This window comes from Cheilinus undulatus, linkage group 12 (assembly GCF_018320785.1).
Source record: "Cheilinus undulatus linkage group 12, ASM1832078v1, whole genome shotgun sequence".
NCBI classification, from domain to species: Eukaryota; Metazoa; Chordata; class Actinopteri; order Labriformes; family Labridae; genus Cheilinus; species Cheilinus undulatus.
In genome coordinates, this window is record NC_054876.1 from 91964 (window position 1) to 236142 (window position 144179).

Here is a 144179-nt window from a genome sequence, read left to right on the forward strand (position 1 = left end):
ACCAGGATGGTTGGATTTTCCAGCTTTAGCAGAGGTTACAGTTCTATCATCATGAGGACTGATATTAGCAGCTGACAGACTCATTTTTCACTTGAAATGTAGAGTTCTAACTCAGTGTCCAGTTAACAGAGCACTGGGAGTTATGTGTTTGGATGCTTCGTTGTTGTTAGTGGAGGATGGTATTTGGCTGTTGTAAGCTGCTAAGTTATGATGGCAGCTGATGTGCTAACAGGCTACCAGTGCTAATGTGAAGCTAACTGTTGTTGTTTATGAGTTTAATGTGGGTGTATATTGTGTGACTGACTGTGTGTGTAAGGAAAAGCGCACAGCCTTAATTTTGAAACCACTTACACAAAGAAAAATAAGAGAAAGTCTGAGTGCAGTCATTTCTAGGGTTTTAATCATGTGTGCCTGTCTACCAGTCTGTAATAACAGGGTAATAATTACTCAGGTTTACTGTTGGCTTGCTTTCTACTGTCTCGGTTTTTGGTCAGGTCTGGAAATAAAGTTCTGTTTAGCGCAGACTTGTATGTATCAATGTACCTCAGAATATCAGATTTACGTGTTTTGCTGCTGTTAATGCAGCAAAATAATGTTAAAGCAAATGTCTGATAGTTGCTCTACATGGCTGGAATTCTTGAGGACTGCCGGTCATTTTGACTGAGGACAAAAAAGTCTAGTGGAAACACTGGTTATACTCATACCTCAACTTTAATACATTTTTGTAATCATCTTGAGATTAAGTAGTTTGATATGCTACCTCCAAGGAGGGAAGTGCATTTTCAGTCTCAGATAATCACCTCTCTTTTTCCTTTTTTGCTACACTTTCATACAAAATTAAATCACCACATATGACAGCTTTGAAAGACTCCCATAGAGTGGTATGCCACACGTCACCATTGTCATTAATTTCTATGAATCGTTGAGCTTAGTGGTGATACCCTCCATGAATTTATCATCACAGAGTAAAGAGGGATTAAAACGCAAGGAATAACCTTGCTTCGGAAGAGAGAGATCCATGGCCATTGATAGAGGACTATGGTCTGATATCGATATGTTACAATATTTTGAACCCGAGGGACTAAATGAGAGTCGATCAAAAGATAATCTATTCTGGTGCAGGATTTATGAACAAGTGAGCAGAATGAATAGTCTTTATGAGTGGGAAGCTGAAACCTCCAAATATTTACTAAATTACTGGACTTAAGCAAATTGTGTTAGACCTGTACTGATGCAAGATTAGGAGGCGGTCTTGTTGATAATCTCTCTAGATAAGGATCTAAATAACAGTTTCCACCAATGATTATATTTGAGTTGCTGGAATCAGGCAACAGGCCAAAAACTTTAATAAAGAAATTTGGGTCATCTATGTTTGGACCGTAAATATTGAGAAGACTCACTGTGAGTGAGTTAAAAATGCCAGAGACCATAACATATCTGCCATAAGGTTTAGGAACAATGGAGGTAAGCTGAAATGATAAGTTTTTCCTGAAAAGTATTGCTACACCACAAGCATCAGACATAAATGATGATTGATGATGATGACATTCACTCCACATTCACACACTGATGGCAGAGGTCACTGTGGAGAACACACCTTTTCACTCCATTCACTCCACAGTCACACACTGATGGCAGAGGTCACTGTGGAGAACACACCTTTTCACTCCATTCACTCCACAGTCACACACTGATGGCAGAGTTCGCTGTGGAGAACACACCTTTTCACTCCATTCACTCCACAGTCATACACTGATGGCAGAGGTCACTGTGGAGAACACACCTTTTCACTTCATTCACTCCACAGTCACACACTGATGGCAGAGGTCACTGTGGAGATGGCAGTTGGTCATCAGCTAAACCTGTTCAAACACATCCATACCCATTTACACACCAACGATGACGTAGTGGGAGTAAAGTGGGGTTGAACCCATAACCTTAAGATTGTGGGATGGCTGACTGAGCCTCAGTTGCCCCAAAGTTGAGTTCATGAAATTTGACGATCATTGATCTTCTAATTTTTAATTTACATTTTACTCAGCACCCCAACATTTTTGGAACTGAGGTTCTATTTGATAAACAAGTGTTTAGTTACCCTGGTTCTGCCCTCCTGTGGTGCAGATCTGAGCCAGTCAAAGGGGGTCCTTCCCATCCAATCGTGGAGTCTCAGGTCTCCTCCAGCATCCAGCAGGCTTCTCACTACCAAGGGGTTACAGGACAGCACGCCTGCATGGACTGGGGTGCTGTGATCCTCACACCGACTAGAAGATAGACATCAGACACGGACTGAAGCCATCACTATTTAGGCTCATTTAGGCTCCCTTTACATACAAAGATAGATCTGTGCACTTTCAAGAAAATAACCCTCATCACTGCCCACTTGCTCACACCTCAGCTATGTGAACGTAAAAAATATGAAACCTGTAGAGGTTGCTGTCTAAAAAATGTGTTTAGGCTTATTTAGGCTAAGACACATAGCTATGGATGGATCTTTTGGTTGGTGCTCTGTGTTCATTTTCTCTGAATGCTCACGGATGCAGAGCAAATGTTGAAAGACGACTGCTTACCCTGAGGGCAATGTTGAGCTATTGAGTCAATATTCCAGCCAGAACAGCAGCATTTATCTTTGGTACTTTCACCAGTCATACAGGTGAACACATTCTTCAAAGGAAACAGCATTGTCTCAAGAAATGACTTACTGGTTTGGGTCAGCTCCGTACTCCAGCATTAAGACAGTCACTTTTGTCTGTCCCCACAGAGCAGCACAGAAGAGAGGAGTCTGACCCAGGTGGTTCACACAGTCCACATCCACACCTGGAACACATGATCCCAAGGAGAAACACCTGGGGCTGAACTCACAAAGAGACCGAGGGACAAAGCAATGCTCCAGCAGATGGAAATCTAAGAAAATTACACTTTGAAGGAATATCCCCATAAAGTAAAGACTGGATCCTTGTAAAGATAAAGTTAATTCACAAAGCATCTAAGAAAGTGCCAGGAGTTAGCAGAGGAAAAGTGCTTTAAAAGACGGAAAAATGAAACAAATTCTCAATAACATTAGATTCTGACTTAATCACAGTGCATTAGTAGCAGCATTAGTAGTAGTAGTAGGAGTAGTGGTGCTGGTAGTAGAGAGTAGATAGTTAGGGTAGTAGCAGCATTAGTAGTGGTAGGAGTAGAGGTGCTGGGAGTAGTTAGTTAGGGTAGTAGCAGCATTAGTAGTAGTAGGAGTAGTGGTGCTGGGAGTTAGTTAGGGTAGTAGCAGCATTAGTAGTAGTAGGAGTAGTGGTGCTGGTAGTAGTTAGTTAGGGTAGTAGCAGCATTAGTAGTAGTAGGAGTAGTGGTGCTGGTAGTACTTAATTATGGTAGTAGCAGCATTAGTAGTAGTAGGAGTAGTGGTGCTGGGAGTTAGTTAGGGTAGTAGTAGCATTAGTAGTAGTAGGAGTAGTGGTGCTGGTAGTAGTTAGTTAGGGTAGTAGCAGCATTAGTAGTAGTAGGAGTAGTGGTGCTGGGAGTAGTTAGTTAGGGTAGTAGCAGCATTAGTAGTAGTAGGAGTAGTGGTGCTGGGAGTAGTTAGTTAGAGTAGTAGTAGCATTAGTAGTAGAAGGAGTAGTGGTGCTGGGAGTAGTTAGTTAGGGTAGTAGCAGCATTAGTAGTAGTAGGAGTAGTGGTGCTGGTAGTAGTTAGTTAGGGTAGTAGCAGCATTAGTAGTAGTAGGAGTAGTGGTGCTGGTAGTAGATAATTAGGGTAGTAGCAGCATGAGTAGTAGTAGGAGTAGTGGTGCTGGTAGTAGAGAGTAGATAGTTAGGGGAGTAGCAGCATTAGTAGTAGTAGGAGTAGAGGTGCTGGGAGTAGTTAGTTAGGGTAGTAGCAGCATTAGTAGTAGTAGGAGTAGTGGTGCTGGGAGTTAGTTAGGGTAGTAGCAGCATTAGTAGTAGTAGGAGTAGTGGTGCTGGTAGTAGTTAGTTAGGGTAGTAGCAGCATTAGTAGTAGTAGGAGTAGTGGTGCTGGTAGTACTTAATTATGGTAGTAGCAGCATTAGTAGTAGTAGGAGTAGTGGTGCTGGGAGTTAGTTAGGGTAGTAGCAGCATTAGTAGTAGTAGGAGTAGTGGTGCTGGGAGTAGTTAGTTAGGGTAGTAGCAGCATTAGTAGTAGTAGGAGTAGTGGTGCTGGTAGTAGTTAGTTAGAGTAGTAGTAGCATTAGTAGTAGTAGGAGTAGTGGTGCTGGGAGTAGTTAGTTAGGGTAGTAGCAGCATTAGTAGTAGTAGGAGTAGTGGTGCTGGTAGTAGTTAGTTAGGGTAGTAGCAGCATTAGTAGTAGTAGGAGTAGTGGTGCTGGTAGTAGATAATTAGGGTAGTAGCAGCATGAGTAGTAGTAGGAGTAGTGGTACTGGTAGTAGAGAGTAGATAGTTAGGGGAGTAGCAGCATTAGTAGTAGTAGGAGTAGTGGTGCTGGGAGTAGATACTTAGGGTAGTAGCAGCATTAGTAGTAGTAGGAGTAGTGGTGCTGGGAGTAGATAGGGCAGTAGCAGCATTAGTAGTACTAGGAGAAGTGGTGCTGGGAGTAGATAGGGTAGTAGCAGCATGAGAAGTAGTAGGAGTAGTGGTGCTGGGAGTAGTTAATTATGGTAGTAGCAGCATTAGTATTAGTAGGAGTAGTGGTGCTGGGAGTAGTTAGTTAGGGTAGTAGCAGCATTAGTAGTAGTAGGAGTAGTGGTGCTGGTAGTAGTTAGTTAGGATAGTAGCAGCATTCGTAGGAGTAGGAGTAGTGGTGCTGGGAGTAGATAGTTAGGGTAGTAGCAGCATGAGTAGTAATAGGAGTAGTGGTGCTAGTAGTACTTAATTATTGTAGTAGCAGCATTAGTAGTAGTAGGAGTAGTGGTCCTGGGAGTAGTTAATTAGGGGAGTAGCAGCATTAGTAGTAGTAGGAGTAGTGGTGCTGGTAGTAGTTAGTTAGAGTAGTAGTAGCATTAGTAGTAGAAGGAGTAGTGGTGCTGGGAGTAGTTAGTTAGGGTAGTAGCAGCATTAGTAGTAGTAGGAGTAGTGGTGCTGGTAGTAGTTAGTTAGGGTAGTAGCAGCATTAGTAGTAGTAGGAGTAGTGGTGCTGGTAGTAGATAATTAGGGTAGTAGCAGCATGAGTAGTAGTAGGAGTAGTGGTGCTGGTAGTAGAGAGTAGATAGTTAGGGGAGTAGCAGCATTAGTAGTAGTAGGAGTAGTGGTGCTGGGAGTAGATACTTAGGGTAGTAGCAGCATTAGTAGTAGTAGGAGTAGTGGTGCTGGGAGTAGATAGGGTAGTAGCAGCATTAGTAGTACTAGGAGAAGTGGTGCTGGGAGTAGATAGGGTAGTAGCAGCATTAGTAGTAGTAGGAGTAGTGGTGCTGGGAGTAGTTAGTTAGAGTAGTAGTAGCATTAGTAGTAGAAGGAGTAGTGGTGCTGGGAGTAGTTAGTTAGGGTAGTAGCAGCATTAGTAGTAGTAGGAGTAGTGGTGCTGGGAGTAGATACTTAGGGTAGTAGCAGCATTAGTAGTAGTAGGAGTAGTGGTGCTGGGAGTAGATAGGGCAGTAGCAGCATTAGTAGTACTAGGAGAGGTGGTGCTGGGAGAAGATAGGGTAGTAGCAGCATTAGTAGTAGTAGGAGTAGTGGTGCTGGTAGTAGAGAGTAGATAGTTAGGGTAGTAGCAGCATGAGTAGTAGTAGGAGTAGTGGTGCTGGTAGTAGAGAGTAGATAGTTAGGGTAGTAGCAGCATGAGTAGTAGTAGGAGTAGTGGTGCTAGTAGTACTTAATTATGGTAGTAGCAGCATTAGTAGTAGTAGGAGTAGTGGTGCTGGGAGTAGTTAGTTAGGGTAGTAGCAGAATTAGTAGTAGTAGGAGTAGTGGTGCTGGTAGTAGAGGAGTGATGGATTGGGGTAGTAGCAGCATTAGTGGTAGTAGGGTGGTGGTGCTGGTGGTGTAATTATGGTAGTAGCAGCATTGGTAGTGGTAGGGTAGTGGTGCTTGGAGTAGAAGTTATGGTAGTAGCAGCATTAGTAGTAGTAGGAGTAGTGGTGCTGGGAGTAGATAGTTAGGGTAGTAGCTATATTACTAGTATTTGGTGTTGTGGTGGTGGTGGTAGTTAGTTAGGGTAGTAGCAGCATTAGTAGTAGTAGGAGTAGTGGTGCTGGGGGTAGTTAGTTAGGATAGTAGCAGCATTAGTAGTAGTAGGAGTAGTGTTGCTGGTAGTAGATAGTTAGGGTAGTAGCAGCATTAGTAGTAGTAGGAGTAGTGGTGCTGGGAGTAGATACTTAGGGTGGTAGCAGCATTAGTAGTAGTAGGAGTAGTGGTGCTGGGAGTAGATACTTAGGGTAGTAGCAGCATTAGTAGTAGTAGGAGTAGTGGTGCTGGGAGTAGTTAGTTAGGGTAGTAGCAGCATTAGTAGTAGTAGGAATAGTGGTGCTGGGAGTAGTTAGTTAGGATAGTAGCAGGATTTAATAGTAGTAGGAGTAGTGGTGCTAGTAGTACTTAATTATGGTAGTAGCAGCATTAGTAGTAGTAGGAGTAGTGGTGCTGGGGGTAGTTAGTTAGGGTAGTAGCAGCATGAGTAGTAGTAGGAGTAGTGGTGCTTGGAGTAGATAGTTATGGTAGTAGCAGCATTAGTAGTAGTAGGAGTAGTGGTGCTGGTATTAGTTATTTAGGGTAATAGCAGCATTAGTAGTAGTAGGAGTAGTGGTGCTGGGAGTAGTTAGTTAGGATAGTAGCAGCATTAGTAGTAGTAGGAGTAGTGGTGCTGGTAGTAGATAGTTAGGGTAGTAGCAGCATTAGTAGTAGTAGGAGTAGTGGTGCTTGGAGTAGATAGTTAGGGTAGTAGCAGCATTAGTAGTAGTAGGAGTAGTGGTGCTGGGAGTAGTTAGTTAGGGTAGTAGCAGCAATAGTAGTAGTAGGAGTAGTGGTGCTGGTAGTAGTTAGTTAGGGTAGTAGCAGCATTAGTAGTAGTAGGAGTAGTGGTGCTGGTAGTAGATAGTTAGGGTAGTAGCAGCATGAGTAGTAATAGGAGTAGTGGTGCTAGTAGTACTTAATTATGGTAGTAGCAGCATTAGTAGTAGTAGGAGTAGTGGTGCTTGGAGTAGATAGTTATGGTAGTAGCAGCATTAGTAGTAGTAGGAGTAGTTGTGCTGGGAGTAGTTAGTTAGGGTAGTAGCAGCATTAGTAGTAGTAGGAGTAGTGGTGCTGGTAGTAGTTAGTTAGGGTAGTAGCAGCATTAGTAGTAGTAGGAGTAGTGGTGCTGGGAGTAGTTAATTATGGTAGTAGCAGCATTAGTAGTAGTACGAGAAATGGTGCTGGTAGTAGTTAGTTAGGGTAGTAGCAGCATGAGTAGTAGTAGGAGTAGTGGTGCTGGTAGTAGATAGTTAGGGTAGTAGCAGCATTAGTAGTAGTAGAAGTAGTGGTGCTGGGAGTAGTTAGTTAGGGTAGTAGCAGCATTAGTAGTAGTAGGAGTAGTGGTTCTGGTAGTAGATGGTTATGTTAGTAGCAGCATTACTAGTAGTAGGAGTAGTGGTGCTGGGAGTAGTTAGTTAGGGTAGCAGCAGCATTAGTAGTAGTAGGAGAAGTGGTGCTGGGAGTAGATAGTTAGGGTAGTAGCAGCATTAGTAGTAGTAGGAGTAGTGGTGCTGGGGGTAGTTAGTTAGGGTAGTAGCAGCATTAGTAGTAGTAGGAGTAGTGGTGCTGGTAGTACTTAATTATGGTAGTAGCAGCATTAGTAGTAGTAGGAGTAGTGGTGCTTGGAGTAGATAGTTATGGTAGTAGCAGCATTAGTAGTAGTAGGAGTAGTGGTGCTGGTATTAGTTATTTAGGGTAATAGCAGCATTAGTAGTAGTAGGAGTAGTGGTGCTGGGAGTAGTTAGTTAGGATAGTAGCAGCATTAGTAGTAGTAGGAGTAGTGGTGCTGGTAGTAGATAGTTAGGGTAGTAGCAGCATTAGTAGTAGTAGGAGTAGTGGTGCTTGGAGTAGATAGTTAGGGTAGTAGCAGCATTAGTAGTAGTAGGAGTAGTGGTGCTGGGAGTAGATACTTAGGGTGGTAGCAGCATTAGTAGTAGTAGGAGTAGTGGTGCTGGGAGTAGATCCTTAGGGTAGTAGCAGCATTAGTAGTAGTAGGAGTAGTGGTGCTGGGAGTAGTTAGTTAGGGTAGTAGCAGCATTAGTAGTAGTAGGAATAGTGGTGCTGGGAGTAGTTAGTTAGGATAGTAGCAGCATTAGTAGTAGTAGGAGTAGTGGTGCTAGTAGTACTTAATTATGGTAGTAGCAGCATTAGTAGTAGTAGGAGTAGTGGTGCTGGGGGTAGTTAGTTAGGGTAGTAGCAGCATGAGTAGTAGTAGGAGTAGTGGTGCTTGGAGTAGATAGTTATGGTAGTAGCAGCATTAGTAGTAGTAGGAGTAGTGGTGCTGGTATTAGTTATTTAGGGTAATAGCAGCATTAGTAGTAGTAGGAGTAGTGGTGCTGGGAGTAGTTAGTTAGGATAGTAGCAGCATTAGTAGTAGTAGGAGTAGTGGTGCTGGTAGTAGATAGTTAGGGTAGTAGCAGCATTAGTAGTAGTAGGAGTAGTGGTGCTTGGGTGAATGGATTAGGGTGTAGTAGCAGCATTAGTAGTAGTAGGAGTAGTTGTGCTGGGAGTAGTTAGTTAGGGTAGTAGCAGCATTAGTAGTAGTAGGAGTAGTGGTGCTGGTAGTAGTTAGTTAGGGTAGTAGCAGCATTAGTAGTAGTAGGAGTAGTGGTGCTGGTAGTAGATAGTTAGGGTAGTAGCAGCATGAGTAGTAATAGGAGTAGTGGTGCTAGTAGTACTTAATTATGGTAGTAGCAGCATTAGTAGTAGTAGGAGTAGTGGTGCTTGGAGTAGATAGTTATGGTAGTAGCAGCATTAGTAGTAGTAGGAGTAGTTGTGCTGGGAGTAGTTAGTTAGGGTAGTAGCAGCATTAGTAGTAGTAGGAGTAGTGGTGCTGGTAGTAGTTAGTTAGGGTAGTAGCAGCATTAGTAGTAGTAGGAGTAGTGGTGCTGGGAGTAGTTAGTAAGGGTAGTAGCAGCATTAGTAGTAGTACGAGAAATGGTGCTGGTAGTAGTTAGTTAGGGTAGTAGCAGCATGAGTAGTAGTAGGAGTAGTGGTGCTGGTAGTAGATAGTTAGGGTAGTAGCAGCATTAGTAGTAGTAGGAGTAGTGGTGCTGGGAGTAGTTAGTTAGGGTAGTAGCAGCATTAGTAGTAGTAGGAGTAGTGGTTCTGGTAGTAGATGTTTATGTTAGTAGCAGCATTACTAGTAGTAGGAGTAGTGGTGCTGGGAGTAGTTAGTTAGGGTAGCAGCAGCATTAGTAGTAGTAGGAGTAGTGGTGCTGGGAGTAGTAAGTTAGGGAAGTAGCAGCATTAGTAGTAGTAGGAGTAGTGGTGCTTGGAGTAGATAGTTAGGGTAGTAGCAGCATTAGTAGTAGTAGGAGTAGTGGTGCTGGGAGTAGTTAGTTAGGGTAGTAGCAGCATTAGTAGTAGTAGGAGTAGTGGTGCTGGTAGTAGATAGTTAGGGTAGTAGCAGCATGAGTAGTAGTAGGAGTAGTGGTGCTAGTAGTGTAATTATGGTAGTAGCAGCATTAGTAGTAGTAGGGTAGTGGTGCTTGGTAGTGAAAGTTATGGTAGTAGCAGCATTAGTAGTAGTAGGAGTAGTTGTGCTGGGAGTAGTTAGTTAGGGTAGTAGCAGCATTAGTAGTAGTAGGAGTAGTGGTGCTGGTAGTAGTTAGTTAGGGTAGTAGCAGCATTAGTAGTAGTAGGAGTAGTGGTGCTTGGAGTAGTTAATTATGGTAGTAGCAGCATTAGTAGTAGTACGAGAAATGGTGCTGGTAGTAGTTAGTTAGGGTAGTAGCAGCATGAGTAGTAGTAGGAGTAGTGGTGCTGGTAGTAGATAGTTAGGGTAGTAGCAGCATTAGTAGTAGTAGAAGTAGTGGTGCTGGTAGTAGTTAGTTAGGGTAGTAGCAGCATTAGTAGTAGTAGGAGTAGTGGTTCTGGTAGTAGATGGTTATGTTAGTAGCAGCATTACTAGTAGTAGGAGTAGTGGTGCTGGGAGTAGTTAGTTAGGGTAGCAGCAGCATTAGTAGTAGTAGGAGTAATGGTGCTGGGAGTAGTAAGTTAGGGAAGTAGCAGCATTAGTAGTAGTAGGAGTAGTGGTGCTGGTAGTAGTAAGTTAGGGTAGTAGCAGCATTAGTAGTAGTAGGAGTAGTGGTTCTGGTAGTAGATGGTTATGTTAGTAGCAGCATTACTAGTAGTAGGAGTAGTGGTGCTGGGAGTAGTTAGTTAGGGTAGTAGCAGCATTAGTAGTAGTAGGAGTAGTGGTGCTGGTAGTAGTAAGTTAGGGAAGTAGCAGCATTAGTAGTAGTAGGAGTAGTGGTGCTGGTAGTAGTAAGTTAGGGTAGTAGCAGCATTAGTAGTAGTAGGAGTAGTGGTGCTGGGAGTAGTTAGTTAGGGTAGTAGCAGCATTAGGAGTAGTAGGAGAAGTGGTGCTGGGAGTAGATACTTAGGGTAGTAGCAGCATTAGTAGTAGTAGGAGTAGTGGTGCTGGTAGTAGTTAGTTAGGGTAGTAGCAGCATTAGTAGTAGTAGGAGTAGTGGTGCTGGTAGTAGATAGTTATGTTAGTAACAGCATTAGTAGTAGTAGGAGTAGTGGTGCTGGTAGTAGTTAGTTAGGGTAGTCACAGCATTAGTAGTAGTAGGAGTAGTAGTGCTGGTAGTAGTTAGTTATGGTAGTAGCAGCATTAGTAGTAGTAGGAGTAGTGGTGCTGGGAGTAGATAGTTAGGGTAGTAGCACCATTAGTAGTAGTAGTAGGAGTAGTGGTGCTGGTAGTAGATAGTTAGGGTAGTAAGGGTAGTAGCAGCATTAGTAGTAGTAGGAGTAGTGGTGCTAGAAGTACTTAATTATGGTAGTAGCAGCATTAGTAGCAGTAGGAGTAGTGGTGCTTGGAGTAGATAGTTATGGTAGTAGCAGCATTAGTAGTAGTAGGAGTAGTGGTGCTGTGAGTAGTTAGTTATGGTAGTAGCAGCATTAGTAGTAGTAGGAGTAGTGGTGCTGGTAGTAGATAGTTAGGGTAGTAGCAGCATTAGTAGTAGTAGGAGTAGTGGTGCTGGGAGTAGATAGTTAGGGTAGTAGCAGCATTAGTAGTAGCAGGAGTAGTCGTGCTGGGGGTAGTTAGTTAGGGTAGTAGCAGCATTAGTAGTAGTAGGAGAATGGTGCTGGTAGTAGTTAGTTAGGGTAGTAGCAGCATGAGTAGTAGTAGGAGTAGTGGTGCTGGTAGTCGATAGTTAGGGTAGTAGCAGCATTAGTAGTAGTAGGAGTAGTGGTGCTGGTAGTAGTTAGTTAGGGTAGTATCAGCATAAGTAGTAGCAGGAGTAGTGATGCTTGGAGTAGATAGTTGGGGTAGTGGCAGCATTAGTAGTAGTGGGAGAAATGGTGCTGGTAGTAGTTAGTTAGGGTAGTAGCAGCATGAGTAGTAGTAGGAGTAGTGGTGCTGGTAGTAGATAGTTAGGGTAGTAGCAGCATTAGTAGTAGTAGGAGTAGTGGTGCTGGGAGTAGTTAGTTAGGGTAGTAGCAGCATTAGTAGTAGTAGGGTGAGTGGTGCTGGTGGTAGTGGTTAGGGTAGTAGCAGCATTAGTAGTAGTAGGAGTAGTGGTGCTGGTAGTAGTTAGTTAGGGTAGTAGCAGCATTAGTAGTAGTAGGAGTAGTGGTGCTGGTAGTTATGGTAGTAGCAGCATTAGTAGTAGTAGGAGTAGTGGTGCTGGTAGTAGTTAGTTAGGGTAGTAGCAGCATTAGTAGTAGTAGGAGTAGTGGTGCTGGTAGTAGTTAGTTAGGGTAGTAGCAGCATTAGTAGTAGTAGGAGTAGTGGTGCTGGGAGTAGTTAGTTAGGATAGTAGAAGCATTAGTAGTAGTAGGAGTAGTGGTGCTGGTAGTAGTTAGTTAGGGTAGTAGCAGCATTAGTAGTAGTAGGAGTAGTGGTGCTGGTAGTAGTTAGTTAGGGTAGTAGCAGCATTAGTAGTAGTAGGAGTAGTGGTGCTGGTAGTAGATAGTTAGGATAGTAGCAGCATGAGTAGTAATAGGAGTAGTGGTGCTAGTAGTACTTAATTGTGGTAGTAGCAGCATTAGTAGTAGTAGGAGTAGTGGTGCTTGGAGTAGATAGTTATGGTAGTAGCAGCATTAGTAGTAGTAGGAGTAGTGGTGCTGGTAGTAGTTAGTTAGGGTACTAGCAGCATTAGTAGTAGTAGGAGAAATGGTGCTGTAGTAGTTAGTTATGGTAGTAGCAGCATTAGTAGTAGTAGGAGTAGTGGTGCTGGGAGTAGTTAGTTAGGGTAGTAGCAGCATTAGTAGTAGTAGGAGTAGTGGTGCTGGGAGTTATGGTAGTAGCAGCATGAGTAGTAGTAGGAGTCGTGGTGCTGGTAGTAGATAGTTAGGGTAGTAGCAGCATTAGTAGTAGTAGGAACAGTGGTGCTGGTAGTAGTTAGTTAGGGTAGTAGCATTATTAGTAGAAGTAGGAGAAATGGTGCTGGTAGTAGTTAGTCAGGGTAGTAGCAGCATGAGTAGTAGTAGGAGTAGTGGTGCTGGTAGTAGATAGTTAGGGTAGTAGCAGCATTAGTAGTAGTAGGAGTAGTGGTGCTGGTAGTAGTAAGTTATGGTAGTAGCAGCATTAGTAGTAGAAGGAGAAATGGTGCTGGTAGTAGTTAGGGTAGTAGCAGCATTAGTAGTAGAGTAGTGGTGCTGTTATTCATGGTAGTAGTAGCATGAGTAGTAGTAGGAGTATTGGTGCTGGTAGTAGTTATTTATGGTAGTAGCAGCATTAGTAGTAGTAGGAGTAGTGGTGCTGGGAGTAGTTAGTTAGGGTAGTAGCAGCATTAGTAGTAGTAGGAGTAGTGGTGCTGGGAGTTATGGTAGTAGCAGCATTAGTAGTAGTAGGAGTAGTGGTGCTGGTAGTAGATAGTTAGGGTAGTAGCAGCATTAGTAGTAGTAGGAATAGTGGTGCTGGTAGTAGATGGTTATGGTGGTAGCAGCATTAGTAGTAGTAGGAGAGTGCTGGTAGTAGTTAGTTAGGGTACTAGCAGCATTAGTAGTAGTAGGAGTAGTGGTGCTGGGAGTAGTTAGTTAGGATAGTAGCAGCATTAGTAGTAGTAGGAGTAGTGGTGCTGGGAGTAGTTAGTTAGGGTAGTAGCAGCATTAGTAGTAGTAGGAGTAGTGGTGCTGGGAGTTATGGTAGTAGCAGCATTAGTAGTAGTAGGAGTAGTGGTGCTGGTAGTAGATAGTTAGGGTAGTAGCAGCATTAGTAGTAGTAGGAATAGTGGTGCTGGTAGTAGTTATTTAGGGTAGTAGCAGCATTAGTAGAAGTAGGAGAAATGGTGCTGGTAGTAGTTAGTCAGGGTAGTAGCAGCATGAGTAGTAGTAGGAGTAGTGGTGCTGGTAGTAGATAGTTAGGGTAGTAGCAGCATTAGTAGTAGTAGGAGTAGTGGTGCTGGTAGTAGTAAGTTATGGTAGTAGCAGCATTAGTAGTAGAAGGGGAAATGGTGCTGGTAGTAGTTAGGGTAGTAGCAGCATTAGTAGTAGTAGGAGTAGTGGTGCTGGTAGTTATGGTAGTAGTAGCATTAGTAGAAGTAGGAGAAATGGTGCTGGTAGTACTTAATTATGGTAGTAGCAGCATTAGTAGTAGTAGGAGTAGTGGTGCTGGGAGTAGTTAGTTAGGGTAGTAGCAGCATTAGTAGTAGGAGGAGTAGTGGTGCTGGGAGTAGATACTTAGGGTAGTAGCAGCATTAGTAGTAGTAGGAGTAGTGGTGCTGGTAGTAGTAAGGTAGGGTAGTAGCAGCATTAGTAGTAGTAGGAGTAGTAGTGCTGGTAGTAGATAGTCAGGGTAGTAGCAGCATTAGTAGTAGTAGGAGCAGTGGCGCTGGTAGTAGTTAGGGTAGTAGCAGCATTAGTAGTAGTAGTGCTGGTAGTAGATAGTCAGGGTAGTAGCAGCATTAGTAGTAGTAGGAGTAGTGGTGCTGGTAGTTATGGTAGTAGCAGCAGGAGTAGTGGTGCTGGTAGTAGATGGATTAGAGTAGTAGCAGCATTAGTAGAGTAGGGTAGTGGTGCTTGGAGTAGTTAGGGTAGTAGCAGCATTAGTAGTAGTAGGAGTAGTGGTGCTGGTGGTAGATGGTTAGGGGTAGTACCAGCATTAGTAGTAGTAGGGAGTAGTGGTGCTGGTAGAGATGGTCAGGGTAGTAGCAGCATGGTAGTAGTAGGAGTGGTGGTGCTGGTGGTAGTAGCAGCATGAGTAGTAATAGGAGTAGTGGTGCTGGTAGTAGTAAGTTATGGTAGTAGCAGCATTAGTAGTGGTGCTGGTAGTAGTTAGGGTTAGTAGTAGTAGGAGTAGTGGTGCTGGTAGTTATGGAGTAGTAGCATTAGTAGTAGTAGGAGAAATGGTGCTGTAGTAGTTAGTTATGGTAGTAGCAGCATTACTAGTAGTAGGAGTAGTGGTGCTGGGAGTAGTTAGTTAGGGTAGTAGCAGCATCAGTTGTAGTAGGAGTAGTGGTGCTGGTAGTAGATAGTCAGGGTAGTAGCAGCATTAGTAGTAGTAGGAGTAGTGGTGCTGGTAGTAGTAAGGTAGGGTAGTAGCAGCATTAGTAGTAGTAGGAGTAGTTGTGCTGGTAGTAGATCGGTAGGGTCGTAGCAGCATTAGTAGTAGGGAGCAGTGGCAGGCTGGTAGTAGTTAGGGTAGTAGCAGCATTAGTAGTAGTAGTGCTGGTAGTAGATAGTCAGGGTAGTAGCAGCATTAGTAGTAGTAGGAGTAGTGGTGCTGGTAGTTATGGTAGTAGCACCAGGAGTAGTGGAGCTGGTAGTAGATAGTTAGGGTAGTAGCAGCATTAGTAGCAAGTAGGGTAGTGGTGCTTGGGTGGATTGGGGTAGTAGCAGCAGCATTAGTAGTAGTAGGGTAGTGGTGCTGGTGGTAGATGGTTAGGGGTAGTAGCAGCATTAGTTGTAGTAGGAGTAGTGGTGCTGGTAGTAGATAGTCAGGGTAGTAGCAGCATTAGTAGTAGTAGGAGTAGTGGTGCTGGTAGTAGATAGTTAGGGTAGTAGCAGCATGAGTAGTAGAAGGAATAGTGGTGCTGGTAGTACTTAGTTATGGTAGTAGCAGCATTCGTAGTAGTAGGAGTAGTGGTGCTGGGAGTAGTTAGTTAGGGTAGTAGCAGCATTAGTAGTAGTAGGAGTAGTGGTGCTGGGAGTAGATAGTTAGGGTAGTAGCAGCATTAGTAGTAGTAGGAGTAGTGGTGCTGGTAGTAGTAAGGTAGGGTAGTAGCAGCATTAGTAGTAGTAGGAGTAGTAGTGCTGGTAGTAGATAGTTAGGGTAGTAGCAGCATTAGTAGTAGTAGGAGTAGTGGTGCTGGTAGTTATGGTAGTAGCAGCATTAGTAGTAGTAGGAGTAGTAGGAGTAGTGGTGCTTGGAGTAGTTAGGGTAGTAGCAGCATTAGTAGTAGTAGGAGTAGTGGTGCTTGGAGTAGATAGTTATGGTAGTAGCAGCATTAGTAGTAGTAGGAGTAGTGGTGCTTGGAGTAGATTGTTAGGGTAGTAGCTGCATTAGTAGTAGCAGGAGTAGTCCTGCTGGGGGTAGTTAGTTAGGGTAGTAGCAGCATTAGTAGTAGTAGGAGAAATGGTGCTGGTAGTAGTTAGTTAGGGTAGTAGCAGCATGAGTAGTAGTAGGAGTAGTGGTGCTGGTAGTCGATAGTTAGGGTAGTAGCAGCATTAGTAGTAGTAGGAGTAGTGGTGCTGGTAGTAGTTAGTTAGGGTAGTATCAGCATTAGTAGTAGCAGGAGTAGTGTTGCTTGGAGTAGATAGTTAGGGTAGTGGCAGCATTAGTAGTAGTGGGAGAAATGGTGCTGGTAGTAGTTAGTTAGGGTAGTAGCAGCATGAGTAGTAGTAGGAGTAGTGGTGCTGGTAGTAGATAGTTAGGGTAGTAGCAGCATTAGTAGTAGTAGGAGTAGTGGTGCTGGTAGTAGTAAGTTATGGTAGTAGCAGCATTAGTAGTAGAAGGAGAAATGGTGCTGGTAGTAGTTAGGGTAGTAGCAGCATTAGTAGTAGTAGGAGTAGTGGTGCTGGTAGTTATGGTAGTAGTAGCATTAGTAGAAGTAGGAGAAATGGTGCTGGTAGTACTTAATTATGGTAGTAGCAGCATTAGTAGTAGTAGGAGTAGTGGTGCTGGGAGTAGTTAGTTAGGGTAGTAGCAGCATTAGTAGTAGTAGGAGTAGTGGTGCTGGGAGTAGATAGTTATGGTAGTAGCAGCATGAGTAGTAATAGGAGTAGTGGTGCTGGGAGTAGTTAGTTAGGGTAGTAGCAGCATTAGTAGTAGTAGGAGTAGTGGTGCTTGGAGTAGATAGTTATGGTAGTAGCAGCATTAGTAGTAGTAGGAGTAGTGGTGCTGGTAGTAGTTAGTTAGGGTACTAGCAGCATTAGTAGTAGTAGGAGTAGTGGTGCTGGGAGTAGTTAGTTAGGATAGTAGCATCATTAGTAGTAGTAGGAGTAGTGGTGCTGGGAGTAGTTAGTTAGGGTAGTAGCAGCATTAGTAGTAGTAGGAGTAGTGGTGCTGGGAGTTATGGTAGTAGCAGCATTAGTAGTAGTAGGAGTAGTGGTGCTGGTAGTAGATAGTTAGGGTAGTAGCAGCATTAGTAGTAGTAGGAATAGTGGTGCTGGTAGTAGTTATTTAGGGTAGTAGCAGCATTAGTAGAAGTAGGAGAAATGGTGCTGGTAGTAGTTAGTCAGGGTAGTAGCAGCATGAGTAGTAGTAGGAGTAGTGGTGCTGGTAGTAGATAGTTAGGGTAGTAGCAGCATTAGTAGTAGTAGGAGTAGTGGTGCTGGTAGTTATGGTAGTAGCAGCAGGAGTAGTGGTGCTGGTAGTAGATAGTTAGGGTAGTAGCAGCATTAGTAGAAGTAGGAGTAGTGGTGCTTGGAGTAGTTAGGGTAGTAGCAGCATTAGTAGTAGTAGGAGTAGTGGTGCTGGTAGTAGATAGTTAGGGTAGTACCAGCATTAGTAGTAGTAGGAGTAGTAGTGCTGGTAGTAGATAGTCAGGGTAGTAGCAGCATGAGTAGTAGTAGGAGTAGTGGTGCTGGTAGTAGATAGTTAGGGTAGTAGCAGCATTAGTAGTAGTAGGAGTAGTGGTGCTGGTAGTAGTAAGTTATGGTAGTAGCAGCATTAGTAGTAGAAGGGGAAATGGTGCTGGTAGTAGTTAGGGTAGTAGCAGCATTAGTAGTAGTAGGAGTAGTGGTGCTGGTAGTTATGGTAGTAGTAGCATTAGTAGAAGTAGGAGAAATGGTGCTGGTAGTACTTAATTATGGTAGTAGCAGCATTAGTAGTAGTAGGAGTAGTGGTGCTGGGAGTAGTTAGTTAGGGTAGTAGCAGCATTAGTAGTAGGAGGAGTAGTGGTGCTGGGAGTAGATACTTAGGGTTGTAGCAGCATTAGTAGTAGTAGGAGTAGTGGTGCTGGTAGTAGTAAGGTAGGGTAGTAGCAGCATTAGTAGTAGTAGGAGTAGTAGTGCTGGTAGTAGATAGTCAGGGTAGTAGCAGCATTAGTAGTAGTAGGAGCAGTGGCGCTGGTAGTAGTTAGGGTAGTAGCAGCATTAGTAGTAGTAGTGCTGGTAGTAGATAGTCAGGGTAGTAGCAGCATTAGTAGTAGTAGGAGTAGTGGTGCTGGTAGTTATGGTAGTAGCAGCAGGAGTAGTGGTGCTGGTAGTAGATAGTTAGGGTAGTAGCAGCATTAGTAGAAGTAGGAGTAGTGGTGCTTGGAGTAGTTAGGGTAGTAGCAGCATTAGTAGTAGTAGGAGTAGTGGTGCTGGTAGTAGATAGTTAGGGTAGTACCAGCATTAGTAGTAGTAGGAGTAGTAGTGCTGGTAGTAGATAGTCAGGGTAGTAGCAGCATTAGTAGTAGTAGGAGTAGTGGTGCTGGTAGTAGTAAGTTATGGTAGTAGCAGCATTAGTAGTAGTAGGAGAAATGGTGCTGGTAGTAGTTAGTTAGGGTAGTAGCAGCATTAGTAGTAGTAGGAGTAGTGGTGCTGGTAGTAGATAGTTAGGGTAGTAGCAGCATGAGTAGTAGAAGGAATAGATGTGCTGGTAGTACTTAGTTATGGTAGTAGCAGCATTCGTAGTAGTAGGAGTAGTGGTGCTGGGAGTAGTTAGTTAGGGTAGTAGCAGCATTAGTAGTAGTAGGAGTAGTGGTGCTGGGAGTAGATACTTAGGGTAGTAGCAGCATTAGTAGTAGTAGGAGTAGTGGTGCTGGTAGTAGTAAGGTAGGGTAGTAGCAGCATTAGTAGTAGTAGGAGTAGTAGTGCTGGTAGTAGATAGTTAGGGTAGTAGCAGCATTAGTAGTAGTAGGAGTAGTGGTGCTGGTAGTTATGGTAGTAGCAGCATTAGTAGTAGTAGGAGTAGTGGTGCTGGTAGTAGTTAGTTAGGGTAGTAGCAGCATTAGTAGTAGTAGGAGTAGTGGTGCTTGGAGTAGTTAGGGTAGTAGCAGCATTAGTAGTAGTAGGAGTAGTGGTGCTTGGAGTAGATAGTTATGGTAGTAGCAGCATTAGTAGTAGTAGGAGTAGTGGTGCTTGGAGTAGATTGTTAGGGTAGTAGCTGCATTAGTAGTAGCAGGAGTAGTCCTGCTGGGGGTAGTTAGTTAGGGTAGTAGCAGCATTAGTAGTAGTAGGAGAAATGGTGCTGGTAGTAGTTAGTTAGGGTAGTAGCAGCATGAGTAGTAGTAGGAGTAGTGGTGCTGGTAGTCGATAGTTAGGGTAGTAGCAGCATTAGTAGTAGTAGGAGTAGTGGTGCTGGTAGTAGTTAGTTAGGGTAGTATCAGCATTAGTAGTAGCAGGAGTAGTGTTGCTTGGAGTAGATAGTTAGGGTAGTGGCAGCATTAGTAGTAGTGGGAGAAATGGTGCTGGTAGTAGTTAGTTAGGGTAGTAGCAGCATGAGTAGTAGGAGTAGTGGTGCTGGTTGTAGATAGTTAGGGTAGCAGCATTAGTAGTAGTAGGAGTAGTGGTGCTGGTAGTAGTAAGTTATGGTAGTAGCAGCAATAGTAGTAGAAGGAGAAATGGTGCTGGTAGTAGTAGTTAGTAGCAGCAGTAGTAGTAGGAGTAGTGGTGCTGGTAGTTATGGTAGTAGTAGCATTAGTAGAAGTAGGAGAAATGGTGCTGGTAGTACTTAATTATGGTAGTAGCAGCATTAGTAGTAGTAGGAGTAGTGGTGCTGGGAGTAGTTAGTTAGGGTAGTAGCAGCATTAGTAGTAGTAGGAGTAGTGGTGCTGGGAGTAGATAGTTATGGTAGTAGCAGCATGAGTAGTAATAGGAGTAGTGGTGCTGGGAGTAGTTAGTTAGGGTAGTAGCAGCATTAGTAGTAGTAGGAGTAGTGGTGCTTGGAGTAGATAGTTATGGTAGTAGCAGCATTAGTAGTAGTAGGAGTAGTGGTGCTGGTAGTAGTTAGTTAGGGTACTAGCAGCATTAGTAGTAGTAGGAGTAGTGGTGCTGGGAGTAGTTAGTTAGGATAGTAGCATCATTAGTAGTAGTAGGAGTAGTGGTGCTGGGAGTAGTTAGTTAGGGTAGTAGCAGCATTAGTAGTAGTAGGAGTAGTGGTGCTGGGAGTTATGGTAGTAGCAGCATTAGTAGTAGTAGGAGTAGTGGTGCTGGTAGTAGATAGTTAGGGTAGTAGCAGCATTAGTAGTAGTAGGAATAGTGGTGCTGGTAGTAGTTATTTAGGGTAGTAGCAGCATTAGTAGAAGTAGGAGAAATGGTGCTGGTAGTAGTTAGTCAGGGTAGTAGCAGCATGAGTAGTAGTAGGAGTAGTGGTGCTGGTAGTAGATAGTTAGGGTAGTAGCAGCATTAGTAGTAGTAGGAGTAGTGGTGCTGGTAGTAGTAAGTTATGGTAGTAGCAGCATTAGTAGTAGAAGGGGAAATGGTGCTGGTAGTAGTTAGGGTAGTAGCAGCATTAGTAGTAGTAGGAGTAGTGGTGCTGGTAGTTATGGTAGTAGTAGCATTAGTAGAAGTAGGAGAAATGGTGCTGGTAGTACTTAATTATGGTAGTAGCAGCATTAGTAGTAGTAGGAGTAGTGGTGCTGGGAGTAGTTAGTTAGGGTAGTAGCAGCATTAGTAGTGGGAGGAGTAGTGGTGCTGGGGTAGATGCTTAGGTAGTAGCAGCATTAGTAGTAGTGGGAGCAGTGGTGCTGGTGTAGTAGTAGGTGGGGTGGTAGCAGCATTAGTAGTAGTAGGGTAGTAGTGCTGGTAGTAGATGGTCAGGGTAGTAGCAGCATTGGTAGTGAGGACAGTGGCGCTGGTAGTAGTTAGGGTAGTAGCAGCATTAGTAGTAGTAGTGCTGGTAGTAGATAGTCAGGGTAGTAGCAGCATTAGTAGTAGTAGGAGTAGTGGTGCTGGTAGTTATGGTAGTAGCAGCAGGAGTAGTGGTGCTGGTAGTAGATAGTTAGGGTAGTAGCAGCATTAGTAGAAGTAGGAGTAGTGGTGCTTGGAGTAGTTAGGGTAGTAGCAGCATTAGTAGTAGTAGGAGTAGTGGTGCTGGTAGTAGATAGTTAGGGTAGTACCAGCATTAGTAGTAGTAGGAGTAGTAGTGCTGGTAGTAGATAGTCAGGGTAGTAGCAGCATTAGTAGTAGTAGGAGTAGTGGTGCTGGTAGTTATGGTAGTAGTATCATTAGAAGAAGTAGGAGAAAGTGGTGCTGGTAGTAGTTAGTTAGGGTAGTAGCAGCATTAGTAGTAGTAGGAGTAGTGGTGCTGGTAGTAGTAAGTTATGGTAGTAGCAGCATTAGTAGTAGTAGGAGAAATGGTGCTGGTAGTAGTTAGTTAGGGTAGTAGCAGCATTAGTAGTAGTAGGAGTAGTGGTGCTGGTAGTAGATAGTTAGGGTAGTAGCAGCATGAGTAGTAGAAGGAATAGTTGTGCTGGTAGTACTTAGTTATGGTAGTAGCAGCATTCGTAGTAGTAGGAGTAGTGGTGCTGGGAGTAGTTAGTTATGGTAGTAGCAGCATTAGTAGTAGTAGGAGTAGTGGTGCTGGGGAGCAGATCTTAGGGCAGCAGCAGCTAGCAGCAGCAGGAGCAGTGGTGCTGGTGGTAGTGGGTGGCAGTGGTAGCAGCATTAGTAGCAGTAGGAGTAGCAGTGCTGGTGCAGCAGATAGGGTGGTAGCAGCGTGTAGTAGTAGCAGCAGGAGTAGTGGTGCTGGTAGTTAGGGCAGCGTAGCAGCATTAGTAGTAGTAGGAGCAGTGGTGCTGGTAGTAGTTAGTTAGGTAGGCAGCAGCAGCATTAGTAGTAGTAGGAGCAGTGGTGCTTGGAGTAGTTAGGCCAGTAGCAGCATTAGTAGTAGTAGGAGTAGTGGTGCTTGGAGTAGATTGTTAGGGTAGTAGCAGCATTAGTAGTAGCAGGAGTAGTCCTGCTGGGGGTAGTTAGTTAGGGTAGTAGCAGCATTAGTAGTAGTAGGAGAAATGGTGCTGGTAGTAGTTAGTTAGGGTAGTAGCAGCATGAGTAGTAGTAGGAGTAGTGGTGCTGGTAGTAGATAGTTAGGGTAGTAGCAGCATTAGTAGTAGTAGGAGTAGTGGTGCTGGTAGTAGTTAGTTAGGGTAGTATCAGCATTAGTAGTAGCAGGAGTAGTGTTGCTTGGAGTAGATAGTTAGGGTAGTGGCAGCATTAGTAGTAGTGGGAGAAATGGTGCTGGTAGTAGTTAGTTAGGGTAGTAGCAGCATGAGTAGTAGTAGGAGTAGTGGTGCTGGTAGTAGATAGTTAGGGTAGTAGCAGCATTAGTAGTAGTAGGAGTAGTGGTGCTGGGAGTAGTTAGTTAGGGTAGTAGCAGCATTAGTAGTAGTAGGAGTAGTGGTGCTGGGAGTAGTTAGTTATGGTAGTAGCAGCATTAGTAGTAGTAGGAGTAGTGGTGCTGGTAGTAGTTAGTTAGGGTAGTAGCAGCATTAGTAGTAGTAGGAGTAGTGGTGCTGGTAGTAGTTAGTTAGGGTAGTAGCAGCATTAGAAGTAGTAGGAGTAGGGGTGCTGGTAGTAGATAGTTATGGTAGTAGCAGCATTAGTAGTAGTAGGAGTAGTGGTGCTGGGGGTAGTTAGTTAGGGTAGTAGCAGCATTAGTAGTAGTAGGAGTAGTGGTGCTGGTAGTACTTAATTATGGTAGTAGCAGCATTAGTAGTAGTAGGAGTAGTGGTGCTGGTAGTTATGGTAGTAGTAGCATTAGTAGAAGTAGGAGAAATGGTGCTGGTAGTACTTAATTATGGTAGTAGCAGCATTAGTAGTAGTAGGAGTAGTGGTGCTGGGAGTAGTTAGTTAGGGTAGTAGCAGCATTAGTAGTAGTAGGAGTAGTGGTGCTGGTAGTAGTTAGTTAGGGTAGTAGCAGCATTAGAAGTAGTAGGAGTAGGGGTGCTGGTAGTAGATAGTTATGGTAGTAGCAGCATTAGTAGTAGTAGGAGTAGTGGTGCTGGGGGTAGTTAGTTAGGGTAGTAGCAGCATTAGTAGTAGTAGGAGTAGTGGTGCTGGTAGTACTTAATTATGGTAGTAGCAGCATTAGTAGTAGTAGGAGTAGTGGTACTGGTAGTAGTTAGTTAGGGTAGTAGCAGCATTAGTAGTAGTAGGAGTAGTGGTGCTGGTAGTAGTTAGTTAGGGTAGTAGCAGCATTAGAAGTAGTAGGAGTAGTGGTGCTGGGAGTAGTTAGTTAGGGTAGTAGCAGCATTAGTAGTAGTAGGAGTAGTGGTGCTGGTAGTAGATAGTCAGGGTAGTAGCAGCATTAGTAGTAGTAGGAGTAGTGGTGCTGGTAGTAGTTAGGGTAGTAGCAGCATTAGTAGTAGTAGGAGTAGTGGTGCTGGTAGTTATGGTAGTAGCAGCATTAGTAGTAGTAGGAGTAGTGGTGCTGGGGCATTAGTAGTAGTAGTAGTAGTAGGAGAAATGGTGCTGGTAGTAGATAGTCAGGGTAGTAGCAGCATTAGTAGTAGTAGGAGTAGTGGTGCTGGTAGTAGATAGTTAGGGTAGTAGCAGCATTAGTAGTAGTAGGAGTAGTGGTGCTGGTAGTTATGGTAGTAGCAGCATTAGTAGTAGTAGGAGTAGTGGTGCTGGTAGTAGTTAGTTAGGGTAGTAGCAGCATTAGTAGTAGTAGGAATAGTGGTGCTGGTAGTAGTTAGGCAGCAGGCAGTAGTTGCATTGGCGAGAGAGAAATGGGGCAGTAGTAGTTAGGCAGTGTTGCAGCATTAGTAGTAGCAGGAGCAGTGGTGCTGGTAGCAGATAGTTAGGCAGCATTACTAGCAGTAGTAGGAGCAGTGGTGCTGGTAGTTATGGCAGCAGCAGCAGCATTAGAGTAGGAGAAAGTGGTGCTGGTAGTAGTTAGTTAGGCAGCAGCAGCATTAGTAGTAGCAGGAGCAGTGGTGCTGGGAGCAGTTAGTTAGGGCAGCAGCATTAGTAGTAGTAGGAGTAGTGGTGCTGGTAGTAGTAAGTTATGGTAGTAGCAGCATTAGTAGTAGTAGGAGAAATGGTGCTGTAGTAGTTAGTTATGGTAGTAGCAGCATTACTAGTAGTAGGAGTAGTGGTGCTGGGAGTAGTTAGTTAGGCAGCAGCAGCACTAGCTGTAGCAGGAGCAGTGGTGCTGGTAGTAGATAGTCAGGCAGCAGCAGCATTAGTAGTAGTAGGAGCAGTGGTGCTGGTAGCAGATAGTAGGCAGTAGCACATGAGCAGTAGAAGGAACAGTGGTGCTGGTGGTAGCACTTAGTTATGGTAGCAGCAGCATCCGTGAGTAGCAGGAGCAGTGGTGCTGGGAGCAGTTAGTCAGGCAGTAGCAGCATTAGTAGCAGCAGGAGCAGTGGTGCTGGTAGCAGTAAGGCAGGGCAGCAGCAGCACTAGTAGCAGCAGGAGCAGTAGCGCTGGTAGCAGATAGCCAGGCAGCAGTGCACTAGCAGCAGCAGGAGCAGTGGCGCTGGCAGTCATGGCAGCAGCAGCATTAGTAGCAGTAGGAGCAGTGGTGCTGGTAGCAGATAGCCAGGCAGCAGCAGCATTAGTAGCAGCAGGAGCAGTGGTGCTGGAGCAGTTAGGCAGCAGCAGCATTAGTAGTAGCAGGAGCAGTGGTGCTGGTAGCAGATAGCCAGAGCAGCAGCTGTAGCAGCAGCAGGAGCAGCAGTGCTGGCAGCAGATAGTCAGGCAGCAGTTGAGCAGTAGCAGGAGCAGTGGCGCTGGTGCAGCAGATAGCCAGGCAGCAGCGTTGGCGGCAGCAGGAGCAGTGGTGCTGGTAGTATGGTGGCAGCAGCACTAGCAGCAGCAGGAGCAGTGGTGCTGGCAGCAGATAGCCAGGCAGCAGCTTAGCAGCAGCAGGAGAAACGGTGCGGGCAGCAGTGGCAGCAGCAGCACTAGCAGCAGCAGGAGCAGTGGTGCTGGCAGTATGGCAGCAGCAGCACTAGCAGTTAGGAGTGCGCTGCAGCGCAGCAGTGGCAGCAGGAGCAGTGGTGCTGGTAGCAGTAGTAGTAGCATTAGTAGTAGTAGGAGTAGTGGTGCTGGTAGTAGTTAGTTATGGTAGTAGCAGCATTAGTAGTAGTCGGAGTAGTGGTGCTGGTAGTAGTAAGTTATGGTAGTAGCAGCATTAGTAGTAGTAGGAGTAGTGGTGCTGGTAGTAGATAGTTAGGGTAGTAGCAGCATTAGTAGTAGTACGAGTAGTGATGCTGGTAGTAGTTAGTTAGGGTAGTAGCAGCATTAGTAGTAGTAGCCCAGACAGCAAGACGACATTGAATAAATGTTGATATTTCATCTGAACCTTCAGAATGGTTGATATCGATTCCTCGATGATAAATAAACATCAAATCATCATTGAATTGTTGATGGTACCTGATGTTGATGACTATAACACTGGAACAACATTGATTTATGATCTGCTATTGTGGTTGATTAAGCACCTATTTCTGGTTGACCGGGCGATGACACCAATGTTGATAAATAGTTGAAAAATGATTGACAGCGAAACTGCATGTTATTGAAAAGCCATCGATTTATAGTTGACCGGGAAACTGCAAGTTGCCCGGGAAATACGATCGAAAATTAGATGATGTATGGTTGACCGGGAGATCATCTTGTGGCAGACTCATCCATTTGTCTCTCATCCTCAAGCGAAGCACCCAGGTAAGCACACAATCTGTTATCTATTGTTCAAAAATCTGGTATTCTTGCTTGATGATATGCAAAGGCCAAGGTGGTAACACATCCATGAATCCTTTATTCTTTGGACGTTCCGTTTCAAAATAAAATCTGAAACCAACCAAAAAATCTGTGTAGTTTGTAGAGGGTCCGTGCCGGTTAGCTAACCCTGCTCTAGTAGCCTATTGCAAATGAGCAGCGCTAACTCTCGCATTCACACAAATCAAATAATGATGAACAGATAAAAACAGTTATAACAAGCAGGCGGCGCTGCCTTGAGAAAAAGAAAAATCTCCGTTACTCACCACTCATCTGTTTTTGGAAAGTAAAAATCTCCTTTTGCCCAGCATTGTACGGTCTTGTCTAGACGTTCCAGCTAACCACTCTACGTTCTGCCTTTTTGAGTGCAGTAGCAAAAACCGCTGGCACAGCGAGCACAATGACAAGTGTTTCTACAGTTAACGTCCACCGGCCCGTACTCGGGCCGTTGACGACATAATTTGCATAACACCATCTTTACAGAGAAGCAGTGGCAGCAGTAGCATATCACAAGTGTGATCCTCTGTTTGAAAGCTAAGAATCTCATGTTTTCAGCCATATAAACCAATCTCAGATACAACCACAACAGCAAACACAGTCCGTCAGACCTGCAGCAAAAAAGACGGAGTAAAATAAACGGAATTACTCACCTTTGAAGCCCTGTCCTGTTCCACTGCATCAGAATATTCCCACAAAAATAGTCTCAAAATCTTCCTAAGATATCCATAAATCCAATGACACCCAGCATCTTGTCCAAAACTCATAAGAAAAGGCCATAAATCATGACTAAGTATAGTTGCATTTACAAAAAGACGTCCACCCTGTAAATTTCCTCCTCCTTTTTCGTTACATCTGCATATTCCTCCCCCCGATTGTTTACATCTCTCCTCAACATGGCCACTGGGGTCTGACCGTTTGATTGACACCTCATTTGAGCCGATCGGAATTTGTATATCCAAACCACACGCTCTAATGTCCAACCAGCGACCGCAGTTCAGAAAAGACCAGCCCGGACTCCTGCCCTCCAAACTTTCAGCCAATGTGAACCAGCTTCTTTTTGACTGACTAGTCGTTTAGCCAATAGACTGACCTTTCCTACGATGTATCACATGTAGGGGTTTGGATTAGATTACATGACGTAAATGCGCCATGTACATCCCACTGTGTTTTGTGGCCTAAAAGGACTGTTACAATGACTGGCACAATACACACGGACTGTAGATTGCATGCAGATGTAAAATCAGTTGTAAATAGTGTAATGTAATTAGTTTGTTGTGTTTTGTATATATATATATATATATATGTGTATATATAATTATTTTTACAACCAAAGCACTTGTACTGACCTCTTATTTTCTACAATTTTAGCAGCAAAAAGAGAAAAATGCACAAAATGTCCCTTTTTTTTTCTGCAACAAGTCACATTTTCACTCTAGGTTTCCTGCTCCTGCCCCCTCCTTTTTTTAAAAAAATTTGATTCACGGAAGTATAAACTAAGCGTAACTTTGCACTTTGTTTATATTTTCTATTTAGATGCTCTTGTGCTGCAGGGAGGGCCCGCGATGGTGACCCAATTCATGTTTTCCCAGGCAGTTCAGAAGTGGCTCCGCTATGCACCGGACAGGGCAGGGGGAGCTGGACGCCTGCACCAGTAAATGTGTTATTAAATGTAAATGTAAATGTGTCAGTAAATGTAAATGTAAATGTGTTACCAAATGCTGTTATATTCTAATAAAAATTTGTTTATATGTACTTTAAAGTCATCAGGTGTAGTCATTTTTTTTTGCCAACCCTAGAAGGTTTTCATCACTTTTTCACACCCTGGCTTTAGATAAAGCAGGGTTTTTAGGCCTGGATATTCAGCTTATTACAGTTGAAACTGAATTGAAAACACCTTGATTTATAGTTGAGTAGAAATGTCCACGTTGTTTCAATATTCCTGAAAATTGAAATACCATTGAAATTCTGTTGTTCTATGTTCAGAATTTCAATGTTGTTTCAATATTAAAAAATGGGGCAACATGATATAGAATCAACATCATATTTCAATGTTGATTCAATGACTTAATGTTGAAAAAATAACATCGGTTCAATAGAGTTTCAATAACTGCTTGCTGTCTGGGAGGAGTAGTGGTGCTGGTAGTAGATAGTTAGAGTAGTAGCAGCATTAGTAGTAGTAGGAATAGTGGTGCTGGTAGTTAGGGTAGAAGCAGCATTAGTAGTAGTAGGAGTAGTGGTGCTGGTAGTAGATAGTTAGAGTAGTAGCAGCATTAGTAGTAGTAGGAGTAGTGGTGCTGGTAGTTAGGGTAGAAGCAGCATTAGTAGTAGTAGGAGTAGTGGTGCTGGGAGTAGTTAGTTATGGTAGTAGCAGCATTAGTAGTAGTAGGAGTAGTGGTGCTGGTAGTTAGGGTAGAAGCAGCATTAGTAGTAGTAGGAGTAGTGATGCTGGTAGTAGTTAGTTAGGGTAGTAGCAGCATTAGTAGTAGTAGGAGTAGTGGTGCTGGTAGTAGATAGTTAGAGTAGTAGCAGCATTAGTAGTAGTAGGAGTAGTGGTGCTGGGAGTAGTTAGTTATGGTAGTAGCAGCATTAGTAGTAGTAGGAGAAATGGTGCTGGTAGTTAGGGTAGAAGCAGCATTAGTAGTAGTAGGAGTAGTGATGCTGGTAGTAGTTAGTTAGGGTAGTAGCAGCATTAGTAGTAGTAGGAGTAGTGATGCTGGTAGTAGTTAGTTAGGGTAGTAGCAGCATTAGTAGTAGTAGGAGTAGTGGTGCTGGGAGTAGTTAGTTAGGGTAGTAGCAGCATTAGTAGTAGTAGGAGTCGTGGTGCTGGTAGTAGTTAGTAAGGGTAGTAGCAGCATGAGTAGTAGTAGGAGTAGTGGTGCTGGTAGTAGTTAGTTAGGGTAGTAGCAGCATTAGTAGTAGGTAGTAGCTTAACCATCGATAGTAGCTGACCTCTCTTAAGCAGTCTCTCTATCTTGCTCAGGTTTTCCTCCATTGTGTATTTGTGCAGCTGGGCATGTTCTCCTCCAGTGGTGACCACCCCAACATGAACAGGAGCAGGGAACGGCAGCATGGTCTTCACCTTTTCTAGCAGACAATAGCAGAGGGTGCTGTCAGTGAACAGTTAAACATGTTTTGTTAACATGTGATGAATGTAAAAAATGACCTGTCAACCTGGAGAGTAGCTTTAACCTGCAGCTAGAGGCCCCTAATCTAAGAGTTAAATCATGCTGGGACTGAGTCTGAGATTCTGGGTAAACAAACATGAAACACATGTAATCCAATAAACATGGAGCTCTATTTAAAGAACCTGTACCACAGAGAGAACTACAATCCTATGTGTTGTGTGACATAATCTTTTTTATAGTAATCATACCCTATCATATCATATGAGACTGTATTATAAATGAATTCATATTATAAATGAATTTCAACTATAGATTTAACTTTTACACATGTTTTTAATTTATTTTATATAATACCGCATCTCATGTTTACTTAGTAGTTTTATAGTGTGCCTCTTGTCTTGTTGGTAATGTTGAAGGTCATAAACTGAACTTTGAAAGTAATGCAGTGTGTTGTTGAATGCCAGAAGCCTCACCTGGGAATCAAGAAAGTAATCTATCCTATTCTATTCTTGAAAAGCCTGTAGTACCAAAGAGTGCGACAGTAATAAAACCTATAACAGTGCATACAAGTACTACAATATACAAAATGCTTTGGTATTCAATTTCTAAAATGTCTACTTCCATCATCTAGTTATAAGCTGATATAATACTGACATAGCTTACTTTAGTAACAAGAGAGCGGTGTAAATATTTACACTATGAGAAATACACAATATAGACACAAAATATCTATACAAGATTATCAGGTATAGCTTTCTTACCTTCACCTGACCAGGTAACATGTAAGGTGTTAAGAGGTCAATGATGATAACAGATCTGACATGCCAAATAACAGACGATGGCTAGCATTAAAAACTCATAACATTACTACACCACAGTGTGTTTATTCCACAGTCTAATATCCACGAATCACAAACTTCTATCGTCTCATAAACAGCTAACGGTCTGCTAGCTTTATTCTATCGTCTCATGAGGAGCTAACGGTCTGCTAGCTTTATTCTATCGTCTCATGAGGAGCTAACGGTCTGCTAGCTTTATTCTATCGTCTCATGAGGAGCTAACGGTCTGCTAGCTTTATTCTATCGTCTCATGTGGAGCTAACGGTCTGCTAGCTTTATTCTATCGTCTCATAAACAGCTAACGGTCTGCTAGCTTTATTCTATCGTCTCATAAACAGCTAACGGTCTGCTAGCTTTATTCTATCGTCTCATAAACAGCTAACAGTCTGCTAGCTTTATTCTATCGTCTCATGAGGAGCTAACGGTCTGCTGCCTTTATTCTATCGTCTCATGAGGAGCTAACGGTCTGCTAGCTTTATTCTATCGTCTCATAAACAGCTAACGGTCTGCTAGCTTTATTCTATCGTCTCATAAACAGCTAACGGTCTGCTAGCTTTATTCTATCGTCTCATAAACAGCTAACGGTCTGCTAGCTTTATTCTATCGTCTCATGAGGAGCTAACGGTCTGCTAGCTTTATTCTATCGTCTCATGAGGAGCTAACGGTCTGCTAGCTTTATTCTATCGTCTCATGAGGAGCTAACGGTCTGCTAGCTTTATTCTGTCGTCTCATAAACAGCTAACGGTCTGCTAGCTTTATTCTATCGTCTCATAAACAGCTAACGGTCTGCTAGCTTTATTCTATCGTCTCATGAGGAGCTAACGGTCTGCTAGCTTTATTCTATCGTCTCATAAACAGCTAACGGTCTGCTAGCTTTATTCTATCGTCTCATGAGGAGCTAACGGTCTGCTAGCTTTATTCTATCGTCTCATAAACAGCTAACGGTCTGCTAGCTTTATTCTATCGTCTCATGAGGAGCTAACGGTCTGCTAGCTTTATTCTATCGTCTCATAAACAGCTAACGGTCTGCTAGCTTTATTCTATCGTCTCATGAGGAGCTAACGGTCTGCTAGCTTTATTCTATCGTCTCATAAACAGCTAACGGTCTGCTAGCTTTATTCTATCGTCTCATAAACAGCTAACAGTCTGCTAGCTTTATTCTATCGTCTCATGAGGAGCTAACGGTCTGCTAGCTTTATTCTATCGTCTCATGAGGAGCTAACGGTCTGCTAGCTTTATTCTATCGTCTCATGAGGAGCTAACGGTCTGCTAGCTTTATTCTGTCGTCTCATAAACAGCTAACGGTCTGCTAGCTTTATTCTATCGTCTCATAAACAGCTAACGGTCTGCTAGCTTTATTCTATCGTCTCATGAGGAGCTAACGGTCTGCTAGCTTTATTCTATCGTCTCATGAGGAGCTAACGGTCTGCTAGCTTTATTCTACCGTCTCATGAGGAGCTAACGGTCTGCTAGCTTTATTCTATCGTCTCATGAGGAGCTAACGGTCTGCTAGCTTTATTCTATCGTCTCATAAACAGCTAACGGTCTGCTAGCTTTATTCTATCGTCTCATAAACAGCTAACGGTCTGCTAGCTTTATTCTATCGTCTCATAAACAGCTAACGGTCTGCTAGCTTTATTCTATCGTCTCATAAGGAGCTAACAGTCTGCTAGCTTTATTCTATCGTCTCATAAACAGCTAACGGTCTGCTAGCTTTATTCTATCGTCTCATGAGGAGCTAACGGTCTGCTAGCTTTATTCTATCGTCTCATGAGGAGCTAACAGTCTGCTAGCTTTATTCTATCGTCTCATAAACAGCTAACGGTCTGCTAGCTTTATTCTATCGTCTCATGAGGAGCTAACGGTCTGCTAGCTTTATTCTATCATCTCATGAGGAGCTAACGGTCTGCTAGCTTTATTCTATCGTCTCATGAGGAGCTAACGGTCTGCTAGCTTTATTCTATCGTCTCATGAGGAGCTAACGGTCTGCTAGCTTTATTCTATCGTCTCATAAACAGCTAACGGTCTGCTAGCTTTATTCTATTGTCTCATAAACAGCTAACGGTCTGCTAGCTTTATTCTATCGTCTCATAAACAGCTAACGGTCTGCTAGCTTTATTCTATTGTCTCATAAACAGCTAACGGTCTGCTAGCTTTATTCTATCGTCTCATAAACAGCTAACGGTCTGCTAGCTTTATTCTATCGTCTCATAAACAGCTAACGGTCTGCTAGCTTTATTCTATCGTCTCATAAACAGCTAACGGTCTGCTAGCTTTATTCTATAGTCTCATAAACAGCTAACGGTCTGCTAGCTTTATTCTATCGTCTCATAAACAGCTAACGGTCTGCTAGCTTTATTCTATCGTCTCATAAACAGCTAACGGTCTGCTAGCTTTATTCTATCGTCTCATAAACAGCTAACGGTCTGCTAGCTTTATTCTATCGTCTCATAAACAGCTAACGGTCTGCTAGCTTTATTCTATCGTCTCATAAACAGCTAACGGTCTGCTAGCTTTATTCTATCGTCTCATGAGGAGCTAACGGTCTGCTAGCTTTATTCTATCGTCTCATAAACAGCTAACGGTCTGCTAGCTTTATTCTATCGTCTCATGAGGAGCTAACGGTCTGCTAGCTTTATTCTATCGTCTCATGAGGAGCTAACGGTCTGCTAGCTTTATTCTATCGTCTCATGAGGAGCTAACGGTCTGCTAGCTTTATTCTATCGTCTCATGAGGAGCTAACGGTCTGCTAGCTTTATTCTATCGTCTCATAAACAGCTAACGGTCTGCTAGCTTTATTCTATCGTCTCATAAACAGCTAACGGTCTGCTAGCTTTATTCTATCGTCTCATGAGGAGCTAACGGTCTGCTAGCTTTATTCTATCGTCTCATAAACAGCTAACGGTCTGCTAGCTTTATTCTATTGTCTCATAAACAGCTAACGGTCTGCTAGCTTTATTCTATCGTCTCATAAACAGCTAACGGTCTGCTAGCTTTATTCTATCGTCTCATAAACAGCTAACGGTCTGCTAGCTTTATTCTATCGTCTCATGAGGAGCTAACAGTCTGCTAGCTTTATTCTATCGTCTCATGAGGAGCTAACGGTCTGCTAGCTTTATTCTATCGTCTCATAAACAGCTAACGGTCTGCTAGCTTTATTCTATCGTCTCATAAACAGCTAACGGTCTGCTAGCTTTATTCTATCGTCTCATAAACAGCTAACGGTCTGCTAGCTTTATTCTATCGTCTCATAAACAGCTAACGGTCTGCTAGCTTTATTCTATCGTCTCATAAACAGCTAACAGTCTGCTAGCTTTATTCTATCGTCTCATAAACAGCTAACAGTCTGCTAGCTTTATTCTATCGTCTCATAAACAGCTAACAGTCTGCTAGCTTTATTCTATCGTCTCATAAACAGCTAACGGTCTGCTAGCTTTATTCTATCGTCTCATAAACAGCTAACGGTCTGCTAGCTTTATTCTATCGTCTCATAAACAGCTAACAGTCTGCTAGCTTTATTCTATCGTCTCATAAACAGCTAACGGTCTGCTAGCTTTATTCTATCGTCTCATAAACAGCTAACGGTCTGCTAGCTTTATTCTATCGTCTCATGAGGAGCTAACGGTCTGCTAGCTTTATTCTATCGTCTCATAAACAGCTAACGGTCTGCTAGCTTTATTCTATTGTCTCATAAACAGCTAACGGTCTGCTAGCTTTATTCTATCGTCTCATAAACAGCTAACGGTCTGCTAGCTTTATTCTATAGTGTCATAAATGACTAATTGACTGTTGAAAAGACTATTAAAAACGTTAGCTTTTAAATTAAATCTGTTCAGCAGTGAAAAAGTATCAGAATATTTCTCTAGTAATCATAAACTATTCATTCACAATGAACCAAACTTAGTCTAACACTTCTCTTTGTCCTTTGCTGGACCACAGTTCCTGTCTATGACTGTGGAGCACCTTGGTTAATATCAATCATTTTATATTATATTATATTATATTTTATATTGATCATTTTACATTAAATTATATTATTTTATATTTATCATTTTATCTTATTATATATTATAATATTTCAGATTTTATTATATCATATTTGCAGCTGTCAAAACATTAACATTTTTAAGTGTAAGTAATCTAAGAATTTCTTCAGTTAACTGGATTAATTGCACCGTTTTTATCACATTGTTAAATTCCACATTGCATTTAAAACTTTTGTGTCATTTTGTATTAATGCTGTTTTTATCTGAGGGTAACTGACTTCTTATTTGGATACAGACCTGCCTTATTAAGTTGAGATTGCAACACAAATATAGCTGTGGGAAAGGGGACTTGTTGTGGGTCTTATAGGATATACGTGAACAGTTCAAGGGTAAATATTTGATAACACAAGGTGCAGATGATTGTGACTGGTCCACTGAGCTGTCTTTGTGTTTTTAGAGTGAAATGAGACATTAAAGATCAGTGGAAGATTTATCTGACATCATTGTGGCTGCAGGAGACGCTGAAGTGGATTAACTACAGTGTGCAGAAAGGAACAATAAAGCAATTGATTAATGGTGATTTTAAAAGATTGTGCAGTAATTATGGATCTTCATTCATAGTGATGAATTAATCATTGCAGCCCTAATTATCAAATCACTACATTTCCTGAGTGCTGATATAGAGAACTTTAGACAAGGTTAAGTACTACACCAATCCTCCTGCACAAAAACATAGGTAAAATAGTATGCCAGCACAACACCCAGTTTTATTTCATGCTTCTCAGAAACAACTGATTACCTCGGTTTTTCTCAAAACAGATTTATTTACTGCTAGCCTTCTTAACAGACATGAATGTAGGGCTACCACAGCATGAACAAGGCGTGTGACATTTGTTTGTGACAGTTTTTGGTCACAAGGTGGTGCTGGTTGTCTGTTTAATAGAGGTTAAAGTGAACTCTTGGTAAACAGTCTTGAGCTTGTGAAGCACTCTTCTATCTTCTGACATTCAAAGTTTGTTAAGTCAGTTTGGTAAATCTTACAATTTGTTAAAAATTAATGATAAATTAATATTAAAAGAATTACTTCCCCGATGCATTTAGACAGAGAACAGCAAGTTTAAAACACCGTTATTAAAGACATAAATTTAACTTTATTAGCAACATGAATGGAGCAAAAGGTACTGAGCTTTGCAAAATACAGAAAAATTAATAATTTTCAGCTTATAATAACTTTAGCAAGATGATTGATTGATCATAAATGGAGCGGTCTTTATTGCAGTGAATATTTCTTTCTTTCAGAACATCTGCTGTTGATGCTGAATCCCTGAACAAGTCCTTGGAAGAATCTCCTTTTGATATTATTGTTACTGTACCCACATAGCTACAGTAGACCCCCAGCATTAAAGTGGATAACATCCCAGCTATCACCACAGCGGAGGCAGCCACCATAAACGGCTCCAAGTAGAACTAAACTCCGCCCATAACTACCGCCTCTTTCTCCTCAGATGATGCTGATTGGCCCCAACGGTGTTCAGTTAGGCACAAACGCTGTGGACTGGAGCTTTTGGAGATGGATTTGCCCTTTGACATAGATGGAGTCTGGCAAATCCTTCTGCTTTACAGGTTCAGAGAAATCAGCAGGGATGGAGAGACCCTGACTACATCTGCTCAGATTACTGAGGGCCTTTGTTGTGTAATTCTGAAATGACTACTTCACTTTTGCCTCAGTGTAATGGGGGGGGGGGGGGGGGCTGGTTTTAGTTCAGCCCCGCTAACGTACCGGCCTGGTTTTAGTTCAGCCCCGCTACCGTACCGGCCTGGTTTTAGTTCAGCCCCGCTAACGTACCGGCCTGGTTTTAGTTCAGCCCCCGCTACCGTACCGGCCTGGTTTTAGTTCAGCCCCGCTACCGTACCGGCCTGGTTTTAGTTCAGCCCCACTAACGTACCGGCCTGGTTTTAGTTCAGCCCCGCTACCGTACCGGCCTGGTTTTAGTCCGGCCCCCCTACAGTACCAGCCTGGTTTTAGTCCGGCCCCCCTTCAGTACCATCTGTTAGTCTAAATGAAGGGAGGTTCTTGATTTCCTGTGCTGCCTCCGTAGAATTCAGACATTTCAGACTTTCAGGAACCCTTATCTTTGAGTAGATTTTTATACTTAAGAACATCTTAAAGGCCTGAACTTAAGTTTGTACTTCTTCAGACCCTGATCCTAAAACATCATCATGTGTCTGCTGGTCCTGCTCCTGAGTCTGTCCTGATCTAATCTAGTCTAGTCTGGGTGTCTACTGACTCTGAACCACATGGTCTTAACTCTCTTTGATGTCCTGGGGATTGGCACGTGTTTCATATATCGAAATTCCGATAGCACTTGAAGGCATCATTTCCAGACTTCGGATTGACAAAAGCCTCTTTGTCGTCTTCTCCCTCTCTTTCTTTCTTTCTCTGTCTCTCTGGTTTAATGAGGTGGACTTCAGTCCCGGGACCAGAATCCAGTAAACTTAGTTCAAACCTTTGTGAATCATTTCATCCTCAGATAAAAACTCTGGGTCAGGGTCTCCCACAGACCACCAAAGTTTATTCTCTGATGAAACCATCGCCGTATTGCAGCTAAGATGAGTTAGTCCTGTCGGTCAGAAAAACCGTCATTTGGTGAAAAGGTGAGCAGAGGAGAAGAGGAAAATGGAGAAGGATGGGTTTCCCTAAAAAAAGAACTACTTTTCCTCCCATTTTCCATGAGCAGGGGGAGGGGGAGGGGGACATTCCTCTCATTCTGCAGGCCAGGCGGGGGGGAGAACTTCCTGTCTCAGCTCTGGACCGCTTCTTTCTTACGGTAAAACATGAAACTAACGGGGAAATAAGAAGATCTGTGGCCGAACATGAGCTCCTTTTCCCGGGGGAAGGATTAAAAGTTGAAGGGAGGATATGGAGCGGACGGTGGCGGAAAGTTTTCAGAGTTTGAGGAGTTTTTCTTCTGCAGAGAGCCTTCAGACCCGCAGCAGACCAAAGAAAACCCAGGAAAGAGGACAGCAGACCGTCCCCGAGGTGAGTCTGGCTCTAAAACACAGCAGAAACTCAGAGATTAGCGCCGTTAGAGTCCAGTCTGTCTTTATTTATGCGGAGAAGGAGGACAAAGCGGTTAGCTGACAGTCAGGGGAGGTCCCGGAGTCAGGGAGTCATGTGTTTACCTTCATGTGTTCATCAGGAACAGACCAATGACAGGCTGCTGGCTGTCACACACATGTTTAGACCCAGCAGGCAGACCGAGGGCCTGTGGACCAGTCCGGGTGTCTGGTGTTAGACCAGGGCCGGTTCTAGCTTTGTGGGGGCCCTAGTTTGCCAAACTACGTTGGAGAGATTCCTAATCCATGATCCACAAACATGCTGGTGATGCATGCATGATAACCTCTACTATTAAAGCGAAACACATGAAGTCTAATAACAAGGAAGACAAAATCCTCTAAATGTCAGTAAATTAAACACATTTGAGTGTTTTTACTTTAAAATCCAGAACAGGACTGATGTCGCTCTAACTAGCATTCATCCAGGCTAGCTGAGGACAAATAACCTGTTACTGTGACCAGTTAACAGGAAATGGATCTGCCAGAAAATACCCAGTCATTCCCCAGTACCTGCTGGTGAACGTCACTGCGTGACAGTGGAGTTTAACCATTCTGACTGAATGTAGCCTCAAAAACGCTTCAACAGCTCATCACTGCAGCTTATTACCCTACTTTTATTTTCAAGCATCAGCAGTCAGGGTTAAAGGTCATCTTCATTCTCCTCAGATGAGGCTGAACATTCAGCTTTAGGCCCCCTAGTGGTTCGTGGGGCCCCGTGCATTTGCATAGTCCACATAAAGCAATATGGCCCTGTATTAGGCCAACTTTGTTCCTGTCTGCAGGGACGTTAGACCCAGACCAAGGTCTGCAGGGACGTTAGACCTAGAAAGAGGTCTGCAGGGATGTTAGACCCAGACCCAGGTCTGTCTGTAGGGACGTTAGACCCAGACCAAGGTCTGACTATGGGGACTTGAGACCCAGACCTAGGTCTGCAGGGACGTTGAACCCAGACCCAGGTCTGTCTGAAGGGACATTAGACCCAGACCCAGGTCTGTCTGCATGGAATAAGACCCAGACCCAGGTCTGCAGGGACGTTAGACCCAGACCGAGGTCTGCAGGGACGTTAGACCAAGACCCAGGTTTGCAGGGACGTTAGACCAAGACCGAAGTCTGCAGGGACGTTAGACCCAGCCCCAGGTCTGTCTGCAGGGATGTTAGACCCAGACCCAGGTTTGCAGGGACATTAGAGCCAGACTCAGGTCTGTCTGCAGGGACGTTAGACCCAGACCCAGGTTTGCAGGGACATTAGAGCCAGACTCAGGTCTGTCTGCAGGGACGTTAGACCCAGACCCAGGTTTGCAGGGACGTTAGACCAAGACCGAAGTCTGCAGGGACGTTAGACCCAGCCCCAGGTCTGTCTGCAGGGATGTTAGACCCAGACCCAGGTTTGCAGGGACATTAGAGCCAGACCCAGGTCGGTCTGAAGGGACATTAGACGCAGACCCAGCTCTGCAGGGACGTTAGACCCAGACCAAGGTCTGCAGGGACGTTAGACCTAGAAAGAGGTCTGCAGGGACGTTAGACCTAGAAAGAGGTCTGCAGGGATGTTAGACCCAGACCCAGGTCTGTCTGTAGGGACGTTAGACCCAGACCAAGGTCTGACTATGGGGACTTGAGACCCAGACCTAGGTCTGCAGGGACGTTGAACCCAGACCCAGGTATGTCTGAAGGGACATTAGACCCAGACCCAGGTCTGTCTGCATGGAATAAGACCCAGACCCAGGTCTGCAGGGACGTTAGACCCAGACCGAGGTCTGCAGGGACATTAGAGCCAGACTCAGGTCTGTCTGCAGGGACGTTAGACCCAGACCCAGGTTTGCAGGGACGTTAGACCAAGACCGAAGTCTGCAGGGACGTTAGACCCAGCCCCAGGTCTGTCTGCAGGGATGTTAGACCCAGACCCAGGTCTGTCTGTAGGGACGTTAGACCCAGACCAAGGTCTGTCTGCTAGGCATAAGACCCAGACCCAGGTCTGCAGGGACGTTAGTCCCGGACCCAGGTCTGTCTGCAGGGATGTTTGACCACGGCCCAGGTCTGCAGGGACTTTAGACCCAGACCCAGGTCTGCAGGGACGTTAGACCCAGAACCAGGTCTGTCTGCAGGGCATAAGACCCAGACCCAGGTCTGCAGGGACGTTAGACCAAGACCCAGGTCTTTCTGCAGGGATGTTTGACCACGGCCCAGGTCTGCAGGGACTTTAGACCCAGACCCAGGTCTGCAGGGACGTTAGACCCAGACCCAGGTCTGCAGGGACGTTAGACCCAGACCCAGGTCTGTCTGCAGGGCATAAGACCCAGACCCAGGTCTGCAGGGACGTTAGACCAAGACCCAGGTCTCTCTGCAGTGACGTTAGTCCTGGACCCAGGTCTGCAGGGAAGTTAGACCCAGACCCAGGTCTGCAGGGACGTAAGAACCAAACCCAGGTCTGTCTGCAGGGATGTTAGACCCAGACCCAGGTCTGTCTGCAGGGACGTTAGACCCAGACCCAGGTTTGTAGGGACGTTAGACCTAGACCCAGGTCTGTCTGCAGGGACGTTAGACCCAGACCCACATCTGTCTGCAGGGCATAAGACCCAGACCCAGGTCTGCAGGGACGTTTGACCCAGATCGAGGTCTGCAGGGACGTCAGAGCCAGACCCAGGTCTGTCTGCAGGGACGTTAGACCCAGACCCAGGTTTGCAGGGACGTTAGAGCCAGACCCAGGTCTGTCTGAAGGGACATTAGACCCAGACCCAGGTCTGCAGGGATGTTAGACCCAGACCAAGGTCTGTCTGCAGGGCATAAGTCCCAGACCCAGGTCTGCAGGGACGTTAGACACAGACCCAGGTCTCTCTGCAGGGACGTTAGTCCTGGACCCAAGTCTGCAGGGACGTTAGACCCAGACCCAGGTCTGCAGGGACGTTAGACCCAAACCCAGGTCTTTCTGCAGGGATGTTAGACCCAGACCCAGGTCTGTCTGCAGGGATGTTAGACCAAGGCCGAGGTCTGCAGGGACTTTAGACCCAGACTCAGGTCTGTCTGCAGTGCATTAGACCCAGACCCAGGTCTGCAGGGATGTTAGACCCAGACCCAGGTCTGTCTGCAGGGCATAAGACCCAGACCCAGGTCTGCAGGGATGTTGGACCCAGACCCAGGTCTACAGGGACGTTAGACCGAGACCCAGGTCTGTCTGCAGGGAAATTAGACCCAGACTGAGGTCTGCAGGGACGTTAGACCCCAGCCGAGGTCTGTCCACCGGGACGTTCAACCCAGGCCGAGGTACGTCCACAGGGACGTTAGACCCAGGCCGAGGTCCGTCCACCGGGACGTTAGACCCAGACCAAGGTATGAAGGAGCTTTAGACCCAGACCCAGGTGTGCAGGGACATTAGACCCAGGCCGAGGTCCCTCAGCTGGGACGTAGGACCCAGACTGAAGTCCGTCCGCAGGGAAGTTAAACCCAGACTGAGGTCTGCAGGGACATTAAACCCAGACCGAGGTCCGTCTGCTGGGACGTTAGACCCAGACTGAGGTCTGCAGGGATGTTGGACCCAGACCGAGGTCTGCAGGGACATTAAACCCAGACCGAGGTCCGTCTGCTGGGACGTTAGACCCAGACTGAGGTCTGCAGGGATGTTGGACCCAGACCGAGGTCTGCAGGGATGTTAGACCCAGACCCAGGTCTGTCTGTATGGACTTTAGACCCAGACCAAGGTCTGACTATGGGGACTTGAGACCCAGACCTAGGTCTGCAGGGACGTTAAACCCAGACCCAGGGCTGTCTGAAGGGACATTAGACCCAGACCCAGGTCTGTCTGCATGGAATAAGACCCAGACCCAGGTCTGCAGGGACGTTAGACCCAGACCGAGGTCTGCAGGGACATTAGAGCCAGACTCAGGTCTGTCTGCAGGGATGTTAGACCCAGACCCAGGTTTGCAGGGACGTTAGACCCAGACCGAAGTCTGCAGGGACGTTATACCCAGCCCCAGGTCTGTCTGCAGGGCATAAGACCCAGACCCAGGTTTGCAGGGACATTAGAGCCAGACCCAGGTCGGTCTGAAGGGACATTAGACGCAGACCCAGCTCTGCAGGGACGTTAGACCCAGACCAAGGTCTGCAGGGACGTTAGACCTAGAAAGAGGTCTGCAGGGACGTTAGACCTAGAAAGAGGTCTGCAGGGATGTTAGACCCAGACCCAGGTCTGTCTGTAGGGACGTTAGACCCAGACCAAGGTCTGACTATGGGGACTTGAGACCCAGACCTAGGTCTGCAGGGACGTTGAACCCAGACCCAGGTATGTCTGAAGGGACATTAGACCCAGACCCAGGTCTGTCTGCATGGAATAAGACCCAGACCCAGGTCTGCAGGGACGTTAGACCCAGACCGAGGTCTGCAGGGACATTAGAGCCAGACTCAGGTCTGTCTGCAGGGACGTTAGACCCAGACCCAGGTTTGCAGGGACGTTAGACCAAGACCGAAGTCTGCAGGGACGTTAGACCCAGCCCCAGGTCTGTCTGCAGGGATGTTAGACCCAGACCCAGGTCTGTCTGTAGGGACGTTAGACCCAGACCAAGGTCTGTCTGCTAGGCAGAAGACCCAGACCCAGGTCTGCAGGGACGTTAGTCCCGGACCCAGGTCTGTCTGCAGGGATGTTTGACCACGGCCCAGGTCTGCAGGGACTTTAGACCCAGACCCAGGTCTGCAGGGACGTTAGACCCAGAACCAGGTCTGTCTGCAGGGCATAAGACCCAGACCCAGGTCTGCAGGGACGTTAGACCAAGACCCAGGTCTTTCTGCAGGGATGTTTGACCACGGCCCAGGTCTGCAGGGACTTTAGACCCAGACCCAGGTCTGCAGGGACGTTAGACCCAGACCCAGGTCTGCAGGGACGTTAGACCCAGACCCAGGTCTGTCTGCAGGGCATAAGACCCAGACCCAGGTCTGCAGGGACGTTAGACCAAGACCCAGGTCTCTGCAGTGACGTTAGTCCTGGACCCAGGTCTGCAGGGAAGTTAGACCCAGACCCAGGTCTGCAGGGACGTAAGAACCAAACCCAGGTCTGTCTGCAGGGATGTTAGACCCAGACCCAGGTCTGTCTGCAGGGACGTTAGACCCAGACCCAGGTTTGTAGGGACGTTAGACCTAGACCCAGGTCTGTCTGCAGGGACGTTAGACCCAGACCCACATCTGTCTGCAGGGCATAAGACCCAGACCCAGGTCTGCAGGGACGTTTGACCCAGATCGAGGTCTGCAGGGACGTCAGAGCCAGACCCAGGTCTGTCTGCAGGGACGTTAGACCCAGACCCAGGTTTGCAGGGACGTTAGAGCCAGACCCAGGTCTGTCTGAAGGGACATTAGACCCAGACCCAGGTCTGCAGGGATGTTAGACCCAGACCAAGGTCTGTCTGCAGGGCATAAGTCCCAGACCCAGGTCTGCAGGGACGTTAGACACAGACCCAGGTCTCTCTGCAGGGACGTTAGTCCTGGACCCAAGTCTGCAGGGACGTTAGACCCAGACCCAGGTCTGCAGGGACGTTAGACCCAAACCCAGGTCTTTCTGCAGGGATGTTAGACCCAGACCCAGGTCTGTCTGCAGGGATGTTAGACCAAGGCCGAGGTCTGCAGGGACTTTAGACCCAGACTCAGGTCTGTCTGCAGTGCATTAGACCCAGACCCAGGTCTGCAGGGATGTTAGACCCAGACCCAGGTCTGTCTGCAGGGCATAAGACCCAGACCCAGGTCTGCAGGGATGTTGGACCCAGACCCAGGTCTACAGGGACGTTAGACCGAGACCCAGGTCTGTCTGCAGGGAAATTAGACCCAGACTGAGGTCTGCAGGGACGTTAGACCCCAGCCGAGGTCTGTCCACCGGGACGTTCAACCCAGGCCGAGGTACGTCCACAGGGACGTTAGACCCAGGCCGAGGTCCGTCCACCGGGACGTTAGACCCAGACCAAGGTATGAAGGAGCTTTAGACCCAGACCCAGGTGTGCAGGGACATTAGACCCAGGCCGAGGTCCCTCAGCTGGGACGTAGGACCCAGACTGAAGTCCGTCCGCAGGGAAGTTAAACCCAGACTGAGGTCTGCAGGGACATTAAACCCAGACCGAGGTCCGTCTGCTGGGACGTTAGACCCAGACTGAGGTCTGCAGGGATGTTGGACCCAGACCGAGGTCTGCAGGGACATTAAACCCAGACCGAGGTCCGTCTGCTGGGACGTTAGACCCAGACTGAGGTCTGCAGGGATGTTAGACCCAGACCCAGGTCTGTCTGTATGGACTTTAGACCCAGACCAAGGTCTGACTATGGGGACTTGAGACCCAGACCTAGGTCTGCAGGGACGTTAAACCCAGACCCAGGGCTGTCTGAAGGGACATTAGACCCAGACCCAGGTCTGTCTGCATGGAATAAGACCCAGACCCAGGTCTGCAGGGACGTTAGACCCAGACCGAGGTCTGCAGGGACATTAGAGCCAGACTCAGGTCTGTCTGCAGGGATGTTAGACCCAGACCCAGGTTTGCAGGGACGTTAGACCCAGACCGAAGTCTGCAGGGACGTTATACCCAGCCCCAGGTCTGTCTGCAGGGCATAAGACCCAGACCCAGGTCTGCAGGGACGTTAGTCCCAGACCCAGGTCTGCAGGGACATAAGAACCAAACCAAGGCCTGTCTGCAGGGATGTTAGACCCAGACCCAGGTCTGTCTGCAGGGATGTTTGACCATGGCCCAGGTCTGCAGGGACTTTAGACCCAGACCCAGGTCTGCAGGGATGTTAGACCCAGACCCAGGTCTGTCTGCAGGGCATAAGACCCAGACCCAGGTCTGCAGGGACGTTAGACCAAGACCCAGGTCTCTCTGCAGTGACGTTAGTCCTGGACCCAGGTCTGCAGGGAAGTTAGACCCAGACCCAGGTCTGCAGGGACGTAAGAACCAAACCCAGGTCTGTCTGCAGGGATGTTAGACCCAGGTTCTTGCTGCAGAGACGTTAGACCCAGACCCAGGTCCGTCTGCAGGGACGTTAGACCCAGACCCAGGTTTGCAGGGACGTTAGACCTAGACCCAGGTCTGTCTGAAGGGATGTTAGACCCAGACCCAGATCTGTCTGCAGGGCATAAGACCCAGACCCAGGTCTGCAGGGACGTTTGACCCAGATCGAGGTCTGCAGGGACGTCAGAGCCAGACCCAGGTCTGTCTGCAGGGACGTTAGACCCAGACCCAGGTTTGCAGGGACGTTAGAGCCGGACCCAGGTCTGTCTGAAGGGACGTTAGACCCAGACCCAGGTCTGCAGGGATGTTAGACCCAGACCAAGGTCTGTCTGCAGGGCATAAGACCCAGACCCAGGTCTGCAGGGACGTTAGACACAGACCCAGGTCTCTCTGCAGGGACGTTAGTCCTGGACCCAAGTCTGCAGGGACGTTAGACCCAGACCCAGGTCTGCAGGGACGTTAGACCCAAACCCAGGTCTTTCTGCAGGGATGTTAGACCCAGACCCAGGTCTGTCTGCAGGGACGTTAGACCAAGGCCGAGGTCTGCAAGGACTTTAGACCCAGACCCAGGTCTGTCTGCAGGGCATAAGACCCAGACCCAGGTCTGCAGGGATGTTCGACCCAGACCCAGGTCTGTCTGCAGGGCATAAGACCCAGACCCAGGTCTGCAGGGATGTTGGACCCAGACCCAGGTCTGCAGGGACATTAGACCCAGACCCAGGTCTGTCTGCAGGGAAATTAGACCCAGACTGAGGTCTGCAGGGACGTTAGACCCCAGCCGAGGTCTGTCCACAGGGACGTTCGACCCTGGCCGAGGTCCGTCCACCGGGACGTTAGACCCAGACCCAGGTGTGCAGGGACATTAGACCCAGGCCGAGGTCCCTCAGCTGGGACGTAGGACCCAGGCTGAAGTCCATCCGCAAGGAAGTTAAACCCAGACTGAGGTCTGCAGGGATGTTAGACCCAGACCGAGGTCCGTCTGTAGGGATGTTAGACCCAGACTGAGGTCTGCAGGGATGTTGGACCCAGACCCAGGTCTGCAGGGATGTTAGACCCAGACCCAGGTCTGTCTGTAGGGACGTTAGACCCAGACCAAGGTCTGACTATGGGGACTTGAGACCCAGACCTAGGTCTGCAGGGACGTTAAACCCAGACCCAGGGCTGTCTGAAGGGACATTAGACCCAGACCCAGGTCTGTCTGCATGGAATAAGACCCAGACCCAGGTCTGCAGGGACGTTAGACCCAGACCGAGGTCTGCAGGGACATTAGAGCCAGACTCAGGTCTGTCTGCAGGGACATTAGACCCAGACCCAGGTTTGCAGGGACGTTAGACCAAGACCGAAGTCTGCAGGGACGTTAGACCCAGCCCCAGGGCTGTCTGAAGGGACATTAGACCCAGACCCAGGTCTGTCTGAAGGGACATTAGACCCAGACCCAGCTCTGCAGGGACGTTAGACCCAGACCAAGGTCTGTCTGCTGGGCATAAGACCCAGACCCAGGTCTGCAGGGACGTTAGTCCCAGACCCAGGTCTGTCTGCAGGGCATAAGACCCAGACCCAGGCCTGTCTGCAGGGATGTAAGACCCAGACCCAGGTCTGTCTGCAGGGATGTTTGACCACGGCCCAGGTCTGCAGGGACTTTAGACCCAGACCCAGGTCTGCAGGGACGTTAGACCCAGACCCAGGTCTGTCTGCAGGGCATAAGACCCAGACCCAGGTCTGCAGGGACATTAGACCAAGACCAAGCTCTGTCTGCAGGGATGTTTGACCACGGCCCAGGTCTGCAGGGACTTTAGACCCAGACCCAGGTCTGTCTGCAGGGCATTAGACCCAGAACCAGGTCTGTCTGCAGGGCATAAGACCCAGACCCAGGTCTCTCTGCAGTGACGTTAGTCCTGGACCCAGGTCTGCAGGGACGTTAGACCCAGACCCAGGTCTGCAGGGACGTAAGAACCAAACCCAGGTCTGTCTGCAGGGATGTTAGACCCAGACCCAGGTTTGCAGGGACGTTAGACCTAGACCCAGGTCTGTCTGCAGGGCATAAGACCCAGACCCAGGTCTGCAGGAATGTTCGACCCAGATCGAGGTCTGCACGGACGTCAGAGCCAGACCCAGGTCTGTCTGCAGGGACGTTAGACCCAGACCCAGGTTTGCAGGGACGTTAGAGCCAGACCCAGGTCTGTCTGAAGGGAAGTTAGACCCAGACCCAGGTCTGCAGGGATGTTAGACCCAGACCAAGGTCTGTCTGCAGGGCATAAGACCCAGACCCAGGTCTGTCTGCAGGGACGTTAGACCAAGGCCGAGGTCTGCAGGGGCTTTAGACCCAGACCCAGGTCTGTCTGCAGGGACGTTAGACACAGACCCAGGTCTCTCTGCAGGGACGTTAGTCCTGGACCCAAGTCTGCAGGGACGTTAGACCCAGACCCAGGTCTGCAGGGACGTTAGACCCAAACCCAGGTCTTTCTGCAGGGATGTTAGACCCAGACCCAGGTCTGTCTGCAGGGCATTAGACCCAGACCAAGGCCGAGGTCTGCAGGGACTTTAGACCCAGAACCAGGTCTGTCTGCAGGGCATAAGACCCAGACCCAGGTCTGCAGGGATGTTAGACCAAGACCCAGGTCTGTCTGCAGGGCATAAGACCCAGACCGAGGTCTGCAGGGACGTTAGACCAAGACCCAGGTCTGTCTGCAGGGCATAAGACCCAGACCCAGGTCTGCAGGGACGTTAGACCAAGACCCAGGTCTGTCTGCAGGGCATAAGACCCAAACCCAGGTCTGCAGGGATGTTAGACCAAGACCCAGGTCTGTCTGCAGGGCATAAGACCCAGACCCAGGTCTGCAGGGATGTTAGACCAAGACCCAGGTCTGTCTGCAGGGCATAAGACCCAGACCGAGGTCTGCAGGGATGTTAGACCAAGACCCAGGTCTGTCTGCAGGGATTAGACCCAGACCCAGGTCTGCAGGGACGTTAGACCAAGACCCAGGTCTCTCTGCAGTTACGTTAGTCCTGGACCCAGGTCTGCAGGGACGTTAGACCCAGACCCAGGTCTGCAGGGACGTAAGAACCAAACCCAGGTCTGTCTGAAGGGATGTTAGACCCAGGTTCTTGCTGCAGAGACGTTCGACCCAGACCCAGGTCTGTCTGCAGGGACGTTAGACCCAGACCCAGGTTTGCAGGGATGTTAGAGCCAGACCCAGGTCTGTCTGAAGGGAAGTTAGACCCAGACCCAGGTCTGCAGGGATGTTAGACCCAGACCAAGGTCTGTCTGCAGGGCATAAGACCCAGACCCAGGTCTGTCTGCAGGGACGTTAGACCCAGACTGAGCTCTACTAAGGTCCTCAGACTTCAGCTTCTTCTGTTTGCTTTAATTTAGGCCAGGGTTGGGGGTTGGGGGATGGGGGGGGTCATTGTGTCACGGCTGATGAAATTCAGCAGCTTTCTCTGAGAATGTGAATGTGCACACTGTTATGAGCTGTAATCTGCTTAATCTCAGAATTTATCCCGGTGTTTACACTGAAATGGGGGGGGGGGGGGTACCAGAAGCTAGTGGTTCTCCACAGTTCTGACCTCCTCGTGATCGGAATCATGACCCCAGTCTCTCAGAAATGTTGGACTCCTTCATGACAGATGAACCAATCAGGAGACGGAACAGAAACAGGGGAAAACAGATCCTTCTGGGAACTGTGGGAGTAGACACAGGCCACTGTTGATCTGACGCTGTTCTACATGTTCTCATCCAGCTTTATTATCTGGAGGACGAGCAGACAGCAGTCCAGGTTTAGAGCCACACAGGCACACACTGACCCACTGAGGACGCTTCCACTCTGGGCCCTGACCCTCCAGCTGACAACCCTCCACAGACTAAAGCAGGGCTGTCACACCCAGCCACAGACGGGGCCGGATTCTGAATTAAGGTCTAACCTGAGGGCCTAACAGCGTTTAACCAAACAGTCAGTCTCACTTTCAGCAGTAATGCAGTTATGCTGCACTGTTGAGAAATGATTTTGAGATTAAAAAGTCAAAATGAAGAGTTAAAAGGCTCAAAATCTGAGATAACAAGTCAAACTCATTAGTTCCAAAGGTCAAAACACAAATTTAAATGTTAAAATAATGATTTTAAAAGTCAAATATATAAACGACAGTCAAAATCATGTCTTTAAGACAAAATATGACTTAAAATTTAAACTGGTGGACCCAAAAGGTCAACAAAATGAGATGAAGGTGGAAACAAAGTGCAAAGGTCAAAATATTAGATGATGTCAAAATTTTAAGTTGGAAAGGTCAAAATATCAGACAAAAAGTCAAAATAATAAAGGTAAAAATGTCAAAATACAACAAGTCTAAATAATAGATTGAAGTTGTAATTATGCAAAATTGATCATATGATATGAAAACTCATGCTTTTCTTTTTGTCTAATTGTTTTTACTGTTCATGTTTAATGGATATAAATCTGTAGTTTTTCTGTTATATTCTCTCTAATAATCAGAGCTGTGTCTCTGTTGTAGTTCATGTTTAATGGTTATAAATCTGTAGTTTTTCTGTTATATTCTCTCTAATAATCAGAGCTGTGTCTCTGTTGTAGTTCATGTTTAATGGATATAAATCTGTAGTTTTTCTGTTATATTCTCTCTAATAATCAGAGCTGTGTCTCTGTTGTAGTTCATGTTTAATGGTTATAAATCTGTAGTTTTTCTGTTATATTCTCTCTAATAATCAGAGCTGTGTCTCTGTTGTAGTTCATGTTTAATGGATATAAATCTGTAGTTTTTCTGTTATATTCTCTCTAATAATCAGAGCTGTGTCTCTGTTGTAGTTCATGTTTAATGGATATAAATCTGTAGTTTTTCTGGCAGTCTCATCATGAGTGTGCTTGCTTCGTTATCGAGGAAATGACGACAACAGTGTGAGCTCTGACGTGTTTCATTCTCAGCTCAAACATTTAAATTGAAGCAGCATGAACAATACCAAACCTGCAATTTCTACATTAGTGCTTTCAAAATAACTGACTAATATACAAATGATCAGAATCCTGTTAGAGAATGAAGATTGCCCAAAGGTCAGTGGTGGCTCTGTTACAATCTTCAAGGCCTTTCTGCAGCTTTTTTTGTAAATACTTTAATAATCACTGTCTACATGGGGTTATGTGATTGCATCAGCATTGTTCATGCACTCATCTCCAGCCCAGCTCAGCATGCCTCTTAGAAACTGTCACAGTGTAGAAAGGCCAGGGGAGGGCGCTCTAGAGCCATAAATAACAAAGGTAAACCTCACAGATACATGTGGAATAACACACAATATAAACGGTGTTACTCAACCCTGCTCAAACAAAGGGGCAAAACCTGGAAAAAAGTGGCAAAAATGCACAAGAAGAAGTGACAAAAGTAGCCTTAAAGCAGTAAAAATGGATTCAAAGTGGCAAAAAAATGCAAGAAAATGCAATGAAAATATACAGAGGAAAAATAAAGGTTGACGATTAAAGCCAAGCGTGGGAAACAGATGGATTCACGTGACTGTGACTGTTCTAAGGTTTCTTAGACGTTGAGGATCACTGACTTAAAGTCAACTTTTCAGTAAATACTTTTTACTTTTACTTGAGTATTTTTATAACCAGTAATGTTACTTTTAACCAGGGTCAATGGAGGTGTACTCTTCCACTTCTGGTTAGAACTGGGCCCCTGGGGGGGTCTGGGGGTTTGGGCCCTAACCCTAACCCCCGTCCTCCCTCATACATCCATGATGTGCAGGTGACCCTACAGATGTAGCTCAGTTCTATATAATCAGCCTATGCAGCTAGTATGTGTGGTCACAACCATCCCCTCACACAGGCTTTAAAAACACACACACACACACCAGTCTGTCAGCTGAGCAGCAGATGATGTTTTCTGAAAAGTCCGAGAACTTCCTCAGCGTCTGATGATTGCATAACAGGAACGACCACGTTACATAAGCTTTGATTTTTGATCTAAAAGACCATTCTTCTACGGTTTGAAACTCTGCTGCTCCTAACCTTTGTTCAGGTCTAGACAAAAGGAGACCGATCCCAGCAGTGTGTTGTAGTTAAGTGGAGGTCGATGCGTCCATCATTAGTCTGTCAGTTCTTCCAGGTCAGGAGAACTCTCCGTGTCTACAGTGGAAAAGTTTCCCCCTCTCTGATTCCTGATTTTTGGCATATTTATCACACTTCAATGTTCCGGATCATCGAACCAGTTTTAATATCTCACAAAGAGTAAATAGAAACTGCAGTTTCTAAACCATGATTTTATGTATTAAGGGAATACAAATCCAAACTTATCTGGGCCTGTGTGATAAAGTATTCTCCCCTGAACCCAATAACTGGTTGTTCCAGCCTTGGCAGCGGTAACTGAAGTCAAGCGTCTGTGATAACTGGAGAGGAGTCTTTCTCATGGCTGTGGAGGAATGTTCTGGTCTGAATCTCTGCGTCAGTCTTCATTAGAGCATCTAACCCTCAGCTTTACGTCATTAACGAGGGAAACGTATAAATATTATAATATTATATTCATATTCAGGACTTTGTTCCAGTAAACTGAACCTGTACCATGACCCTTAGTCCGAGTTCTGAACCACCCAGTGACCTCTGACCCGATAGACCCTGAGTGAATTCGACTAGACAGAGAAACAACAAACGATGTCATCATCTGAATCAGAAGGCAGCAACAGTGAGAGGTGTGAATGCAGCTTTAATGATGAATCAGCTGTGAGGATGTGGGAAAACACAGATTCATGTTCCTTCATGTCTCAGATCACTTCCAGTCTCCTCACAAAGAGAACCTCGGAGAACCCCTGCAGGGAGAACCAGACTTTGTTTTTTGGGTCAGGGAGAAAATGAGGCGAATGTGATGGCGTCCCTCAGAGACAGTCTCTTCTGATTGGACGGTTGGCAGAGTGAATGCTGGTAGTTACACCAGCACACAGGTATGAAGGAGTGGCTCAGTCCTGAACGGTCTCCAGATCCACCTGTCTCTCCCTGCCTGCCCCACCTGTCGCCCTGGGACGGGGGCAGAGGTGTCAGTTAAAGTGAGTCTGTCAGAGCAGCAGCTACAGGGATTTCTGAGGAACGCCTCACAGGTAGGAATCCAAACATTTCAGCCAGATTAGTGAGAAAATACCAGGACTGAAGCTAAACTCAGTTTCATGGAACAAAGATGTCAAAGATCAACAAAGTCTTAAAGTTTCAAACAGAAGAGCCTGAAGTTTCTCTGCTGCTGGTGTTATTTTTAATTCCTAGCTCCGTTTCTTCTTTTTTTAAGAATTTCTCTCTCACATACGGTTTTGACTGTGTCCTCCTTTTATTCCTAAAAGTAAACTTTAGACGGTAAAAAAGTCTGAGTATCAAAGCGGAGCCATCCAGAGGAGCCAGTGATGAATGAGTGATGACTGAAGAATGTGGTTGTGTGAAAAACGTGTAGAAACTTGTCCTAAGACTGAGCCACACGCATGTTTGGTGACTTCAGGTTTATGTTTCTCATCAGGATGAGGCTGCACGGTGGTTCAGAGGAAACCTGTGGCCACTTAGACATGGACCAGAAGAAGAGGCTAGAACAGGGCTCTCACTCATTCAGGGTAGGGGGCCGGTTTACTCCAATGAGACGTCCTCTGGGCCGCACAATTTTTTAGCAATATCAATAGGAGCAAAGGCTGATATATGAGCTGCTGTAATGCTTGGAGAGAAATGGTCAATATTAGATGCAGCTACCATTTAATGAGTGCTGCATGTCTGCACACTAAAGGGTTAATTAGCTACTTTAGAAAGAGAATTTACCTGCAGGTAATCTAGACAGGTCAGGCAAAAATATGCTGCCCTTGTAACATCTGACAGTTTTTACAGATTTGAGCGTTTTTAGAATCACTGATGATGAATTTACTGGACTGGAATATTAAATATTCATTCAAGAGAGAGTCTGAATCTTCCTGACATCTCTGCACGCGTCATGAACTGGAGCATCTCTGTGTGTATTTTAGCGCTGCACCAACACTAAACATGCCGACCGCTCATGTCATAAAACAGGATTAATGTTCTAAACTTTTGTTTTTATGGTTGGAGGGGATTTTTACTGTTTGACGAGACCTGGAGTTAAACAACCCACAGGATTTAAAACCATAAACTTCAGTAATCAAGACCATAATCTCACTTCTTGTTGACATAAAATTAAAACATATGTAAATAAAATAAGTTCATATTAGTTTGACATTCTAGGTTATTATACTGAGGGATTAAATCAGTCAGGAGATTGAACTGAGTCACTCACCAAGGCCAGATACCATGTTTGAGTTTGTGGCTGACGGACGTTTATGCAGAGACAACATTTTTCATCCTGAGAGCTGCTGTTTTAATCCCAGTCAGGAGAAGAAACTGGTTTACAGGGCAACAACCTCTGGATGCCTTTATAGACTTCTTTAAACTCCTATCTATATCTCTGAGTCTATAGACTTCTTTAAACTCCTATCTATATCTCTGAGTCTATAGACTTCTTTAAACTCCTATCTATATCTCTGAGTCTATAGACTTCTTTAAACTCCTATCTATATCTCTGAGTCTATAGACTTCTTTAAACTCCTATCTATATCTCTGAGTCTATAGACTTCTTTAAACTCCTATCTATATCTCTAAGTCTATAGACTTCTTTAAACTCCTATCTATATCTCTGAGTCTATAGACGTCTTAAACTCCTATCTATATCTCTGAGTCTATAGACGTCTTAAACTCCTATCTATATCTCTGAGTCTATAGACTTCTTTAAACTCCTATCTATATCTCTGAGTCTATAGACTTCTTTAAACTCCTATCTATATCTCTGAGTCTATAGACGTCTTAAACTCCTATCTATATCTCTGAGTCTATAGACTTCTTTAAACTCCTATCTATATCTCTGAGTCTATAGACTTCTTTAAACTCCTATCTATATCTCTGAGTCTATAGACTTCTTTAAACTCCTATCTATATCTCTGAGTCTATAGACTTCTTTAAACTCCTATCTATATCTCTGAGTCTATAGACTTCTTTAAACTCCTATCTATATCTCTGAGTCTATAGACTTCTTTAAACTCCTATCTATATCTCTGAGTCTATAGACTTCTTTAAACTCCTATCTATATCTCTGAGTCTATAGACGTCTTAAACTCCTATCTATATCTCTGAGTCTATAGACTTCTTTAAACTCCTATCTATATCTCTGAGTCTATAGACTTCTTTAAACTCCTATCTATATCTCTGAGTCTATAGACGTCTTAAACTCCTATCTATATCTCTGAGTCTATAGACTTCTTTAAACTCCTATCTATATCTCTGAGTCTATAGACTTCTTTAAACTCCTATCTATATCTCTGAGTCTATAGACTTCTTTAAACTCCTATCTATATCTCTGAGTCTATAGACGTCTTAAACTCCTATCTATATCTCTGAGTCTATAGACTTCTTTAAACTCCTATCTATATCTCTGAGTCTATAGACGTCTTAAACTCCTATCTATATCTCTGAGTCTATAGACGTCTTAAACTCCTATCTATATCTCTGAGTCTATAGACTTCTTTAAACTCCTATCTATATCTCTGGGTCTATAGACTTATTTAAACTCCTATCTATATCTCTGAGTCTATAGACGTCTTAAACTCCTATCTATATCTCTGAGTCTATAGACTTCTTTAAACTCCTATCTATATCTCTGGGTCTATAGACTTATTTAAACTCCTATCTATATCTCTGAGTCTTTATAGACTTCTTTAAACTCCTATCTATATCTCTGAGTCTATAGACTTCTTTAAACTCCTATCTATATCTCTGAGTCTTTATAGACTTCTTTAAACTCCTATCTATATCTCTGAGTCTATAGACTTCTTTAAACTCCTATCTATATCTCTGAGTCTATAGACTTCTTTAAACTCCTATCTATATCTCTGAGTCTATGGACTTCTTTAAACTCCTATCTATATCTCTGAGTCTTTATAGACTTCTTTAAACTCCTATCTATATCTCTGAGTCTATAGACTTCTTTAAACTCCTATCTATATCTCTGAGTCTTTATAGACTTCTTTAAACTCCTATCTATATCTCTAAGTCTATAGACTTCTTTAAACTCCTATCTATATCTCTGAGTCTATAGACTTCTTTAAACTCCTATCTATATCTCTGAGTCTATAGACTTCTTTAAACTCCTATCTATATCTCTGAGTCTATAGACTTCTTTAAACTCCTATCTATATCTCTGAGTCTATAGACTTCTTTAAACTCCTATCTATATCTCTGAGTCTTTATAGACTTCTTTAAACTCCTATCTATATCTCTAAGTCTATAGACGTCTTAAACTCCTATCTATATCTCTGAGTCTATAGACTTCTTTAAACTCCTATCTATATCTCTGAGTCTATAGACTTCTTTAAACTCCTATCTATATCTCTGAGTCTTTATAGACTTCTTTAAACTCCTATCTATATCTCTAAGTCTATAGACGTCTTAAACTCCTATCTATATCTCTAAGTCTATAGACTTCTTTAAACTCCTATCTATATCTCTGAGTCTATAGACTTCTTTAAACTCCTATCTATATCTCTGAGTCTTTATAGACTTCTTTAAACTCCTATCTATATCTCTAAGTCTATAGACGTCTTAAACTCCTATCTATATCTCTGAGTCTATAGACTTCTTTAAACTCCTATCTATATCTCTGGGTCTATAGACTTATTTAAACTCCTATCTATATCTCTGAGTCTATAGACGTCTTAAACTCCTATCTATATCTCTGAGTCTATAGACTTATTTAAACTCCTATCTATATCTCTGAGTCTATAGACTTCTTTAAACTCCTATCTATATCTCTGAGTCTATAGACTTCTTTAAACTCCTATCTATATCTCTGAGTCTATAGACTTCTTTAAACTCCTATCTATATCTCTGAGTCTATAGACTTCTTTAAACTCCTATCTATATCTCTGAGTCTATAGACTTCTTTAAACTCCTATCTATATCTCTGAGTCTATAGACTTCTTTAAACTCCTATCTATATCTCTGAGTCTATAGACTTCTTTAAACTCCTATCTATATCTCTGAGTTTATAGACTTCTTTAAACTCCTATCTATATCTCTGAGTCTATAGACTTCTTTAAACTCCTATCTATATCTCTGAGTCTATAGACTTCTTTAAACTCCTATCTATATCTCTGAGTCTATAGACTTCTTTAAACTCCTATCTGTATCTCTGAGTCTATAGACTTCTTTAAACTCCTATCTATATCTCTGAGTCTATAGACTTCTTTAAACTCCTATCTATATCTCTGAGTCTATAGACGTCTTAAACTCCTATCTATATCTCTGAGTCTATAGACGTCTTAAACTTTTATCTATATCTCTGAGTCTATAGACGTCTTAAACTCCTATCTATATCTCTGAGTCTATAGACTTCTTTAAACTCCTATCTATATCTCTGGGTCTATAGACTTATTTAAACTCCTATCTATATCTCTGAGTCTATAGACTTATTTAAACTCCTATCTATATCTCTGAGTCTATAGACTTCTTTAAACTCCTATCTATATCTCTGAGTCTATAGACTTCTTTAAACTCCTATCTATATCTCTGAGTCTATAGACTTCTTTAAACTCCTATCTATATCTCTGAGTCTATAGACTTCTTTAAACTCCTATCTATATCTCTGAGTCTATGGACTTCTTTAAACTCCTATCTATATCTCTGAGTCTTTATAGACTTCTTTAAACTCCTATCTATATCTCTGAGTCTATAGACTTCTTTAAACTCCTATCTATATCTCTGAGTCTATAGACTTATTTAAACTCCTATCTATATCTCTGAGTCTATAGACTTATTTAAACTCCTATCTATATCTCTGAGTCTATAGACTTCTTTAAACTCCTATCTATATCTCTGAGTCTATAGACTTCTTTAAACTCCTATCTATATCTCTGAGTCTATAGACTTCTTTAAACTCCTATCTATATCTCTGAGTCTATAGACTTCTTTAAACTCCTATCTATATCTCTGAGTCTATAGACTTCTTTAAACTCCTATCTATATCTCTGAGTCTATAGACTTCTTTAAACTCCTATCTATATCTCTGAGTCTATAGACTTCTTTAAACTCCTATCTATATCTCTGAGTCTATAGACTTCTTTAAACTCCTATCTATATCTCTGAGTCTATAGACTTCTTTAAACTCCTATCTATATCTCTGAGTCTATAGACTTCTTTAAACTCCTATCTATATCTCTGAGTCTATAGACTTCTTTAAACTCCTATCTATATCTCTGAGTCTATAGACTTCTTTAAACTCCTATCTATATCTCTGAGTCTATAGACTTCTTTAAACTCCTATCTATATCTCTGAGTCTATAGACTTCTTTAAACTCCTATCTATATCTCTGAGTCTATAGACTTCTTTAAACTCCTATCTATATCTCTGAGTCTATAGACTTCTTTAAACTCCTATCTATATCTCTGAGTCTATAGACTTCTTTAAACTCCTATCTATATCTCTGAGTCTATAGACTTCTTTAAACTCCTATCTATATCTCTGAGTCTATAGACTTCTTTAAACTCCTATCTATATCTCTGAGTCTATAGACTTCTTTAAACTCCTATCTATATCTCTGAGTCTATAGACTTCTTTAAACTCCTATCTATATCTCTGAGTCTATAGACTTCTTTAAACTCCTATCTATATCTCTGAGTCTATAGACTTCTTTAAACTCCTATCTATATCTCTGAGTCTATAGACTTCTTTAAACTCCTATCTATATCTCTGAGTCTATAGACTTCTTTAAACTCCTATCTATATCTCTGAGTCTATAGACTTCTTTAAACTCCTATCTATATCTCTGAGTCTATAGACTTCTTTAAACTCCTATCTATATCTCTGAGTCTATAGACTTCTTTAAACTCCTATCTATATCTCTGAGTCTATAGACTTCTTTAAACTCCTATCTATATCTCTGAGTCTATAGACTTCTTTAAACTCCTATCTATATCTCTGAGTCTATAGACTTCTTTAAACTCCTATCTATATCTCTGAGTCTATAGACTTCTTTAAACTCCTATCTATATCTCTGAGTCTATAGACTTCTTTAAACTCCTATCTATATCTCTGAGTCTATAGACTTCTTTAAACTCCTATCTATATCTCTGAGTCTATAGACTTCTTTAAACTCCTATCTATATCTCTGAGTCTATAGACTTCTTTAAACTCCTATCTATATCTCTGAGTCTATAGACTTCTTTAAACTCCTATCTATATCTCTGAGTCTATAGACGTCTTAAACTCCTATCTATATCTCTGAGTCTATAGACTTCTTTAAACTCCTATCTATATCTCTGAGTCTATAGACGTCTTAAACTCCTATCTATATCTCTGAGTCTATAGACTTATTTAAACTCCTATCTATATCTCTGAGTCTATAGACTTCTTTAAACTCCTATCTATATCTCTGAGTCTATAGACTTCTTTAAACTCCTATCTATATCTCTGAGTCTATAGACTTCTTTAAACTCCTATCTATATCTCTGAGTCTATAGACTTCTTTAAACTCCTATCTATATCTCTGAGTCTATAGACTTCTTTAAACTCCTATCTATATCTCTGAGTCTATAGACTTATTTAAACTCCTATCTATATCTCTGAGTCTATAGACTTCTTTAAACTCCTATCTATATCTCTGAGTCTATAGACTTCTTTAAACTCCTATCTATATCTCTGAGTCTATAGACTTCTTTAAACTCCTATCTATATCTCTGAGTCTATAGACTTCTTTAAACTCCTATCTATATCTCTGAGTCTATAGACTTCTTTAAACTCCTATCTATATCTCTGAGTCTATAGACTTCTTTAAACTCCTATCTATATCTCTGAGTCTATAGACTTCTTTAAACTCCTATCTATATCTCTGAGTCTATAGACTTCTTTAAACTCCTATCTATATCTCTGAGTCTATAGACTTCTTTAAACTCCTATCTATATCTCTGAGTCTATAGACTTCTTTAAACTCCTATCTATATCTCTGAGTCTATAGACTTCTTTAAACTCCTATCTATATCTCTGAGTCTATAGACTTCTTTAAACTCCTATCTATATCTCTGAGTCTATAGACTTCTTTAAACTCCTATCTATATCTCTGAGTCTATAGACTTCTTTAAACTCCTATCTATATCTCTGAGTCTATAGACTTCTTTAAACTCCTATCTATATCTCTGAGTCTATAGACTTCTTTAAACTCCTATCTATATCTCTGAGTCTATAGACTTCTTTAAACTCCTATCTATATCTCTGAGTCTATAGACTTCTTTAAACTCCTATCTATATCTCTGAGTCTATAGACTTCTTTAAACTCCTATCTATATCTCTGAGTCTATAGACTTCTTTAAACTCCTATCTATATCTCTGAGTCTATAGACTTCTTTAAACTCCTATCTATATCTCTGAGTCTATAGACTTCTTTAAACTCCTATCTATATCTCTGAGTCTATAGACTTCTTTAAACTCCTATCTATATCTCTGAGTCTATAGACTTCTTTAAACTCCTATCTATATCTCTGAGTCTATAGACTTCTTTAAACTCCTATCTATATCTCTGAGTCTATAGACTTCTTTAAACTCCTATCTATATCTCTGAGTCTATAGACTTCTTTAAACTCCTATCTATATCTCTGAGTCTATAGACTTCTTTAAACTCCTATCTATATCTCTGAGTCTATAGACTTCTTTAAACTCCTATCTATATCTCTGAGTCTATAGACTTCTTTAAACTCCTATCTATATCTCTGAGTCTATAGACTTCTTTAAACTCCTATCTATATCTCTGAGTCTATAGACTTCTTTAAACTCCTATCTATATCTCTGAGTCTATAGACTTCTTTAAACTCCTATCTATATCTCTGAGTCTATAGACTTCTTTAAACTCCTATCTATATCTCTGAGTCTATAGACTTCTTTAAACTCCTATCTATATCTCTGAGTCTATAGACTTCTTTAAACTCCTATCTATATCTCTGAGTCTATAGACTTCTTTAAACTCCTATCTATATCTCTGAGTCTTTATAGACTTCTTTAAACTCCTATCTATATCTCTGAGTCTATAGACTTCTTTAAACTCCTATCTATATCTCTGAGTCTATAGACTTCTTTAAACTCCTATCTATATCTCTGAGTCTATAGACTTCTTTAAACTCCTATCTATATCTCTGAGTCTATAGACTTCTTTAAACTCCTATCTATATCTCTGAGTCTATAGACTTCTTTAAACTCCTATCTATATCTCTGAGTCTATAGACTTCTTTAAACTCCTATCTATATCTCTGAGTCTATAGACTTCTTTAAACTCCTATCTATATCTCTGAGTCTATAGACTTCTTTAAACTCCTATCTATATCTCTGAGTCTATAGACTTCTTTAAACTCCTATCTATATCTCTGAGTCTATAGACTTCTTTAAACTCCTATCTATATCTCTGAGTCTATAGACTTCTTTAAACTCCTATCTATATCTCTGAGTCTATAGACTTCTTTAAACTCCTATCTATATCTCTGAGTCTATAGACTTCTTTAAACTCCTATCTATATCTCTGAGTCTATAGACTTCTTTAAACTCCTATCTATATCTCTGAGTCTATAGACTTCTTTAAACTCCTATCTATATCTCTGAGTCTATAGACTTCTTTAAACTCCTATCTATATCTCTGAGTCTATAGACTTCTTTAAACTCCTATCTATATCTCTGAGTCTATAGACTTCTTTAAACTCCTATCTATATCTCTGAGTCTATAGACTTCTTTAAACTCCTATCTATATCTCTGAGTCTATAGACTTCTTTAAACTCCTATCTATATCTCTGAGTCTATAGACTTCTTTAAACTCCTATCTATATCTCTGAGTCTATAGACTTCTTTAAACTCCTATCTATATCTCTGAGTCTATAGACTTCTTTAAACTCCTATCTATATCTCTGAGTCTATAGACTTCTTTAAACTCCTATCTATATCTCTGAGTCTTTATAGACTAAACTCCTATCTATATCTCTGAGTCTATAGACTTCTTTAAACTCCTATCTATATCTCTGAGTCTATAGACTTCTTTAAACTCCTATCTATATCTCTAAGTCTATAGACTTCTTTAAACTCCTATCTATATCTCTGAGTCTATCAAACTCCTATCTATATCTCTGAGTCTATAGACTTCTTTAAACTCCTATCTATATCTCTGAGTCTATAGACTTCTTTAAACTCCTATCTATATCTCTGAGTCTATAGACTTCTTTAAACTCCTATCTATATCTCTGAGTCTATAGACTTCTTTAAACTCCTATCTATATCTCTGAGTCTTTATAGACTTCTTTAAACTCCTGACCTCTGACCTTCCTGTCACATCAGTTGGTTGTAATGTCTGCTCGGTTAAAGAACAAGTTGAGGACCAACAGCGGAGACTCTCAGACCAGCACCCAGGTACTGCTGGCACTAAACTCAGACAGAACCCAGACCTGGACCAAGCAGAACTCATTGATGCCTTGGCCCTCAACCATAAAACCGGAAGATTGTTAATTCTGACGACATCAGAAGAGCGTGTTTTTTCAGCTGTTCATTAAATGTGTTTGGGCATTAGGGCACCTGTTTTAAATTCTTGTTCTTACCTCTCCATGCTGATTATGGCTATGATATGAACTGAGCCTTTGGTTGCTTTAAAGCTGCAGTCTTGTTGACGGCAGCAGAAACTGGTGGATTTTTCTAACTGAGGCTGGAGTGTGTGTGCATAAAAGACGCGGTCCACACCAACACTACACTTTGATGTCAGGTGGGTGGGGCGCAAAATATTTTCCCGCAGGTCGCGAGTTTGAGAGCCATGGTCTAGAGGGTCCAGTCTGAAGGACTAATGATGGTCTTCAAGGGTTTATCAGACATGATATGACCAATCAGAGACAGGACATGCCCACATCTCTGACCTCTGACCTCTGCTACATTTAATCAGAATAATGCCACTGTCCTTATGGTCCAGAGTTAACAAACACATCAGTTTTAGTTAGAGGATAAAACTCATGTGAAGACCCTGTTAGAGTTTCAGGACTTATTATCCAGGGCAGAGCTCCATCGTTTTACATTTGGAAGTGAATTTGCCCAGTGGGCCAGATGAATCCTGGTTTTGAGAGCCATGATGTTCTCAAAGACTCGTGGGAGTCAGGGAACAAGATAAGAAGACAAAGGACTCAAAGACACAAGCTAGGAAAGACAAAGACACAACCTAGGGAGCAAGGAAACAAGGCTGTAAAAAAGGAAGAACACTAGGACAATAGGAAATGAGTTAGGACCCTGAGAGACCAGAAAACAAACTCCAAAGGAAGGAGCGGGATAACGACAAAAAAAAAGAGATACAAGCAAGGACACTAGGAAAAATGAAAGTCAGGAAAACACGGGAACAGCATGGGAATAACATGGGAATAACATAAAAAAAACATGGGAATAACAGGGGAACAACATGGGAATAACATGAAATAACATGGGAATGACATGGGAATAACATGGGAATAACATGGGAACAACATGGGAATAACATTGGTAAAACATGAGAATAACATGGGAATAACAGGGGAACAACATGGGAATAACATGAAATAACATGGGAACAACATGGGAATGACATGGGAATAACAGGAATAACATGGAAATAACATGGGAATAACAGGGGAACAACATGGGAATAACATGAAATAACATGGGAACAGCATGGGAATAACATGGAAATAACATAAAAAAAAACATGGGAATAACAGGGGAACAACATGGGAATAACATGAAATAACATGGGAACAACATGGGAATGACATGGGAATAACAGGAATAACATGGGAATAACATGGGAATAACATGGGAACAACATGGGAATAACATTGGTAAAACATGAGAATAACATGGGAATAACAGGGGAACAACATGGGAATAACATGAAATAACATGGGAACAACATGGGAATGACATGGGAATAACAGGAATAACATGGAAATAACATGGGAATAACATGGGAACAACATGGGAATAACATGGGAACAACATGGGAATAACATGGGAATAACAGGAAAAACATGGGAATAACATGAAATAACATGGGAATAACATAGGAACAACATGGGAATAACATGGGAATAGCATCGGAATAACATAGGAATAACATGGGAATAACATGGAAATAACAGGGCAACAACATGGGAATAACATAGCATAACGTAGCATAACATGGGAATAGCATCGGAATAACATAGGAACAACATGGGAATAACATAGAATAACATAGGATAACATGGGAATAACAGGGGAACAACATGAGAATAACATGGGAATAGCATCGGAATAACATAGGAATAACATGGGAATAACATGGGAATAACAGGGGAACAACATAGGAATAACATGGGAACAACATGGGAATAACATAGGAATAACATGGGAATAACATTGGAATAACATGGGAAAAACATAGGAATAACATACAAATAACATGGGAATAACAGGAATAACATGGGAACAACATGGGAATAACATTGAAATGGCATAGAAATAACATGGGAATAACATAGGAATAACATGGGAACAACATGGGAATTACAGGAAAAACATGGGAATAACATGAAATAACATAGGAATAACAGGAATAACATGAAATAATATAGGAATAATGTAGAAATAACATGGGAACAACATGGGAATAACATAGAAATGGCATAGGAATAACATAGAAATAACATAGGAATAACATGGAAATAACAGGAATAAAGTCACAATAACATTGACATTCCTTTATGTCACAATGATTTTTTTTGCGAATCTAGAGGCTGAATGTGAACACCACACGTTAAGTGGAACATGGGAATAACATGGGAAAAACATAGGAATAGCATGGGAACAACATGGGAATAACATGGGAATAACAGGGAAAACATGAGAATAACAAGAATAACAGGAATAACATGGGAATAACATGGAAATAACAGGGGAACAACATCTGAATAACATGAAATAAAATGGTAATAACAGGAACAACATGGGAATAACAGGAAATAACGTGGGAATAACATTGGAATAACATGGGAATAACATTGGAATAACATGGGAATAACATAGGAATAACATGGGAATAACATACAAAAACATGGGAATAACAGGAATAACATAGGAATAACATGGGAATAACATGAAATAACATGGGAATAACATAGGAATTACATGGGAATAACATAGGAATAACATGGGAATAACATGGGAAAAACATAGGAATAACATGGGAACAACATACAAAAACATGGGAATAACAGGAATAACATAGGAATAACATGGGAATAACATGAAATAACATGGGAATAACATAGGAATTACATGGGATTAACATAGGAATAACATGGGAATAACATGGGAAAAACATAGGAATAACATGGGAACAACATACAAAAACATGGGAATAACAGGAATAACATAGGAATAACATGGGAATAACATGAAATAACATGGGAATAACATAGGAATTACATGGGATTAACATAGGAATAACATGGGAATAACATGGGAAAAACATAGGAATAACATGGAACAACATACAAAAACATGGGAATAACAGGAATAACATAGGAATAACATGGGAATAACATAGGGATAACATAGAAATAACATGGGAACAACAGTGGAATAACATAGAAACGGCATAGGAATAACATAGGAATAACATGGGAATAACATGGGAATAACAGGAATAACGTCACAATAACACTGACATTCCTTTATGTCACCATGATTTTTTTTGCGAATCGAGAGGCTGAATGTGAACTCCACACGTTATGCCTGTATTAGTAGTGTAGTATTTCGGGGTTGTATTTTTTTGTGAGTTAGGGGGCGCTATAGAGCCAGTTTTGCCCACTCATTATGAGGACCTACAGAATATGAACATTTGTGGCAGGCCACACGTCCATGTCAATTTTCATGAGTTTTGGTGCATGTTCAGATACTTAAATGTCCAGCCAAGCACATGAAATAATCATAATAATAATCCTATGGCTTTTAATAGGGTCCCTTCACCCTCGGTGCTCTGGCCCCACCCATTCTATATCATAACCAACACAATATTAGATTAAAGTAGGACTGAATGACTTTGAAAAGCATCTGATTATTTTGACTTTTATTACAAACTGGATGTGAATAGTCATTTTCATGCATGGATAAAACAGACAATGATAACATAGCTACTGCAGAAACTGTCCTGGTGACACACGTGTTCAGGTCAAAGAGACATTAGCCTAGCCTTCCTCTGCAGTGTTGACATGGAGGTCAGGATCAGGATCAGGGCCGACAGCATGAGGAAAACCTGAGATGTGCAGTAAACTGTTCAGAAAGATAACAAGGAAAATGTGCTGAATCAGAAATGAGTGCTACATTTGCTACATGCTCATGGGTTACTGTAGACAAACTAAGCCTGATCATGACAAGCACATAAACCTCTGATTACATGGGGGGGGGGGGCGGGCGGGCAGGCATCTGGAGCTGATTATGTTCTCTTCAGGGGAGGAGTAGGGTTCGTCTGTTTGTCATACTGATCATCTGACTCACTCAGACCTCCTGTCCTCTGAGCATGTGCAGCTCTCTCTGATCCTGATTGTAGGATTTAGGAGTAGAAAATGGATTTTATGTCAAATGGAGATAAAGAATCAAACACTGCATCAAAGTCTGTTTCAATAAAAAGTTGTCTGTCCCAGGTTTCAGTTTTTCACAGATTCTTTTTTTTACTGTCCCAGTGACCTCTGCATCAGGAGCCTGTTGAACCTTCAGGGAGACCAGAACCAGGAGTTTTTCCACACCAGACCTGTCCAGTTAGACCAGACTACCTTTTATCAGACCACCTTAAAGTGTCCCAATGGAGACTTGGATAAGCTCAGCACGGATCGTTTCGTCTACCTAAAACAAGTTCATCGTCGGCATCACCAAAACTGGCCCAGAACCAGGATTGACTCTACGAAATGCTGCAGGATCTGAACATGACCAGACCCTGACGCCCCCTACTGGCAGAGTGTAGTGTGAGCAGCCACACAGGTAGGTATTTCTATCAACTCCATGGTAGCAGATTGCTCTTGTGTACTCTCTCTGTGTGAAATCAGGTCTCACTTTTGGTTCACTGAGCTTTTCTGTTCAGTTTGAGACTCTAAAAGGTCTTTAGTGTCCTGGTAGTTCATCTCTCTGGCTTCTTTTCCACCGTGTGATCCAGTTTGTATGGTTTGGTTTACTTAGGCATAGTTAAACCCACCACAGTTTGTTTCCACAGACACCTGTACCCTCACTCTGATTGGCTGATGAATGCATGTGACCTGCCCTGCCTGCCCTTCTCATTGGGTTGCAAGTCAGCAGTTAACAGGGTGCTGTTTTAAACCCCACCACCAGTATTAGCCAAGGTCAGCATCTGCCCCTTCAGTGCTTCTGTTGTAGACCTGGCGTTGCCCTGGAATCAACTGTTTGACACTTTTTAAAGTGATTCACAAATTCTTATCCTTCCCACTGCACAGCAGAAGATAAGCATGGATGAATATGTACTGACAGATTTCTGCAGTGAATGTTTATTTAGCCTGAGCATCACCTTGTCCCTTTTTGCTGTCTGGGCTGGGGAGGGACAGACGGAGTGATATCAGATGCCAAATATCTTTAGACTGAAATGGATTCAAAGAGGAAGTGAAGTGATTCTACTTTATTTTTAGTCTCAAAAAGTTACTTTTGTGTGTCAGACTTCGTCACTTTGGAGTCAACAGGAAAGGTAAAGCAAAGAAATCAGGTTAGATGACCCTTCTTCACCTTTCTGCTGTGTGTTCTATTCTTCTCTTGTCCCTCGCCGTCCTATCGCGTGTTTGCTTGTTCAAGTTTAAACCCTGCTGTCTTCTCCATGTCTGAGTCTGTTTCCTTTATCTGAGTGGTTGTGGTTGTCCATCGCTGATCTTAAACACAGGGGCGGAGCTCTGGGACCTGGCCACCCCCCAGCCCCTCCACCTCCACACATACCTTGTTTTTTGAACTAAAGCTAACATTTTCTCTTTTGTCTCATGCTTTTATGTATCTGCAGATGTTTCGGAAAAAAGCGTCTTCCTCGTTGAGAATGAGAAGAATAACAGAAAACTCTAGATGTAATAATTTATTCCTTTACTTTTATAGAGAGGTGATTAATGATGCAGACGTTTACATTCAGCGTTGTCAGGAGAAACCACACTTCACTTTATTCTACTGTCATCACAATCATGCCTAACATTGCTGTTCATTTCTAAACCCTCCTCATCATCACTGTTGTAGCTGCAGCACAGTCTATGGCATATATAAACACAGAAATGCTTTGCTAGCGAGCTCTTGTTTCAACGAGGAATTAATTTTCCACTAACAAATGTTTCTCCGACAGCCTTGGATTTGTCATGGATTTTCTCATTTAGCAGCTCATCCTGTCTGCACTAATTTATCTGCCTCTTAGAAATGATTTCATCATTTACAAGAGGCAGACATAGAATCATATATTTATTTACTTATAAATAGCACAATAAAAACTGGTAATGGAAACACCTGAATTTCAAAAAACCTCTCAAATATCGCAAAAAAACTTTCCCGCTCTCATGAGGTTTTTCAGATGTTTCGATATAGAAATATATCACCTGTTCTTTGTTCTTCTTTTAATGAAGAAATGTCGTCAAGTTCTGATAAAACTGGCGCTTTAGCAGCATCCACGCTTCCGCTATAACTGCACCGGCCTCTTGTTGCTGCTTGTTTACGTCACAACTCCGCGCCTTAAAGTACTGCCCCTCATCGCTGATTGGTCCTGTCACTTTCTACGGTTCAAACGGTTCAGATGGGAGCTATGAGCGATGGATTCACCAGTGAGAAACATGTAAACGGGCATATCCATCTGCTTTGTAAGGTTTTAATTCTACTGAATTTGTGCAAACTGCCATCCTGTACTAAAAAAACAATGAGATATTCACAGCCTTGATATTTCTGTCATGTTATGATCAGCTCAATCCAAAAGCATTAGTTCATTAAATTAAATATACTGTATAAAATGGCCTCTTTTATGTAATTCTGTATTGGGAAGCGGCTGAAGCCTACATTTCAATGAATGAAAATATTACTTAATTTTTTTTGTTTTCATATGGGTTTATTTATATATCTTTTTGGTTCATTTTAAAGGACGGTTGATTGAAATATTCACAGTAATTTTGTGGTTTTGTTATGAATTCAAGACTTAAATGTCAAAAAAACTGTCCCATGTTTCCATGTAACAACTGTCAAACGATAGCGAGTTCTGGTCCATAGGGGGCGCCAGTTTTCAGCTACAAACACCAACATTTAAAGTCCATGTGGTTCCACTCTGACAACGCTGGATGTTGACCTGAAACTCATGCTTCTGTCTCTGACTCTGTATGGAGGATCTCTGGGCTTTACTCTCACATGTCTGTAGTCAGGTGGGCACAGGCTCACCTGTTTTTAATGACTCTTCCTCCCTGCTGGTCATGTGACGGGGTGAGGCGCTGTGGTCCTGTGTGATGATCAATGATTCTGTTCTCTTCACGATCGTTGTCCCGCTGACAGCACCGATGCTGACCAGTGTGCCTGAAAACCGATTGATTCTTGAGACAGTGGTGTATCAATCAGCCAATACATTAATTTACAAACCAACCATTCAGTCAGTTGACGAATCTATCAGCCAATCAGTAAATCGATCAGCCAATCAGTAAATCGATCAGCCAATCAGTAAATCTATCAGCCAATCAGTAAATCTATCAGCCAATCAGTAAATCGATCAGCCAATCAGTAAATCGATCAGCCAATCAGTAAATCTATCAGCCAATCAGTAAATCGATCAGCCAATCAGTAAATCTATCAGCCAGTCAGTTGATTAGCAGCGTTAGCGCTAACATGCTAATCTGTAGACGTTTTCATGATTAATCATCACACAGCGCTCACAGGCGTCATTGCTTGATTCTGTCCCATCATGCAGTTTTGTTTTTTTGGTGTTTGGGGTGGTGGGGATGGGGGTGGACTGGCTCATAGCTTCTTGCACCATTTATTAAAGCTGTTCCTTTTTAAAGCCTGTCCCCCCTCCCCCCTTCCTCATAGGGAGTATCAACCGTGGCCGAAGTCTGTCCTTCCATGAGGTGCAGAGTCAGCGGGAGGCAGAGATGAGGGCCGCGGCCGAGGAGTCCTCTACCAGCAGCAGCAGTGTCGGAGGTGGAGGAGGCGGTAGCAGCAACGTCCTGCAGCGCCTCCTGCAGGAGCAGATGAACCGTAACTATGTGCTGCAGCAGCAACAACAGCAGGTTGGAGGGGGGGCTGGAGCTGGACAGATGGGCCTCCCCGATGACCACTCTTCCACTCCCCACATCGCTCGGCAGGAACCCCAGGGACAGGAGCTGCAGACGGATAGTGGTGTGGAGAAGCTGGTTTCCACCAGAGGAGGAGGTGGGAGCGGTGGAGGGGGAGGAGCTTTAGCAACAGCAGGAGGAGGTGGCAGCGGAGGAGGGGGAGGCATTCAGGGCCAATGTACAAACCCAGAAGACCTCCCTACGTATGAGGAGGCCAAAGTCCAGTCTCAGTATTTCCGTGGTCATGGTCCTCCTCCTCCGCAGCCTGCACAGCAGACCAGCCCGCCCCAGCAGCCCCCCCTCCCCACCTCTGTGGGAGCTGCCTTTTACGTCACCGGGGTGACCAACGCCAAGGTGCGCACCGAGGGCCGGCCGACAGTACAGCGTGTTAGCGGAGCAGGGAAGGTGCACCAGGACGACGGCCTCAAGGATCTGAAGCAGGGACACGTTCGCTCTCTCAGTGAACGCCTGATGCAGCTCTCCCTCGCCACAAGTGGTGTCAAAGCTCACGCCCCAGTTACAAGCGCTCCACTCTCCCCAATGCTGCCCCCACCAGGGCCACCCGGGGACTACTACAAACCTCAGCATCGTGGCCCCCCTCCAGACTACCCCTTCAAAGGAATGAGCTCTCCCTCCAAACAGCAGGATTCTGGAGGCCATTTCTACCAGGAGCAGAGAGCCAGGGAACACTCCAGGGAGGTGCCTCATGTCAGATACCAGCCCCCACCTGAGTACGGCTCCTTCAGGTAAGGACACCACCAGGGCCCCCAACATCACACATGTATCTGCATAGGCCCCCCGGTGGTGGCTGTAAACTCTAGCATCAGATGTTCTTAGATCCATCACAGAGAACAGCAGACACCAGATGTTCTTAGATCCACCGTGGAGAACAGCAGACACCAGATGTTCTTAGATCCACCGTGGAGAACAGCAGACACCAGATGTTCTTAGATCCACCACTGAGAACAGCAGACACCAGATGTTCTTAGATCCACCACTGAGAACAGCAGACACCAGATGTTCTTAGATCCACCACAGAGAACAGCAGACACCAGATGTTCTTAGATCCACCGTGGAGAACAGCAGACACCAGATGTTCTTAGATCCACCGTGGAGAACAGCAGACACCAGATGTTCTTAGATCCACCGTGGAGAACAGCAGACACCAGATGTTCTTAGATCCACCGTGGAGAACAGCAGACACCAGATGTTCTTAGATCCACCGTGGAGAACAGCAGACACCAGATGTTCTTAGATCCACCACTGAGAACAGCAGACACCAGATGTTCTTAGATCCACCGTGGAGAACAGCAGACACCAGATGTTCTTAGATCCACTGTGGAGAACAGCAGACACCAGATGTTCTTAGATCCATCACTGAGAACAGCAGACACCAGATGTTCTTAGATCCATCACTGAGAACAGCAGACACCAGATGTTCTTAGATCCACCGTGGAGAACAGCAGACACCAGATGTTCTTAGATCCACCACTGAGAACAGCAGACACCAGATGTTCTTAGATCCACCACAGAGAACAGCAGACACCAGATGTTCTTAGATCCACCGTGGAGAACAGCAGACACCAGATGTTCTTAGATCCACCACAGAGAACAGCAGACACCAGATGTTCTTAGATCCATCACAGAGAACAGCAGACACCAGATGTTCTTAGATCCATCACAGAGAACAGCAGACACCAGATGTTCTTAGATCCACCGTGGAGAACAGCAGACACCAGATGTTCTTAGATCCACCACAGAGAACAGCAGACACCAGATGTTCTTAGATCCACCACAGAGAACAGCAGACACCAGATGTTCTTAGATCCATCACTGAGAACAGCAGACACCAGATGTTCTTAGATCCACTGTGGAGAACAGCAGACACCAGATGTTCTTAGATCCACCGTGGAGAACAGCAGACACCAGATGTTCTTAGATCCACCACAGAGAACAGCAGACACCAGATGTTCTTAGATCCACCGTGGAGAACAGCAGACACCAGATGTTCTTAGATCCACCGTGGAGAACAGCAGACACCAGATGTTCTTAGATCCATCACAGAGAATAGCAGATACCAGATGTTCTTAGATCCATCACAGAGAACAGCAGACACCAGATGTTCTTAGATCCACCGTGGAGAACAGCAGACACCAGATGTTCTTAGATCCACCACTGAGAACAGCAGACACCAGATGTTCTTAGATCCACCGTGGAGAACAGCAGACACCAGATGTTCTTAGATCCACCACAGAGAACAGCAGACACCAGATGTTCTTAGATCCACCGTGGAGAACAGCAGACACCAGATGTTCTTAGATCCACCACTGAGAACAGCAGACACCAGATGTTCTTAGATCCACCACAGAGAACAGCAGACACCAGATGTTCTTAGATCCACCGTGGAGAACAGCAGACACCAGATGTTCTTAGATCCACCGTGGAGAACAGCAGACACCAGATGTTCTTAGATCCACCACTCAGTTATTACATCATAAATTTTTACATGGATGCTCTGTGGCAGCGTTACAGCGCCACTAAATGGCTTGGCGTGTATACTTATGCCTTTTAGGTTGTTCTCAGTGGTTTTCTGCTCATGTGGACATTTCCTGAAATGATCCAGTGTTTATGGAAAATTTTCTAAATGAAACGAAAATGTATTGTTTTCCTCTCTGTGTGGTGAAGGCCTAAGGTCTCAAAACTTCAATGCAAGGAGAATAAAGATCTCTACAACAATCCACACTCATCATCTCCTGAGCACAGATATATGGATGTTGACCTCTCTGATATCTGACCACTCCCTGGAATTAAAGCGCTGGTTTATCAATAGTTTTAATGTGCCGTCATCACAGGATGACTCTAGTTAAACAGGCTAAAGGAAATAAATCCAAAACAAAGCCTTCATAGTTTCCCAAAAGTGCTTTTGTTCATTCAGGTAAAGGATCCTGTTGGACCAGTTCCAGTCTCTTTCACTGGAATAAACCAGGTTCACACGCATGTGAACCCAGCAGGATTTCAGTCATCAGGCACAGGTTGAGACTTGCCAGACTTAAAGGAATGTTCGATCAAAACAAATACAGTTTGAAGCTGGTGCTCTCAATACAGAGAGAGAGAACCAGGCACAGGTGAATCAAACCAGACCAGGTTCATATCATCACATGCTTGTCTGACATATAGACACTCTTAAATTCTAAGATATTTAACAAGCAGAGAACATTTAAAATTTCCTTCTGCAAGAGAGATACAGAGACGATGAGTGATTTATGTACGACACTAGTAATATTTACTGTTACTGATGTCTATAGGATTACACATCGTTAAAGATACAGACTGTAGTCTGGTTTCAGAGCAGGACCGGCTCTAAAACCAGGTCACTGCACTGAAACGGTCAATAGTCTGGTTTTAGAGCGGGTCACAAAACTGAGACAGTCCAGTCAATAGTCTGGTTTTAGACCGGGTCACAGCACTGAGACGGTCAATGGTCTGGTTTTAGAGCGGGTCACAGCACTGAGACGGTCAATGGTCTGGTTTTAGAGCGGGTCACAGCACTGAGACGGTCAATAGTCTGGTTTTAGAGCGGGTCACTGCACTGAGACGGTCAATAGTCTGGTTTTAGAGCGGGTCACAGCACTGAGACGGTCAATGGTCTGGTTTTAGAGCGGGTCACAGCACTGAGACGGTCAATAGTCTGGTTTTAGAGCGGGTCACAGCACTGAGACGGTCAATGGTCTGGTTTTAGAGCGGGTCACAGCACTGAGACGGTCAATAGTCTGGTTTTAGAGCGGGTCACAGCACTGAGACGGTCAATAGTCTGGTTTTAGAGCGGGTCACAGCACTGAGACGGTCAATAGTCTGGTTTCAGAGCGGGTCACTGCACTGAGACGGTCAATGGTCTGGTGTTAGAGCGGGTGACTGCACTGAGACGGTCAATGGTCTGGTTTTAGAGCGGGTCACTGCACTGAGACGGTCAATGGTCTGGTTTTAGAGCGGGTCACTGCACTGAGACGGTCAATAGTCTGGTTTTAGAGCGGGTCACAGCACTGAGACGGTCAATAGTCTGGTTTTAGAGCGGGTCACAGCACTGAGACGGTCAATGGTCTGGTTTTAGAGCGGGTCACAGCACTGAGACGGTCAATAGTCTGGTTTTAGAGCGGGTCACTGCACTGAGACGGTCAATGGTCTGGTTTTAGAGCGGGTCACTGCACTGAGACGGTCAATAGTCTGGTTTTAGAGCGGGTCACTGCACTGAGACGGTCAATGGTCTGGTTTTAGAGCGGGTCACAGCACTGAGACGGTCAATAGTCTGGTTTTAGAGCGGGTCACAGCACTGAGACGGTCAATAGTCTGGTTTTAGAGCGGGTCACAGCACTGAGACGGTCAATAGTCTGGTTTTAGAGCGGGTCACAGCACTGAGACGGTCAATAGTCTGGTTTTAGAGCGGGTCACTGCACTGAGACGGTCAATGGTCTGGTTTTAGAGCGGGTCACAGCACTGAGACGGTCAATGGTCTGGTTTTAGAGCGGGTCACAGCACTGAGACAGTCCAGTCAATAGTCTGGTTTAAGAGCGGGTCAAAGCACTGAGACGGTCAATAGTCTGGTTTTAGAGCGGGTCACTGCACTGAGACGGTCAGTAGTCTGGTTTTAGAGCGGGTCACAGCACTGAGACGGTCAATAGTCTGGTTTTAGAGCGGGTCACAGCACTGAGACGGTCAGTAGTCTGGTTTTAGAGCGGGTCACAGCACTGAGATGGTCCAGACAATAGTCTGGTTTTAGAGCGGGTCAAAGCACTGAGACGGTCAATAGTCTGGTTTAGGGGGGGTCACAAAACTGAGACAGTCCAGTCAATAGTCTGGTTTTAGAGCGGGTCACAGCACTGAGACGGTCTGGACACTAGTCTGGTTTTAGAGCGGGTCATTGCACTGAGACGGTCCGACAATAGTCTGGTTTTAGAGCGGGTCACAGCACTGAGACGGTCAGTAGTCTGGTTTTAGAGCGGGTCACTGCACTGAGACGGTCTATAGTCTGGTTTTAGAGCGGGTCACTGCACTGAGATGGTCCAGACAATAGTCTGGTTTTAGAGCGGGTCAAAGCACTGAGACGGTCAATAGTCTGGTTTTAGAGCGGGTCACAGCACTGAGACGGTCAGTAGTCTGGTTTTAGAGCGGGTCACAGCACTGAGACGGTCTATAGTCTGGTTTTAGAGCGGGTCACTGCACTGAGACGGTCTGGACACTAGTCTGGTTTTAGAGCGGGTCACAGCACTGAGACGGTCTGGACACTAGTCTGGTTTTAGAGCGGGTCACTGCACTGAGACGGTCAATAGTCTGGTTTTAGAGCGGGTCACAGCACTGAGACGGTCAATAGTCTGGTTTTAGAGCGGGTCACAGCACTGAGACGGTCTATAGTCTGGTTTTAGAGCGGGTCACTGCACTGAGACGGTCTGTAGTCTGGTTTTAGAGCGGGTCAAAGCACTGAGACGGTCTGGACACTAGTCTGGTTGTAGAGCGGTTCACTGCTCTGTTACGGTCAATAGTCTGGTTTTAGAGCGGGTCACAGCACTGAGACGGTCAATAGTCTGGTTTTAGAGCGGGTCACTGCACTGAGACGGTCAATAGTCTGGTTTTAGAGCGGGTCACTGCACTGAGACGGTCAATAGTCTGGTTTTAGAGCGGGTCACAGCACTGAGACGGTCTATAGTCTGGTTTTAGAGCGGGTCACTGCACTGAGACGGTCTGTAGTCTGGTTTTAGAGCGGGTCAAAGCACTGAGACGGTCTATAGTCTGGTTTTAGAGCGGGTCACAAAACTGAGACGGTCAATAGTCTGGTTTTAGAGCGGGTCACTGCACTGAGACGGTCAATAGTCTGGTTTTAGAGCGGGTCACAGCACTGAGACGGTCTATAGTCTGGTTTTAGAGCGGGTCACTGCACTGAGACGGTCTATAGTCTGGTTTTAGAGCGGGTCACTGCACTGAGACGGTCTGTAGTCTGGTTTTAGAGCGGGTCAAAGCACTGAGACGGTCTATAGTCTGGTTTTAGAGCGGGTCACAAAACTGAGACGGTCAATAGTCTGGTTTTAGAGCGGGTCACTGCACTGAGACGGTCAATAGTCTGGTTTTAGAGCGGGTCACAGCACTGAGACGGTCTATAGTCTGGTTTTAGAGCGGGTCACTGCACTGAGACGGTCTGTAGTCTGGTTTTAGAGCGGGTCAAAGCACTGAGACGGTCTATAGTCTGGTTTTAGAGCGGGTCACAAAACTGAGACGGTCAATAGTCTGGTTTTAGAGCGGGTCACTGCACTGAGACGGTCAATAGTCTGGTTTTAGAGCGGGTCACAGCACTGAGACGGTCTATAGTCTGGTTTTAGAGCGGGTCACTGCACTGAGACGGTCTGTAGTCTGGTTTTAGAGCGGGTCACAGCACTGAGACGGTCAATAGTCTGGTTTTAGAGCGGGTCACAAAACTGAGACGGTCAATAGTCTGGTTTTAGAGCGGGTCACTGCACTGAGACGGTCAATAGTCTGGTTTTAGAGCGGGTCACAGCACTGAGACGGTCTGTAGTCTGGTTTTAGAGCGGGTCACTGCACTGAGACGGTCAATAGTCTGGTTTTAGAGCGGGTCAAAGCACTGAGACGGTCAATAGTCTGGTTTTAGAGCGGGTCACTGCACTGAGACGGTCAATAGTCTGGTTTTAGAGCGGGTCTAAGCACTGAGACGGTCAATAGTCTGGTTTTAGAGCGGGTCACTGCACTGAGACGGTCAATAGTCTGGTTTTAGAGTGGGTCACTGCACTGAGACGGTCTTTAGTCTGGTTTTAGAGCGGGTCACTGCACTGAGACGGTCTATAGTCTGGTTTTAGAGCGGGTCAAAGCACTGAGACGGTCAATAGTCTGGTTTTAGAGCGGGTCACTGCACTGAGACGGTCAATAGTCTGGTTTTAGAGCAGGTCACTGCACTGAGACGGTCAATAGTCTGGTTTTAGAGCGGGTCACAGCACTGAGACGGTCAATAGTCTGGTTTTAGAGCGGGTCACTGCACTGAGACGGTCAATGGTCTGGTTTTAGAGCGGGTCACTGCACTGAGATGGTCCAGACAATAGTCTGGTTTTAGAGCGGGTCTAAGCACTGAGACGGTCAATAGTCTGGTTTTAGAGCGGGTCACTGCACTGAGATGGTCCAGACAATAGTCTGGTTTTAGAGCGGGTCTAAGCACTGAGACGGTCAATAGTCTGATTTTAGAGCGGGTCACAGCACTGAGACGGTCAATAGTCTGGTTTTAGAGCGGGTCACTGCACTGAGACGGTCTATAGTCTGGTTTTAGAGCGGGTCAAAGCACTGAGACGGTCAATAGTCTGGTTTTAGAGAGGGTCACAAAACTGAGACAGTCCAGTCAATAGTCTGGTTTTAGAGCGGGTCACAGCACTGAGACGGTCTGGACACTAGTCTGGTTTTAGAGCGGGTCACAGCACTGAGACGGTCTGGACACTAGTCTGGTTTTAGAGCGGGTCACAGCACTGAGACGGTCTATAGTCTGGTTTTAGAGCGGGTCACTGCACTGAGACGGTCTGTAGTCTGGTTTTAGAGCGGGTCAAAGCACTGAGACGGTCAATAGTCTGGTTTTAGAGCGGGTCAAAGCACTGAGACGGTCTATAGTCTGGTTTTAGAGCGGGTCACAGCACTGAGACGGTCTATAGTCTGGTTTTAGAGCGGGTCACAGCACTGAGACGGTCTGTAGTCTGGTTTTAGAGCGGGTCAAAGCACTGAGACGGTCAATAGTCTGGTTTTAGAGCGGGTCACTGCACTGAGACGGTCTATAGTCTGGTTTTAGAGCGGGTCACAGCACTGAGACGGTCTATAGTCTGGTTTAAGAGCGGGTCAAAGCACTGAGACGGTCTGTAGTCTGGTTTTAGAGCGGGTCAAAGCACTGAGACGGTCTGTAGTCTGGTTTTAGAGCGGGTCACAGCACTGAGACGGTCTATAGTCTGGTTTTAGAGCGGGTCACAGCACTGAGACGATCCAGACAATAGTCTGGTTTTAGAGCGGGTCACTGCACTGAGACGGTCAATAGTCTGGTTTTAGAGCGGGTCACAGCACTGAGACGATCCAGACAATAGTCTGGTTTTAGAGCGGGTCACAGCACTGAGACGGTCTATAGTCTGGTTTTAGAGCGGGTCAAAGCACTGAGACGATCAATAGTCTGGTTTTAGAGCGGGTCACAGCACCGAGACTGTCCGGTCAATAGTCTGGTTTTAGAGCGGGTCACTGCACCGAGACGGTCCGGTCAATAGTCTGGTTTTAGAGCGGGTCACTGCACTGAGACGGTCAATAGTCTGGTTTTAGAGCGGGTCACAGCACTGAGACGGTCTATAGTCTGGTTTTAGAGCGGGTCACTGCACTGAGACGGTCTGTAGTCTGGTTTTAGAGCGGGTCAAAGCACTGAGACGGTCTATAGTCTGGTTTTAGAGCGGGTCGCAAAACTGAGACGGTCAATAGTCTGGTTTTAGAGCGGGTCACTGCACTGAGACGGTCAATAGTCTGGTTTTAGAGCGGGTCACAGCACTGAGACGGTCTATAGTCTGGTTTTAGAGCGGGTCACTTCACTGAGACGGTCTGTAGTCTGGTTTTAGAGCGGGTCACAGCACTGAGACGGTCAATAGTCTGGTTTTAGAGCGGGTCACAAAACTGAGACGGTCAATAGTCTGGTTTTAGAGCGGGTCACTGCACTGAGACGGTCAATAGTCTGGTTTTAGAGCGGGTCACTGCACTGAGACGGTCTGTAGTCTGGTTTTAGAGCGGGTCACAGCACTGAGACGGTCAATAGTCTGGTTTTAGAGCGGGTCAAAGCACTGAGACGGTCTATAGTCTGGTTTTAGAGCGGGTCACTGCACTGAGACGGTCTGTAGTCTGGTTTTAGAGCGGGTCAAAGCACTGAGACGGTCTATAGTCTGGTTTTAGAGCGGGTCACAGCACTGAGACGGTCTGTAGTCTGGTTTTAGAGCGGGTCACAGCACTGAGACGGTCTGTAGTCTGGTTTTAGAGCGGGTCACAGCACTGAGACGGTCAGTAGTCTGGTTTTAGAGCGGGTCAAAGCACTGAGACGGTCTATAGTCTGGTTTTAGAGCGGGTCACAGCACTGAGACGGTCTATAGTCTGGTTTTAGAGCGGGTCACAGCACTGAGACGGTCTGTAGTCTGGTTTTAGAGCGGGTCAAAGCACTGAGACGGTCTATAGTCTGGTTTTAGAGCGGGTCACTGCACTGAGACGGTCAATAGTCTGGTTTTAGAGCGGGTCACTGCACTGAGACGGTCTATAGTCTGGTTTTAGAGCGGGTCACAGCACTGAGACGGTCTATAGTCTGGTTTAAGAGCGGGTCAAAGCACTGAGACGGTCTGTAGTCTGGTTTTAGAGCGGGTCAAAGCACTGAGACGGTCTGTAGTCTGGTTTTAGAGCGGGTCACAGCACTGAGACGGTCTATAGTCTGGTTTTAGAGCGGGTCACAGCACTGAGACGATCCAGACAATAGTCTGGTTTTAGAGCGGGTCACTGCACTGAGACGGTCAATAGTCTGGTTTTAGAGCGGGTCACAGCACTGAGACGATCCAGACAATAGTCTGGTTTTAGAGCGGGTCACAGCACTGAGACGGTCTATAGTCTGGTTTTAGAGCGGTCAAAGCACTGAGACGGATCAATAGTCTGGTTTTAGAGCGGGTCACAGCACTGAGACGATCCGGTCAATAGTCTGGTTTTAGAGCGGGTCACTGCACTGAGCGGTCCGGTCAATAGTCTGGTTTTAGAGCGGGTCACAGCACTGAGACGGTCAGACAATAGTCTGGTTTTAGAGCGGTCACAGCACTGAGACGGTCTATAGTCTGGTTTTAGAGCGGGTCACTGCACTGAGGCGGTCTGTAGTCTGGTTTTAGAGCGGGTCACAGCAGCACTGAGGCGGTCAATAGTCTGGTTTTAGAGGCGGGTCACTGGAGCGGTCCGGTCAATAGTCTGGTTTTAGAGCGGGTCACTGCACTGAGACGGTCAATAGTCTGGTTTTAGAGCGGGTCACAGCACTGAGACGGTCTATAGTCTGGTTTTAGAGCGGGTCACTGCACTGAGACGGTCTGTAGTCTGGTTTTAGAGCGGGTCACAGCACTGAGACGGTCAATAGTCTGGTTTTAGAGCGGGTCACAAAACTGAGACGGTCAATAGTCTGGTTTTAGAGCGGGTCACTGCACTGAGACGGTCAATAGTCTGGTTTTAGAGCGGGTCACAGCACTGAGACGGTCTATAGTCTGGTTTTAGAGCGGGTCACTGCACTGAGACGGTCTGTAGTCTGGTTTTAGAGCGGGTCACAGCACTGAGACGGTCAATAGTCTGGTTTTAGAGCGGGTCAAAGCACTGAGACGGTCTATAGTCTGGTTTTAGAGCGGGTCACTGCACTGAGACGGTCTGTAGTCTGGTTTTAGAGCGGGTCAAAGCACTGAGACGGTCTATAGTCTGGTTTTAGAGCGGGTCACAGCACTGAGACGGTCTGTAGTCTGGTTTTAGAGCGGGTCACAGCACTGAGACGGTCTGTAGTCTGGTTTTAGAGCGGGTCACTGCACTGAGACGGTCTATAGTCTGGTTTTAGAGCGGGTCACAGCACTGAGACGGTCAATAGTCTGGTTTTAGAGCGGGTCACTGCACTGAGACGGTCAATGGTCTGGTTTTAGAGCGGGTCACTGCACTGAGATGGTCCAGACAATAGTCTGGTTTTAGAGCGGGTCTAAGCACTGAGACGGTCAATAGTCTGATTTTAGAGCGGGTCACAGCACTGAGACGGTCAATAGTCTGGTTTTAGAGCGGGTCACTGCACTGAGACGGTCTATAGTCTGGTTTTAGAGCGGGTCAAAGCACTGAGACGGTCAATAGTCTGGTTTTAGAGAGGGTCACAAAACTGAGACAGTCCAGTCAATAGTCTGGTTTTAGAGCGGGTCACAGCACTGAGACGGTCTGGACACTAGTCTGGTTTTAGAGCGGGTCACAGCACTGAGACGGTCTGGACACTAGTCTGGTTTTAGAGCGGGTCACAGCACTGAGACGGTCAATAGTCTGGTTTTAGAGCGGGTCACAGCACTGAGTTGGTCAATAGTCTGGTTTTAGAGCGGGTCACTGCACTGAGACGGTCTGTAGTCTGGTTTTAGAGCGGGTCAAAGCACTGAGACGGTCAATAGTCTGGTTTTAGAGCGGGTCACTGCACTGAGACGGTCTGTAGTCTGGTTTTAGAGCGGGTCAAAGCACTGAGACGGTCTATAGTCTGGTTTTAGAGCAGGTCACTGCACTGAGACAGTTTATAGTCTGGTTTTAGAGCGGGTCACTGCACTGAGACAGTTCATAGTCTGGTTTTAGAGCGGGTCACTGCACTGAGACGGTCAATAGTCTGGTTTTAGAGCGGGTCACTGCACTGAGACGGTCAATAGTCTGGTTTTAGAGCGGGTCACTGCACTGAGACGGTCTGTAGTCTGGTTTTAGAGCGGGTCAAAGCACTGAGACGGTCTATAGTCTGGTTTTAGAGCGGGTCACTGCACTGAGACGGTCAATAGTCTGGTTTTAGAGCGGGTCACTGCACTGAGACGGTCAATGGTCTGGTTTTAGAGCGGGTCACTGCACTGAGATGGTCCAGACAATAGTCTGGTTTTAGAGCGGGTCTAAGCACTGAGACGGTCAATAGTCTGATTTTAGAGCGGGTCACAGCACTGAGACGGTCAATGGTCTGGTTTTAGAGCGGGTCACTGCACTGAGACGGTCAATAGTCTGGTTTTAGAGCGGGTCTAAGCACTGAGACGGTCAATAGTCTGGTTTTAGAGCGGGTCACTGCACTGAGACGGTCAATAGTCTGGTTTTAGAGCGGGTCACTGCACTGAGACGGTCCAGACAATAGTCTGGTTTTAGAGCGGGTCAAAGCACTGAGACGGTCAATAGTCTGGTTTTAGAGAGGGTCACAAAACTGAGACAGTCCAGTCAATAGTCTGGTTTTAGAGCGGGTCACAGCACTGAGACGGTCTGGACACTAGTCTGGTTTTAGAGCGGGTCACTGCACTGAGACGGTCAATAGTCTGGTTTTAGAGCGGGTCACTGCACTGAGACGGTCAATAGTCTGGTTTAAGAGCGGGTCACTGCACTGAGACGGTCTGTAGTCTGGTTTTAGAGCGGGTCACTGCACTGAGACGGTCTGTAGTCTGGTTTTAGAGCGGGTCAAAGCACTGAGACGGTCAATAGTCTGGTTTTAGAGCGGGTCACTGCACTGAGACGGTCAATAGTCTGGTTTTAGAGCGGGTCACTGCACTGAGACGGTCTATAGTCTGGTTTAAGAGCGGGTCACAGCACTGAGACGGTCTATAGTCTGGTTTAAGAGCGGGTCAAAGCACTGAGACGGTCTGTAGTCTGGTTTTAGAGCGGGTCACAGCACTGAGACGGTCTATAGTCTGGTTTTAGAGCGGGTCACAGCACTGAGACGATCCAGACAATAGTCTGGTTTTAGAGCGGGTCACAGCACTGAGACGGTCTATAGTCTGGTTTTAGAGCGGGTCAAAGCACTGAGACGATCAATAGTCTGGTTTTAGAGCGGGTCACAGCACCGAGACGGTCCGGTCAATAGTCTGGTTTTAGAGCGGGTCACTGCACTGAGACGGTCAATAGTCTGGTTTTAGAGCAGGTCACAGCACTGAGACGGTCCGGTCAATAGTCTGGTTTTAGAGCGGGTCACAGCACCGAGACGGTCCGGTCAATAGTCTGGTTTTAGAGCGGGTCACTGCACTGAGACGGTCAATAGTCTGGTTTTAGAGCAGGTCACAGCACCGAGACGGTCCGGTCAATAGTCTGGTTTTAGAGCGGGTCACAGCACTGAGACGGTCAATAGTCTGGTTTTAGAGCAGGTCACAGCACCGAGACGGTCCGGTCAATAGTCTGGTTTTAGAGCGGGTCACAGCACCGAGACGGTCCGGTCAATAGTCTGGTTTTAGAGCGGGTCACAGCACTGAGATGGTCAGGTCTATTGTCTGGTTTTAGAGCGGGTCACAGCACTGAGACGGTCCAGACAATAGTCTGGTTTTAGAGCGGGTCACAGCACCGAGACCGTCCGGTCTATTGTCTGGTTTTAGAGCGGGTCACAGCACTGAGACGGTCCAGACAATAGTCTGGTTTTAGAGCGAGTCACCGCACCGAGACGGTCCGGTCTATTGTCTGGTTTTAGAGCGGGTCACAGCACTGAGACGGTCCAGACAATAGTCTGGTTTTAGAGCGAGTCACAGCACCGAGACGGTCCGGTCTATTGTCTGGTTTTAGAGCGGGTCACAGCACTGAGACGGTCTATAGTCTGGTTTTAGAGCGGGTCACAGCACTGAGACGGTCTATAGTCTGGTTTTAGAGCGGGTCACTGCACTGAGACGGTCTATAGTCTGGTTTTAGAGCGGGTCACAGCACTGAGACGGTCTATAGTCTGGTTTTAGAGCGGGTCACAGCACTGAGACGGTCTATAGTCTGGTTTTAGAGCGGGTCACTGCACCGAGATGGTCAGGTCTATAGTCAGGTTTTCGATCAGTTCGTATGTGGGCCTTCTTTCATTTATGAGTTGGAATTTTCTGCAGGCCAATAAAAAACGGGCCCAACGCCGTAGGTGGGACACCGCTGGTCTCAATGATGTGGCCTGCTAGATGGCTCGGGATTTTCTTCAGTCCTGTAACTCAAAGTCAGACATACCTGTGATCACCAAGGTGATTACAGATCCTAATTTTCATGCTGCCTCTTTGCTCTGTGCTCAGGTCTAGTAAGGAAGGTTCCCTGCACTTTCAGAGGACCCTCCACCAACACAGCCCCACCTCCTCCGTCACCTCTGTGGGCTCCTTGTCCCGTACTCAGTCCTCCACCCTCAGCAGCATGCTCAGTGCCTCCCACTCCTCCCACCCTTCCTTCCCTCACCTGCAGCCTCATAACCAGGGGGAGCCCTTCCCCCCCATGGGGCCTCGCGGTCCACAGGCTCCAGGCCAGCATCCTGTGGGTGAGAGCTTCACCCTGGGGTCCATTCACCCAACACCGCCCAGAGGTCACGCTTTAGCCAACGACCCGTACGGCTCCACCCCCAGGATGCACCATCATCACCAGCAGCAGCAACAGCAGCAGCAGTTCACAGGAAACCCTCCTCCTCTGCTCCAGCCCCCAGTCCAGGCCACACCTTTCCCCCATCCACACTCCTACTCTCAGCTGCAGGGGGAGTCCTTCGCTATGATGGCCCAGGCTCATCAGATGGTGGATGTGCTGACGGAGGAGAACAGGATGCTGAGACAGGAGATGGAGGCCTGCCGAGACAAAGTCACCAAGCTGCACAAGGTAACACATCAGCACATGAAGCCTGTGGAGATCAAAAACCTTTAACCTTCTGTCCACACTGTTCACAAATGAATGATCGGTGTTAGACCATTCACACTAGGACACTACAGAGTTTGATATCAGAGCAGGTTGGGCGATATGCAGGTATTTTACACTCATATAAATCAGGACCTATTGGCAAAAAATGATGTGAACTTTTTTTCTTCCTTGCAGCATAAGATATGAACCAAATCATTAAATCATATTATGAATTTCAACCAACCAACCACATTATTAAAGATATTAAGGTTTGCATTAAAAATTCACCTCATACTGGTAACATTTTCATGCAGCCTTCAGTGGAGCAGGTCTGCCGGGCTCAACCATGTTTGTCTGAAGGCCGAGAAACTCACTTACTGCAGGTCCAAGTGTAATCTATTCTGGCTATGTGAATAAAAATAAAATTGACTAAATGAGAAACATAAAGAATTGTTAGTTTGAGTAAGGCCAATAATGTATAATTAAACTGGGCCTATAATGTTTACAAGGTAGTAATAGTAGAGATCCTTCATCATGCAGCAAGATAATGGCCCAAAACACACTGCCAAAACAACAGAGTAGTTCATCAGGGGCAAGTAGAGGAGGGTTTTTGACTGGCCAAGTCAATCTGCAGACTTAAACCCTATATACAGCTAAATATGAAGTCTTATTCAGTTTAATCTGTTTCAATTCTCTCTGTTCCAGTACTTTAGCTCACCTAAAAATGTGGTGTTCCGTTACAAATCATGCTATCTCCTCAGTGGTGTATCAGATCCAGACACAAACACCTGAAATACAAGCTGAAATGTTGATCTCTTGTCTCATATTCATCTTTTGATGTCAAACCCAAATGTTTTCAGTCTACAGCAAAAAGAAAGTACCTGGGCCCACCGTTCCAATATTTTTTGAGGGACTGTATACCGTTAAAGATACGTCATGTAGTATTATTAACTGTTAAAGATCTGCACTCAAGGATTATATATTGTTAAAGAGAACAGTGAACACACTGTTACATTAGACACACACACTGTTCACTTATAGAACACATACAGCTCACTTTTAGCTTCCAGCATGTAAATGGAGCACAGAGCCAGCTGTCAGAGTGTCATGGATGTGTCATGTTGATTGTATTCATCATGAGTTTTTGTCACTGTGTTCCCCATGTGTCCTCAAACACGGACAGCTAGAGACTGAGATCCAGCTGGTTTCAGAGGCCTATGAAAACCTGGCCAAGTCCTCGTCCAAAAGGGAGGCGCTGGAGAAAACGATGCGGAATAAACTGGAGCTGGAGGTGCGCCGGCTGCATGACTTCAACAGGGACCTCCGTGGTGAGACCTGGTTTCCACTGGTTGTCTTCTTCAATGTTAGGTTGTACATTAACGGTGGCAAAACACATTTCCCACGCCATAAAAACCCTGGCTCTGGTTCAGTTATGTCTGTTCATCTCTGTACAGTATTCTGTTGATCATCAGGACAGATCCTAGCCGTGAGGGTAAAAGAAGTCCAGTATTACTGATCTGCAATAAACGATCTGAATAAAAAGTCAGAAACAGCATAGCTCTGCAACAGACTGTATGGTTTTTGCTGTTTCCACCCCTGTAGGACTCACTGGATTGATTTGAACCATTTCACCTTGTCTTTGCCTGTTCATCCAGCTGTGTGATCTAGTATATGTAACTGTAAATATACTCAACTTTATGTGACTGGTCTTACTGGAGAATTCCACTACAATAAACTCAGAGAGGACTGAACAGCAGATTAATGTTAACACTGTTAGATACCCACTGGCTCCCTAGGAGCAGAGCAAACATCTTCTCCAGATCCTGCCGTTAACATTACTGAACATTTCTTGCTGGGACTTTTATTATTTTGGCGAATTAAACAGTATCTAAGGTTTAGAGTTTGAATACTTATCTCAGTTTTTCTGAAGTTTTGATTTTTGCCCACCATGCCCTGCACTATACACATGACTGAAAGCTTTGGGATTGAAATTATTAATCATCAAATGTACTAAACGGTAAAAGGACTTGAGCTTGTAGGGAACCAATTCACACCCATTCACACACTGATGGAGGAGTCTAATATCAGTATAAACTCATCACATTCACACACTGATGGAGGAGTCTAATATCAGTGTTAACTCATCACATTCACACACTGATGGAGGAGTCTAATATCAGTATAAACTCATCACATTCACACAGTGATGGAGGAGTCTAATATCAGTGTAAACTCATCACATTCACACAGTGATGGAGGAGTCTAATATCAGTATAAACTCATCACATTCACACACTGATGGAGGAGTCTAATATCAGTGTTAACTCATCACATTCACACAGTGATGGAGGAGTCTAATATCAGTATAAACTCATCACATTCACACAGTGATGGAGGAGTCTAATATCAGTATAAACTCATCACATTCAGACACTGATGGAGGAGTCTAATATCAGTGTAAACTCATCACATTCACACACTGATGGAGGAGTCTAATATCAGTGTAAACTCATCACATTCACACAGTGATGGAGGAGTCTAATATCAGTGTAAACTCATCACATTCACACACTGATGGAGGAGTCTAATATCAGTATAAACTCATCACATTCACACACTGATGGAGGAGTCTAATATCAGTATAAACTCATCACATTCACACAGTGATGGAGGAGTCTAATATCCGTGTAAACTCATCACATTCACACACTGATGGAGGAGTCTAATATCAGTGTAAACTCATCACATTCACACACTGATGGAGGAGTCTAATATCAGTATAAACTCATCACATTCACGCAGTGATGGAGGAGTCTAATATCAGTGTTAACTCATCACATTCACACAGTGATGGAGGAGTCTAATATCAGTGTAAACTCATCACATTCACACACTGATGGAGGAGTCTAATATCAGTGTAAACTCATCACATTCACACAGTGATGGAGGAGTCTAATATCAGTGTAAACTCATCACATTCACACACTGATGGAGGAGTCTAATATCAGTATAAACTCATCACATTCACACAGTGATGGAGGAGTCTAATATCAGTGTAAACTCATCACATTCACACAGTGATGGAGGAGTCTAATATCAGTGTAAACTCATCACATTCACACACTGATGGAGGAGTCTAATATCAGTATAAACTCATCACATTCACACACTGATGGAGGAGTCTAATATCAGTGTAAACTCATCACATTCACACAGTGATGGAGGAGTCTAATATCAGTGTAAACTCATCACATTCACACAGTGATGGAGGAGTCTAATATCAGTGTAAACTCATCACATTCACACACTGATGGAGGAGTCTAATATCAGTATAAACTCATCACATTCACACACTGATGGAGGAGTCTAATATCAGTGTAAACTCATCACATTCACACACTGATGGAGGAGTCTAATATCAGTATAAACTCATCACATTCACACACTGATGGAGGAGTCTAATATCAGTGTAAACTCATCACATTCACACACTGATGGAGGAGTCTAATATCAGTATAAACTCATCACATTCACACACTGATGGAGGAGTCTAATATCAGTATAAACTCATCACATTCGCACAGTGATGGAGGAGTCTAATATCAGTGTAAACTCATCACATTCACACAGTGATGGAGGAGTCTAATATCAGTGTAAACTCATCACATTCACACACTGATGGAGGAGTCTAATATCAGTATAAACTCATCACATTCACACACTGATGGAGGAGTCTAATATCAGTGTAAACTCATCACATTCACACACTGATGGAGGAGTCTAATATCAGTGTAAACTCATCACATTCACACACTGATGGAGGAGTCTAATATCAGTGTAAACTCATCACATTCACACAGTGATGGAGGAGTCTAATATCAGTGTAAACTCATCACATTCACACAGTGATGGAGGAGTCTAATATCAGTATAAACTCATCACATTCACACACTGATGGAGGAGTCTAATATCAGTATAAACTCATCACATTCACACACTGATGGAGGAGTCTAATATCAGTGTAAACTCATCACATTCACACAGTGATGGAGGAGTCTAATATCAGTGTAAACTCATCACATTCACACACTGATGGAGGAGTCTAATATCAGTATAAACTCATCACATTCACACACTGATGGAGGAGTCTAATATCAGTGTAAACTCATCACATTCACACAGTGATGGAGGAGTCTAATATCAGTGTAAACTCATCACATTCACACAGTGATGGAGGAGTCTAATATCAGTGTAAACTCATCACATTCACACAGTGATGGAGGAGTCTAATATCAGTGTAAACTCATCACATTCACACAGTGATGGAGGAGTCTAATATCAGTGTAAACTCATCACAGTGTGACAGTTTTGGAGGAGTCTAATATCAGTGTAAACTCATCACATTCACACACTGATGGAGGAGTCTAATATCAGTGTAAACTCATCACATTCACACACTGATGGAGGAGTCTAATATCAGTATAAACTCATCACATTCACACACTGATGGAGGAGTCTAATATCAGTGTAAACTCATCACATTCACACACTGATGGAGGAGTCTAATATCAGTATAAACTCATCACATTCACACAGTGATGGAGGAGTCTAATATCAGTGTAAACTCATCACATTCACACAGTGATGGAGGAGTCTAATATCAGTATAAACTCATCACATTGACACAGTGATGGAGGAGTCTAATATCAGTGTAAACTCATCACATTCACACACTGATGGAGGAGTCTAATATCAGTATAAACTCATCACATTCACACAGTGATGGAGGAGTCTAATATCAGTATAAACTCATCACATTCACACAGTGATGGAGGAGTCTAATATCAGTATAAACTCATCACATTCACACAGTGATGGAGGAGTCTAATATCAGTGTAAACTCATCACATTCACACAGTGATGGAGGAGTCTAATATCAGTGTAAACTCATCACATTCACACAGTGATGGAGGAGTCTAATATCAGTGTAAACTCATCACATTCACACACTGATGGAGGAGTCTAATATCAGTGTAAACTCATCACATTCACACAGTGATGGAGGAGTCTAATATCAGTATAAACTCATCACATTCACACACTGATGGAGGAGTCTAATATCAGTATAAACTCATCACATTCACACAGTGATGGAGGAGTCTAATATCAGTGTAAACTCATCACATTCACACAGTGATGGAGGAGTCTAATATCAGTGTAAACTCATCACATTCACACACTGATGGAGGAGTCTAATATCAGTATAAACTCATCACATTCACACAGTGATGGAGGAGTCTAATATCAGTGTAAACTCATCACATTCACACAGTGATGGAGGAGTCTAATATCAGTGTAAACTCATCACATTCACAGACTGATGGAGGAGTCTAATATCAGTGTAAACTCATCACATTCACACACTGATGGAGGAGTCTAATATCAGTGTAAACTCATCACATTCACACACTGATGGAGGAGTCTAATATCAGTATAAACTCATCACATTCACACAGTGATGGAGGAGTCTAATATCAGTGTAAACTCATCACATTCACACAGTGATGGAGGAGTCTAATATCAGTGTAAACTCATCACATTCACACAGTGATGGAGGAGTCTAATATCAGTGTAAACTCATCACATTCACACAGTGATGGAGGAGTCTAATATCAGTGTAAACTCATCACATTCACACACTGATGGAGGAGTCTAATATCAGTATAAACTCATCACATTCACACACTGATGGAGGAGTCTAATATCAGTGTAAACTCATCACATTCACACAGTGATGGAGGAGTCTAATATCAGTATAAACTCATCACATTGACACAGTGATGGAGGAGTCTAATATCAGTGTAAACTCATCACATTCACACACTGATGGAGGAGTCTAATATCAGTATAAACTCATCACATTCACACAGTGATGGAGGAGTCTAATATCAGTATAAACTCATCACATTCACACAGTGATGGAGGAGTCTAATATCAGTATAAACTCATCACATTCACACACTGATGGAGGAGTCTAATATCAGTGTAAACTCATCACATTCACACAGTGATGGAGGAGTCCAATATCAGTATAAACTCATCACATTCACACAGTGATGGAGGAGTCTAATATCAGTGTAAACTCATCACATTCACACACTGATGGAGGAGTCTAATATCAGTATAAACTCATCACATTCACACACTGATGGAGGAGTCTAATATCAGTGTAAACTCATCAAATTCACACACTGATGGAGGAGTCTAATATCAGTGTAAACTCATCAAATTCACACACTGATGGAGGAGTCTAATATCAGTATAAACTCATCACATTCACACAGTGATGGAGGAGTCTAATATCAGTGTAAACTCATCACATTCACACAGTGATGGAGGAGTCTAATATCAGTGTAAACTCATCACATTCACACACTGATGGAGGAGTCTAATATCAGTATAAACTCATCACATTCACACACAGTGATGGAGGAGTCTAATATCAGTGTAAACTCATCACATTCACACACTGATGGAGGAGTCTAATATCAGTATAAACTCATCACATTCACACAGTGATGGAGGAGTCTAATATCAGTATAAACTCATCACATTCACACAGTGATGGAGGAGTCTAATATCAGTGTAAACTCATCACATTCACACACTGATGGAGGAGTCTAATATCAGTATAAACTCATCACATTCACACAGTGATGGAGGAGTCTAATATCAGTATAAACTCATCACATTCACACACTGATGGAGGAGTCTAATATCAGTGTAAACTCATCACATTCACACAGTGATGGAGGAGTCTAATATCAGTGTAAACTCATCACATTCACACACTGATGGAGGAGTCTAATATCAGTGTAAACTCATCACATTCACACACTGATGGAGGAGTCTAATATCAGTATAAACTCATCACATTCACACACTGATGGAGGAGTCTAATATCAGTATAAACTCATCACATTCACACAGTGATGGAGGAGTCTAATATCAGTATAAACTCATCACATTCACACAGTGATGGAGGAGTCTAATATCAGTGTAAACTCATCACATTCACACACTGATGGAGGAGTCTAATATCAGTGTAAACTCATCACATTCACACACTGATGGAGGAGTCTAATATCAGTATAAACTCATCACATTCACACACTGATGGAGGAGTCTAATATCAGTGTAAACTCATCACATTCACACAGTGATGGAGGAGTCTAATATCAGTATAAACTCATCACATTCACACAGTGATGGAGGAGTCTAATATCAGTGTAAACTCATCACATTCACACAGTGATGGAGGAGTCTAATATCAGTATAAACTCATCACATTCACACACTGATGGAGGAGTCTAATATCAGTATAAACTCATCACATTCACACAGTGATGGAGGAGTCTAATATCAGTATAAACTCATCACATTCACACAGTGATGGAGGAGTCTAATATCAGTATAAACTCATCACATTCACACACTGATGGAGGAGTCTAATATCAGTGTAAACTCATCACATTCACACAGTGATGGAGGAGTCCAATATCAGTATAAACTCATCACATTCACACAGTGATGGAGGAGTCTAATATCAGTGTAAACTCATCACATTCACACACTGATGGAGGAGTCTAATATCAGTATAAACTCATCACATTCACACACTGATGGAGGAGTCTAATATCAGTGTAAACTCATCAAATTCACACACTGATGGAGGAGTCTAATATCAGTGTAAACTCATCAAATTCACACACTGATGGAGGAGTCTAATATCAGTGTAAACTCATCACATTCACACACTGATGGAGGAGTCTAATATCAGTGTAAACTCATCACATTCACACACTGATGGAGGAGTCTAATATCAGTGTAAACTCATCACATTCACACACTGATGGAGGAGTCTAATATCAGTGTAAACTCATCACATTCACACACTGATGGAGGAGTCTAATATCAGTGTAAACTCATCACATTCACACACTGATGGAGGAGTCTAATATCAGTATAAACTCATCACATTCACACAGTGATGGAGGAGTCTAATATCAGTATAAACTCATCACATTCACACACTGATGGAGGAGTCTAATATCAGTGTAAACTCATCACATTCACACACTGATGGAGGAGTCTAATATCAGTATAAACTCATCACATTCACACAGTGATGGAGGAGTCTAATATCAGTATAAACTCATCACATTCACACACTGATGGAGGAGTCTAATATCAGTATAAACTCATCACATTCACACAGTGATGGAGGAGTCTAATATCAGTGTAAACTCATCACATTCACACACTGATGGAGGAGTCTAATATCAGTATAAACTCATCACATTCACACAGTGATGGAGGAGTCTAATATCAGTATAAACTCATCACATTCACACACTGATGGAGGAGTCTAATATCAGTATAAACTCATCACATTCACACAGTGATGGAGGAGTCTAATATCAGTATAAACTCATCACATTCACACAGTGATGGAGGAGTCTAATATCAGTGTAAACTCATCACATTCACACACTGATGGAGGAGTCTAATATCAGTGTAAACTCATCACATTCACACACTGATGGAGGAGTCTAATATCAGTATAAACTCATCACATTCACACACTGATGGAGGAGTCTAATATCAGTATAAACTCATCACATTCACACACTGATGGAGGAGTCTAATATCAGTGTAAACTCATCACATTCACACACTGATGGAGGAGTCTAATATCAGTATAAACTCATCACATTCACACAGTGATGGAGGAGTCTAATATCAGTATAAACTCATCACATTCACACACTGATGGAGGAGTCTAATATCAGTATAAACTCATCACATTCACACAGTGATGGAGGAGTCTAATATCAGTGTAAACTCATCACATTCACACACTGATGGAGGAGTCTAATATCAGTGTAAACTCATCACATTCACACACTGATGGAGGAGTCTAATATCAGTATAAACTCATCATATTCACACAGTGATGGAGGAGTCTAATATCAGTATAAACTCATCACATTCACACAGTGATGGAGGAGTCTAATATCAGTGTAAACTCATCACATTCACACACTGATGGAGGAGTCTAATATCAGTGTAAACTCATCACATTCACACAGTGATGGAGGAGTCTAATATCAGTATAAACTCATCACATTCACACACTGATGGAGGAGTCTAATATCAGTGTAAACTCATCACATTCACACACTGATGGAGGAGTCTAATATCAGTATAAACTCATCACATTCACACAGTGATGGAGGAGTCTAATATCAGTGTAAACTCATCACATTCACACACTGATGGAGGAGTCTAATATCAGTGTAAACTCATCACATTCACACAGTGATGGAGGAGTCTAATATCAGTGTAAACTCATCACATTCACACAGTGATGGAGGAGTCTAATATCAGTGTAAACTCATCATATTCACACACTGATGGAGGAGTCTAATATCAGTATAAACTCATCACATTCACACACTGATGGAGGAGTCTAATATCAGTATAAACTCATCATATTCACACACTGATGGAGGAGTCTAATATCAGTATAAACTCATCACATTCACACAGTGATGGAGGAGTCTAATATCAGTATAAACTCATCATATTCACACACTGATGGAGGAGTCTAATATCAGTATAAACTCATCATATTCACACAGTGATGGAGGAGGATAATATCAACAAATGTGAAATTTTTGTTGGAGTTGTTTCCTCATGAAAACAGGATTCAACCCTCAGATTTCCATGATTTGTACATAATATTTCTTTTTTTTTTTGTCGTTGAAACATGTGAGAGGGTGTGTATTTTCTCTGGTTTTGCAGAACGCATGGAGACAGCCAATAAACAGCTGGCTGCTAAAGAGTGTGATGGCTCAGAGGACAACCGTAAAACCATCTCCCAGCTGCTGACACAGAGTGAGACACACACACACACCCACACACACACTCATTGAATATTAGAGATGTGAATCTGTAAGTATCTCAAGATTTGATTCAGTTTGATTCTAGGGATCAGGATTGACTTTTCCTCATCACCCCTTATTGCAATTATAGCAAAGAAAATAGTCATTTGTGCTTTAATGGAAAAAATATTTAAATAAAGCTGTGGGCTAAAGCAGGAATGGTGTAATCAGAAGAAAAGATCATAAATCTAATCCTTCACTGTAAATGATGCTGCAGGAGAGCCGGTGTTATGTTTTAACAAGTGACCGTGTTAACTGGTGCCTTTTTAGCTGAAAGTGTCAGCGGTTCTTCTCGATACAACTTTGACAAAACACTCAACATTTTCTGTTAAAAGCTACACACAGGGGCTCTTTTAAGGTGCTTTCACAGGGACCTGGTCCCGGATCCGAGAGCACTTGAGCCCAAAGTCCGGTTCGTTTTGGTGGTGTGAAGAGGATACAGGACAGAGCGTTGTATCAGCTTTATGACATCATCGAAAAAACTAATCTTCTTTTCACAGTGCGACAGTTTGTTCACATTTTTCCTCAATAAAGGGCAGAAATCATCAGAATCCAGCCAATAAACGGTCTGTTGTGACTCACCTTACAGATGAACACAAGTGGGAGTCAGTGAGAGGAGGTGCAAAGGCAATAAAAGTCTCCTGTCACCTCAGAAACCGCTGTATCTGTGCAGCATGAGCCCATTTAATCCTCTGAGCTGTAGCAGATGTGCAGATACAAAGAGCAATGTTGCTGGCATCTTAGAGAGTAATTTTAATCATCCATGGCTGCAGGATGGACTTTTTTTGTGTGGTTAAAACAAAAACAATCTTCGCTCAGGTCATGACCCCAGTGGTTGCCATGGAAGCTTCTTCTCTCTCCTCCTTGGCAGGGTTGTAAACCAGCTACGTGCATACCGCCACCTGCTGTTTCAGACTGAGTAAATACGCAAGTGGGCCCGGGCACGGATCGATGTTGCTGGTGTGAAAGCAAACCAAACAACTGGGCCTAATGTGAAAGCACCCTAACTTTCTGATATCTGTTATTAACACAGACAAATGGCTTAGTCACCAGTTAACATGGTCTCTCGTTAAAGCTCAACACCTGTCATTGATGTGAAAACATACGGTAGACCGCAGGAAATTACCTACAGCAGGTCTGTGGTTGGTTGGTTGAAATACACCAGTGACATGGCTCTGAGGGGTTGTTAATTACAGGTTGTTTCCACCAAGCGGCCTGGCTCAGTTCGGCTGCAAAACATGGAAGTCTGTGCTGTGAGGAGCAGGCGAAAACGGGAGAAAAACGGACTAATATCTGCTTAAATCTGAAATCTTTGTGGACTCAACAGAGATCCAAACTGTTTCCTAGTCTGTGGATATTGATATGTGGCCACAAATCAAGTTTCCTGACGTTAATCTGGACCTGAATTTTAGTACACAAAGCAGAACCTGAATCTTTAGGCTGCAGACTATTTTAAATTGAGATCAGGGCACCCCGGATTTCTGACTTAATCTAGCTTGATTTTAACACCAGCTGAACTTCTACTGTATTTTTAATGTGGTGAATTCTCACAGTACAGCTCTAAACTTTCATATTTTGTCATATAAACTGTTCTAGGCTAGATATATTCACATATTAACGTGGTGTTAAGACTCTGTACACGTATTCATCAGCTGAGCATCTGTACTGACAGCGGTTAACATCATTAACATGTAGTTATTTTTTAAAAAGCACTTTCAGCTGAAATAAAGCTGTTTAGTGGTTATTCCCTACTGATTTCTGTCACTCATCCTTTCTATAACTCTGCTGCTGGACCAGCTGACTCGCGCTGACTGTGACTTCACATGCATGCTTTTACAGCCCACCAAGTGAGGGTACAGGTGTCTGTGGAAACGCAAACTATTTTGGGGTTTAGCGTACCAAACCATACCAAACCGTACTGATTCAAACCGGACCCCCTGATGGAAACACGGCTTTAGATGATATAATTCATGAAATACAGTCCTCTCCAAAAGTATTGGAACGGTGGCCCATGTTCTTTTTTTTTGCTGTAGACTAAAAACATTTGGGTTTGACATGAAAGGTGATCACATGAGCACTACATGTGGTGTTTGGCATCTTTATAACTGGTTAGAATAAAAAAATCAAAATTATATCACTCAAAGAATTGTTTTTGTTTAAATTACATGGTTTTATGTTAGAATGACCACTAAACTTGATGGCATTAGAAACATTTCTCTTGTGTGGCAGAAGTTAAACCAATGCCGTGTTGATTCTGGTTTACCGCCCACAACCAGGACTCAAATAAACTGTCACTGATCATCTCTGCCCGTCTGCTCTCTCAGTTAAGGAGACTCAGCGTGAGAAGGAGAAGCTGGAGATTGAATTGAACGCCCTGCGCTCCACAACAGAGGACCAGAGGAGACACATTGAGATCAGAGACCAGGCACTCAACAATGCTCAGGCCAAAGTAGTCAAACTAGAGGAGGAGGTATGGTTCTGACTGTAGTCCTCTCCTGTTCATTAGCAGTAACACAGCGCTGCAGAGTGTAATGATTGTGTGTGTGTGTGTGCAGCTCAAAAAGAAGCAGGTGTATGTGGAGAAGGTGGAGAGGATGCAGCAGGCTCTCGCTCAGCTGCAGGCGGCGTGTGAAAAGAGAGAACAGCTAGAACATCGCCTACGTACCAGACTGGAAAGAGAGTTGGAGTCTCTGCGCATGCAGCAGGTAACAAAAACTGACTCAGTCCTAAACAGCTGATTTATTTGGCAAAGCTCAGAGAACGTATGCAGAGGTCTCTAAGGTCTAACGCCGACTCACCTAAAGCCTGGAACATTCTGGACCAACAGAGGCCTGATGGTCTCCTCTGTTCTTCTCTCTTCTCTTCCTCCCCCTCGGTTGTCTCCTCTGTTCTTCTCTGCTCTTCCTCCCCCTCGGTCATCTCCTCTCCCTCGCTCAACTCTCCTGTACCAGGTTGTGTGCTCTTCTCATCCTCCCCTGCTTGTCTCCTCTTCTCTCTAGCGTCAGGGCGGCTCCCAGGCCAGCGGTGCAGTCCCCTCTGAGTATAACACCACAGCCCTGATGGAGCACCTGAGGGAGAAGGAGGAGCGTATCCTGGCTCTGGAGGCGGATATGACCAAGTGGGAGCAGAAGTACCTGGAGGAGAGTGTGATGAGGCAGTTTGCCCTGGACGCTGCTGCCTCTGTGGCCACGCAGAGGTGAATGTGCACAAAAGTTGTCAACTTTATCATTTTAGATTAGGGCTGTCAACAGATTAACATTTTTAAACGCATTAATCACACAACTTTCATAGTTAACTTGTGATTTGTATGTGATGTTTTTCTCAAAATGCAATACCCTTGTCAACACGAGCGGACAAAAATGAATTCCAATGCAAATATTTGTTCATGTCAACAACCAAAAACAATGACACACTGGGGCTGAGCGCAGCATTGAAGGGCCTCGCAGCCCGGCCATGTTGGGGTGAGGCACAACTGCCCGTGTGTGGTAACGGGGGTGTTGGCAAACCCGTGCATTGTGCTGCGGCATGGAAGAGAGACCGCCTAGATCCTCCTTATGTTAAAAATAGGAACAGTGCATTTTGTACATGAGGTAGTACCGCCCCTCAACAGTAGGTGGCAGAGTGACAGAGGTGGATGCTGATATGTTGGAAGTGATAAGGGAAGGACTGTTTATCATGTAAAATTAAAAAAAGATAGGCATTTTATTTTCGAGATTCTGCTGGCATCTTACTGTAGGGGGCGCTACAGCAAATCATCAAATGAACATCTAAATGTGGAGAGGGGCATACTCCGATCATATGTACTGAACAAAATCGGATGTGGGTGTGAGTCACACCCACTTCCTGTGTGATGGCGAAGGATCAAAATGGCCTCCATGGCCAACAGTGTGCTGATATTTTTGTGACAACATAAAAAAAATACATCAAAAATTAGAGGAGTGAATGTTCCACTGACAGAAGGGGGCGCTGTGACATGCATGGACCAATGTGTGATTCTCCTTGTGAAGTTTTCACATATATTCAGGCCCCCATACAAGCTGACAAGAGGCAGAAAAAACAATAAAACAATCCCTTCAATAGGGCTCGGGCACTGGTCAGTGCTCGGGCCCTTATAATGCCCCAAATCCTCAAAGAAGCTCAAAGATACTGAATGCTAAAAGAGAGCAGAGCAAAGTAACCTCAAGTTCTGTCTGTTGGATAGAGATACTGACCTTAATGGAAGAATACTGTCAAACCTCAGACTTCTAGAAGTCGAAAAACATATTTACCAGAGTCAGAACGTCTCCTTTGGGGACTACAGAGGGATCGGACCAGCCAACTGTCATTATCGAGGGACGGCACCGCTAATGAGCTGGTGCACTGCAGAAATAAATTTTAAAAATCATACCGGCCCCAGAGTGCGTCTGCCCACCGGGATGATGCCCGTTATGCCAGACTGCCAGTCCATTCCTGCTTGCAGAGTTGTCTGAGCGTCTCTGTTGTTAACAATCCAGCATGGCTACCAGGGGGTGGCGTGGCGGTGTGCTAAGCCAGGGAGTGGTAGGGGTTATTTAAGACCCTACAAATGCTGGGTGACTCAGTTCACGTCAACAGTAAGAGCAACTTCAGTCTTATCTGGCATGGTCTGAAATCTGAACCTGCTGTTCAGAAGTCTCTCTCCTTTTTCCATTTCTGCTTGCTAGCACTGCATCACGACGGCGCCGCTTCCTGATCTCCAAACTACAGGATGGGTCGAGGGTCACACAGAATGCTCGTGTGGTTAAAGTAATTTGAGCTCATGCGTTACTAACGTGTTAACTTTGACAGCTCTATTGTAGATTCATTTTTATGTTTAGATCTTCTACTGTGGAATGTAAGAGATGTTTCCTATGGTCTTTTCTCTGATCTGGTTCCTTTGATTCTACTTCAAGCCTTCTGCACTGATTTGCTTTGAAGAAGTGGTCCGTGGGAATTAGTCATGTGTACTTAAATACAGTGCATGGAAGATGAGAATGAAACCGTACTCAAGCACAGGGTTCTGGTCTGTGAGAGAAGATGTTAAATTCTTCTGTTGTAGCTGTGCAGCACAGGCCCCAGTCATCAGTCATCCTCCAGACTACAGGGTAGAAGTGGAAGAAGGAAGAGGGTCCTTGGTATCTGAGAAAGCATCCATAGAAGGACTCTACTGTCCATATAAACATGCTACTGCTATAAGTTGCCATGACTGCCTCCTCTTCTTTCTCTGATTTACAACTAACTACACGCACACTGCCACCTACTGTATCAGCCTGAGTTTAAATGTGCTCGGGCATGGAACAGTGGGGGGGGGGGGTTGCTCTTGTGCACACTGCCAAACAACTGTGCTTAACATGGAAACACCCTAACCCTTGTTCCTGTCTGTTCTTTAGAGATCGCTCCGCTAGCGCTATCACTCACTCTCCCAGCAGCAGCTACGACACTTCGGTGGAGGCTCGAATTCAGAAAGAAGAAGAGGAAATCCTGATGGCAAACCGGCGCTGTCTTGACATGGAGAGCAGGTAAAGTCACAGTGACGAAATTGAATAAGGAGTCCTCATAGTTAGTGTTCTTCAGGTTCTTTATAGAAGAAGCAGAAGAGATCCTGTTTGTCATATCTAATCTCTGATCCAGGATTAAGAATCTCCACGCGCAGATCATAGAAAAGGATGCCATGATCAAGGTTCTCCACCAGCGCTCCAGGAAGGAGAACATCAAGTCAGATGTGCCATCCGCTATGAGGCCATCCAAGTCCCTGATGTCGATCTCCAACACAGGCTCAGGGGGTTCAGGTCTGCTCTCTCACAGTCTGGGACTCAGCAGCTCCCCCATTACAGAGGAGCGCAAGGACTCAAGTTGGAAGGGCAGTCTGGGTAAGCGTTTAGCTCGGAGGGGTCCTAAATTAATGTTTGGAATTCTTCCTTCCTTCCTTCACCTCTGACATTTCCTCGTGCCTCAGTTCCAACCAGCAAGAAGACACAGAAGAAGAGAGGAGGCACGACTTAGAAAAGGAAGTCAGGGTGAGGGATCAGCTGTAGGGGCCTGGGGAGGATCAGCTGTAGGGGTCTGGGAAGGGATCAGCTGTAGGGGGGTCAGGGTAAGGGATCAGCTGTAGGGGGGTCTGGGGAAAGGATCAGCTGTAGGGGGGTCAGGGTAAGGGATCAGCTGTAGGGGGGTCAGGGTAAGGGATCAGCTGTAGGGGGGCCTGGGGAGGGGATCAGCTGTAGGGGTCTGGGAAGGGATCAGCTGTAGGGGTCAGGGTGAGGGATCAGCTGTAGGGGGTCAGGGTAAGGGATCAGCTGTAGGGGTCAGGGTAAGGGATCAGCTGTAGGGGGGTCTGGGAAGGGATCAGCTGGAGGGGGGTCAGGGGGACGGATCAGCTTTAGGGGGGTCAGGGTACGCGAACCGCTGTAGGGGGGTCTGGGGCAGGGATCAGGTGTAGGGGTCTGGGGAAAGGATCAGCTGTAGGGGTCAGGGTAAGGGAGCAGCTGTAGGGGGGTCTGGGGAAAGGATCAGCTGTAGGGGTCAGGGTAAGGGATCAGCTGTAGGGGGTCTGGGAAAGGATCAGCTGTAGGGGGTCTGGGTAAGGGATCAGCTGTAGGGGTCTGGGTAAGGGATCAGCTGTAGGGGGGTCTGGGTAAGGGATCAGCTGTAGGGGTCTGGCGAAGGGATCAGCTGTAGGGGGGTCTGGGGGAAGGGATCAGCTGTAGAGGGGTCTGGATAAGGGATCAGCTGTAGGGGGGTCTGGGGAAGGGATCAGCTGTAGGGGGGTCAGGGTAAGGATCAGCTGTAGGAGAAGTCTGTAAGGGATCAGATGTAGGGCGAGTCTGGATCAGGGATCAGCTGTAGGGGTCTTGGAAGGGATCAGCTGTAGGGGGGTCTGGGGAAGGGATCAGCTGTAGGGGGTCAGGTAAGGGATCAGCTGTAGGGGTCTGGGGAAGGGATCAGCTGTAGGGGGGTCAGGGTAAGGGATCAGCTGTAGGGGGGTCTGGGGAAAGGATCAGCTGTAGGGGGGTCAGGGTAAGGGATCAGCTGTAGGGGGGTCTGGGTAAGGGATCAGCTGTAGGGGGGTCTGGGTAAGGAATCAGCTGTAGGGGGGTCTGGGGAAAGGATCAGAAGTAGGGGGTCAGGTAAGGGATCAGCTGTAGGGGGTCTGGGTAAGGGATCAGCTGTAGGGGGGTCTGGATAAGGGATCAGCTGTAGGGGGGTCTGGGGAAGGGATCAGCTGTAGGGGGGTCAGGGTAAGGGATCAGCTGTAGGGGGGTCTGGGTAAGGGATCAGCTGTAGGGGGGTCTGGGGAAGGGATCAGCTGTAGGGGGGTCTGGGGAAGGGATCAGCTGTAGGGGGGTCAGGGTAAGGGATCAGCTGTAGGAGAAGTCTGTAAGGGATCAGCTGTAGGGCGAGTCTGGATCAGGGATCAGCTGTAGGGGGGTCTTGGAAGGGATCAGCTGTAGGGGGGTCAGGGTGAGGGATCAGCTGTAGGGGGGTCTGGGTACGGGATCAGCTGGAGGGGGGGCCGAGGAAAGGATCAGCTGTAGGGGGTCAGGGTAAGGGATCAGCTGTAGGGGTCTGGGAAAGGATCAGCTGTAGGGGTCAGGGTAAGGGATCAGCTGTAGGGGTCTGGGAAAGGATCAGCTGTAGGGGTCAGGGTAAGGGATCAGCTGTAGGGGTCTGGGAAAGGATCAGCTGTAGGGGGCCAGGGTAAGGGATCAGCTGTAGGGGTCTGGATAAGGGATCAGCTGTAGGGGGGTCTGGGGAAGGGATCAGCTGTAGGGGGGTCAGGGTAAGGGATCAGCTGTAGGGGGGTCAGGGTAAGGGATCAGATGAAGGGGGGTCTGGGGCAGGGATCAGCTGTAGGGGGGTCGGGGGAAGGGATCAGCTGTAGGGGGGTCAGGGTAAGGGATCAGCTGTAGGAGAAGTCTGTAAGGGATCAGCTGTAGGGCGAGTCTGGATCAGGGATCAGCTGTAGGGGGGTCTTGGAAGGGATCAGCTGTAGGGGGGTCAGGGTGAGGGATCAGCTGTAGGGGGGTCAGGGTAAGGGATCAGCTGTAGGGGTCTGGGGAAAGGATCAGCTGTAGGGGTCAGGGTGAGGGATCAGCTGTAGGGGGGTCAGGGTAAGGGATCAGCTGTGGGGGGGTCTGGGGAAAGGATCAGCTGTAGAGGGGTCGGGGTAAGGGATCAGCTGTAGGGGGGTCTGGGGAAAGGATCAGCTGTAGGGGGGTCAGGGTAAGGGATCAGCTGTAGGGGGGTCAGGGTAAGGGATCAGCTGTAGGGGGGTCTGGGGAAGGGATCAGCTGTAGGGGGGTCTGGGGAAGGGATCAGCTGTAGGGGGGGCTGGGTAAGCGAGCAGCTGTAGGGGGCCTGGGGAAGGGATCAGCTGTAGGGGCCTGGGGAAGGGATCAGCTGTAGGGGGGTCAGGGTAAGGGATCAGCTGTAGGGGGGACAGGGTAAGGGATCAGCTGTAGGGGTCTGGGAAGGGATCAGCTGTAGGGGTCAGGTGAGGATCAGCTGTAGGGGGGTCAGGGTGAGGGATCAGCTGTAGGGGGGTCAGGGTAAGGGATCAGCTGTAGGGGGGTCAGGGTAAGGGATCAGCTGGAGGGGGGTCTGGGGAAGGTATCAGCTGTAGGGGGGTCTGGGCAAGGGATCAGCTTGAGGGGGGTCAGGGTAAGGGATCAGCTGTAGGGGGGGCTGGGGAAGGGATCAGCTGTAGGGGTCTGGGTAAGGGATCAGCTGTAGGGGCCTGGGTAAGGGATCAGCTGTCGGGGGGTCTGGGGAAGGGATCAGCTGTAGGGGGTCAGGGTGAGGATCAGCTGTAGGGGTCAGGTAAGGGTCAGCTGTAGGGGGTCTGGGGAAGGGATCAGCTGTAGGGGGGTCAGGGTGAGGGATCAGCTGTAGGGGTCAGGTAAGGGATCAGCTGTAGGGGGGTCAGGGTAAGGGATCAGCTGTAGGGGGGTCTGGGGAAGGGATCAGCTGTAGGGGGGTCTGGGGAAGGGATCAGCTGTAGGGGGGTCTGGGTAAGGGATCAGCTGTAGGGGGGTCTGGGGAAGGGATCAGCTGTAGGGGGGTCTGGATAAGGGATCAGCTGTAGGGGGGTCTGGGGAAGGGATCAGCTGTAGGGGGTCTGGGTAAGGGATCGTGGTGGGGGAGTCTGAATAAGGGTTTTAAAGGAGGGGGTTAAGGTCAAGGGGTTCTACTGTCTCTCTTCATCACTATATGGTTTTCTACTTTGTGTTTTTCAGGGGTTCTTCTTGGTCCAGAGTTCCGTACGGAATCTCTCAGGACAGAGTCTATTTCCTCGTCCCCCTCCCCAGTGCTCCCCTCCACCCCGATGACGGCGGGACACTCAAAGACGGGCAGCAGGGACAGCTGCACGCAGACCGAGAAGGGCCAAGGGCAGGAGAGCAGTAAAGCCAGCACCCCAGCCCTACAGAGCATGACCCTGCCAGCACGCCTGTCCAGCCCTAGTCCAGTCTACATTCCAGACCGCCTTGTAGGTCAGTACGCACTCTCTGTCAGTTGGAGGGTACCTGACCCACACAAGTGGTGAGGGTTATAGACTCCCATTAGGCAGATGTCACACAAGTACAGGTGTAGTTCAGTTTCCATGTAGACTGAAGTTCAGTTCCAGTTAGAGCTGGACCTTCCAGTATACTAGCAGAGGGGAATCACTATTAATACAAGTATGGAGAACTCAGCCTCAGATGATGGTGAATGGTCCAATTTCAGTCGTCATTGTTGGCCATGATCCAGGTGACCTTGGAGAAGACATGATAACTTTACAGCTAATAAAAACAAAAGCTAGAACCATAATGCAGGCAGTAAAAAGATAAAAACGGCAACAGAACTTCCCCCTTAATCAAACATGGAAGTTCACAGAGAAAATCCACTGATCAGACTAACTGGCCTCGGGTCTTTTCTGCCTGCAGACGTTCCAGTGTTTCACAGCAGCACCCTGGAGAGGAGGCTCCCTGTGCAGTCCCACCCACAGCCCCAAGCCCCACCTCCAGCCCCCACCACCCAACAGGATGTGGACAATGACATGGTTGAGATCCTCATCTAAGCCATGAACAGCCCCAAACTCTCACCCTAACCCTAACCCTGACCCTGTGGATGGATGGATGGATGGATGATGGATGATGGATGGATGGATGGATGGATGGATGATGGATGGATGATGGATGGATGGATGATGGATGGATGGATGGATGGATGATGGATGGATGATGGATGATGGATGATGGATGGATGGATGATGGATGGATGGATGGATGGATGGATGGATGGATGGATGGATGATGGATGATGGATGGATGGATGATGGATGGATGGATGGATGGATGGATGATGGATGGATGGATGATGGATGGATGGATGATGGATGGATGGATGGATGATGGATGATGGATGGATGGATGATGGATGGATGGATGGATGGATGATGGATGGATGGATGGATGGATGATGGATGGATGGGTGGTTGGATGGATGGGTGGATGGATGATGGATGGATAGATGGATGGATGGATGATGGGTTGATGGATGATGGATGGATGGATGATGGATGGATGGATGGATGGGTGGTTGGATGGATGGGTGGATGGGTGGGTGGCAGCTCATTTTATCAGACAGACATCTGACAGTTTACATTTCATCGGCTCTCTTTGTGTCATTCCTTCACTCTTCTTCCTCGACTCAGAGAGGAGAAGCTGGAAACAAGAGAGTGGCGCCTCCTTCTGTTTGATCTCAGCTGTGCAGGTTTCTAAGATTTGAGGAATACTAAGGAAATGTGACTGCAAAAGTTCACAGCCTCATATTTACTTCCTGACCCACTTTTAGATGGACGTGGATCATGTGACAGAGCGGACAGAGCTGAAACCAAAACCTCCCAGTTTACATTGAACACATCCAGTCCTAGGTGAAGGATTCTGTCTGCCCCTTTATGACTGAGGAGGCACTGCACTCCTCTCTAAACTGAACCATCATCATCATCACTCTTAGGTTAACGACCACACTGTGGAACGCAGCATTGTTCAGCACATTCATAAATGTTTGCATGGTTTAGCATGTAGCATTCATTTAAACACGAAGCAGACCAAGACTTTAAACTGGCCGCTGTTCCTCGTGCTGGCGATCCTCAGTGTTCCTGAAAGATTGTCAGCTTCATCGGACCAAATGTTCCTGCTCTCCTCTTACATTAATTGCACTACTAATGCCATGTGTTTGTATTTGACATGTTACTTTGTATTCATTATTGTATTTATGTGTATTTTCAGATGTAGTCAGAAATGGCACTAACTGTGTTAATCATGTTTTACATCGTGTTTGTGAGCTAAAGGCCTGGGGATATTTCAGCAGTAGTTCAAAGGTCAGCCTCAGAGGCCCTCATACATACCCAGCTACCATCACAGGGGTGCTGGTTTTAGTGACAGAGACCTGTAAACAGGAGGAAGGCTTCCATGTGATCCTTCAGTCATAACGCCACACCCTGTCAGGAAGACGTCACAGATGAGTCCAGACCTGCCCCTCATGAAGGCCGAGTCCAGACCTGCTCCTCATGAAGGCCGAGTCCAGACCTGCTCCTCATGAAGGCCGAGTCCGGACCTGCTCCTCATGAAGGCCGAGTCCAGACCTGCTCCTCATGAAGGCCAAGTCCACATGCAGGCAGGTGGTGTGTAAAACCAGAGCTGTGTCTCTGCAGTGACCTCTGCAGTGACCTCTGCAGTGACCTCTCCAGTGACCTCTGCAGTGACCTCTGCAGTGGTCTCTGCAGTGGTCTCTGCAGTGACCTCTGCAGTGGTCTCTGCAGTGGTCTCTGCAGTGACCTCTCCAGTGACCTCTGCAGTGACCTCTCCAGTGACCTCTGCAGTGGCCTCTGCAGTGGTCTCTGCAGTGACCTCTCCAGTGACCGCTGCAGTGACCTCTGCAGTGACCTCTCCAGTGACCGCTGCAGTGACCTCTCCAGTGACCTCTGCAGTGGCCTCTGCAGTGGTCTCTGCAGTGACCTCTCCAGTGACCGCTGCAGTGACCTCTCCAGTGACCTCTGCAGTGGTCTCTGCAGTGACCTCTGCAGTGGTCTCTGCAGTGACCTCTGCAGTGACCTCTCCAGTGACCTCTGCAGTGACCTCTGCAGTGGTCTCTGCAGTGACCTCTGCAGTGACCTCTCCAGTGACCTCTGCAGTGACCTCTGCAGTGGTCTCTGCAGTGGTCTCTGCAGTGGTCTCTGCAGTGGTCTCTGCAGTGACCTCTCCAGTGACCTCTGCAGTGGTCTCTGCAGTGGTCTCTGCAGTGACCTCTCCAGTGACCTCTGCAGTGACCTCTCCAGTGACCTCTGCAGTGGCCTCTGCAGTGGTCTCTGCAGTGACCTCTCCAGTGACCGCTGCAGTGACCTCTCCAGTGACCTCTCCAGTGACCTCTGCAGTGGCCTCTGCAGTGACCTCTCCAGTGACCTCTGCAGTGACCTCTGCAGTGGTCTCTGCAGTGGTCTCTGCAGTGACCTCTGCAGTGACCTCTCCAGTGACCTCTGCAGTGACCTCTGCAGTGGTCTCTGCAGTGGTCTCTGCAGTGACCGCTGCAGTGACCTCTCCAGTGACCTCTGCAGTGGTCTCTGCAGTGACCTCTGCAGTGGTCTCTGCAGTGACCTCTGCAGTGACCTCTCCAGTGACCTCTGCAGTGGTCTCTGCAGTGGTCTCTGCAGTGACCTCTGCAGTGACCTCTCCAGTGACCTCTGCAGTGACCTCTGCAGTGGTCTCTGCAGTGGTCTCTGCAGTGACCTCTGCAGTGGTCTCTGCAGTGGTCTCTGCAGTGACCTCTCCAGTGACCTCTGCAGTGGTCTCTGCAGTGGTCTCTGCAGTGACCTCTCCAGTGACCTCTGCAGTGACCTCTCCAGTGACCTCTGCAGTGGCCTCTGCAGTGGTCTCTGCAGTGACCTCTCCAGTGACCGCTGCAGTGACCTCTCCAGTGACCTCTCCAGTGACCTCTGCAGTGGCCTCTGCAGTGGTCTCTGCAGTGACCTCTCCAGTGACCGCTGCAGTGACCTCTCCAGTGACCTCTGCAGTGGTCTCTGCAGTGACCTCTCCAGTGACCTCTGCAGTGACCTCTGCAGTGGTCTCTGCAGTGACCTCTGCAGTGACCTCTCCAGTGACCTCTGCAGTGACCTCTGCAGTGACCTCTGCAGTGGTCTCTGCAGTGGTCTCTGCAGTGACCTCTGCAGTGGTCTCTGCAGTGGTCTCTGCAGTGACCTCTCCAGTGACCTCTGCAGTGGTCTCTGCAGTGGTCTCTGCAGTGACCTCTCCAGTGACCTCTGCAGTGACCTCTCCAGTGACCTCTGCAGTGGCCTCTGCAGTGGTCTCTGCAGTGACCTCTCCAGTGACCGCTGCAGTGACCTCTGCAGTGACCTCTCCAGTGACCGCTGCAGTGACCTCTCCAGTGACCTCTCCAGTGACCTCTGCAGTGGCCTCTGCAGTGGTCTCTGCAGTGACCTCTCCAGTGACCGCTGCAGTGACCTCTCCAGTGACCTCTGCAGTGGTCTCTGCAGTGACCTCTCCAGTGACCGCTGCAGTGACCTCTCCAGTGACCTCTGCAGTGGCCTCTGCAGTGGTCTCTGCAGTGACCTCTCCAGTGACCGCTGCAGTGACCTCTCCAGTGACCTCTGCAGTGGCCTCTGATTTTCAGAACGACCCACCTGAGTGTGGACTTGGCCAAAGTTTCAGTAGCAGGCTCTGATAGCTCAGCAGGACTTTACTACTGCAGAGTGGGCTGTTGTTGACTTCTTCACTGTATGAATTCTAGACCAAAGGTTACAGAATGGATTGGTACTCATCCCTGTAAACAAATGTCTGAATGTGTAAAACCATTGTAAGATATGCAGGCTTGACCCCCCCACCCCCACCCCCAGAACCTTTTTCATTAATCTACAAAGGGAAATTAAATTTTTCCACTTTGTTCAGACAAGCTCAGACATAGATGTTGAAATACTGTACATATGCACAAACAGGATCCTCTGGACCTGATAGAGAGCTGTTAGAGCGGCAGGTGCTCTGCTCTGCCGGGGGTTTGGCGCCTTGTTTAAGAGCACTGATGCACTAGAACTAGGGATCCTCCAGTTCCCATCCCAGGTCCTTCCAGACAGCACTGCTGTACGTGACGGTGCCATTTTTGACTCCCTCGTTTCAGGACACTGGCCCACACATCAAAAATCAAACCATGAAGTTTAATCCAGTGTTTCACTCTTGTCATGAGTGCTGTGGTTGTGTTGGGGAGGGGGGTCATGTGGTTAGATGTTAAACTTAAAGCCTTAAATTCATGCTAACTGAAAACCAAAAATACTGGACCAAAGAAGCTGGAGATGGTCAGCTACATTGTGTTGAATCCCTGCTCACAGACCCACAGTAACTGTTGTCAGGAACGTGAATTTTTCTGAAGCAAAGACTCGGTCAGCTGTTCTCTACCAGAAGGACTTGAGAATGAATCGAGGTTCCCTGCCACATAGCATGGACTGTTGAGTTGTTTTTCCTGTCCCTCTTCTCTTCAGCTGTCAATATGAGTCTGATTCAGCTCCAGGTTCCTGCCCTTTCCCTCAGCACTGGAGTGATGTTAAATACTGCCACTGCTGAGCTCATGGTGGCCAGACTGATATGATCAGGGTCTGTGGATACGACTGTAAGACATGCTCATCTCTAAAGCATGTGTTAACATCCATAGTTTGATAGAGACCTGCCTTCAAGCAGAGTGTCTTTACTCAGAGAACCAGGTTTCACTTCAAAGGTCAGATATTTTACCCTTTAAGACTAGTTTATATCAGTCTCAGAGGTCCCTAAAGCATGCCTGTTAAGGTTTGTGTCTGTAAAAACACTCCAGTATTGATTTCTGCATGTCTAAACCTCCTGTGTTTCAGCCCTGCTCAGAACCAGCTGTTTCTGTGTCTGTGGCTTTAATTGTTAATGAGCTGTCTGACTCCACCCCTGACTCCGCCCCTCCCAGACAGGCTTGATGGATGCTCCTCTCAGCTGGCAGCTGGGGACTTTTCTTCCAAGTGGGAAGGGCCAACCGAACCTGGAGGCGGGGGCTGACACCCAGTATGACATCATCCTATGTTGAGTTCCAGTGTTCACACTAAAGCCTAGTTTTAAAATGTAAGTGAACCCCCAGCTCAGAGCTGACTCCGCCCACTTCAGTAATTTAAAAAATGCACAGAAAGTGAGCAGTTTGGTGCTGAGGGGATGGAGGGGGAAAAGGACGGGGTATTCCAGATGAGGTGGGAGTGACAGTGACTCTCCTTGCCAGAGAGTCCTGCAGCACTGCTGCCTCAGAGTGATCTTTAGAGGTGGAGGATTTTTCCCCTCCAGAGTCCCTGAAGCACGCCATTGGAGCTAATTAAAAGCCATAAAACGCAGATTTTTATCAGTTTGGTTCAAACGTCAGAAATAACAGCAGCACTGATGTGTTTGATCATAGTTCAGTCAGATACTCCAGTGTTCAGCTTTTCTTTAAGTTGTGTTATTGTTTGTTTACACTGAAGAAAAGTACGGCCCCTCCTGACTGGAAGAGTTTAGCTTCCCTCGGCCAATCAGAGGTCATCATTTTTAACAGACTAACAGCTTAAAGAAATGTTCATAAACGGCATGAGTCCTTAAACAGCTGAGTGTGAAGGTTCAGTCCTAACTCAAGCCTGCAGCTGTATTCTGATGACATCAGGTAGTGAAACTATAATTTAACTCTACCTTATCAGACAGATGGCATTCCTCCAATCAAGGAAAACTAAAGCTAACCAGAAAACACTGACACCAAACAGCCGCTGAAACCCTCTGAAGTAATCCACCTTTCACCAACACCATCACCGTGACCACCTTAGGACTACGCCTCTGTGGAGCTGTAGTCTTGGAGCCATCCTAAATGCTAGGAGAGCATAAACAGCATCAGCAATGAGAAGTAGGCTATGACCAAGTCAGTTGGTGAGACCAGACCAGGTCTTTATGACCAGATCAGGTCTTTATGATCAGATCAGGTCTTAATGATCAGATCAGGTCTTAATGATCAGATCAGGTCTTAATGATTAGATCAGGTCTTAATGATCAGATCAGGTCTTTATGGTCAGATCAGGTCTTAATGATCACATCAGGTCTTAATGATCAGATCAGGTCTTAATGATCAGATCAGGTCTTAATGATCAGATCAGGTCTTAATGATTAGATCAGGTCTTAATGATCACATCAGGTCTTTATGGTCAGATCAGGTCTTAATGATCACATCAGGTCTTAATGACCAGATCAGGTCTTAATGATCAGATCAGGTCTTGATGACCAGATCAGGTCCTTATGATCAGATCAGGTCTTTATGATCAGATCAGGTCTTAATGATCAGATCAGGTCTTTATGATCAGATCAGGTCTTAATGATCAGATCAGGTCTTTATGATCAGATCAGGTCTTTATGATCAGATCAGGTCTTAATGATCAGATCAGGTCTTAATGATCAGATCAGGTCTTTATGATCAGATCAGGTCTTAATGATCAGATCAGGTCTTAATGATTAGATCTGGTCCTTATGATCAGATCAGGTCCTTATGATCAGATCAGGTCTTTATGATCACATCAGGTCTAAATGATCAGATCAGGTCTTAATGATCATATCAGGTCTTAATGATCACATCAGGTCTTTATGGTCAGATCAGGTCTTAATGATCACATCAGGTCTTAATGACCAGATCAGGTCTAAATGATCGGATTAGGTCTTTATGATCAGATCAGGTCTAAATGATCAGATCAGGTCTTAATGATCATGGGTCTTAATGATCACATCAGGTCTTAATGACCAGATCAGGTCCTTATGATCAGATCAGGTCTTTATGATCAGATCAGGTCTTAATGATCAGATCAGGTCCTTATGATCAGATCAGGTATTAATGATCAGATCAGGCCTTAATGACCAGATCAGGTCCTTATGATAAGATCAGGTCTTTATGATCAGATCAGGTCTTAATGACCAGATCAGGTCTTTATGGTCAGATCAGGTCTTTATTGTCAGATTAGGTCTTTATGGTAAGATCAGGTCTTTATAGTTGGATCAGGTCTTAATGACCAGATCAGGTCTTTATGGTCAGGTCTTTATGGTCAGATCAGGTCTTTATGGTCAGATCAGGTCTTTATGGTCAGGTCGGGTCTTTATGATCAGATTAGGTCTTTATGGTCAGGTCTTTATGGTCAGATCAGGTCTTTATGGTCAGATCGTGTCTTTATGGTCGGATCAGGTCTGTATGGTCAGATCGGGTCTTTATGGTCAGGTTGGGTCTTTATGGTCAGATCAGGTCTTTATGGTCAGCTCTTTATGGTCAGATCAGGTCTTTATGGTCAGATCGTGTCTTTATGGTCGGATCAGGTCTGTATGGTCAGATCGGGTCTTTATGGTCAGATCGGGTCTTTATGGTTGGATCGGGTCTTTATGGTCAGATCGGGTCTTTATGGCCAGATCGGGTCTTTATGGTCGGATCGGGTCTTTATGGTCAGATCAGGTCTTTATGGTCAGATCGGGTCTTTATGGTTGGATCAGGTCTTTATGGTCAGATCGGGTTTGATGAGGTTCTCTCAGGCTGAATATGAGGCAGGATTTGCTGAAGATCTGATGTGTCCACAGTTCCTGTGTTTAGAAACTGAACTTTACCTTCATGCCTGACAGCAGAAACTCTTTCAGAGGAAATCCTGTTAGGGGTCTGTTTTCACCAAGCTGTGTATCCAAATGTGTCCTGTCAGTGTGGAGCTCATCATCAGTGCCTGATCCTGAATGTATAAACGGTCCCCCATCATGTGACTAGCACCAGTTTGTGAGTCCTTTATGTGAAGCTGAAAACATTAGAAAGGAGGAGATGACATGTTTACTGGCTGTACACATTTCCCATTCTATTATGTGTTTATCATTGTGTCATTGCTGTACAATCCTCATTTTCTCATGAATAATCTGTTCATCTCATTCATCGTCTCTTTTCTGTTATGAAGTCTGTTCATGTTCTGACAAACTCCCAAAAACTCTGAATGTTTGAGAAACAGTGATGTCTCTTTTCCTCTCAGACTTTTGTTGAATAAATGACAGTTAAGACTCTTTCAGTGTTCACTCTCATCAGTTTAACACTCACACAGTGAAGAGAAAAGCACCAGAGGATGATCTTTCAGCTCTTTATTTGTCCCTCCTTCTTTAACTCAGAAACAGTCACAGCACATAAGACAGAAGCCGTCGTTAAAAGAGACGTCCTAGATCACATGATCAGGACAGCTGATCCTAGGCCTGTCCACATATTTATATCAAACATGAATCTATGAGTCTGCCTTACATTCACACGCTTCCATTACCATTTACAGGCCATCAGTGAAGCCCAAACTGGGGCACACATAGATATGTGTGACTGCTGGGAATCAAACCCACAGTCTTCCGACTGTTAGACAACCCACTCTACCACTGAGCCACAGTGTGACTCCTGATGACTGTCCCAGTCTCAACATGATCCAACCCTGAACAGAATCCCCACAGCAGCTGTAAACCAGAGTTGGTGAAGAACACCTGATGGAGCAATCAGGGCTTCATTAGTGTCAGCGGGTCTGTTTGAGCTGGAACATAAAACCCCTGAACTGTGAGGGCTTTGTTGAGCGTTAGTTTGACTGCATGTTAGGAATCAGAGATCGCTGGCCTTCACAAACAAGAACAGGACACAAAGACAGCAGAGGCCCTGAATGTTCTAGAGATGCCGCTGGAAGCAGAGTTCACAGGTTCAGAGTTCCAGGAACAGTGGTTCCACGACCTGGATGGAGCAGAAGAAGGAAGCTAGCGATGGCTGCTACCAGACATCTGAGAAAAACCCTCGAGTGACTGCAGAAGACCTCCAGCAGAACCTGGTGATAGCAGGGACTGAGGTTTCAGTGAGTCCAGTAAGGAGTACTGAACATAGACCTTTTCCATGCCAGACTTCAAGACCTACACCCCTACTGACCCAAAAGACCAAGAAAAGTCAGCTCCAGTCTGCTCACAGTCATAGAAATAAGCCTCAGAGGCTTGGGGATTCTGGTCTGAGGAGCCATGAAACTAAACTGGAACTTGTTGTCCCGATGGATCAGCGGACTGTCTGGAGGAAGAAGAACGAAGCAGACGCTGAGAAGAACACTGAGCCCACAGTTCAGCGTGGCGGTGGCTCGCTGATGCTCTGGGGCTGCTCTGCATCCTCTGGAAACCTGCGGCGTGTGGAAGGACGGATGGATTCATGGAAGGATCAGGAAATGCTAGGAGGAAACGTCAGGCTGTCTGTAACGAAAGTCAAGCTTGGGAATTATTGGACCTTCCAACAGGACCATGATCCCAAGCAGACCTCAGATTCCACCAAGGCTTGGCTGCAGAAGAAGTCCTGGAACGGTCTCCTATGGCCATCACAATCACCTGACTGGAACCCCAGAGAAAATCTCTGGTGGGATTTGAAGAAGGGGGCTGCAGCATGCAGACTGTAGATTATGACTGAACTGGAGGTTTGCACATGAGGAATGGACTAAAATTCCTCAGGAACGCTGCCAGAAGCTGGAGTCTGGGTATGCATCTCTCATAGAAGGTAAAGGTGCTCTATAAGGACTGAAGATGCTGACATGAAGGGGTTGAATCATTCTGAGACTGGAGAAGTTCTTATTAGTTACATTTTCAGGTGGATTTGGGTAAACCACTAGAAGCTTTCGCTGTGTTGAGCTATTTCAGTTCCTTTGTTTGATTTGTTCGTTACAGACAGCAGGAAGTCTGAAAATGTTCACAATAAAGCAGATTTTACAGCGGGGGATGAATCATTCTGACTGCAGCTGTAGACGGTTTGACTAAAGACGTTCTGGCCTGGATTTGGTTGATCTATTAGTTTTTTATGTTTACATCTTTGTTAAATGTTCTGCTAACCCTCGTAAATAAGATTCTTGCTTGTCAGATTAAATAAATTTAATACTGATATCATGGTTGCAGCAGTTTAACAGTTTTTTAAAATAAAAATTATTTATTTTGATACTTGAATCCTTATTTTCGTCTAATACATTTCTGTTTGAATTTTTGCTGAACTACATTTAGGCTTCTTACCTACACCCAGGTTTATGGTACAACACATCCTGATACTAGAAAAGCACTCACTGAGGAAACAGACCAATCAGCAGTCAGAAAGGTCAGCTTCCTCTTTGGGGGTGGGGGGTCTTTGGGTAAGTTTGATATAGTTCTAATTATTGCTGTTCTTTCAAAAGAATGGCCAAGATACTAAACTAGGATATTTAAAAATACCTGTCACACTTAAAACTCTGAGCTGATGAGATTACACTGGGGAAAAATCCTTAAAGCTCTGAATACACTTGTGCAGATGGTTTGGCATGGTAAATATGAATACAGTAGACTTAAGTTCAAACAAATCCCAAAATCTGATGCCCTATTACCACAGGATCAGTATGACCCAGGAACCTCTGGACGTCTGTGGTTTGATTTCAGTACGAAGTGACTATGTCTATCATTTAAGGGTCAGGGTTAGGGTCAAATTTCCAGAGCAAACTACCGAGCATATTTCATTTCATACAAAACACAATTTATAGTTTGAAATGTGTCATTCAATGTGAACTGCATGGAAAACTTAACTGCAAAGCTGCAGCTAAGGATGGACTTATACTGGGATAAATGGAAATCTGTCATAGACTATTGAACACTATAAATGTCTTGTAAAGATGTTGTGCAATGAGGTGGGGTGAATGCGAACATTTACTGTACAATAATAGCCCCTTCCCCTCCTTCCCTCTTTGGTGCTCTGACTCTGCTAGTTGGTCTTTTTTGTCTTTTTTTTTTATGATTTTTTTATGATTAAGTCTGGTTGTAAAACACTAGTACATTTTCTGTAAAACTTGTTTATGATCTGCTGTGTACGAGACTTTGTGTCAAGGAACATGTTTTGATAAATGTAAAAAAAAAAATGTGTCATTCAACATTCGGTAATGTGACAACAACAGAGTTCAGAAAAATATCCACAGGACTAACTACATAAAAACTGTGAAAAGTCACAAGAGAGGTTCAAATTTAGCACCTGTAGAATATGAAGTGCCCAACATTCCATCCTTTTTGTATGAACTTTAGAATTAAAACCCGATGTTTTCATGTCAGGAAGCAGCCTTTTGTTTTCCTTCAGAAACATCTACAAATGTGAGAACATTAGACTTATCCTTTAAGAATGCACCACACCAAACACTGACGTCAGGGGTCATTCATGAATCAGACGTCCACAGATAGTACTTATCCCACCAAACAGTGTTTCTGACGATGGATCAACCCTGAAAATGCTCTTTATACAGATTACCTGGATGCATCACAATGGTGCATTACTGTCAGAGACGTTGGTATGCAGGTGTAACCACACATGATCATGTGAGTGACAGTCAGATGTGTTCATCTTGTTCCTGAGTCTTACATTCGTGTCTCTCGTGCTGATGGTTCATGGTTCACGTCTCTGTGCTGATGGTTCACGTCTCTGTGCTGATGGTTCACGTCTCTGTGCTGATGGTTCACGTCTCTGTGCTGATGGTTCACGTCTCTGTGCCGATGGTTCACGTCTCTGTGCTGATGGTTCACGTCTCTGTGCTGATGGTTCACGTCTCTGTGCTGATGGTTCATGTCTCTGTGCTGATGGTTCATGGTTCACGTCTCTGTGCTGATGGTTCATGTCTCTGTGCTGATGGTTCACGTCTCTGTGCTGATGGTTCACGTCTCTGTGCTGATGGTTCACGTCTCTGTGCTGATGGTTCAGGTCTCTGTGCTGATGGTTCACGTCTCTGTGCTGATGGTTCACGTCTCTGTGCTGATGGTTCACGTCTCTGTGCTGATGGTTCACGTCTCTGTGCTGATGGTTCACGTCTCTGTGCTGATGGTTCACGTCTCTGTGCTGATGGTTCACGTCTCTGTGCTGATGGTTCACGTCTCTGTGCTGATGGTTCATGTCTCTGTGCTGATGGTTCATGTCTCTGTGCTGATGGTTCATGTCTCTGTGCTGATGGTTCACGTCTCTGTGCTGATGGTTCACGTCTCTGTGCTGATGGTTCATGTCTCTGTGCTGATGGTTCACGTCTCTGTGCTGATGGTTCATGTCTCTGTGCTGATGGTTCATGGTTCATGTCTCTGTGCTGATGGTTCATGTCTCTGTGCTGATGGTTCATGTCTCTGTGCTGATGGTTCATGGTTCATGTCTCTGTGCTGATGGTTCATGTCTCTGTGCTGATGGTTCATGGTTCACGTCTCTGTGCTGATGGTTCATGTCTCTGTGCTGATGGTTCATGGTTCACGTCTCTGTGCTGATGGTTCATGTCTCTGTGCTGATGGTTCACGTCTCTGTGCTGATGGTTCACGTCTCTGTGCTGATGGTTCACGTCTCTGTGCTGATGGTTCATGTCTCTGTGCTGATGGTTCATGGTTCACATCTCTGTGCTGATAGTTCATGTCTCTGTGCTGATGGTTCATGGTTCACGTCTCTGTGCTGATGGTTCACGTCTCTGTGCTGATGGTTCACGTCTCTGTGCTGATGGTTCACGTCTCTGTGCTGATGGTTCACGTCTCTGTGCTGATGGTTCATGTCTCTGTGCTGATGGTTCACGTCTCTGTGCTGATGGTTCACGTCTCTGTGCTGATGGTTCATGTCTCTGTGCTGATGGTTCATGGTTCATGTCTCTGTGCTGATGGTTCATGTCTCTGTGCTGATGGTTCACGTCTCTGTGCTGATGGTTCATGTCTCTGTGCTGATGGTTCATGTCTCTGTGCTGATGGTTCATGTCTCTGTGCTGATGGTTCATGTCTCTGTGCTGATGGTTCATGGTTCACGTCTCTGTGCTGATGGTTCACGTCTCTGTGCTGATGGTTCATGTCTCTGTGCTGATGGTTCACGTCTCTGTGCTGATGGTTCACGTCTCTGTGCTGATGGTTCACGTCTCTGTGCTGATGGTTCATGTCTCTGTGCTGATGGTTCATGTCTCTGTGCTGATGGTTCATGGTTCACGTCTCTGTGCTGATGGTTCATGTCTCTGTGCTGATGGTTCACGTCTCTGTGCTGATGGTTCACGTCTCTGTGCTGATGGTTCACGTCTCTGTGCTGATGGTTCATGGTTCACATCTCTGTGCTGATAGTTCATGTCTCTGTGCTGATGGTTCATGGTTCACGTCTCTGTGCTGATGGTTCACGTCTCTGTGCTGATGGTTCACGTCTCTGTGCTGATGGTTCACGTCTCTGTGCTGATGGTTCACGTCTCTGTGCTGATGGTTCACGTCTCTGTGCTGATGGTTCATGTCTCTGTGCTGATGGTTCATGGTTCATGTCTCTGTGCTGATGGTTCATGGTTCATGTCTCTGTGCTGATGGTTCATGTCTCTGTGCTGATGGTTCACGTCTCTGTGCTGATGGTTCATGTCTCTGTGCTGATGGTTCATGTCTCTGTGCTGATGGTTCATGTCTCTGTGCTGATGGTTCACGTCTCTGTGCTGATGGTTCATGTCTCTGTGCTGATGGTTCATGGTTCACGTCTCTGTGCTGATGGTTCACGTCTCTGTGCTGATGGTTCACGTCTCTGTGCTGATGGTTCACGTCTCTGTGCTGATGGTTCATGGTTCATGTCTCTGTGCTGATGGTTCATGTCTCTGTGCTGATGGTTCATGTCTCTGTGCTGATGGTTCATGTCTCTGTGCTGATGGTTCACGTCTCTGTGCTGATGGTTCATGTCTCTGTGCTGATGGTTCATGTCTCTGTGCTGATGGTTCATGTCTCTGTGCTGATGGTTCACGTCTCTGTGCTGATGGTTCATGTCTCTGTGCTGATGGTTCACGTCTCTGTGCTGATGGTTCACGTCTCTGTGCTGATGGTTCATGGTTCACGTCTCTGTGCTGATGGTTCATGTCTCTGTGCTGATGGTTCATGGTTCATGTCTCTGTGCTGATGGTTCATGTCTCTGTGCTGATGGTTCACGTCTCTGTGCTGATGGTTCATGGTTCACATCTCTGTGCTGATGGTTCATGTCTCTGTGCTGATGGTTCATGGTTCACGTCTCTGTGCTGATGGTTCACGTCTCTGTGCTGATGGTTCACGTCTCTGTGCTGATGGTTCACGTCTCTGTGCTGATGGTTCACGTCTCTGTGCTGATGGTTCATGTCTCTGTGCTGATGGTTCATGGTTCACGTCTCTGTGCTGATGGTTCACGTCTCTGTGCTGATGGTTCACGTCTCTGTGCTGATGGTTCACGTCTCTGTGCTGATGGTTCATGTCTCTGTGCTGATGGTTCATGTCTCTGTGCTGATGGTTCATGTCTCTGTGCTGATGGTTCACGTCTCTGTGCTGATGGTTCACGTCTCTGTGCTGATGGTTCACGTCTCTGTGCTGATGGTTCACGTCTCTGTGCTGATGGTTCACGTCTCTGTGCTGATGGTTCATGTCTCTGTGCTGATGGTTCACGTCTCTGTGCTGATGGTTCATGTCTCTGTGCTGATGGTTCATGTCTCTGTGCTGATGGTTCATGTCTCTGTGCTGATGGTTCATGGTTCACGTCTCTGTGCTGATGGTTCACGTCTCTGTGCTGATGGTTCATGTCTCTGTGCTGATGGTTCATGGTTCACGTCTCTGTGCTGATGGTTCACGTCTCTGTGCTGATGGTTCACGTCTCTGTGCTGATGGTTCACGTCTCTGTGCTGATGGTTCATGGTTCATGTCTCTGTGCTGATGGTTCATGTCTCTGTGCTGATGGTTCATGTCTCTGTGCTGATGGTTCATGTCTCTGTGCTGATGGTTCACGTCTCTGTGCTGATGGTTCACGTCTCTGTGCTGATGGTTCATGTCTCTGTGCTGATGGTTCACGTCTCTGTGCTGATGGTTCACGTCTCTGTGCTGATGGTTCATGTCTCTGTGCTGATGGTTCACGTCTCTGTGCTGATGGTTCATGTCTCTGTGCTGATGGTTCATGTCTCTGTGCTGATGGTTCATGGTTCATGTCTCTGTGCTGATGGTTCATGTCTCTGTGCTGATGGTTCACGTCTCTGTGCTGATGGTTCATGTCTCTGTGCTGATGGTTCATGGTTCACGTCTCTGTGCTGATGGTTCACGTCTCTGTGCTGATGGTTCACGTCTCTGTGCTGATGGTTCATGTCTCTGTGCTGATGGTTCATGTCTCTGTGCTGATGGTTCATGTCTCTGTGCTGATGGTTCATGTCTCTGTGCTGATGGTTCATGTCTCTGTGCTGATGGTTCACGTCTCTGTGCTGATGGTTCACTCTGTGCTGATGGTTCATGTCTCTGTGCTGATGGTTCATGTCTCTGTGCTGATGGTTCACGTCTCTGTGCTGATGGTTCATGTCTCTGTGCTGATGGTTCATGTCTCTGTGCTGATGGTTCATGTCTCTGTGCTGATGGTTCATGTCTCTGTGCTGATGGTTCACGTCTCTGTGCTGATGGTTCACGTCTCTGTGCTGATGGTTCATGGTTCATGTCTCTGTGCTGATGGTTCATGTCTCTGTGCTGATGGTTCATGTCTCTGTGCTGATGGTTCACGTCTCTGTGCTGATGGTTCACGTCTCTGTGCTGATGGTTCACGTCTCTGTGCTGATGGTTCATGTCTCTGTGCTGATGGTTCATGTCTCTGTGCTGATGGTTCACGTCTCTGTGCTGATGGTTCTCTGTCTCTGATGGCTGATGGTTCATGGTCTCTGTGCTGATGGTTCATGGTCCTCTGTCTCTGATGCTGATGGTTCATGGTTCATGTCTCTGTGCTGATGGTTCATGTCTCTGTGCTGATGGTTCATGTCATGTCTCTGCGTCTCTGTGATGATGGTTCATGTCTCTGTGCTGATGGTTCATGTCTCTGTGCTGATGGTTCACGCCCTGTGCTGATGGTTCATGTCACTGTCCTCTGTCTGATGGTTCATTGGTTCACGCCTCTGTGCTGATGGTTCACGCCTCTGTGATGGTTCACGCCTCTGTGCTGATGGTTCATGGTTCACGCCTCTGTGCTGATGATGTTCATCCTTTAGATGGCCACTGTCCTCTGTGGTTGATGATGGTCATCTGTGCTGATGGTTCATGTCTCTGTGCTGATGGTTCATGTCTCTGTGCTGATGGTTCATGTCTCTGTGCTGATGGTCTCCTGTGCTGATGGTTCACGCCTCTGTGCTGATGGTTCATCCTGTGCTGATGGTTCATGTCTCTGTGCTGATGGTTCATGTCTCTGTGCTGATGGTTCATGTCTCTGTGCTGATGGTTCATCCTGATGGTTCGTCTCTGTGCTGATGATGTCATCTCTGTGGCTGATGGTTCACTGTCCTCTGTCTGATGATGTCTCTGTGCTGATGGTTCATGTCTCTGTGCTGATGGTTCATGTCATCTGTGCTGATGGTTCACGTCCTCTGTGCTGATGGTTCATGGTTTCACGTCTCTGTGCTGATGGTCATCCTGTGCTGATGGTTCATGTCTCTGTGCTGATGGTTCATCCTTTGATGTCTGTGCTGATGGTTCATGTCTGTGCTGATGGTTCATGTCTGTGCTGATGAAGCTGATGGTTGCTGTTTGTGTTGTTCGTTCATGGACACGTGCATGGGAAGAAAGGAAGGAAGAAAGAAAGGAAGGAAGAACTGGAGGAAGGAAAAAAAGGAAGTAAGGAAGGAAGAACTGGAGGACGGAAAAAAGGAAGGAAGGAAGAAAGGAAGGAAGAAAGAAAGGAAGGAAGAACTGGAGGAAGGAAAAAAGGAAGGAAGGAAGGAAGGAAGGAAGGAAAGAAGGAAGAAAGGAAGGAAGAAAGAAAGGAAGGAAGAAAGAACTGGAGGAAGGAAAAAAAGGAAGGAAGGAAGGGAGGAAGGAAGGAAGAAAGGAAGGAAGAAAGAAAGGAAGGAAGAACTGGAGGAAGGAAAAAAGGAAGTAAGGAAGGAAGAACTGGAGGACGGAAAAAAAGGAAGGAAGGAAGGGAGGAAGGAAGGAAGAAAGGAAGGAAGAAAGAAAGGAAGGAAGAACTGGAGGAAGGAAAAAAGGAAGGAAGGAAGGAAGGAAAGAAGAAAGGAAGGAAGAAAGGACTGGAGGACGGAAAAAAAGGAAGGAAGGAAGGAAGAACTGGAGGAAGGAAAAAAAGGAAGAAAGGAAGGAAGAAAGAAATGGAGGAAGGAAAAAAAGGAAGGAAGGAAGGGAGGAAGGAAGGAAGAAAGGAAGGAAGAAAGAAAGGAAGGAAGAACTGGAGGAAGGAAAAAAGGAAGGAAGGAAGGAAGAACTGGAGGACGGAAAAAAGGAAGGAAGGAAGAAAGAAAGGAAGGAAGAACTGGAGGAAGGAAAAAAGGAAGGAAGGAAGGAAGGAAGGAAGGAAAGAAGAAAGAAAGGAAGGAAGAACTGGAGGAAGGAAAAAAAGGAAGGAAGGAAGGAAGAACTGGAGGAAGGAAAAAAAAGAAGGAAGGAAGGAAGGAAGGAAGGAAGGAAGAAAGGAAGGAAGAACTGGAGGAAGGAAAAAAGGAAGGAAGGAAGGAAGGAAGAAAGGAAGGAAGAAAGAAAGGAAGGAAGAACTGGAGGAAGGAAAAAAGGAAGGAAGGAAAAAAATGGAAGGAAGGAAGGAAGGAAGGAAGGAAAGAAGAAAGAAAGGAAGGAAGAACTGGAGGACGGAAGAAAAGGAAGGAAGGAAGGAAGAAAGGAAGAAAGAAATGGAGGAAGGAAAAAAAGGAAGGGATGAAGGGAGGAAGGAAGGAAGAAAGGAAGGAAGAAAGAAAGGAAGGAAGGAAGAACTGGAGGAAGGAAAAAAAAGAAGGAAGGAAGGAAGGAAGGAAGGAAGGAAGAAAGGAAGGAAGAACTGGAGGAAGGAAAAAAGGAAGGAAGGAAGGAAGGAAGAAAGGAAGGAAGAAAGGAAGGAAGAAAGAAAGGAAGGAAGAACTGGAGGAAGGAAAAAAGGAAGGAAGGAAAAAAATGGAAGGAAGGAAGGAAGGAAGGAAGGAAGGAAAGAAGAAAGAAAGGAAGGAAGAACTGGAGGATGGAAAAAAAGGAAGGAAGGAAGGAAGAAAGGAAGAAAGAAATGGAGGAAGGAAAAAAAGGAAGGAAGGAAGGGAGGAAGGAAGGAAGAAAGGAAGGAAGAAAGAAAGGAAGGAAGAACTGGAGGAAGGAAAAAAGGAAGGAAGGAAGGAAGAACTGGAGGATGGAAAAAAGGAAGGAAGGAAGAAAGAAAGGAAGGAAGAACTGGAGGAAGGAAAAAAGGAAGGAAGGAAGGAAGGAAGGAAGGAAAGAAGGAAGAAAGGAAGGAAGAAAGAAAGGAAGGAAGAAAGAAGTGGAGGAAGGAAAAAAGGAAGGAAGGAAGGAAGGAAGGAAGGAAAGAAGAAAGAAAGGAAGGAAGAACTGGAGGAAGGAAAAAAAGGAAGGAAGGAAGGAAGAACTGGAGGAAGGAAAAAAAGGAAGGAAAGAAGGAAGAAAGGAAGGAATTAAGAAAGGAAGGAAGAAAGAACTGGAGGAAGGAAAAAAAGGAAGGAAGGAAGGAAGGAAGGAAGGAAAGAAGAAAGAAAGGAAGGAAGAACTGGAGGAAGGAAAAAAAGGAAGGAAGGAAGGAAGAACTGGAGGAAGGAAAAAAAGGAAGGAAGGAAGGAAGAACTGGAGGACGGAAAAAAAGGAAGGAAGGAAGAAAGAAAGGAAGGAAGAACTGGAGGAAGGAAAAAAGGAAGGAAGGAAGGAAGAACTGGAGGACGGAAAAAAAGGAAGGAAGGAAGAAAGGAAGGAAGGAAGAACTGGAGGAAGGAAAAAAGGAAGGAAGGAAGGAAGGAAGGAAGAAAGGAAGGAAGACAGAAAGGAAGGAAGAACTGGAGGAAGGAAAAAAGGAAGGAAGGAAGGAAGGAAGGAAGAAAGGAAGGAAGACAGAAAGGAAGGAAGAACTGGAGGAAGGAAAAAAGGAAGGAAGGAAGGAAGAAAGAATTGGAGGAAGGAAAAAAGGAAGGAAGAAAGGAAGGAAGAACTGGAGGACGGAAAAAAAGGAAGGAAGGAAGGAAGAAAGGAAGGAAGGGAGGAAGACTTTGACTTTCCAGTAACTTTATCTATGAAACACTTTCATAAATTGTTCGATTCTGATTTCAAAACAAATTTGTATTACATGATTAAATATTGATTAAAATATGCAGAAACACTCACACACTCATGAACAATCTTAAAAGTTCAGCACCAGAGAGCCATCCTCCCACAGCGAACACGGCTCCTGTCTGACAGCCCGTACATTCTTGTGAGTCAATCTGAGAACGGGGGGTCCACTCTCAGACGTGCAGCCACCAAACCCTTCAGACTACGTCCTGCATCAGTCCAGCCAACCCCTAGAAGTTTGTTCTTACGGCTTTTCCAGGTTGCTAACTTGGCACTGGCAAACATGAAGTTCATTAAAACCTGGGGTTGTCTTTTCTTGGGGGTGAATTTGGGGCCAAACATGAACAGGGGAGCTGAGGAAACCTCTACAAGACCCCCACCCATTCCTGCAACAAATGTAAAAGGTCAGCCAATCCAGGACAGGACAGCACTAAATGTTCCAGGGTCTCTGTCCCTGAACAAAAAGGACACCCCTCCCCAGTGCTTGGGTCAAAATGAGCTCTGTATCTGTTTGTATCTGACGCTCCATGCAGTATCCTCCATTGGATTTAAGCCATCCAATATTCAACAGGAGGTTTATACAGGATCCGCCAGCTGCCATTAGGGGAAGAGTCTGAACCGAGAACCTCTGTCCATTTGGACTCTCTGACTAAAGGCCGGCTCAGACTACACGATTTTTTTGGTCGTTCACGACGGCACCATGTCAGACTATGTGACCAAAATCTTGTCCCGTCTTGGCCGACAGCCTGGCCACACTGCAAGAGTGATGCCGACCGCTCACCGTATACTGACGTCACCCCTGTCTCCATGACTGAGTGTGAGTTCACAGGTTGACGGGGGGGGGGGGCAAAGAGTGTCAATCACTCTGCAACAGAAGCGCTCTGTATGATTGTAGCGGTCTGTTGCTCAAAAAAAAAAGGAAATTAAGAAACAATAATGGATTGGATTATGGATATTAAGTATGGATGTATCAAGAGGAGGACAATATGGACTGGCTCTCCTTCAGATAAAACTTATGGTCTGCATGTGATAACGTAAATAAAATAAAATAAAATGTACACATTAGTTTTAGGGAATAAAAGGGGGTAAAAGTGGAAAATCTTGTAAATGATGATGCAAAGATAAGAAGCGCATGTTCTCCTGTTGGCAGACGTCAGGATTCACGTCGTTAAAGTCAGGTCAGGGTGTCAAACTAGACGACGATGTACGAAAAATTCTGACATGCTAGTCTAGTTGAATCGTGGTCGTGGGGCGTCTTGGATGCGTCATTAATTATGCCACACTGCAAGACCGTTAGTCGTTCCCGACTCTCAAAATCGTGCCCGAGTTTTGATGACCAGCTGCAACGTCACAATCGGGCTTAAATCTGGCTGAATTCATGTAGTCTGAGCCGGCCTTAAGAGAGCTGATGTTGAGCCCCTTTACACAGCTGGAGTACAGCTGCTTCCCTGTGCAGGAGCTGAAGGTTCCTAATGATGGCGTCTTTAGACCACTCTCCACCCTCCACTAGCCCACCGCAGGACTCACATTCAGGGACGGTAAGGTGTATTACTGTCCCATACTCCACTGCTCAGCGAACCCTCGGCAGTAACTGCCACACCTCCCTCACCGGGTTATGCAGCACCCTGGTAGACCTCATGCCAGTCATTTCACTCAGCCTCTCCACTGACAACCTGGTTAGATGGCCCAGCTTCACCACTCCAGCCAGCGTGAAAGCATTCTTTAAGATAGCCCAGGAGCTCAATGGTCACACTGTACACCCTGCCTGATCCCTCTCCTAACTGGTACAGGACTCCTGAACCCTCCCCCCACCTTCACCACACAAAACCCACCACTGTACAACAACTTCACCCAGGACAAGAAGTGCTCCCCAACACCAAAGCCTGCAGTGTAGCAAATAAAAAGGAGTGATCAACACGATCAAACGCTCTCTCCCGATCAATAAAAATGCCAACATTAATGTTGTACAGTCTGCAAACATCCGAAATGTCTCTCGTTAAAAACTAATGGATCTGTCAGGGACACAGTAGGACTGGTCAGCACCAAATAAAAGTTCAATAAAACCTCTGCCTCCAACTGCTCCATAACTCTCCTAATATTAGCAGTGGAGTAGGCTGCAAACTGTTGACAGAACACCTAGTTTCATTCTTTCCTACCTCCCACCACTGACTCAGGGAAGAAAAAGTCTCTCTTTTGGATCTCAGCCCAGCCCAGAACAGTTTAAAAGTCTCACAGAAGTTAGAATCGTAAAAGTTTAACATTAAAATGACAGAATGATCTGGGTTTTCTGGTAGGGGATAAAACCATGTCTAATTCAACTAAATGATGATCTGTAAAACCAACATGGAGGATCTGACAGTTAGCTGCATGTGTAGTAAAAGAAGCAGAGATGTAAAACTTGCCTAGCCTTGCTGCACTAACACCATCGAACATTTTCATCCATGTATACTGTCTAACAGAGGGATGTTTCATCCTCCACACATCCACCAAATCAGCCTCCTTTGTCAGTTGGGACAGAAAAGAAGACGACTGGAGCTGGAGCTCCTGTCTTGTCTAGGGTGGCAACCACAGAACTTAACCCTCGGATCCTACTATGTCCGTTTTAAGGACATTCATCATTTTTATCATCATTTTTTTGAGTTGATAGTCACATTTTTATAGATGGAGGCATCAAATTTGGCCAAAGTTATTATTTTTCTTCACATTAGAACTCGATTGACGTGAATTAGTTCCATCCAATCATTAACAAGTAGATAGAGTAGAGTTTCCTAGGTGTGAAGTAGACTAATGTGTTTTCTGGCACTCAGCGTTAATAAATCTGTCTGTTTGGTAGTTGTAATGGGACGTGTCTTGTCCCAGCAGCTGCCACAGGGCTGTGGAAACTCTGGTGAAAGACTGCTACATGCTGTTCTGTTGCTGTACCTCATTCATGTTTGTGCTGCTTACTTGTGGTGGACCACCATTATTCTCGGACTTCAGCTGTCCTGTCACTTTCTAACTGGGCCCAAATGGTTCAGATGGGAGCTTTGCAAGATGGATTCACCAGTGAGAAACAAGGAAATGGGCGAATCTATCTGCTTTGCAAAATGTTGGCACCCCTGGAATTTTTCCAGAAAATACACCATTTCTCCCAGAAATTGTTGCAGTTACAAATGTTTTTGGTATACACTTGCTTATTTCCTTTATGTGCATTGGAACAACACAAAAAAGCAGAAGAAAAAGCCAAAATTGACATAATGTTACACAAAACTCAAAAAGTGGGCTGGACAAAATTACTGTCCCCCTTTTAAAACTGTGGGTAAATCATTGTATTTCCAGCATGTGATGCTCATTTATGTATTTATTTATTTATTTTTATTTAACCTTTATTTAACCAGGAGAATCCTATTGAGATTAAAAACCTCGTTTCAAGGGAGTCCTGCCCAAGAGGCAGCAAAGTTCAACACAGAGTTACAACATACAAACAAAAATAAAACAACGTTAAAAAGTAAACTTTAACTCACCTGTGGCAGTAACAGGTGCTGCAATCTAGAAATCACACCTGAAGCCAGTTAGAATGTCTAAAAGTTGACTCAGCCTTTGTGTTGTGTGTCTGTGTGTGTCACACCAAGCATGGAGGAGAGACAGAAAAGCCCAGAACTGTCTGAGGACTTGAGAAGCAAAACTGTGGAAAAATCTGAACAATCTCAAGGTTAAAGACCATCTCCAGAGATCCTGAGATTCCTTTGTCCACTGTGTGTAATATAATCAAGAAGTTTATAACCATGGAGCTGTGGCTAATCTCCCTGGACGTGGATGGAAGAGAAAAACTGACTAAAGAATGCAACGCATAATGGTGGATAAACATCCTCAGTCAACTTCCACACAGATTCAGGCTGTCCTGCAGACTCAGGGTGCAAAAGTGTCAGCTGGGACCATACGTGGTCATCTGAATGAGATGAAGCGCTATGGCAGGAGACCCAGGAGAACCCCACTGCTGACAAAGAGACAGAAAAAAGCCAGACTGGAGTTTGCAAAAATGTACCTGAGTAAGCCTCAATCCTTCTGGGAGAACATTTAGTGGACAGATGAGACTAAGGTAGAGCTTTTTGGAAAAGCAGGTCATTCTACTGTTTACAGAAAACAGAATGAGGCCTACAAAGAAAAGAACACAGTACCTACAGTCAAACATGGTGGAGCTTCAAGGATGTTTTGGGCTTGTTTTGCTGCCTCTGGCACTGGGTGCCTTGACTGTGTGCAAGGAATCATGAAATCTGAGACTATCAAAAGATTTTGGGCCACAATGTAGGGCCTAGTGTCAGAAAGCTGGGTCTGGGTCAGAGGTCATGGGTGTTCCAGCAGGACAACGACCCCAAACATACCTCAGAAAGCACCAAGAAATGGTTGGAGACAAAGCTGGAGAGTTCTGAAGTGGCCAGCAATGAGTCCAGATCTAAATCCCGTTGAACACCTATGGAGAGATCTCAGAACTGCTGCTGAAGAAGCACCCTTCAAATCTGAGAGACCTGGAGCAGTTTGGAGAAGAAGAGTGGTCCAAAATTCCAGCTGAGAGGAGTAAGAAGCTTGTTGATGGTTAGAGGAGGAGATTGGTTCCAGTTATTTTTTCCAAGGGTGTGCAACTAAATATTAAGTTGAGGGTGCCAATAATTTTGTCCGGCCCACTTTTTAAGTTTTGTGTAAAATTATGTGTTATTATGTTGTCTTTTTCTTCTGCTTTTTTGTGTTGTTCCAATGCACATAAAGGAAATAAACACATGTATACCAAAAACATTTGTAATTGCAACAATTTCTGGGAGAAATGGTGTATTTTCCGGAAAAATTCCAAGGGTGCCAATACTTTGGTCCATAACTGTACATGTTGTTTATTAACTGCAATCCTCCCTTATTTCTATCACAGACTCCAATCTTTATGTCACTCAGTGTCGGACACTTTAAGTGACAATAAACATGCACACTGAACCAGGAAGTCCTCTTCCATCATGTTCACTATATCAGAGGTTCCTAAACTTTTCAGCCCACAAGCCCCAAAATAGCAGTGACGGAGAGCCGGGACCCCCGTGGTCACTAAGGGTGCTTTAGGCATAGCTGAACATATCTGTCTACAATAGTCATGTGCAGACCTAAATTTTAAAGATCTCATAAACATTACTTCGTTTTTAGCATAAATCTCACCAGATGGCCATGTTTTTATTTCAAACTGCACTGATTTTATGCATATACAGTGCTTAACAAATGTATTAGACCACCCTAACCCTAACCCTAACCAAAGTAAGGTTTCTGCCACAGCTGCCCTAAATTAACAGCATTGGTAATTACCAAAATCATTTTAATGTTTCTGCAATGGTTAATACACCAATATGTAGAAGCTCTTTAACCCAGATGATATTTTTAATGCTAAAATAGAATTATTATTGTTATCCATGAGTTTTCAAATTTACTGATTTACAAAAAAAATCTGAAAAAATAGTAAAGCACATGAATATTTCTGATGAATATGTTAAATTATAGTTATTAACTGTCATTCCTGAACAGAAAAATTTCTGTTCAGAGTTTTAGTGGTTGAATGTTATGCTTGATTCATTTCTGACTTCTCAGAGAAGCCCAGTGAGCCGGCTCAAATTTGGGTGAATTCAGTTTGAAATTCCTCATTCCTGTTCAAAATGGAGAGCTGACTGAAAATGAAAGAGTCCGCATTAAAGCACTTCATGATGCTGGATGGTCTCTGAGACAGATATGACAGTTGGTCTAATACATTTGTTAAGTATTTCTCCTTGTTTTTCTTTCTGTCTTTTCTAGTGGGTTATTGATTTTCTGACCTTGACGTACTCTGAAGTGGATTGCTGCCTTTCATGCTCCTTGTATTTCTCTGTTGTGCTGTGTATGTAATGTCAATAAATGAAAAATAGATCACAAAAAGATGAATTTATCTGCCTTTGAAGATTATTGTAAATATGAGGTAATGCCAGAATAGGAGTAGTCCTGTTTTAAATGATTTGACATTTCAGAGAGAAAATTCTACATGCTGAACCTTTTAATGCTCCAGACTTTTTCTGAGAATAGCAAACGTTGGTTTTCAGTCACCTTCTCCTGCTGAGCTCCACCTTCTCCATTTGTGCTGAGACAGGAACCTCGTCGTTGAACCTGGCTGCTGGTGGTTTCCCTTGGTTTTTAAACCTTTGCACCAATAAAACAAAGACACGCTGAAGACTCATGGTAACACTCACAGCTGGGACACAATGATGAGCCAATATGAGTGAGAGATGCTGTAGTGATGGAAGACATTTTAGATCAAATAAGAAATAATCGATCCTCACTGATGAAGCAGATTCAACATGGAGACAACCCCAGCAGAGTCATTATTAAGGATCTACAGAAGACATATTGTGAATATCGTTCTAAAAAGGCTGCTGTGGAAGTTAAAGCTGTTTTCTGTAAATCTCCAGTTTAAAGGAGGCATCAGCTGAGGGTAGAAATGTCCCATATTATATCGGTATCAGCAGACAATAGTTTAAGGGTTAGTGGTCCACACAGCAGCTTGTAACTGGTTTGATACTCACATATCAAACACTATTTTATTCCAAACCCTCCGTTAGCCTACTGGAAACTAAAAGAGAATATTTATTGGCAGATTTTATTGTTAATATCTTAATATTCATGAGATCAAAAATAACCCCAAGGTCATAAAATATTTTATTTTAGGTTATAACAATTTAGGTCACATTAAGATATTTCTTTGTACTAAAATATGATGATTATTCATCTCCTTGAACAGTAATACTTACAAGAGAGAATTAGAAATGAAGGCCTATCTCCTGATAATTCTTCATCTAAAGGCTTGCTAATTTTACTTTAGTAAATCAGTGTCTTTATCCCAGGATTTAAAGTACTTCAAAGAAAACTCAGACATGAAGAGTTTGATTGTTGAAAGCTTGCAGAGGTTAATTTGTGGACTCTGGATGCAGTGTAGGAAGAAGACCTGTATTTCTGGCTGACTGCCTGCAGGAGGCACTGTGAGGCCTGCAGGCCCAGAGTCCTGGCCATCTGCAGAATGGACTGAGGAGACGAGAGGCTGAGGGGGCTGGAGGGCTGGGATGGGGCATCAGGGTCACTGGTGTGGGTGGAGGGAGATGATCTCTGAAGGAGGGGATGGTTTGAAGCTCGACTGCTGGAAGGTGGAGAGGACAGAGAGCAGGATTTAAGGAGGCAACAGCACCGGAGGAAAGATCCAAAGACCAGGACCAGAAAAATGAGAAGTTACCAGGGGAAGAGGAGAACAAAAGAAGTGAGGAACAATGAGACAACAGGCATGTGTTGTAAGGGAAGGTTTTCATATTTCACCATTTTTTAACCGCCTGATTTCAGTGATAGAATATCCACCATTGTTTTTGGTGGCGGTAGAAAAGAGAACCAAATCAGTCTGACAGGTCACAGATGTGCCGTCATACTCTAACCCAAAGCTGCCTGAAATACAGAGAGGCTCTGCTAGTTGCAAACAGGGCAGTCACACACAGAAAAGACATTTTTCGGATACTTTAACAGTTGTGGCATGCTATAGAGTTAAGAAACACATGGAAAACTCCTCAGAAACACAGGACAGAGAAGGGATCTGTCTGATAGCTGATGAAGGCGTGCGTCCTGAACTCTCGATGGCCCTCATTTATCAAATGTGAAACACCAGAAATCTGGGTGGACGCTCATTTCCACATATAGGCATTTATCAGTCTGAATAAGAGCGTGCAAAACTCTCAGGTTGGCTATCAGACTGAAACAGTAACATCAGCTCAGGGTGACTATCAGACTGTAACAGTAACATCAGCTCAGGGTGAATATCAGACTGTAACAGTAACATCAGCTCAGGGTGACCATCAGACTGTAACAGTAACATCAGCTCAGTGTGACCATCAGACTGTAACAGTAACATCAGCTCAGTGTGACTATCAGACTGTAACAGTAACATCAGCTCAGGGTGACTATCAGACTGTAACAGTAACATCAGCTCAGGGTGACTATCAGACTGTAACAGTAACATCAGCTCAGGGTGACTATCAGACTGTAACAGTAACATCAGCTCAGGGTGACTATCAGACTGTAACAGTAACATCAGCTCAGGGTGACTATCAGACTGTAACAGTAACATCAGCTCAGTGTGACTATCAGACTGTAACAGTAACATCAGCTCAGTGTGACTATCAGACTGTAACAGTAACATCAGCTCAGTGTGACTATCAGACTGTAACAGTAACATCAGCTAATGGTGACTATCAGACTGTAACAGTAACATCAGCTCAGTGTGACTATCAGACTGTAACAGTAACATCAGCTCAGTGTGACTATCAGACTGTAACAGTAACATCAGCTCAGTGTGACTATCAGACTGTAACAGTAACATCAGCTCAGGGTGACTATCAGACTGTAACAGTAACATCAGCTAATGGTGACTATCAGACTGTAACAGTAACATCAGCTCAGTGTGACTATCAGACTGTAACAGTAACATCAGCTCAGGGTGACTATCAGACTGTAACAGTAACATCAGCTCAGGGTGACTATCAGACTGTAACAGTAACATCAGCTCAGTGTGACTATCAGACTGTAACAGTAACATCAGCTCAGGGTGACTATCAGACTGTAACAGTAACATCAGCTCAGTGTGACTATCAGACTGTAACAGTAACATCAGCTCAGTGTGACTATCAGACTGTAACAGTAACATCAGCTCAGGGTGACTATCAGACTGTAACAGTAACATCAGCTCAGGGTGACTATCAGACTGTAACAGTAACATCAGCTCAGGGTGACTATCAGACTGTAACAGTAACATCAGCTAATGGTGACTATCAGACTGTAACAGTAACATCAGCTCAGGGTGACTATCAGACTGTAACAGTAACATCAGCTAATGGTGACTATCAGACTGTAACAGTAACATCAGCTCAGTGTGACTATCAGACTGTAACAGTAACATCAGCTCAGGGTGAATATCAGACTGTAACAGTAACATCAGCTCAGTGTGACTATCAGACTGTAACAGTAACATCAGCTCAGGGTGAATATCAGACTGTAACAGTAACATCAGCTCAGTGTGACTATCAGACTGTAACAGTAACATCAGCTCAGTGTGACTATCAGACTGTAACAGTAACATCAGCTCAGGGTGACTATCAGACTGTAACAGTAACATCAGCTCAGGGTGACTATCAGACTGTAACAGTAACATCAGCTCAGGGTGACTATCAGACTGTAACAGTAACATCAGCTCAGTGTGACTATCAGACTGTAACAGTAACATCAGCTCAGTGTGACTATCAGACTGTAACAGTAACATCAGCTCAGGGTGAATATCAGACTGTAAAAGTAACATCAGCTCAGTGTGACTATCAGACTGTAACAGTAACATCAGCTCAGTGTGACTATCAGACTGTAACAGTAACATCAGCTCAGGGTGAATATCAGACTGTAACAGTAACATCAGCTCAGGGTGACTATCAGACTGTAACAGTAACATCAGCTCAGGGTGAATATCAGACTGTAACAGTAACATCAGCTCAGGGTGACCATCAGACTGTAACAGTAACATCAGCTCAGTGTGACTATCAGACTGTAACAGTAACATCAGCTCAGGGTGAATATCAGACTGTAACAGTAACATCAGCTCAGGGTGACTATCAGACTGTAACAGTAACATCAGCTCAGGGTGACCATCAGACTGTAACAGTAACATCAGCTCAGGGTGACTATCAGACTGTAACAGTAACATCAGCTCAGTGTGACTATCAGACTGTAACAGTAACATCAGCTCAGTGTGACTATCAGACTGTAACAGTAACATCAGCTCAGGGTGACTATCAGACTGTAACAGTAACATCAGCTAATGGTGACTATCAGACTGAAACAGTAACATCAGCTCAGGGTGACCATCAGACTGTAACAGTAACATCAGCTCAGGGTGACTATTAGACTGTAACAGTAACATCAGCTAATGGTGACTATCAGACTGAAACAGTAACATCAGCTCAGTGTGACTATCAGACTGTAACAGTAACATCAGCTCAGGGTGAATATCAGACTGTAACAGTAACATCAGCTCAGGGTGAATATCAGACTGTAACAGTAACATCAGCTCAGTGTGACTATCAGACTGTAACAGTAACATCAGCTCAGGGTGACTATCAGACTGTAACAGTAACATCAGCTAATGGTGACTATCAGACTGTAACAGTAACATCAGTGTGTGACTATCAGACTGTAACAGTAACATCAGCTCAGTGTGACTATCAGACTGTAACAGTAACATCAGCTCAGTGTGACTATCAGACTGTAACAGTAACATCAGCTCAGTGTGACTATCAGACTGTAACAGTAACATCAGCTCAGGGTGACTATCAGACTGTAACAGTAACATCAGCTCAGTGTGACTATCAGACTGTAACAGTAACATCAGCTCAGGGTGACTATCAGACTGTAACAGTAACATCAGCTCAGTGTGACTATCAGACTGTAACAGTAACATCAGCTCAGTGTGACTATCAGACTGTAACAGTAACATCAGCTCAGTGTGACTATCAGACTGTAACAGTAACATCAGCTCAGGGTGACTATCAGACTGTAACAGTAACATCAGCTCAGGGTGACCATCAGACTGTAACAGTAACATCAGCTAATGGTGACTATCAGACTGTAACAGTAACATCAGCTCAGTGTGACTATCAGACTGTAACAGTAACATCAGCTCAGGGTGAATATCAGACTGTAACAGTAACATCAGCTCAGTGTGACTATCAGACTGTAACAGTAACATCCGCTCAGTGTGACTATCAGACTGTAACAGTAACATCAGCTCAGGGTGAATATCAGACTGTAACAGTAACATAAGCTCAGGGTGAATATCAGACTGTAACAGTAACATCAGCTCAGTGTGACTATCAGACTGTAACAGTAACATCAGCTCAGGGTGACCATCAGACTGTAACAGTAACATCAGCTCAGGGTGACTATCAGACTGTAACAGTAACATCAGCTCAGTGTGACTATCAGACTGTAACAGTAACATCAGCTCAGGGTGACTATCAGACTGTAACAGTAACATCAGCTAATGGTGACTATCAGACTGAAACAGTAACATCAGCTCAGGGTGACCATCAGACTGTAACAGTAACATCAGCTCAGGGTGACTATCAGACTGTAACAGTAACATCAGCTAATGGTGACTATCAGACTGTAACAGTAACATCAGCTCAGTGTGACTATCAGACTGTAACAGTAACATCAGCTCAGTGTGACTATCAGACTGTAACAGTAACATCAGCTCAGTGTGACTATCAGACTGTAACAGTAACATCAGCTCAGGGTGACTATCAGACTGTAACAGTAACATCAGCTAATGGTGACTATCAGACTGTAACAGTAACATCAGCTCAGTGTGACTATCAGACTGTAACAGTAACATCAGCTCAGGGTGACTATCAGACTGTAACAGTAACATCAGCTCAGGGTGACTATCAGACTGTAACAGTAACATCAGCTCAGTGTGACTATCAGACTGTAACAGTAACATCAGCTCAGGGTGACTATCAGACTGTAACAGTAACATCAGCTCAGGGTGACTATCAGACTGTAACAGTAACATCAGCTCAGGGTGACCATCAGACTGAAACAGTAACATCAGCTAATGGTGACTATCAGACTGTAACAGTAACATCAGCTCAGGGTGACTATCAGACTGTAACGGTAACATCAGCTAATGGTGACTATCAGACTGTAACAGTAACATCAGCTCAGGGTGACTATCAGACTGTAACAGTAACATCAGCTAATGGTGACTATCAGACTGTAACAGTAACATCAGCTCAGTGTGACTATCAGACTGTAACAGTAACATCAGCTAATGGTGACTATCAGACTGTAACAGTAACATCAGCTCAGGGTGAATATCAGACTGTAACAGTAACATCAGCTCAGGGTGAATATCAGACTGTAACAGTAACATCAGCTCAGTGTGACTATCAGACTGTAACAGTAACATCAGCTCAGGGTGAATATCAGACTGTAACAGTAACATCAGCTCAGTGTGACTATCAGACTGTAACAGTAACATCAGCTCAGTGTGACTATCAGACTGTAACAGTAACATCAGCTCAGGGTGAATATCAGACTGTAACAGTAACATCAGCTCAGGGTGACTATCAGACTGTAACAGTAACATCAGCTCAGGGTGACTATCAGACTGTAACAGTAACATCAGCTCAGGGTGACTATCAGACTGTAACAGTAACATCAGCTCAGGGTGAATATCAGACTGTAACAGTAACATCAGCTCAGTGTGACTATCAGACTGTAACAGTAACATCAGCTCAGGGTGACTATCAGACTGTAACAGTAACATCAGCTCAGGGTGACTATCAGACTGTAACAGTAACATCAGCTCAGTGTGACTATCAGACTGTAACAGTAACATCAGCTCAGGGTGACTATCAGACTGTAACAGTAACATCAGCTCAGTGTGACTATCAGACTGTAACAGTAACATCAGCTAATGGTGACTATCAGACTGTAACAGTAACATCAGCTCAGGGTGACTATCAGACTGTAACAGTAACATCAGCTCAGGGTGACTATCAGACTGTAACAGTAACATCAGCTAATGGTGACTATCAGACTGAAACAGTAACATCAGCTCAGGGTGACCATCAGACTGTAACAGTAACATCAGCTCAGGGTGACTATCAGACTGTAACAGTAACATCAGCTAATGGTGACTATCAGACTGAAACAGTAACATCAGCTCAGGGTGACTATCAGACTGTAACAGTAACATCAGCTCAGTGTGACTATCAGACTGTAACAGTAACATCAGCTCAGGGTGACCATCAGACTGTAACAGTAACATCAGCTAATGGTGACTATCAGACTGTAACAGTAACATCAGCTCAGGGTGACTATCAGACTGTAACAGTAACATCAGCTCAGGGTGACTATCAGACTGTAACAGTAACATCAGCTAATGGTGACTATCAGACTGTAACAGTAACATCAGCTCAGGGTGACTATCAGACTGTAACAGTAACATCAGCTCAGGGTGACTATCAGACTGTAACAGTAACATCAGCTCAGGGTGACTATCAGACTGTAACAGTAACATCAGCTCAGGGTGACCATCAGACTGTAACAGTAACATCAGCTAATGGTGACTATCAGACTGTAACAGTAACATCAGCTCAGTGTGACTATCAGACTGTAACAGTAACATCAGCTCAGGGTGGATATCAGACTGTAACAGTAACATCAGCTCAGGGTGACCATCAGACTGTAACAGTAACATCAGCTCAGGGTGAATATCAGACTGTAACAGTGACATCAGCTCAGGGTGAATATCAGACTGTAACAGTAACATCAGCTCAGGGTGACTATCAGACTGTAACAGTAACATCAGCTCAGGGTGACTATCAGACTGTAACAGTAACATCAGCTCAGTGTGACCATCAGACTGTAACAGTAACATCAGCTCAGGGTGACTATCAGACTGTAACAGTAACATCAGCTCAGGGTGACTATCAGACTGTAACAGTAACATCAGCTCAGGGTGACTATCAGACTGTAACAGTAACATCAGCTAATGGTGACTATCAGACTGTAACAGTAACATCAGCTAATGGTGACTATCAGACTGTAACAGTAACATCAGCTCAGTGTGACTATCAGACTGTAACAGTAACATCAGCTAATGGTGACTATCAGACTGTAACAGTAACATCAGCTCAGTGTGACTATCAGACTGTAACAGTAACATCAGCTCAGGGTGAATATCAGACTGTAACAGTAACATCAGCTCAGGGTGAATATCAGACTGTAACAGTAACATCAGCTCAGGGTGAATATCAGACTGTAACAGTAACATGTGGTGTCATACTGGTATAAACTGGTCCTGTGGTATCATACTGCTATACACTGGTCCACTGGTGTCATACTGGAATAAACTGGTCCTGTGGTGTCATAATGGTATAAACTGGTCCTGTGGTATCATACTGGATTAATCTGGTCCTGTGGTGTCATAATGGTATAGACTGGTCCTGTGGTATCATACTGGATTAAACTGGTCCTGTGGTGTCAAACTGTTATAAACTGGTCCTGTGGTATCATGCTAGTATAAACTGGTCCTGTTGCATCATATTGGTATAAAGCAGTCCTGTTGTTACATATTGCTATTAACTGGTATTGTGGTGTCATACTGGTAGCTACTGGATGGATGTTGTAAGTATACTCACATGCTTGAGTGATGTCTGGGCACAGCCAGGTTTTGTCTGAGCCTTGTTGGTGTGCCAGGTGGCGTTCTTCCGAAACTCTGATCACTGTAAGATCTCCGAATGGGACTCTATCAGACAGGAAGAGAAAGTCATTCACAGCTATGATGGGTCTGCATTAGTCTAAGAGGAAGCCACAGTAACTATTTACAGCAGATATCAACAGAAACCCTAGCTCTTGGCTTGAACGAGGACTCCTTAAGATAGAGTAAAATAGACCTAAATGTGATCATATACAGTAGGGCTGGGAAATTAATCAAAAATTAGATTTAATCGCAATATGGCATGCTGCAGTTTTCAAATTGCAGAAGGTGCAATAATTTCTTAACCTGAAATTTGTGTCAAAATACCAGTTCAAATTTTAATTTTGCTGCAGAGACATTATGCATTACATACCATGCAATTATTCAAGTGCCATTTTAAGAATAGTCTACAAAAAAGCCAACTATCTTCATTTTTGTACTTATTCCTTATAAATGACATCAAAAATACTCCCTATCAGACAACAATTTACATCCAATTTGCAATAAGAGACAAAATCATCATAAAAAGATCTTTTACTTCAAAATTGATCAGCTCTTGTTTAATCTAATATTGTGTTGGTTATAATATAAAGTTATTTGTTGCTGTTGTTTAATAGAAAACACATAAAACGAGGAAGTTGAGACATAATCGCCTATCAAATCACAATCACAATATTGGGGGGAAAAAATTTGCACAATACACAGAGCTTCATGTAAAAATGTTTAGTCAAATGTATTCTTTCTTCCTGAAGATAAGATCACAACGATGACAATGTTAACTTCAGTAAAAGCACTCCCATGTACCACTGTGTTAGTATCATATGAAGAAGCCTCTCACCAGACCCACAGCTGTCCCAACTCATTCAGTTATTAACCTTTATAAAATCAGGATACCAGACTGATTTACACATTTGTGATAATGCTGATACTTTTTAAAACTATCAATCTGTTTGTATACTGCCAATCTATAGCCAAAGTTCTCTCAAGACACTTTACACCAGTGTTACTCAACCCTGGTCAACCAAAGAGCCACATTGTAGAAGCATCTTTTTATAAAACCCACAATCCAAACCTGTAACCAGTAATTACAGAAAATAAATATTTATTAATCAGAGCATGCAGAGAGCTTGGTTTCAGCTTTCATTTCCATCATTATTCTTTAAAGGTAATTAGCTCAGTTAGGACCACTTTGTCATGAAACACACATGAAAATTATTTCCTTTACTGTTATAAAGCGCCCCCTGGTGGCCAAGCTGACTTGGCAAACAGCAAACTGTGCAGTTTGTATTTAATCATAACATAAGGGTACATAGAGAATAGTAGGATGAACAGTAATAAAAAATAAATATGAATATTTTTTGTCATTAGAGTAGTGTAAAGTTAAAGTGGAGGCTGGTTGTCCTTAATGTCTTGGGACATGGGACATTATTTTAAGAATCAGAATAGTCTTTAGCAGAGATGTCATGGAGGTGACAGAACTGGAGTGTTACAGAGCGTGGGGATGCTGGGAAAAAGCACCTCTAAGAAAGATCTAGATCAGGGTTTCTCAGCCATTTTTCCTTGGAAACCCCCCCTTGTTTCGAAGCCAAGCGATGCGGACAGGACCACAACATTTGAGTCAGAGTGATTATCTTTTCTTTCTAGTTCACAGTGAGCTATTCTGGCTCTGCTGTCAGGTGTTTCGTCCTCTCAACAGTCTAACCTAATGTCCCACCCACAACATTATCTCATTGGCTAGACTTTACAAAAGTACCAGCCAATCAACGCCGAGGCAGTGAACACAGCAGACACTTCCTGTTCTCCTGCTGCTGCTGTGTTGCTCTGGTTTGACAGAGCTACTGCTAAATTGTTCATTGTGCTTTTTTGACAATACAATTTCACTTTTGTCATACTCAGTACACAAAGTTTTCAATAATAAATGCATATTGGTTCCAAATACTGGTTGTCTGTGTCATGAACTATTAAAAATCAGCCCTGAAAACACATATTGGTTGGTGCCCATCCACAAACAGAAGGTACAGGAGTGCAAACTCATCAGGAGAACTCACTGATGAAGCCGGCTATACCTGAGGTCATTACCCTTCTATACCTGAGGCACAGCTGATCTGGATTACCTTTAGAAGATCATTCTTCATACGGATGAGCATCGACTGATGTGAATCTAGTGAACTATCATCCTAATCCGGTCCAATCTCTGCGGAGCCAGTCAAGTAAAGGTATCAGACCATCCACAAGATCATGACTCAGCATGTTTTACACACTGGATTTTTGCTAGGGCCTTTCTAGTGGCCACACTGTGCCACCGCTGAGTTTATGTGAGAAACACTTCAGTTTTTAGTCTGGCCAAGTTCAGACAGATTTCTGGTGAAGCACAGGCCTGATGTTTTTGAGTTTCAGGGTCACCCTACTGGAGCCCAGGGGCCCGAGGGTCTCAACAAGGTGAGGATGTGGTGGATCAGCTCCAGCTGTTTCTGTGATTCTCTGTAAAGTCTGAAAGGTCTCTGCTGGTTCCCTCTCTGCAAAAACAGAGACATTTGTTTGTTTTCTGGAGGTGGCAAGAACAACAACAAGGTTATTCAGGCAGGACTCCTGCAGGACTCCTGCAGTCCTCCTGCGTTCATTGGAACTCCACATTAAACCCTGCCCCCTTCAAATGTCTGACCACCAATCACACAATAGTTTGACCAGAATATGTGTGGAGAACTAGCTGTGAGAACTCCCAAACCAAAGAACATTACTTTTCTTCTTGTGTCTGTTCTATGTAACAGACTTCAGGCTGGACACACACTGCAGGACTTTAAGCCCATTTGAAGAAGATTTTCATCCCCGATGATTGTGGGCATATCCTGAGTGGAGCCTTGTTGTTAAACTAATACCTGTGAATGCTGAAGGCATTCACAGGTATTGTTATTCTGCGCGAAAATTCTTTATATTTTTATTCTTATTCTTCCACTCGCTTTTTCGGCACGCTACTCCTCCCGCAAAATTCAACCGATTTTCACCGTTCAAACGTCAAAACCTTCAGCCTAATTAGGACAATCCTGCTATGACTTTTCTAAGACTTCTTCCTCATACTTTCTGAGATATTCAGCAATTTCCAAAAAAGTTGGGACCATAGAAATGAATGGGTAGAATGTTCAGAGAGGCTTCAACTGCCACTTTTCACACATCTTCTAACCTCTTTTCAAAACCCTATATACTTTCACTTACAGACTTCATTCAACCTCTAAAATATTCACAAGACATTCAGCTATTTCAGAATGATTCAGCTCCTTCATATCTTTCATCGTTTCTTCACAGCGATCCTTCAAAGTCACTTCACCAATTTTCTCCTCTCACTTCTCACCCCATTCATTTCAATGGGAAGGACCTTCTGGCAGTTGATTAAGCTAGAGTGGCACACTCTAACTTTCTAAAGAATTTTCAGTCCCGAACAAATTCTCACTGACGCCACAAATCTAACACCACACACATAAAAAATATATCAAAACGGAGGAAATTTTGTCCTGCTACTGGCAACCCAAGAACCAAAGCCATATCATGCACACTTTTGGTGTGAGAGGACCAACTGTCAAGAAAACGGACATCTGCTCCATCTGCTGCAATGTTACAGAAATGGGCGGTTTTGCCAAAGATGCCAAAAAGATGCCTGTTTTTAGATCGCCCCCCTGGCCTCATTTCTCGCACAATCAGGACTAAAATAACATCACTGATAGTTCCAAGCCTGCAGATGCTCACGCCAAAATCCGTTTGATGATAGCATGTACGGTTTTCGCACACGGAGAGGAGAAAGAGACTGTGTTTACAAGCAAAATCACCCAAAGCTGCTCTCTGTTCTAACAGGTCTAACTGACATCAGTGCGCATGTGTGCTTCATGTGACCATGCAGGCATTAATTACCATGGCAACCAGGCAGACACAGAGGGCAGGGCTGAGGATGTCAGTTAGGAACAGGAGGGTCAGGAGGAATAACCTATCAAACTTTTTTCACTGTAGGTCAAAATTTAATTCCTCATTTAACCTTGATTAATTGTTCTTACACAATTTAGCTCTTCCAAAGACATTTATGACCAGCTACTGATTGATCAGGATAGAATACCTTTAAACATGCATTTCACAATCAGTACATCAAGGGTCCCTATTGTTAATTACTGTACAGTTGAAACAATAGCAGTTGGCCCTGGGCCTTTAAACAATATATTAAGCTGGTTTGAAGGGTTATTTTTAGTTGTATTTTTCAAAGTAATTTCTATTGATTCACACTTGTCTTCCTTTATTTTACTGATGCAGGTTTTTTGAACATTACAATAAGCTTCTGCCCTACAAACTTCATTCCCACTATTAGAGTGTGGCATTAGCCATTCAAGATTAGATTTTGCTCCTTTCAAGGAAAACTATTACCTCTGGATCAGTAGTTTGGTTTCAGCCATTCAATATTACATTGAGCTTCATTCTATGATCGTTCATACCCACTATTAGCAGTTCAGTTTCAGCCATTCAAGAATTCATTTAGCTTCTTTCAGGGATTTTTTCAACCCAGCATTAGCAGTTCGGCGCAGCCGTTGAGCAAATCAGCATTCACAGCGCAATCTCTTCAGAAATTGCATTCTCTAGTTGTCTGAACAGACCTTGTGTGTGGTGTCAACACGGTTGTTTTACTGCTCCTAAATATCAAACATACTGATAGAGTTCCCACAACAACCAATGAGAGCGAGCAGACCTGATAGCAGCTAGATCATACGTACTTTCACCTGTCAAAGGCAGAAACACAACAGTAGCTTCACTCAGGAGTTCATCCTGCTTCTGTCCCTTGTTTTATGATGCTGTACACATGCCAGGGCAGCCTGGGGTGGAAGGACAGCAAGACAGACATGTTTGTTAACCTCCTGAAGTCATGTGATCACGGCAGGTGTGGTCTCAGTGGTCTGACAGTCTAATGTGTACACTCAGAGGATTATAAGCTGAAAATGGTTTGAGTTTATCTTTATGTCTGTTCAATCGTTGAAGAGCGAGCCCCCCCCCCACATATATCTGAGAAGAGCCAAAGCCCCCTGGGACCCCCACAAAAAGGGATATTGCTGTCAAAAATACACATCAGTTTGATTTTTTGTTTTGTTTAATGCCAAACTGCCCAAAGCACGTGCTCTTACCAGAGTACCTCTGTATGAACTGTAAGTGTTTGATCATGATCTGAGATAGGATGAAGGAACCTCATTTAACAACCTCAGAGCAGACAGACCCTTGCACCCCCCCTGAAATCTCTGGCATCCTCCCCAAGGGGGTCCTGGACCCCAGGTTGGGAGCCTGTGTTCTAGTGTGTGGCCAGCCTAAGCCATGTGTTCCTGAGGTCAGAAAGCTACAAACGTCACTGTTAGCTGGTTTGTCTCAGAGTCGCACGTCTGTGGAGGAGCTGATGGCCATGGCTGAATAAAGTTTGGACTGTCTTGTTCATACTAGAGTTAGTATAAACCTAACCCTAACCCACACACCTCTGTGTTGATGTTTGATGAGGTTTAGGAAGGAGTCCTGACCGTCAGCTACAGCTCTTATTCATTCAGGACTGGGTTTGAGCTGGTGAACAGCCACCACAGGAGGCAGCTCCGTGTGTAACAGTGAATATACCTGGAGAATCTCTGAGTTTATATGCCAGTGCTTGAATTTTAAACGACTGTAAAATCCCATCTCTGTTGTATATGTACAGTGCTTAACAAATGTATTAGACCACCTGTCATAAAAAAGGAGAAAACATTAATATTTTAGTACTCCAGAGTCCTTTGTCTTGGTCAGATAGTCTCTGCACAGCTTTGAAGTCTGCTTGGGGTCATTGTCTTGTTGGTATATGAACCCACGACCAATCAGATTCAGTCCAGAAGGATCCCATGATGCTCTAAGATGTTGTGGTAGACGTTCTTGCAGGCCTCAATAATGGCTTCTTAGCAGCTGTTCTTCCCTCTAAGCCTTGTTCCCTCAGTCATCTGCTGATGGTCATTCTGGAGACTTCCCCAGACTCTGATCTAGAAGATTCATCTCTGCCTGAGGATCAGCAGTGCTCTTCCTTCTGTCTCTAGTACTTCAGATCTTGAGGTGTCTGACGTCTGCTTCAGTTAACTTTGGTTTCCTGCCTCTTCCTTGGTTCATTTTCTAAGTACCAGTCTGGGCGACTGACTCCAAAGCAGACTCAACCACACTGTGAGAACACTTTCTGTCTCTCCCTGTTTGTCTCAGAGACCATCCAGCATCATGAAGTGCTTTAATGCGGACTCTTTCATTTTCAGTCAGCTCTCCATTTTGAACAAGAATGAGGAATTTCAAACTGAATTCACCCAAATGTGAGCCGGCTCACTGGGCTTCTCTGAGAAGTCAGAAATGAATCAAGCATAACATTCAACCACTAAAACTAATTTTTCTGTTCAGGAATGACAGTAAATAACTATAATTTGACATATTAATCAGAAATATTAATGTGCTTTACTATTTTTCAGTTTTTTTTGTAAATCAGTAAATTTGAAAATTCATGGATAACAATAATAATTCTATTTTAGCATTAAAAATATCATCTAGGTTAAAGAGCTTCTACATATTGGTGTATTAACCATTGCAGAAACATCACAAATGATTTTGGTAATTACCAATGCTGTTAATTTAGGGCAGCTGTGGCAGAAACCTTACTTTGGGTGGTGGTCTAATACATTTGTTAAGCACTGTAACTCCATGCAGAGAGCTGGACAGTGTGCGTGTCTGCATACGTGTGCGTTTTTTGTCTACAGCAGGTGTTGGTCTGCTGCTGATGTGGTGCTGAGCATTAACCATGACAGTGACTACGGTCTGTGAGGAACCATACCAGTGTCTCCTCAAACCCCTAAAAGATGTCTACAAAGCTTCTTCAGAGGAGGGATTATTTCAGATTATTCTACAAACTCAGAAATCTTCTTACACCACACACCTCACAGGTTACAGCTCCTGCTTTGTTTGGACCTGCTGGGACTGAGAGTTCACACCTGTCTGCTCCACCTGTTTCTATCCTATGTTCCTATCACTGTGCTTCACCTGTACCTGAACAGGTTCTACTTTAATCCTGTTTCTGAAAAGGTAAGCTGCACACGTTAGGATATGATCTATAGTCATGGACCAAAGTATTGGCACCCCTGGAATTTTTCCAGAAAATACATCATTTCTCCCAGAAATTGTTGCAATTACAAATGTTTTTGGTATACACATGTTTCTTTCCTTTATGTGCATTGGAACAACACAAAAAACCTGAAGAAAAAGACAAAATTGACATAATTTTACACAAAACTCAAAAAATGGGCCGGACAAAATTATTGGCACCCTCAACTTAATATTTAGTTGCACACCCTTGGAAAAAATAACTGGAACCAATCTCCTCCTCTAACCATCAACAAGCTTCTTACTCCTCTCAGCTGGAATTTTGGACCACTCTTCTTCTCCAAACTGCTCCAGGTCTCTCAGATTTGAAGGGTGCTTCTTCAACAGCAGTTCTGAGATCTCTCCATAGGTGTTCAATGGGATTTAGATCTGGACTCATTGCTGGCCACTTCAGAACTCTCCAGCTTTGTCTCCAACCATTTCTTGGTGCTTTCTGAGGTATGTTTGGGGTCGTTGTCCTGCTGGAACACCCATGACCTCTGACCCAGACCCAGCTTTCTGACACTAGGCCCTACATTGTGGCCCAAAATCTTTTGATAGTCTCAGATTTCATGATTCCTTGCACACAGTCAAGGCACCCAGTGCCAGAGGCAGCAAAACAAGCCCAAAACATCCTTGAAGCTCCTCCATGTTTGACTGTAGGTACTGTGTTCTTTTCTTTGTAGGCCTCATTCTGTTTTCTGTAAACAGTAGAATGACGTGCTTTTCCAAAAAGCTCTACCTTAGTCTCATCTGTCCACTAAATGTTCTCCCAGAAGGATTGAGGCTTACTCAGGTACATTTTTGCAAACTCCAGTCTGGCTTTTTTCTGTCTCTTTGTCAGCAGTGGGGTTCTCCTGGGTCTCCTGCCATAGCGCTTCATCTCATTCAGATGACCACGTATGGTCCCAGCTGACACTTTTGCACCCTGAGTCTGCAGGACAGCCTGAATCTGTGTGGAAGTTGACTGAGGATGTTTATCCACCATTATGCGTTGCATTCTTTAGTCAGTTTTTCTCTTCCATCCACGTCCAGGGAGATTAGCCACAGCTCCATGGTTATAAACTTCTTGATTATATTACACACAGTGGACAAAGGAATCTCAGGATCTCTGGAGATGGTCTTTAACCTTGAGATTGTTCAGATTTTTCCACAGTTTTGCTTCTCAAGTCCTCAGACAGTTCTGGGCTCTTGTGTCTCTCCTCCATGCTTGGTGTGACACACACAGACACACAACACAAAGGCTGAGTCAACTTTTAGACATTCTAACTGGCTTCAGGTGTGATTTCTAGATTGCAGCTCCTGTTACTGCCACAGGTGAGTTTAAATGAGCATCACATGCTGGAAATAAAATTATTTACCCACAGTTTTTAAGGGGGACAATCATTTTGTCCGGCCCATTTTACGAAGTTTTGTGTAAAATTATGTCAATTTTGTCTTTTTTCTTCTGATTTTTTGTGTTGTTCCAACGCACATGAAGGAAATAAACGTGTAAACCAAAAATTGTAATTGCAACAATTTCTGGGAGAAATGGTGAATTTTCTGGAAAAATTCTAGGGGTGCAAATACTTTTGTCCATGACTGTACATCACTGCCATTCACGTGAATGTTCTTCAATGAGATACAGAAAATCTAAGAAATAGATTCAGATGTAGGCCACCTTATTTGGACAATGCAAACTGGGT

At 44.6% G+C, this 144179-nt stretch overlaps 3 protein-coding genes across 5 annotated transcripts in view; 1 reads left to right on the forward strand and 2 right to left on the reverse strand.

Moving 5' to 3' along the window:
• The first annotated feature begins 35920 nt into the window (after nt 1-35920).
• On the forward strand, nt 35921-102137 carry amot (angiomotin). Of its 2 annotated transcripts, XM_041801917.1 has the most exons (14): nt 35921-36168; nt 63989-64283; nt 65299-65359; nt 67335-68325; nt 81367-81931; nt 83133-83277; nt 91817-91909; nt 94281-94426; nt 94512-94661; nt 94956-95152; nt 97344-97472; nt 97585-97823; nt 101190-101444; nt 101877-102137. In XM_041801917.1, the coding sequence occupies exons 3-14, from the start codon at nt 65299-65301 to the stop codon at nt 102008-102010; spliced, it is 3105 nt and encodes a 1034-aa protein (XP_041657851.1). In that variant the 5' UTR covers nt 35921-36168; nt 63989-64283; the 3' UTR covers nt 102011-102137. The 2 variants fall into 2 exon arrangements, with proteins under 2 accessions (XP_041657851.1, XP_041657852.1); XM_041801918.1 differs by lacking the exon at nt 65299-65359.
• A 1449-nt stretch (nt 102138-103586) lies between these two features.
• LOC121519170 (putative per-hexamer repeat protein 5) lies at nt 103587-106102 on the reverse strand. The gene is made up of 2 exons (XM_041801993.1): nt 106090-106102; nt 103587-105610 (listed from the first exon to the last, which is right to left on the reverse strand). Exons 1-2 carry the CDS (start codon nt 106100-106102, stop codon nt 103587-103589), a joined length of 2037 nt encoding a protein of 678 aa, XP_041657927.1.
• A 20972-nt stretch (nt 106103-127074) lies between these two features.
• Nucleotides 127075-144179, reverse strand: part of LOC121519082 (mitochondrial fission factor-like) — a 32357-nt gene continuing 15252 nt past the window's right edge. The window contains exons 4-6 of one of the 2 annotated variants that reach the window (XM_041801870.1): nt 135290-135396; nt 128005-128190; nt 127075-127202 (exon numbers count right to left, since the gene is read on the reverse strand). In XM_041801870.1, the coding sequence (XP_041657804.1) occupies nt 127106-127202; nt 128005-128190; nt 135290-135396 (390 nt within the window). In that variant the 3' untranslated portion in view covers nt 127075-127105. Of the gene's footprint in view, nt 127203-128004; nt 128194-135289; nt 135397-144179 lie in introns of both variants that reach the window. The other variant, XM_041801869.1, reaches the window with a different exon arrangement.

What these genes read in the sequence shown, in the direction of transcription:
- amot (XM_041801917.1), top strand. Translation starts at nt 65,299, where the DNA reads ATGTTTCGGAAAAAAGCGTCTTCCTCGTTGAGAATGAGAAGAATAACA. An exon ending in TGTCTTGACATGGAGAGCAG is followed by an intron (nt 97,473 to 97,584) that starts GTAAAGTCACAG and finishes TCTCTGATCCAG; the next exon opens with GATTAAGAATCTCCACGCGC. An exon ending in AAGTTGGAAGGGCAGTCTGG is followed by an intron (nt 97,824 to 101,189) that starts GTAAGCGTTTAG and finishes TGTGTTTTTCAG; the next exon opens with GGGTTCTTCTTGGTCCAGAG.